Source organism: Manis javanica, chromosome 17 (assembly GCF_040802235.1).
Source record: "Manis javanica isolate MJ-LG chromosome 17, MJ_LKY, whole genome shotgun sequence".
NCBI classification, from domain to species: domain Eukaryota; kingdom Metazoa; phylum Chordata; class Mammalia; order Pholidota; family Manidae; genus Manis; species Manis javanica.
Genome location: NC_133172.1, coordinates 16,696,413 through 16,829,779, shown reverse-complemented (window position 1 = coordinate 16,829,779; position 133,367 = coordinate 16,696,413). Strand labels below are relative to the sequence as shown.

At 37.0% G+C, this 133,367-nt stretch overlaps 2 protein-coding genes across 15 annotated transcripts; one reads left to right on the top strand and one right to left on the bottom strand.

Annotated features, from left to right (window-relative positions):
* Positions 1-52,687: 52,687 nt before the first annotated feature.
* Positions 52,688-85,546, bottom strand: ZNF568 (zinc finger protein 568). 13 transcript variants are annotated; one of them, XM_073226231.1, is made up of 8 exons: positions 85,215-85,385; positions 84,165-84,235; positions 83,846-83,914; positions 80,735-81,128; positions 79,085-79,140; positions 70,677-70,803; positions 70,333-70,428; positions 52,688-63,323 (listed from the first exon to the last, which is right to left on the bottom strand). In XM_073226231.1, the coding sequence occupies exons 4-8, from the start codon at positions 80,808-80,810 to the stop codon at positions 61,744-61,746; spliced, it is 1,935 nt and encodes a 644-aa protein (XP_073082332.1). In that variant the 5' UTR covers positions 80,811-81,128; positions 83,846-83,914; positions 84,165-84,235; positions 85,215-85,385; the 3' UTR covers positions 52,688-61,743. The 13 variants fall into 13 exon arrangements, with proteins under 13 accessions (XP_073082332.1, XP_073082338.1, XP_073082334.1 ...); XM_073226237.1 differs by having other exon boundaries at positions 85,218-85,385; XM_073226233.1 differs by lacking the exons at positions 83,846-83,914; positions 85,215-85,385 and adding an exon at positions 85,411-85,541.
* Positions 85,547-85,605: 59 nt separating this feature from the next.
* On the top strand, positions 85,606-131,388 carry ZNF829 (zinc finger protein 829). Of its 2 annotated transcripts, XM_073226274.1 has the most exons (5): positions 85,606-86,589; positions 91,628-91,754; positions 92,054-92,149; positions 127,336-127,395; positions 129,514-131,388. In XM_073226274.1, exons 1-5 carry the CDS (start codon positions 86,557-86,559, stop codon positions 130,488-130,490), a joined length of 1,293 nt encoding a protein of 430 aa, XP_073082375.1. In that variant the 5' UTR covers positions 85,606-86,556; the 3' UTR covers positions 130,491-131,388. The 2 variants fall into 2 exon arrangements, with proteins under 2 accessions (XP_073082375.1, XP_073082376.1); XM_073226275.1 differs by lacking the exon at positions 127,336-127,395.
* The last annotated feature ends 1,979 nt before the right edge of the window (positions 131,389-133,367 follow it).

Below are 133,367 nucleotides of genomic sequence, written 5' to 3'. Positions count from 1 at the left end.
GATAATTGGTGATAAGGATTATTTTTTCATGTGCTTCTTGGCCATCTAAATTTCTTTTCTGGAGAAGTTTATTGGGTTATTTGCTTTTAGGGTGTTGAGGAGTGTGAGCTCTTATAATTTTGGATGTCAACCCTTTATCAGATTTGTCATTTATGAATATGTTCTCCCATACTGTAGGATACCTTTTTGTTCTATTGATGGTATCCTTTGCTGTACAGAAGCTTTTAAGCTTGATATAGTCCCACTTGTTCATTTTTGCCTTTGTTTCCCTTGCCCGGGGAGATATGTTCATGAAGAAGTCACTCATGTATATGTCCATGAGATTTTTGCCTATGTTTTTTTCTAAGAATTTTATGGTTTCATAACTTACATTCAGGTCTTTGATCCATTTTGAATTTACTTTTGTGTATGGGGTTAGACAGTGATCCAGTTGCATTCTCTTACACGTAGCTGTCCAGTATTGCCAGCACCATCTGTTGAAGAGACTGTCATTTCCCCATTGTATGTCCATAGCTGCTTTATCATATATTAATTGGCCATATATATTTGGGTTAATTTTTGGAGTCTCTATTCTGTTCCACTGGTCTGTGGCTCTGTTCTTGTGCCAGTACCAAATTGTCTTGATTACTGTGGCTTTGTAGTAGAGCTTGAAGTTGGGGAGTAAGATCCCCCCCCCACTTTATTCTTCCTTCTTAGGATTGCTTTGGCTATTCAGGGTCTTTGATGGTTCCATATGAATTTTTGAACTATTTGTTCCAGTTCATTGAAGAATGCTGTTAGTAATTTGATAGGGATTGCATTGAATCTGTATATTGTTTTGGGCAGGATGGCCATTTTGACAATATTAGTTCTTTGTAGCCAGGAGCATGGGATGAGTTTCCATTTGTTAGTGTCCTCTTTAATTTCTCTTAAGAATGTCTTGTAGTTTTCAGGGTATAGGCTTTTCACTTCCTTGGTTAGGTTTATTCCTAGGTATTTTATTCTTTTTGATGCTATTGTGAATGGAATTGTTTTCCTGATTTCTCTTTCTATTAGTTCATTGTTAGTGTATGGGAAAGCCACAGATTTCTGTGCGTTAATTTTGTATCCTGCAACTTTGCTGAATTCCGATACTAGTTCTAGTAGTTTTGGAGTGGAGTCTTTAGGGTTTTTTATGTACAATATCATGTTATCTGCAAATAGTGACAGTTTGACTTCTTCTTTACCAATCTGGATTCCTTGTATTTCTTTGTTTTGTCTAATTGCCATGGCTAGGACCTCCAGTACTATGTTGAATAACACTGGGGAGAGTGGGCATCCCTGTCTTGTTCCTGATCTCAGAGGAAAAGCTTTCAACCTCTTGCTGTTCAGTATGATGTTAACTGTAGGTTTATCATGTATGGGCTTTATTATGTTGAGGTACTTGCCCTCTATGCCCATTTTGTTGAGAGTTTTTATCATGAATGGATGTTGAATTCTGTCGAATGCTTTTTCAGCAACTATGGAGATGATCATGTGGTTTTTGTCCTTCTTTTGTTGATGTGGTGGATGATTTTGATGGATTTTCGAATGTTGTACCATCCTTGCATCCCTGGGATGAATCCCACTCGGTCATGGTGTATGATCCTTTTGATGTATTTTTGCTAATATTTTGTTGAGTATTTTTGCATCTACATTCATCAGGGATATTGGTCTGTAATTTTTGTGTGTGTGGTGTCTTTGCCTGGGTTTGGTTTTAGAGTGATGCTGGCCTCAGAGAATGAGTTTGGAAGTATTCCCGCCTTTTCTACTTTTTGGAAAACTTTGAGGATGGGTACTAGGTATTCACTAAATATTTGACAAAATTCAGCAATGAATCCATCTGGTCATTCTTAAGCAGTTTTTTGGTTAATGGTTCAATTCTATTGCTGGTAATTGGTCTGTTCAGATTTTCTATTTCATCCTGGGTCACTCTTCGATGGTTGTATTTTCATAGAAAGTTGTCCATTTCTTCTAGGTTATACAGTTTGTTCAAATATAATGTTTCATATTATTTTATAATAATTTTTTATATTTTTGTGGTGTCCATAGTGATTTTTCTTTTCTCATTTCTGATTCTGTTTATGTGTGTAGACTCTTTTTTTCCTGGTAAGTCTGGCTACGGGTTTATCTATTTTGTTAACTTTCTTGAAGAACCAGCTCCTGCTTTCATTGATTCTTTTCATTGTTTTATTCTACTCAATTTTATTTATTTCTGCTCTGATCTTTATTATGTCCCTCCTTCTACTCTGAGACTCACTTGTTCTTCTTTTTCTAGTTCCATTAATTGTGAGTTTAGACTGTTCATATTGGATCATTCTTCTTTCCTGTGGTAAGCCTGTATTGCAATATACTTCAATCTTAGCACGGCCTTCACTGCATCCCACAAATTTTGTGGTGTTGAATTATTGTTGTCATTTTTCTCCATATATTGCTTGATCTCCATTTTTATTTGGTAGTTGATCCATTGATTATTTAGGAGCATGTTGTTAAGCCTCCATGTGTTTGTGGGCTTTTTGTTTTTATATAATTTATTTCTAGTTTCATACCTTTGTAGTCTTGAGAAGATGATTGGTAAACAATTTCAATCCTTCTGAATTACTGAGGCTCTTTTTGTGGCCTAGTATATGATATATTCTTGAAAATGTTCCATGTGCACTAGGGAAGAATGTGTACCCTGCTGCTTTTGGGTGGAGTATTCTATAGATGTCTGTTAGGTCCATCAGTGCTAATGTGTTGTTCATTGCCTCTGTCTCCTTATTTGTTTTCTGTCTGGTTGATCTGTCCTTTGGAATGAGTGGTGTATAAAGTCTCCTAAAATGAATGTGTTGGATTCTATTTCCCCTTTTACTTCTATTAGTATTTATTTCACATATATAGGTGTTCCTATGTTGGGTGCATAGATATTTATAATTGTCATGTCCTCTTGTGGGAGTGACCCCTTTATCGTTACATAATGTCCTTCTTATTCCCTTGAAACTTTCTTTGTTTTGAAGTCTGTTTTGTCTGATACAACTACTGCAGCTCCTGCTTTTTTCTCCCTATTAGTTGCATGAAATATCTTTTTCCATCCCTTCACTTTTAGTCTGTGTGTCTTTGGGTTTGAAGTGAGTCTCTTGTAGGCAGCATATAGATGGGTCTTGTTTTTTCATTCATTCAGTGACTCTATGTCTTTTGATTGGTGCATTCAGACAATTTACATTTAGGGTAATTATCAATAGATATGTACTTATTGCCATTACAGGGTTTAGATTCGTGGTTAACAAAGTTTCAAAGGTAACTTCTTTACTATCTAACAGTCTAACTTAACTCACTTAGTACGCTATTACAAAAATAATCCAAAGTTGTTTCTTTTTGTCTTCCTTTTCTTCTTATGCAATTTTTTATATATTAGTTATTATATTCTATACTCTTTGTCTATCCCTTGACTGACTTTTGGTGTAGTTGATTTAATTTTACATTTGCTTAGTAATTAATTAATTTTCTTTATTGTGGTTTTATTTCCTCTGGTGACAGCTATTTAGCCTTAGGAACACTTCTATGTATAGCAGTCTCTCCAAAATACACAGTAGAGATGGTTTGTGTGAGGTAAATTCTCTAACTCTTGCTTATCTAGAAATTGTTTAATCCCTGCTTCAAATTTAAATGATAATCTTGCTAGGTAGAGTGCTCTTGTTTCAAGGCCCTTCTGTTTCATTGCATTAAATATATCATGCCACTCTCTTCTGGCTTGTAAGGTTTCTGCTGAGAAGTCTGATATGACAGCCTGATAGATTTCCTTTGTATGTGATCTTTTTTCTCTCTCTGGCTGCTTTTAGTACTCATCCTTATCCTTGATCTTTGCCATTTTAATTATTATATGTCTTGGTGTTGTCTTCTTTGGGTCCCTTTTGTTGGGAGATGTGTGCACGTCCATGGCCTGAGAGAATATCTTCCTCCCCAGATTGGGGAAGTTTTCAGAAAATACTTCCTCAAAGACACTTTCTATCCCTTTTCTCTCTCTTCTTCTTCTGGTACCCCTATAATGTGAATATTGTTCCAGTTGGATTTGTTACACAGTTCTCTGATTATTCTTTCTTTCCTAGAGATCCTTTTTTCTCTCTGTGCCTTTGCTTCTTTATATTCCTGTTTTCTAATTTATATTTCATTTACCATCTTCTTTACTTCATCTAATTTGCTTTTAAATCCCTCAGTTGTATGTTTTATTTCAGATACTGTATTTTTCAAAGCTTCTATCTCATTCTTGAATTCTGAAATATTTTTCTGCAGCTCTGTGAGCATGTTTATGAGTTTTGTTTTGAAATCTCTTTCACAAAGATTGGTGAGTTTAGTTTCACTTGGCCCTCTTTCTGCTGCTTATGGGATTTGGGTTTGAACCAGATTCTGTTAACGTTTCACATTTGCTGGTTGCACCCTCTAGTTCCCAGAAGCTCTACTCTGTGGATCTGCTCAGTCCCTTGAGCAATGGAGGGGTTTGCAGGTAGCAGTTCTGGTGCCTGCTGGGAGAAAAGAGCTCTTTCCTGTTTCCCAGCTGCTGTGCATCCCTCCACTGCCAGGATCAGTGGGCCAAGCATTCAGGGAGGAGCCTCTATGCTTTGCACTTGTAGCTGTCATAGGCGAGGCTGCCCTCTGGCTGGCCTGGCACAATGATGGGGGCAGCCAGGTTGTGAGCTGGTGCCGGTTTAAAGGAGCAGCATGCTGCGTATTCCATTGGGAGTCCTTTTAGCTGTGTTACTAGCCAGGGATATGGCGCACCTGAAGCTCCTAAAGGTTCCCAATGTGCTGGGCTGAGTGTGCTGGTACAATTTGTCCATGTGTCCTTTCTCCTGAACAACAAGCTCTGTGCAGTCCTTGCCCCTTTAGTATCCTCTTGATGTTAGGAAGTCTTTCAGAGTGCCCACCTTTCTTTTGTCCTAGAGTGGCTGATTGTGGGTACCTGTTTTCCATAAGTGGCTGGAATCCCAGTCTCTCCAAGTAATCTGCCTCTCTTAGCTTTCCAACCCCACTAATGTCCAGATCACCATGTAATGTAGGTGCATGCTCCCAGAGCAGATCTCCAGGACTTGGTGTTCAGCAGTCCTAGGCCTCGCCCCCTCCCCGCTTGTTTCTCTTCCTCCCACTGGTGAGCTTCAGTGAGGGAAGGGCTTGGGTCACTCCAGATCATGGCTTTGGTACTTTACACTTTTCTGGGAGCTCTGCTCTGTTTCCCAGGTGTAGGCAGTCTTCCACCACCTTTTTTCCTGTTTCTCTTTCAGGATTAGTTTTATTTGTTATATTTTCATAGTATATGTGGTTTTTGGAGGAGGTTTCTGTCTCACTTCTCACACAGCAATCCTTAAGCCAATCTCGTATTCCTGAGTTTTGAATCTAGATTTCTCCAACTCTGCAGCTGATTGCTTCTACTTCTGGCTCTTAAAGATGCAACTGGATCCTCATCCTTTAAGAGAACCCTGAGCTGGACTCCATTCTTAGGGGAGCAGAAAATGCTGGGTCTGCTCTGTTTGTCAATGCAGAGCACAGCACTCTGTGAAAGGAAATCAGAGGTAGAAGGGAAGGGAGGAAAGAAGGAGTTCTACAAAAAAAATTCCTTTATCCAAAAATATCAAAATCCCCCATGACTCTGACTCTGAGTGGCACTGAGGAAAGAATGATTGTGATCCTGCACATGCCCTTAGAAAGCTTAGAATCATGGATGAAAAACAGGGAAGTAGAAACAATCACAGGATATCAAGTTCTGTGGGGGACTGATTACTGTGACCAAATCAGTAGCTGAAAAAAATATGTACTGAATATTAACACATTAAAAAATGCAATGATAAGCTGGCAAAGAAGGAAAGTAATCTTCAGAGGCTAAAACTAAGTCAAAATGAGAACCAAGAGGGATGTGCTGAAACACTGATGCTTACTTAGCCAGAGAACCTCTGCTGAGCCCAGATGACCATGAGCACTGACATGCATGACCTTAAAATGTAGAAGGGCAGGACACCAAGCCTACAGATGGTCAAGATTGGAGTTTAATTCATTCTGCACTGCAAAGACCTGGGACCTCGAGAAACATGCCCTCAGAGTAGGGGAAAAATAGAAGTAGCATTCCCATTCTTGGGGGCTACAAGGAAAATAGCCTGGTAGTTGGTGGAAAGAAAATATTTTTTCCTAAAAATTTTTTCCTGACTATAACCACAAGTCAGCCTTCCCAAAAGTCTGGAGCTCACAGTCACGTTACTGAGGTGAATCTAAAAACTTGCCATCTATGAATCTATTTCAAGGTGATTCTGGTTTGGCAGTGTCCTTGGCAGAAGCAAACAGACCTGCCCTAGAGCAACAACCTTCAACCATGCCTCAAGAATCCAGAGGTAGACACTCAACTCAATATAAAAAACAATAACATTTAAAAATGGGCAGAGGCCCTGGATAGACATCTCTCCAAAGAAGACATACAGAATGTACCAAGGACTAACAGACACATGAAAAGATACTCAGCACCACCAATCAGGGAAACACAAACCAAAACCACAATGAGATACCACCTTATCTTGTTATCAAAAAGACAAGGAATAACAAGCACTGGTGAGGAAATGAATAAAAGGGAACTCCTGTGCACTGTTGATGGGAATGCAAAATAGTGTAGCCACTATGGAAAACAGTATGTAGGAACCTCAAAAAAATTAAAAATAGAACTACCATATGATCCAGCAATTCCACATGTATTTACCAAAAGAAAACACAAACACTACTTCAAAAAGATACGTGCACCCCTATATTCCTTGCAACATCATTTACAATAATTAAGATATGGAAATAACCTAAGTGTCCATCAATGGATGAATGGATAAAGAAGATGTGGTATATATCTACAGTGGAATATTATTCAGCCATAAGAAAGAATAAAATCTTGCCATTTGTAACAACATGGATGGATGTAAAAGTTATATCTAGGTGAAATAAGACAGAGAAAGACAAATACTGTATGATTTCACTTAAATATGGAATTTAAAAAACAAAACAGAAACAGATTCATAGATACATAGAACAATTTGGTGGCTGGTAGAGGGGTGGGGGGTAGGGGAATGGGTGAAATAGGGGAAGGAGATTAAAATGTAGAAACTTCCACTTATAAGGTAATTAAGATATGGGGGTACAATGTTCAGCATTGGGAAAATTAACAACATGTAACAACTTTTATGGTAACAGGTGGTAGCTAGAAATATAGTGGAATTTCACTCCATAATGTATATAAATGTTGAACCATACTTTGTACACCTAAAACTAATATAACATTGTATGTCAGTTATACTTCAATACTTTAAAAAGTCTACTTTCATACTTACATGTTAAATACAGAGTTATTATCCCAAAGTAATTTATAAAGGCACATTTTTAGACTTAAAAAAAAAGGAAGAATCCAAAAGTAGGATTGTAAGGAAAATGACCTATTGGCCTATTGTCAAAAATAATAAAACAGCTCAGCTTTGAGAAGGGAATACACTAAATTCCACTGATCTTTACTATATAAAATGGTTAACTGTATGTTATATGAATTTTGCCTAAATAAAATAAAAATGAAATAGGCAAAGGTATAATTCCATGTTCAAAGAGTCGGGGAAAAAATAAGTCAGGAAAATCAGTCATGCAATTGTGTTTCAACTTTTCATTGAATTTGAAATTTTCTACAATAAAATATTTTGGGGAAATACCACACCGGCAAAGATTCCAATACTACATAGATAATGCCAAAGAATATAAAACAGGCATATTATATGTTTGCTCATTTTTTTAAGGAGGCAAGATGGCAAGAAACAAAACTCCACAGAAATGACAGGTAGATTTAAAAGAAAAGAAGAACTTTTAGAAAAAAAACATAATGCTTAAAATTAAATAATATTGGAATATGGAAAAGATATCTCTGAAAAGGAAAATTACTGGACTGAAAAATATAAAAGGAGATAAAGCAGACTGCTATGAAGAAAGACAATGTGATTAAGCATGAAAGTTAAGAAGATAAAGACAGAAGGTTCACCATGTCTAATTAGAGCCCTGGAAGGGAAAAGAAGAACCGAGAAAAGGCAGAAATTGAAGACATAATGGCTAAGAAATTTTCAGAAATGGCAAAAGAAAGCATTATTCAGAAGCCCAGTGAGTCTTCAACAGAATAAATAAAAAGAGATCCTAGACATTATATCAAACTGCAGAGTATTAAAAACAAAGGAAATATGTTAAAGCAATCTGAGATTAAGGATAGTCTACAAAAGAACAAAAATCTGATAGATGGCTATTCCGATGACTGATTATTCTCATTCCTATAGGAGAAAATTATCTTTCACAAATGAGGGCACATACATTTTCAAAGCCAAAAAAAAAAAAACCCCAGAAATTCATAAAAGTATTCATTCCTTCCATCTGAAGGAAAGTGATCCTAGGTAGAGGGTTTGAGATATAAGAATGATAAATGGATAAAGTGGTAAATATGTGGATAATGTAACATTCAAATATAATAAAAATGTTTTATGGGTTAAAAATGATGGAAGAAAGGTATCTGACAATATAAGTGCTTTAATCAGTTGAAATACATAGTTCCTTACACTATTCAGCAAAAGCATAAAGATGTTCGTTAGTTTTAGGCACTACCAAGTTAAAGAAGTATCTAAAAACTTTTAGGTAACCACTAAATAAAACTAATTTATAACTTTCAAACTCACAGACAAAATGAAATGAAATTTCTAAAAATACAAAAAAGGTTGGATGAAAAGCACAAACTAGGTCAATATTGCTACTTTCAATTGCATCAGTAATTACAACTGCGGTAGGGCAGAGACATGGGACACGCATCATGATTAACTTTTCCTACCAATGATAAAAAATGCTGAGATATAAGCAGTATAGTAAGAACAGGAGAGACTCCATCTTAAGACCAAGATTCTTTTTTAAAAAGCAGAGAGTGGAGAAGTAAGATTCCTAACATATTCTTTAGTAATCAGCCAACAGCCTACCTTAGGGCAGGGCAAGTAGGCCTAAATTATATGTCCCTACTGCTTGAGGGAAACCACTGTCTTGGAGAAGAACAAAATTAATAAATTCCCTGTATTAAGCTTATCTTACAGAATTATCTGGAGGACTAACTGTGGATGAGGACGTAGTGTCCATCATTGGAGACAGGCATCATAAGACCCCAAGTCAAGCTTACACCCCTTCCCCACTGCTCCACTGCCCTTTGCCCCATTCTTGAAAACCTTAAAAGACAGAATCCAGAGCCTTTCAGTGCCCCTCTTCTCTGAGGATGCCCACACTTTCCTTTAAGTGTGTACTTTTAAATAAAGTTTTTTCACTGCTCAAATTATTGCATTTTCTGTTTTTGCTATTTCATTCTATTTGCAAGTCTTCACTGTCTCCGCTTTACCCCTGATAAGTAGGAAGGGGTTGCTGAGAGCTCATATTTGGGCCTGCAAGTTCCCTTCACCTGGGTGACCTGGACAGAACTGCAGCTGTGCAATCTGCTCTTAGTAGCCTGCCTGAAAATCTCCTTTCTTTGGGAAGTTGTCATAAAATAATCTCATTCCATCCTGTGCTCTGTGGCTCACCTAGATACTGGGGTGGTAGGGCACAGTCCCCACACCATGCAGATCCAAGTGGAAATATTTTGCCAGGTGACCCTGGCTTCAGGAGTTGGCAAGAGAAGCTTCCCTAGGCTGAGAAGGAGTTCAAAAAACTTTACCTCCTTCCCTCCCATCTCCTTCTTCTCAGCTGCCTAGAGGGCAGCTTCCATTCTATACTACTCTCACTTTAATGAATTCCTTCCTTATCTATACTCCTCAGGCCTGTTAGACAATTCTTTCTCATTCAGAGTCAAGGACCCTCCCCCATCCAGACTAAGGTTTCTCCTAGTGCTCAGGAAGAGATCTCCCCAGAGGCAGCTGCCTGGCAATACAACCATTAGTAGACTAAATGCTCTCATTAACAGAAAAGGCTGGTCCAAAACAAAAAAACCGTTATATGCTGTTTAAAAGAGACACATCCAAAACATAAATATCAAGAAAGACTGGAAGTAGCAGGCTAAAAGATAACTTGTGTACACACCTAATGAAAAATAAATACTTATTATATATATACACACACATATACAAGAATAAAATAAAAGGAACATAATGGTGACAGAAAAACCCTCATCACTATGTGAGAACACATTATTGAAAATAATGATAAGATAACACAGGGAAAAAGTCAGTAAAAATAGAAAAAATTTAAATAATAAAATAACAAAATTAACAAGCTTGATTTAATGATCACAAATAGAACAATGCACCCAATTTAAATAACATTCCTCTCAATCATATTGAGAGGGTTCAGAAAAGTGCACCACACTGGGCCTTAACACAAGACAAAAATATTTTGCATGAATACATACTAATAAAAAGTGCACATTAATAGGATTGCCTATTGGTGGTGGTGGTACATGGAATGGAAGATAAGAAACAAATAGATAATCATGACATAAGAATGGCTTTCCTCAGACCAGAAAAACCAACATGCCATGAAGTAAATATTATGATTAGTGCATTGCTGCACTTAAAACCTCTTCCCATCCTAACAAGGGAAACCAGTGTAGTAGGACATGATTAGCACTAAATAAAGGCTGAAAAAGAAAGAAAACATCAATATTTACAGGCAATACAATTATTTACAGAAAAAAGTGTCATCATTCATCAATGACATGATTATCCAGTTAGATGACTCCAAATCCAAAAGACTAAATGAGAACTCAGCACATTGACTGAATATAAAAATCAATTAAAAATCAACTTTATAGAGACAGATTAAAGATGGCAGTGTGAGAGGAGAGACAGAGGCTTCCTCCTAAAACTGGATACAATTAGAAAATTTAATTGGCACAACTAATCCTGAGAGAGCAACAGGAAAGAGAACACTGTCAGACTGAATACACCTGGAGAAAAGAGCAGACTTCACTAAATGGGGTAAGGTACCAGAGCTGTGGCTCTGTGGGACCTGAGCCCCTCCCCCACCCCAGCTCACTGGCGGAAGGAAGAGAAATGGAGCAGGGAGGGAGTAGAAGGCTTGGGACTGCTGAATACCTAGCTCCGGAGATCTGCTCTGGGAGCACAAACCTACATTTCATGGTGCTTTTATGAGATGGTATGACTGCCGGGTTGGAAAGTTAATACAGGCAGAGTTCCTGGGGAGACTGGGATTCCAGCCACTTGTGGAAAGCAGGGATACATATCCAGCTACTCTGGGACAAAAACTTATACCTGTGTGCTCAGCCCACTGGCTCATGCAGTGGAGACAGGCACAGCAGCCGGGAGGTGGGGAACAGCTCTTTCCTCCCCCCAGGCACCAGTACCGCTTCCCTGCGACCCCTGACATTGCTTCAGGGGCAGAGCAGCTCCAGAATAGAGCTTATGGACACTAGAGGGCGCCATATACAAACATGAAATGCCAAAGGAACCTTGTCCAGAGTAAAATTATTAATACAACTCCTGAGAAAGATTTAAATGATATGGACCTCGTGACTCTTCCTGAAAGGGAGTTCAATATAAAAATCATCAACATTCTAATGGAGGTACGGAAAGACATCCAAGAACTCAGGAATGAATTCAAGTTGTAGATCCAGTCATTGAAGAGCATGATGGAGGGTATTAAAAGCAGGTTGGATATGGTGGAGGAGACAATAAATGAAAACAAAACTGGAGAAGAGGAATACAAAGAAGCTGAGGCACAGAGAGTAAAAAGGATCTCTAAAAATGAAAGAATATTGAGAGAACTGTGTGAGCAATCTAAGCGGAACAATATTCGCATTATAGGGATACCAGAAGAAGAAGAGAAAGGGATAGAAAGTGTCTTTGAGAAGGTAGTTGCTGAAAACATCCCCAATCTGGGGAAGGAGACAGTCTCTCAGGCCATGGAGATCCACAGATCTCCCAACACAAGGGACCCAAGGAAGACAACACCAAGACACATAGTAATTAAAATGGGAAAGAGCAAGGATAAGGAAAGACTGTTAAAAGGAGCCAGAGAGAGAAATGTGGTAACATACAAAGGAAAGCCCATCAGGCTAACATCAGATTTCTCAGCAGAAACCTTACAGGCCAGAAGGGAGTGGCACGATGTATTTAATGTCATGAAGCAGAAGGGCCTGGAACCAAGAATCCTTTATTCAGCAAGATTATCATTTAAATTTGAAGGAGGGATTAAACAATTCCCAGATAAGCAAAAGCTGAGAGAGTTTACCTCCCACAAACCATCTCTGCAGTCCATTTTGGAGGGACTGCTATTGATATAGTGGGACTATATCAAGCTGAAAAGCTACTGTACAGCAAAGGACACCATCAATAGAACAAAAAGGTACCCTACAGTATGGGAGAATATTTTCATAAATGACAGATCCGATAAAGGCTTGACATCCAAAATATATAAAGAGCTCATGCTCCTCAACAAACAAAAAGCAAGTAATTCAATTAAAAAATGTGTGGAGGAGCTGAACAGACAGTTCTCCAAAGAAGAAATTCAGATGGCCAACAGACACATGAGAAGATGCTCCACATCGCTAGTTATTAGAGAAATGCAAATAAAAACCACAAAGAGATATCACCTTACACCAGTAAGGATCACCACCATCCAAAAGACAAACAACAACAAATGTTGGTGAGGTTGTAGAGAAAGGGGAACCCTCCTACACTGCTGGTGGGAATGTAAATTAGTTCAACCATTGTGGAAAGCAATATGGAGGTTCCTCAAAATGCTAAAAATAGACTTACCATTTGATCCAGGAATTCTACTTCTAGGAATTTACCCTAAGGATGCAGAACTCCAGTTTGAAAAAGACAGGTGCACCGCTATCTTTATTACAGCACTATTTACAATAGCCAAGAAATGGAAGCAACCTAAGTGTCCATCAGTAGATGAATGGTTAAATAAGATGTGGTACATATACACAATGGAATATTATTCAGCCATAAGACGAAAACAAATCTTACCATTTGCAACAACATGGATGGAGCTAGAGGGTATTATGTTCAGTGAAATAAGCCTAGTGGAGAAAGACAAATACCAAATGATTTCACTCATCTGTGGAGTATAAGAAGAAAAGAAAAACTGAAGGTACAAAACAGCAGCAGAATCACAGAACCTAAGAATGGACTAACAGTTACCAAAGGAAAAGGGACTGGGGAAAATGGAAGGGTAGGGAGAGATAAGGGTGGGGAAGAAGAAAGGGGGTATTATGATTAGCATGTATAATGTGGGGGGTGGGGGAAAGGGGAGGGTTTTGCAACACAGAGAAGACACATAGTGATTCTACAACATCTTACTATGCTGATGGACCGTGACTTTAATGGGGTTTGTGGGGGGGGGGACTTGGGGTAGGGGAGAGCATAATAAACATAATGTTCTTCAAAAAACATAAATAAATAAATTAATTAAAAAAAAGAAAAACAAAAACCACATGATCATCTCCATAGATGCTGAAAAAGCATTCAACAACATTCAACAACCATTCATGATAAAAGCTCTCAGCAAAATGGGTATAGAGGGCAAGTGCCTCAACATAATAAAGGCCATATGTGATAAGACCACAGCCAACAACATTCTGAACAGCGAGAAGCTGAAAGCTTTTCCTCTGAGATCGGGAACAAGACAGGGATGCCCAGTCTCCCCACTGTTATTCAACATAGTACTGGAGGTCCTAGCCACGGCAATGAGACAAAACAAAGAAATACAAGGAGTCCAAACTGCTATAAAAGAAGTTAAACTGTCACTATTTGCAGATGACATGATACCGTACATAAAAAAGCCTAAAGACTCCACTCCAAAACTACTAGAACTGATATCAGAATACAGCAAAGTTGCTGGATACAAAATTAACAAACAGAAATCTGCGGCTTTCCTATACACTAACAATGAACCAATAGAAAGAGAAATCAGGAAAACAATTCCATTCACAATTGAATCAAAAAGAATAAAATACCTAGGAATAAACCTAACCAAGGAAGTGAAAGACATATACCCTGAAAACTACAAGACACTCTTAAGAGAAATTAAAGAGGACACTAACAAATGGAAACTCATCCCATGCTCTTAGCTAGGAAGAATTAATATCTTCAAAATGGCCATTCTGCCCAAAGCAATATACAGCTTTGATGCAATCCCTATGAAATTACTAACAACATTCTTCAAAGACCTGGAACAAATAGTTCAAAAATTCATATGGAAACACCAAAGACCCCAAATAGCCAAAGCAATCCTGAGAAGGAAGAATAAAGTGGGGGGATCTCACTCCACAACTTCAAGCTCTACTACAAAGCCACAGTAATCAAGACAATTTGGTACTGGCACAAGAACAGAGCCACAGACCAGTGGAACAGAATAGAGACTCCAAAAATTAACCCAAATATATATGGCCAATTAATATATGAAAAAGCAGCCATGGACATACAATGGGGAAATGACAGTCTCTTCAGCAGATGGTGCTGGTAAAACTGGACAGCTACATGTAAGAGAATGAAACTGGATCACTGTCTAACCCCACACAGAAAAGTAAATTCTAAATGGATTAAAGATCTGAATGTAAGTCATGAAACCATAAAACTCCTAGAAAGAAACATAGGCAAAAATCTCTTAGACATAAACATGAGTGACTTCTTCACAAACACATCTCCCTGTGTAAGGGAAACAAAAGCAAAAATGAACAAGTGGGACTATATTAAGCTGAAAAGCTTCTATACAGCAATGGACACCATGAATAGAACAAAAAGGTACCCTAGTGTATGGGAGAATATATTCATAAATGACAGATCCAATAAAGGGTTTATAACCAAAATATATTAAGAGCACACACACATCAATAAACAAAATTTAAATAATCCAATTAAAAAGTGGGCAGAGGAGCTGAACAGACAGTTCTCTAAAGAAGAAATTCAGAAGGCCAACAGACACATGAAAAGATGCTCCACATCACTAGTTATCAGAGAAATGCAAATTAAAACCACAATGAGATATCATCTCACACCAGTAAGGATGGCTACCATCCAAAAGACAAACAACAATGCATGTTGGCGAGGTTGTGGAGAAAGGGCAACCCTTCTACACTGCTGGTGGTAATGTAAATTACTTCAACCATTGTGGAAAACAGTATGGAGGTTCCTCAAATAGCTCAAAATAGACATACCATTTGACTCAGGAATTCCACTTCTAGGAATTTACCATAAGAATGCATCAGCCCAGTTTGAAAAAGACAGATGCACCCCTAAGTTTATTGCAGCACTATTTACAAGAGCCAAGAAATGGAAGCAACCTAAGTGTCCATCAGTAGATGAATGGATAAAGAAGATGTGGTACATATATGCAATGGAATATTATTCAGCCATAAGAAGAAAACAAATTCTAGCATTTCCAACAACATGCATGGAGCTGGAGCGTATTATGCTCAGTGAAATAAGCCAGGTGGAGAAAGACAGGTGTCAAATGATTTCACTTATATGTGGAGTATAAGAATAAAGAAAAACTGAAGGAGCAAAACAGCAGCAGACTCACAGAACCCAAGAATGGACTAACAGTTGCCAAAGGGAAAGGGACTAGGGAGGATGGGTAGGGAGGGAAGTATACAGGTGGGGGAAAAAAAGGGGGCATTATGTTTAGCATGTATGGGGCATATGGGGAGAGCTGTGCAACACAGTGAAGACAAGTAGAGCTTCTACAGCATCTTACCATGCTGATGGACAGTGACAGTAATGGGGTATGTATGGGGGACTTGGTGAAGGGGGGAGCCTAATGAACATAATGTTCTTCATGTAGTTGTAGATTGATGATAATAAATAAATAAAAATAAAAAATAAATCAGAAGGTTACAACTAAAAATAAATAAATAAACAAATCATTACACATAATTTATATTACTTATACTATCCAATTTCTCTGAGCAAACATATCATTCACAATTTCCAGTAGACAAAATAAATATGGAGGTGGAATAATGGAAACTGATGTTTATATTTTATCATCTAATTATCTTTCTGTTAATCTGTCACCCTCATCTGGTATTCAAAATTTATATGGCTCTCATTGTAATAGAACCATCCATAACAGTACTGATTGTCAGACCTTCAGTTAAGTGGTTTTTATAAATAGTCTTGATTATGATTATGAGGCCTTTTAAAATACTTAAAAATGCAATTTAAAAATTAAAGGAGTTGCTATGAACAAGAGCTTCAATTATCCATAAGTTTGTGAGCTCATAGTTCCTTGAATACTTAGACACATGTTGGAATGTTTGTTTTAAGGAGAATTAGAACTGAATATGATGTGAATCTATTTTTCTGGTTTCTTCACCTTTAGACATTATCAGCCATTTAATTCTTTCTTTATTCCTTAAAATGTTTCTCTTGAAATATAAATGATTATAAACATCATGATGTTGGTTTCAGAAGAACAACAAAATGATCCATCAATTGTTTATGGTACCAAAGCCTCACCATGATAAGTGTAGTTATTATGTCACCATAAATATACTGCAATATTATTAGCTCTATTGCCTGTGCTGTACTTCCATCCCTGTGACTAAGTTATTTAATAAATTGAAGTTTGTAACTCTAAAAAAAAAAAGACATAGATTCACCAAATGGGTAAAAAAACAAGAACTTCCTATATGCTGCCTACAAGAGACTCACTTCAAACCCTAAGACATACACAGAATAAAAGTGAAAGGATGAAAAAAGATATTTCATAAAACTAATAGAGGGAAAAAAGCAGGAGTTGCAGTATTTGTATCAGACAAAATAGACTTCAAAATAAAGAAAGTCACAAGAGACAAAGAAGGACATTACATGATGATAAAGGGGTCAATCCAACAAGAAGATATAACCATTATAAATATCTATGCTCCTAACAGAGGGGAAGCTACATATGTGAAAAAAATACTAACTGAATAAAGAGGGGAAATAGAATGTAATGAATTCATTCTAGGAGAGTTCAATACTCCACTCACTCTGAAGTATAGATCAACCAGACAGAAAGTAAGTAAGGACACAGAGGCATGGAACAACATACTAGAAGAGATGGACCTAACAGACATCTACAGAACTCTACACCCAAAAAGCAGCAGGATACACATTCCTCTCAAGTGCACATGGAACATTTTCAAGAATACATCATATAGTAGGCCACAATAAAACCTCAGTAAATTAAAAAAGACTGAAATTGTACCAACCAGTTTCTCAGACCACAAAGGTTTGAAACTAGAAATAAATTACACAAAGAAAATGAAAAATCCCACAAACACATGGAGTCTTCACAACATGCTCCTAAATAACTAATGGATCAATGACCAAATAAAAACAGAGATCAAGCAACATATGGAGAAAAATGACAACAATAATTCAACACTGCAAAATCTGTGGGATGCAGCCAAGGCCATGCTAAGAGGAAAGCATATTGCAGTACATGCCTACCTCAAGAAAGAAGAACAATCCCATATAAGCAGTCTAAACTCACAATTAATGAAACTAGAAAAAGAACAACAAATCAGGCCCAAAGTCAGTAGAAGGAGGGACATAATAAAGATTAGAGCAGAAATAAATGAAATTGAGAAGAATAAAACAATAGAAAGAATTGATGAAAGCAAGAGCTGGTTCTTCAAGAAAATAAGCAAAATAGGTAAACCCTTAGCCAGACTTATCAAGAAAAAAAAAGAGTCTACACACATAAACAGAACCAGAAATGACAAAGGAAAAGTCACTATGGACACCATAGAAATACAAAGAATTATTAGAGAATACTATAAAAATTATATGTTAACAAACTGGATAACCTAGAAGAAATGAACAACTTTCTAGAAAAATACAACCTTCCAAGGCTGACCAAGGAAGAAACAGAAAATCTGAACAGACCAATTACCAGCTGGTAATTGAACTGGTAATAAAAAAACTACCTAAGAACAAAACTCCTGGACCAGATGGCTTTGCCGCTAAATCCTATCAGACATTTAGTGAAGACCTAATACCCATCCTTCTTAAAGTTTTCCAAAAAGTAGAAGAAGAAGGAGTACTTCCAAACTCATTCTATAAGGCCAGCATCACTATAACGTCAAAACCAGGCAAAGACACCACAAAAAAGAAAATTAGAGACCAATATCCCTGATGAACATAGATGCAAAAATACTCAACTAAATATTAGCAAAATGAATTCAAAAATACATCAAAAAGATCATCCTTCACAATCAAGTAGGGTTTATTTCAGGGATGCAAGGATGATACAATATTTGAAAATCCATCAACATCATCCACCACATAAACAAAAAGGACAGAAACCACATAATCATCTCCATAGATGCTGAAAAAGCATTCAACAAAACTCAACATCAATTCATGATAGAAACTCTCAACAAAACAGGTATAGAAGACAAGTACCTCAACATAATAAAGGCCATATATGACAAACCCATAGCCAACATTATACTTAACAGCAAGAAGCTGAAAACTTTTCCTTTAAGATCAGGAACAAGACAAGGATGCCCACTTTCCCCACTTCAATTCAACATAGTACTGGAGGTCCTAGTCACAGCAATCAGACAACACAAAGAAATAAAAGGCATCCAGATTGGCAAGGAAGAAGTTAAACTGTCCCTGTTTGCAGATGACATGATATTGTACATAAAAGCCCTGAAGAATCCAGTCCCAAACTATTAGATCTAATATCTGAATTCAGCCAAGTTGCAAGATACAAAATTAATACACAGAATTCTGTGGCATTCCTATACACTAACAATTAACTAGCAGAGAGAGAAATCAGGAAAACTATTCCATCCACAGTTGCACCAAAAAGAATAAAATACCTAGGAATAAACATAACCAAGGAAGTGAAAGACCTATACTCTGAAAACTACAAGACACTAGTGAGAGAAATTAAAGAAGATACCAATAAATGGAAATTCATCCCATGCCCATGGATAGGAAGAATTAATATTGTTAAAATGGCCATCCTGCCTAAAGCAATCTATAGATTCAATGCAATTCCTATCTAAATACCAACAGCACTCTTCAATGAACTAGAGCAAATCATTCTAAAATTCATATGGACCACAAAAACCTCGAATAGTCAAAGTAATTCTGAGAATGAAGAATAAAGCTGGGGGGATTATGCTCTCTGACTTCAAGCTCTACTACAAAGCCACAGTAATCAAGACAGTTTGGTACTGGCACAAGAACAGACCCATACCAATGCAATAGACTAGAGAACCCAGATATAAACCAAACCATATGTGGTCAATTAATACATGATAAAGGAGCCATGGACATACAATGGGGAAATGACAGCCTCTTCAACAGCTGGTGTTAGCAAAACTGGCCAGCTACATGAGAGAATCAAACTAGATTATTGTTTAACCCCATACAGAAAAGTAAACACGAAATGGATTACAGACTTGAATGTAAGTCACGAAACCATAAAACTCTTAGAAGGCAACATAGGCAAACATCTCCTGAATATAAGCATGAGCAAATTTTTCCTGAATGGAACTCCTCGAGCAAGGGAAACAAAGGCAAAAATGAACTCATGGGACTGTATCAAACTCCCAAGTTTCTGTACGGCAAAGGACACTGTCAATAGAACAAAAGCATCCTAAAGTATGGGAGAATATATTTGTAAATGACATATCTGACAAGGGATTAACATCCAAAATATATAAAGAACTTGCACGCTTGAAAACCCCAAAAGAAAATAACCCGATTAACAAATGGGCAGAGTATATGAAGAGACAGTCCTCCAAAGAAGAAATTCAGATGGACGACAGACACATGGAAAGATGCTCCACATCACTAATCATCAGGGAAATGCAAATTAAAATCACAATGATATATCACCTCACACCAGTAAGGATGGCCAGCATCGAAAAAACTAAGAACAAATGCTACTGAGGATGTGGAGAAAGGGGTACCCTCCTACGCTGCTGGTGGGAATGTAAGCTAGTTCAACCATTGTGGAAAGCAATATAGAAGTTCCTTAAAAAACTAAAAATAGAAATACCATTTGACCTGGGAATCCCACTCCTTGGAATTTACCCAAAGGGTACAACTTCTCATATGCACCCTATGTTTATCGCAGCACTATTTACAATAGCCAAGATATGGAAGCAACGTAAGTGTGCATCAGTAGATGAATGGATAAAGATGTGGTACATACACACAATGGAATACTATTCGGCCATAAGAAACAAATCCGACCATCTTCAACAACATGAATGGAGCTGGAGGACATTGTGCTCAGTGAAATAAGCTAGGCAGAGAAAGACAAATGCCAAGTGATTTCTGTCATTTGTGGAGTATAACAATGAAGCAAAACTGAAGGGACAAAATAGCAGCAGACTCAGAGACTCCAAGAATGAGCTAGTGGTTACCAAAGGGGAGGGGTGTGGGAGGGCGGGTGGGGAGGGAGAGAGAAGGGGATTGAGGAGTGTTATGTTTAGTACACATGGTGTGGGGGATCACTAGAACAGTGTAGCACAGAGAAGGCACATAGCAGTTCTGTGGCACCTTGCTGCACTGAGGGACAGTGAGTTCATTGGGGTATGGGAGGGGACTTGATAATATGGGTAAGAGTAGTAACTACATTGTTTTTTCATGTGAAACCTTCATAAAAGTGTATATTAATCATACCTTAATAAAAAATAAAAAATATAAATAAATAAAAAGAGAACCTGAAGAAAAATTGAAGCTGGCAGTGGGTGGTTACCAAGATTTAGGAAGAAGCCATCTCCATAACATAAAAGTACAAGGTAAAGCAAGTGCTGGTGTAGAAGCTGCACCAAGTTATCCAGAAGATCTTGCTAAGTTAAATAATGAAGGTGGATACATTAAAAATATATTTTCAATGCAGATAAAACAGCATTATGTTGGAAGAAGATGCCATCTAGGACTTTTTAGCTAGAGAGAATTCAATGCCTGGTTCAAGCTTCAAAGTACAGGCTGCCTCTCCTATTAGGGGCTAAACCAGTTGATTAAATTGAGGCTAATGCTCACTTATCATTCTGAAAATCCTAGGGCCCTTAAGTATTATACTAAATCTACCCTGCCTGTGCTCCATGAATGGAACAACAAAGTATGGAGGACAGCTCTTTACTAGACCATTTCCTGGCTATTTTAAGCATACTATTGAGACCTACTGCTCAAAAAAACGATTCCTTTCAAAAGTTTGCTGCTCATTGACAGTGTACCTGGTCACACAAGAGCTCTGATGGTAATGGAAATGAGATTAACCTCCTCTTGCTTGTTAATACAACATCCATTCTGAGCCCTTAGACCAAGGAGTCATTTTGACTTTCAAGTCTTATTATTTAAGAGATACATTTTGTAATGGTGCCATAGATAGTGATTCCTCTGATGGATTTGGGTGAAGTAAATTGAAAGCCTCCTGAAAAGGGTTCACATTCTAGATGCCATTAGGAACATTTGTGATTCATGGGAAGAGGTCAAAATATCAACATTAACAAGAATTTAGAAGAAGTTGATTCCAACCTCTATTGGTGACTTTGAGGGATCCAAGACTTCAGTGCAGGAAGTAACTGTAGATGTGGTGGAAACAGCAAAAGAACTAAATTGCTGCAATCCCATGATAAAGCCCTAATGGATGAGGAGGTGCCTCTCATGAATGAATGAACAAAGTAGTTTCTCAAGATGGAGTCTACTCCTGGTGGAGATTCTGTGAAGACTGCTGGAATGACAGCAAAGGGTTTAGAATATTACATACACTTAGTTGATAAAGCAGTAAGAAGGTTTGAGAGGACCAACTCTGATTTTGGAAGTTGTGTGGGTAAAATGCTATCAAACATCATTTCGTGCTATAGATAAATCATTCATGAAAGTCAATTGATGCAGTAAACTTCATTATTGTATTAAGAAATTGCTGCAGCCATCCCAAACTTCAGCAACCACCAACCTGATCAGTCAGCAGCCATCAACATGGAGGCAAAACACCAGCAGAAACATTACTACTCACTGAAAGTTCTGAAGACTTTCTTTTAGCAATAAAGCATTTTTCAATTAAGGTATGTACCTTTTTATAGACTTAATGTTATTGCACATGTAATAGACTACAGTGTAGTGTAGACAACTTTTATATGCACTGGGAAACCAAAAAATTCATTTGACTTGCTTTATTGTGATATTCACTTTATTGTGGTAGTCTGGAATCAAACCCATGATATCTCCAATGTATGCCTGTACTTCCAACCTACATACAGGCTTTCAATTATGAGGGCTACAGGAGATTCAAGATGGTGGCACGAGAGGTGAGATGGAGAACTCCTCCCAAAACCACAAATACTATGAAAATATAGTTAATTAATACAACTAACCCCAAAATAGCAACAAGAAGGAAGGCTGAACCAGACTGCATACAGACCTCACAAACAGAGCAGACCTCATGGAAACAGGGTAACATACCAAAGCCTTGATCCAGTGGGACCCAAGCCCTTCCCCCACCCAGCTCACTGGTGGGAGGAAGAGAAATGCAGTGGGGAGGGGGTGGAAGCTTGGGACTGCTGAACACCCAGCCCTGGAGATCTGCTTTGCAAGCAGAAACCTATGTTGTGTGGTGCCCTGGACATTGTGGAGCTCGGACAGGAGGAGTGCTTGTGAGACTGGGATTCCAGCCGTTTGTAGAGGATGGAATCCACATCTAGCCGCTCTGTGACAGAGGAAAGGTAGGCAGTCTGAGAGGCTTCCTAGCAGCGAGAGGGCTGCTGAAGGGGCAGGATTTGCACAGAGCTCACTGCACAGGAGAAGGAAGAGCTGGACAAGGTTGTCTGAGAGTGGTCAGCTCAGCAGGTTGGGAACGTTGAGGACCTTCAGGCACTCCATTCGCCTGGCTGGCTGCTATGCTCCAAGGACCCCCAGTGTGACATGCAGCCTGCTGAGACTTCCTCCTCGCCTGACAGCACTGGCTTGCACACCGGCAGTCACTGTGCTGGCATTAGGCCAGCCAGAGGGGAGCCCCACCTACAACACCTGGAGACACCAAGCATGGAGGCTTACACCTGTGTCCTCAGCCCACTGGCTATGATTCTGGAGACAGGCACCACATAAGAGAATCAGAAAACAGATCTTTCCTCCCCCCAGGCACCACAAAAAGAAGCTCAGTAAATTCAAAAAGATTGAAATTGTACCAACCAGCTTCTCAGGTCACAAATGTATGAAACAATAAATAAATTACACAAAGAAAGTGAAAACGCCAACAAACACATGGAGGCTTAAAAACATGCTCCTAAGTAATCAGTGGACCAATGACCAAATAAAAACAGAGATCAAGCAATATGTGGAGACAAGTGACAACAATAATTCAACACTGTAAAATCTGTGGGACACAGTGTAGGCTGTGCTAAGAGGGAAATATATTGCAATACAGGCCTACCTCAGGAAAGAAGAAAAATCCTAAATGAATAGTCTAAACACAATTAATGAAACTAGAAAAGGGAGAAAAAAATGAGGCCCGAAGCTAGAAAAAGGAGGGATATAACAAACATTAAAGCAGAAATAGATAAAATTGAGAAGAATAAAACAATTGAAAGAATCAATGAAAGCAGGAGCTGTTTTCAAGAAAATAAAGTAAATAGATAAACCCCAAGCCAGACTTATCAAGAAAAAAACAGTCTACACACGTGAACAGAATTAGAAATGAGAAAGGAAAAATCACTATGGACACCACAGAAATACAAAGAATTATGAGAGAATACTATGAAAAATTACATGGTAACAAACTGTACAATCTAAATAGACAAGTTACTAGAAAAATACAACCTTCCAAGGCTGACCCAGGAAGAAACAGAAAATCTAAACAGACCAATAACCAGCAAAAAAATTTCATTGGTAATCAAAATCTACCTATAAACAAAATCCAAGGATCAGATAGTTTTACAGCTGAATTTTATCAAACATTTAGTGAAGACCTAATACCCATCCTCCTTAAAGTTTTCCAAAAAGTAGAAGACGAGAGAATACTCCCAAACTCATTAAACGAGGCCAACATAACTCTAATACCAAAACCAGGCAAAGACACCACAAAAAAAGAAAATTACAGACCAATGTCCCTGATGAACATAGATTCAAAAATACTCAACAAAATATTAGCAAACCAAATTCAAAAATACATCAAAAAGGTCATCCATCATGATCAAGTAGGATTCATCTCAGGGATGCAAGGATGGCACAACATTCGAAAATCCATCAATATCATCCACTACATCAACAAAAAGAAAGACAAAAACCACATGATCATCTCCATAGATGCTGAAAAAGCATCTGACAAAATTCAACATCTATTCATGATAAAAACTCTCAACAAAATAGTATAGAGGGCAAGCACTTCAACATAATAAAAGCCATATATGAAAAACTGATAATCAACATTATACTTAACAGTGAAAAGCTGAAAGCTTTACCTTTAAGATCGGGAACAAGAATGCCCACTCTCCCCACTTTTATTCAACATAGTTCTGGAGGTCCTACCCATGACAATCAGACAAAACAAAGAAATACAAGGAATACAGATGGTAAATAAGAAGTTAAACTGTCACTATTTGCAGATGACATGATATTGTACATAAAAAAACCCCAAAGAATCCACTCCAAAACTACTAGGCCTAATATCTGAATTCAGCAAAGTTGCAGTATACAAAATCAATACACAGAAATCTGTTGCATTCCTATAAATTAACGATGAACTAGCAGAAAGAGAAATCAGGAAAACAATTCCATTCACAAGCACATCAAAAAGAATAAAATACCTAGGAATAAACCTAACCAAGGAAGTGAAAGACCTACACCCTGAAAACTACAAGACACTCTTAAAAGAAATTAAGAGGACACTAATAAATGGAAATTCATCCCATGCTCTTGGCTAGGAAGAATTAATATTCTCAAAATGACCATCCTGCCTAAAGCAATCTACAGATTCAATGCAATCCCTATCAAAATACCAACATATTCTTCAATGAACTACATAAAATAGGTCTAAAATTCATATGGAACCACAAAAGACCCTGAATAGCCAAAGCAATCCTGAGAAGGAAGAATAAAGCAGGAGGAATTATGCTCCCTGACTTCAAGCTCTACTACAAAGTCACAGTAATAAAGACAATTTGGTACTGGCACAAGAAGAGACCTATAGACCAGTGGAACAGAATAGAGAGTCCAGATATTAACCCAAACATACATGGTCAATTAATATACAATAAAGGAGCCATGGATATACAATGGGGAAATGACAGCCTTTTCAACAGCTGGTGTTGGCAAAACTGGACAGCTACATGTAAGAGAATGAAACTGGAACATTTTCTAACCCCATACACAAAAGTAAACTCAAAATGTACAGAAGACCTGAATGTAAGTCATGAAACCATAAAACTCTTAGAGAAAAATATAGGCAGAAATCTCTTGGACATAAACATGAGCAACTTCTTTATGAACATACCTCCCTAGCAAGGGAAACAAAAGCAAAAATGAACAAGTGAGACTATATCAAACTAAAATTTTCTGTATGGTGAAAGACAACATTAGTAGAACAAAAAGACACCCTACAGTATGGGACAATATATTCATAAATGACATATCCAATAAGGGGTTGACATCCGAATTATAGAAAGAGCTCATGCACCTCAACAAACAAAATGCAAATAATCCAATTAAAAAATGGGCAGAGTTGCTGAACAGACACTTCTCCAAAGAAGAAATTCAGATGGCCAACAAGCACATGAAAAGATGCCCCACATTGCTAATCATCAGAGAAATACAAATTAAAACCACAATGAGATATCATCTCACAACAGTAAGGATCGCCACCATTGAAAAGCAAACAACAACAAATGTTGGTGAGGATGTGGAGAAAGGGGAACCCTCCTACACTGCTGGTGGGGAAGGTAAACTAGTTCAACCATTGTGGAAAGCAGTATGGGGGCTCCTCAGAAAACTAAAAATAGAAATACCATTTGACCCAGGAATTCCACCCCTAGGAATTTACCCTAAGAATGCAGGAGACCAGTTTGGAAAAGACATATGTACCCCTATGTTTATTGCAGCACTATTTACAATAGTCAAGACATGGAAGCAACCTAAGTGTCCATCAGTAGTTGAATGGATAAAGAAGATGTGGTACATATACATAATGGAATATTATTGAGACAGAAGGAAGAAACAAATCCTACCATTTGCAACAACATGGATGGAGCTGGAGAGTATCATGCTCAGTGAAATAAGCCAGGCAGAGAAAGACAAGTATCAAATGATTTCACTCATCTGTGGAGTATAAGAACAAAGAAAAAAGTGAAGGAGCAAAACAGCAGCAGACTCACAGAACCAAAGAATGGATTAACAGTTACCAAAGGGAAAGGGACTGGGTAGGGTGGGTGGGAAGGGAGGGATAAGGGGGAAAATGGGCATTACTATTAACACACATAATGTAGTGGTGGTGGTGGGGGACAGGAAAGGCATTATATACAGAGAAGCCAAGTAATGATTCTATAGCAACTTACTATGCTGAAAGACAGTGACTGTAATGGGGTATGTGGGGGGGACTTGATAATAGGGGGAGTCTAGTAACCATAATGTTGTTCAAGTAATTGTACATTAACAATATAAAAAAATCAGGGTTACAGTATGAAAATTACCATTTACAATCAAATCTCTCTAAAATTCAACTTGGCAGGTTTAATACTCAGCACAACTTTATGTAGATATATAAAAATTATATTATGTACGTGGTGCTTTTCATTGCATTTACATAGTTTTAAGTGTGCTGAAGTCTTTGTAAGTCCTTAAAGTTTCTTTGAATCTTAAAATAGCACTGACCCTTACTTCATTTGCTCTCACCCCTCTCCCTCTCCCTTATTCCCACACTTCTAAATTAGAAATAATCTTCTACCCTAAAGACCTCAGCCTCGAAGATGGCGGCATGAGAAGGGTGGTGCAAATCTCTAACCAAAACCATATCGATTTTTGAAAATACAACAAATACAACTATTCCTAACATAAAGACCAGAAGATACAGTACAACAGCCAGGCTACATCTACATCTGCAAGAACTCAGCATCTCATGCAAAGGGTAAGATACAAAGCCATGACCTGGCAGGATCTGAGCACTCCCCCCATCCCAGCTCACTGGCAGGAGGGAAAGAATCACAGTGGGGAGGGAGTGGAAGCACATGACTGCTAAATAACCAGCCCTAGTAATCTGCACCAAGAGCACAGACACACATTGCATGGTGTACTGGATATTAGAGAAATGGAAAAGTAAAATCCAAGAAGGAGACTGTGACCACATCCCCACATCTGGCTCTCCTGGGACAAAAGAAAAGCAGGCACTTTTTACGTCTTAAAGGGACAAGGGCTTAACATCTGGACAAAACCATCCAAGCACACTCAGCCCAGCTTAAGAAACTTCAGGCATGCTAACCCCCTGGGAGGTAACTCAGCCCCAAGCCCCTCACAGTGATAAGCAGCCTGCCATTCAATTCCCCTGGCCTGCACTGCAAGCAAACCAGCTGACCTGCCACAACTATGGAGCACCTGGAGAACAGCCACCACAGCAACCACACAGTGTCTTCTCCTAGCACACAGCTAACTGGGACACACCCAGAGGCGGCCACTGGTGTGCAGCTGCCCTGTATAGAGGAAGCCTAAGCAAGGTCAGGAAGGCATGAAGGGGGCCATTCTCACACGAGAACGAGAACACACCCAGGGCATCTGAGACTCCCCAAAGGGCCCTAGGCTATGCTGAGGACTGCCCCAGCCATGGCAGCTCAGGAGATTATCCCAGAGACTGCTCCCAGTGGGGGGGTAAATGGCACAGGCAGGAGAAGCCAGAGCAAGGCCTGGAAGGCAAAATGGGCACCGTTATTGCTGGAGAACACACCCGGTGTGTCTGCGACCCCCCCACTCAGTGCACTAGGATATCCAAATGGCCACCCCACCCACAGCAGCTCAGGAGATTATCCCAGGGACTGCTCCCTGTGAGCAGGTAGTTGACACAGGCAGTGGAGAAGGACAAAGCAATCAGCAAGCAGGAAGGGACTTTGTTCTCCCAGCTGACACACATGCCACATGCCTGTAACCACTTCTGTCTCCATGAAAAGGCAGAAGATTCTGGTCCAGTCAAAAATTACTCAGAGGGAGGAGCCAAGATGGTGGCATGAGTAAGGCATCAGAAATCTTCTCCCAAAACCGTATATATTCTTGAAAATACAACTATTCCTAAAAGAGAGACCAGAAGATACAACAGCCAGGCTACATCTACATCTGTGAGAACTCAGCACCCCATGAAGGGGGTAAGATACAAGCTGCAGCCTGGCAGGACTTGAGTGCCCCCCACCACCCCACCTCCATGGCGGGAGGAAAGGAGTTGGAGTGGGCGCCCAGGGCTGCTAAATACCCAGCCCTACTCATACGCACTGGGACCACAGACACACATTTTGTGGTGTGCTGGATATTATGGAAATGGAACAGTAAAATCTGTGAGCAGGTCCCTGCAGCTGGCGCCCCAGGACAAAAGAAACGCGAGTGCTTTTTGAAAGTCTTAAAGGGACAGGGACCTCACAGCTTGATGGAAGTGACCCAGGACATTCAGCGCAGCAGTTGGGAATCAGGGAACTCCCGTGCCCTAACCCTTTGGGAGGCAGTGCAGCTCTGAGGCCCCTCACAGTGATAAACAGCCTCCCACCCATTCCCCCTCTGGCATGGCCCCGCCATAGCAGGGGAGCAGTCTGGGAGCAGCCACGCCCACAGCAACCAACCAGAGCCTACTCTGCAGCCACCTGGGCCAGACCTAGAGGCCCTGTCGGTGTGCAGCTGCCCAGCACAAGCTGCTAGGGGTTGCTGTTCTTGCAGGAGAGGACAGCAAGCAGCAAGCAGGAGGGACTTTGTTCTCCCAGCTGACACACATGCCAACTGCCCACATGACCTCTATCACCATGAAAAGGCAGAAGGATTTGATCCAGACCAGAATCACACAGAAAACACCCTAAAAGGAGGCTGAGGAGATAGATTTAACCAATCTTCCTGAAAAAGAATTCAAAATAAAGGTCATAACTATGCTGATGGAGCTAGAGAGAAATATGCAAGAGCTAACGGATAATATTGGGAGGGAAAATAGAGAAAACAATCTCTGGAAGGACTTACGAGCAGACTGGATGAGGTGCAAGAGGACATTAATGGAATAGAAATCAGAGAACAGGAATGCAGAGAAGCTGAGGCAGAGAGAGGTAAAGGGATCTCCAGGAATGAAAGAATATTAAGAGAACTGTACGACCAATCCAAATGGAACAATATCTGCATTATAGGGGTACCAGAAGAAGAAGAAGAGAGTAAAAGGGGTAGAAAGTATATTTTAAGAAATAATTGCTGAAAACTTCCCCAAACTAGGGGAGGAAATAGTGTCTCAGACCCCAGAAGACCACAGAACTCCCAACAGAAGGGACCCAAGGAGGACAACACCAAGACACATAATAATTAAAATGGCAAAGATCAAGGACAAGGACAGAGTATTAAAGGCAGCCAGAGACAGAAAAAAGATTACCTACAAAGGAAAACCCATCAGGCTAACATCAGACTTCTCGACAGAAACCCTACAGGCCAGAAGAGAATGACATGATATATTTAATGCAATGAAACAGAAGGGCCTTGATCCAAGAATACTGTATCCAGCATGACTATCATTTAAATATGAAGGAGGGATTAAACAATTCCCAGACAAGCAAAAGTTAAGGGAATTTCCCTCCCAGAAACGACTCTACAGGGTATTTTAGAGGGACTGCTCTAGAAGGAAGCACTCCTAAGGCTAAATAGATGTCACCAGGGAAAATAAAATCACAGCAAAGAAAGCAGACCAACCAAATACTAACTAAAGGCAAAAAATAAAACCAACTACTCACAAAAGCAGTCAAAGGAAATATGAAAGAGCACAGAATAAAACACCTAACATATAAAGAATGGAGGAGGAGAAATAAGAAGGGAGAGAAACAAGAATCATCAGACTATGTTTATAAAAGCTTAGTAAGTGATTTGTTAGACAGTTAGTAAAGAAGCTATCCTTGAACCTTCGGTAAACACGAATCTAAAGCCTGCAATGGCAATAAGTACATATCTCTCAATGATCACCCTAAATGTAAATAAACTGAATGCACCAATCAAAAGACACAGAGTAATAGAATGCATAAAAAATCAAGACCCATCTATACGCTGCTTACAAGAATGCACCTCAAACCCAAAGACATACACAGACTAAAAGTCAAGGGATGGAAAAAGATATTTCATGCAAACAACAGGGAGAAAAAAAGCAGGTGTTACAGTACTAGTATCAGACAAAATAGACTTCAAAACAAAGAAAGTAACAAGAGATAAAGAAGGACATTACATAATGATAAAGGGCTCAGTCCAACAAGAGGCTATAACCATTATAAATATATATGCACCCAATACAGGAGCACCAGTATATGTGAAACAAATACTAACAGCATTATCGGAGGAAATAGAATGCAATGCATTCATTTTAGGAGACTTTAACACATCACTTACTCCAAAGGAGAGATCAACCAGACAGAAAATAAGTAAGGACACAGAGGCACTGAACAACACACTAGAACAGATGGACCTAGTAAACATCTACAGAACTCTACTCCCAAAAGCAGCAGGATACACATTCTTCTTAAGTGCACATGGAACATTTTCCAGAATAGACCACATACTAGGCCAACAAAAGAGCCTCAGTAAATTCAAGAAGATTGAAATTCTACCAACCAACTTCTTGGACCACAAAGGTATGAAAGTAGAAATAAATTGTACAAAGAAAGCAAAAAGACTCAGAAACACATAGAGGCTTAACAACATGCTCCTAAATAATGAATGGATCAACGACCAAATTAAAAGAGATTAAGCAATATATGGAGACAAATGACAACAATTACATAAAGCCCCAACTTCTGTGGGATGCAGCAAAAGCAGTTCTATGAGGAAAGTATACAGCAATCCAGGCATATTTAAAGAAGGAAGAACAATCCCAAATGAATAGTCTAAAGTAACAATTATTGAAATTGGAAAAAGAAGAACAAATGAGGCCTAAAGTCAGCAGAAGGAGGGACATAATAAAGATCAGAGAAGAAATAAAATTGAGAAGAATAAAACAATAGAAAAAAAAATCAATGAAAACAAGAGTTGGTTCTTTGAGAAAATAAACAAAATGGACAAGTCCCTAGCCAGACTTATTAAGAGAAAAAGAATCAACACACATCAACAGTATCAGAGCTGAGAAAGTAAAAATCATGATGGACCCCACAGAAATGCAAATAATTATTAGAGAATACTATGAAAATGTATAGGCTAACAAGCTGGATAACCTAGAATAAATGGACAACTTCCTAGAAAAATACAACGTTCCAAGACTGACCAAGGAAGAAACAAAAAACCTAAGTAGACCGACAACCAACAACAAAATTGAACCAGTAATTAGAAAACTACACAAGACCAAAATCTCTGGGGCAGATGGATTCACCACTGAAGTTTATCAGACATAAAGAGAAGACATAATACCCATTCTCCTTAAAGTTTTCCAAAAACATAGAAGAGGAGGGAATACTTCCAAACCCATTCTATGAAGCCAGCATCAGTAATACCAAAACCAGACAAAGACACCACAAAAACAGAAAATTACATACCAATATCCCTGATGAACATAGATGCAGAAATACTCAACAAAATATTAGCAAACCAAATTCAAAAATACATCAATAGGATCATACACCATGATCAGGTGTGATTCATCTCAGGGATGCAAGGATGGTACAACATTCGAAAATCCATTAACATCATCCACCACATCAACAAAAAGAAAGACCAAAACCACACGATCATCTCCATAGATGCTGAAAAAGCATTTGACAAAATTCAACATCCATTCATGATAAAAATTCTCAACAAAATAGGTATAGAGGGCAAGTACCTCAACATAATAAAGGCCATATGACAAACCCACAGCCAACATCATATTTAACAGTGAGAAGGTGAAAGCTATTCACCTATGACTGGGAACAAGACAGGGATGCCCACTCTCCCACTCTTATATTCAACATAGTAATGGAGGTCCTAGCTATGGCAATCAGACAAAAACAAAGAAATACAAGGCATCCAGATTAGTAAAGAAGAAGTCAAACTGTCACTATTTGCAGATGACATGATATTGTTCACAAAAAACCCTAAAGACTCCACTCCAAAACTACTAGAACAAATATCTGAGTTCAGCAAAGTTGCAGGATACAAAATCAATACAAAGAAATCTGTTGCTTTCCTATAGAGTAATGATGAACTGCCAGAAAGAGAAATCAGGAAAACAATTTCTTTCACAAGTGCATCAAAAAGAATAAAATACCAGGAATAAATGCAACCAAGGAAGTGAAAGACCTATACCCTGAAAACTACAAACACTCAAGAGAAATTAAAGAGGACACTAACAAATGGAAATTTGTCCCATGCTCTTGGCTAGGAAGAATTAATATTCTCAAAATGGCCATCCTGCCTAAAGAAATCTGCAGATTCAATGCAATCCCTATCAAAATACAATAGCATTCTTCAATAAACTGGAATAAAGCATTCTCAAATTCATACGGAACCACAAAAGATCCCGAATAGCCAAAGCAATCCTGAGAAGGAAGACTAAAGCAGGGAGGATCTCGCTTCTAAAGTTCAAGATCTACTACAAAGTCACAGTAATCAAGACAATTTGGTACTTGCACAAGAAAAGACCCAAATACCAGAGGAACAGAATAGAGAGTCCAGATATTAACCCAAACATATATGGTCAATTTATATACAAAAAGGAACTACGGATATACAGTGGAGAAATGACAGCCTCTTCAGCAGGTGCTGTTAGCAAAACTGGACAGCTACACGTAAGAATGAAACTGGATCATTTTCTATCCACATACAAAAAAGTGAATTCGAAATGGATCACAGACCTAAATGTAAGTCATGAAACCATAAAACTCTTAGAAAAAACATAGGCAAAAATCTCTTGGACAGAAACATGAGCAACTTCTTCATGAACATATCTCCCTGGGCAAGGCAAACAAAAGCAAAAATGAACAAGTGGGACTATATGAAGCTGAAAAGGACACCTTCAAGAGAAAAAAAAGACATCCATTCATAAATGACATATCTGATAAAGGGTTGATATCCAAAATATGTAAAGAGCTCACGCACCTCAACAAATAAAAAGCAAATAATCCAATTTAAACAAATGGGCAGAGTACTGGAACAGACACTTCTTGAAGGAAGAAATTCAGATGGTCAAGAGGCACATGGAAGGATGATCCATATCGCTAATCATCAGGGAAATGCTGATTAAAACCACAATGAGATGCCACCTCACACCAGTAAGGATGGCCACCATCCAAAAGACAAACAACAGCAAATGTTGGTGAGGATGTGGGGAAAGGGGAACCCTCCTATACTGCTGGTGGGGATGTAAATTAGTTCAACCATTGTGGAAAGCAGTACGGAGGTTCCTCAAAAAACTAAAAATAGAAACACCATTTGACCCAGGAATTCCACTCCTCGGAATTTACCCTAAGAATGCAGGAGCCCAGTTTGAAAAAGACATATGCACCTCTATGTTTATCGCAGCACTATTTGCAATAGGCAAGAAATGGAAGCAAACTTAGTGTCCATCAGTAGATGAATGGATAAAGAAGATGTGGTACATATACACAATGGAATAGTATTCAGCCATAAGAAGAAAACAAATCCTACCATTTGCAACTACATGGATGGCACTAGAGGGTATTATGCTCAGTGAAATAAGCCAGGCAGAGAAAGACAAGTATGAAATGATTTCACTCATCTGTGGTGTATAAGAACAAAGAAAAAACTGAAGGAACAAAACAGCAGCAGAATCACAGAACCCAAGAATGGAATAACTGTTACCACAGTGAAAGGTACTGGGGAGCGTGAGTGGGAAGGGAGGAACAAGGTGGAAAAAGGGGCTTTACGATTAGCAGACATAATGAAGGTAGGGGGCATGAGAGGGCTGTACAACACAGAGTAGAAAAGTAGTGACTCTATAGCATCTTACTATGCTGATGGACAGTGACTGTAATGGGGTATGTGGTGGGGACTTGGTGATGGGAGGAGTCTAGTAACCATAATGTTGCTCATGTAATTGTAGATTAATGACACCAAACATTTTTAAATGGTTAAAAAAGAAACATATCAACCTCTGTCATCCACATGTTAGCTTGGTTTAGCACATGCAGTCCCTATTCGACTCCTGGTATAAGGACTTTTCACCAGGTCCAGTGGGGATCAACAGGACATGGGGTTCTCTCTTATTAAAGATCTTGAATCCATTTCCCCTGGTCTTCAGGCCTCAAAACCGTAACATTTTCTCATAAAGCTAACCAAAATCTAGGTTGCCTTAAAGCAAACTTTGAGGCCTATCATAGTAAATGAAAGTGAAAGGCCAGTGTAAGATGATGAAATAAAACACCCATTCTTCACTAGCAAAAACCTTCACGCCCTTCTTAGTAATTCTTGGGATACAGTTCATATAGAAATGGAGACTTTTAACTAACCCTTTGAAAAAACAGAGGACAACTAACTGTACACTGGTATCAGAATTTAATCTGAAAGCTTTGATTTTGACTTTACAGACATCGTATCCTAATCACAAGCTTGAGAAGTAGGTGGGTTTCTTTTTTTTTTTTTTAGAGCTTCTTTTTGACGTCATTCAGTCGTTTTTGGACTTATTTGGACTTGAGAATTATAAGGAGAACTTTCACAATATCGTATAATTATCACGACCATTTCCAGAAATTTTTTCATCATCCTGAACAGAACCAATGTTACCCTTGAACAGTAACTCTCCATTTCTCCCTCATCCACCCCTGGTAATCTCTATTCTATTTTCTCTCTCTATCAATTTGCCTATTCTAGGAACCTCATGTAAGTGGAATCTTATAAACTTTGTTTTTTTATGTCTGGCTTATTTCACTTAGCATAATGTTTTTAAGGTTTATGTTGCAGTGTATACCAGAATTTGTGTGGCTGAAGAATATTCCATTTTATGTATATGCCACGTTTTGTTTATCCGTTCATCCTTTGATGGGCACAGGTAGTTTGTCGTTGACTGCGAATATGCTGCAATGAATACTGGTGTACAAGTATAAATTTGAGTCCCTGCTTTCAACTCTTTTGGACATAGGTGCAGAAATGCAGAATCATACAGTAATTATAAGTTTAGCTTTTTGAGAAACTGCCACTGTTTTCTTCACCTGCACCATTTTATATTTCCACTAATACTGCATTAGTGTCCCAATTTCTCCAGATCCTAGCCAAACCCTGTTATTTTCCTCTTTTTTTTGATAGTAGTCATCTTAATGGGTATGAAGTGGTACCCTCATTATGGTTTTCATTTTTCATCTTCATAATGACTAATGAGGTTGAGTCTTTTCATGTACGTGTGAGCCATTTGTGTATCTTCATCCAAAAAGTGTCTATAAAAGGCACTTGCCAATTATTGGATTGGGTTATTTGTTGTCAAGAATTCTTTATATATTCTGGATACTAATAACTTATTAGAACTATAATTTGCAAGTCTCCCTTTTGTGGGCTGTCATTCCACTATCATGATATACTCTTTGATGCAGTTTTTAATTTTGATTATGAACAATATATCTATTTTTTCTTTGTTGTCTGTGCTTTTGAGGTTTATCCAAGAAATCATTACCGATCCAATATCAAAGAAGTTTTTCCTTTATGTTTTTTCCTGACATTTATAGTTTTAAGTCTTATATTAGGTATTTGAACAATTTTGAGTTAAGTCTTAAATATGATCTAAGATAAGGGTTAATTTCATTCTTTTGCATGTGGATATCAGTTTTCCCAGCACCATTTGTTGAAAAGCCTATACTTTCCCCAGTGAGTTGTCTAGGCACCCTTGTCAAATTCTTTGTCTTGGTCTTTCACCATTGTTAACTCTGAGTTTTCATACATAGATTTCTCATATTGGAGACTTCCTTTATTTTTATTTTTACCTTTATTTTTTATTTTGGTATCATTAAAGGAAAATCACATGAGCAACATTATGGTTACTAGACTCCCCCCATTATCAAAGTCCCCACCAACCAATCCCATTACAGTCCCTGTCCATCAGCATAGTAAGATGCTATAGAATCTCTACTTGTCTTCTCTGTGTTATACTGCCATCCCCGTGCCACACCTCTACATTATGTGTGTTAATAGTAATGTCCCTTTTTCTGCATTATCTTTCCCTTCCCACACATCCTCCCCAGTCCCTTTTCCTTTGGTAATAGTCCATTCTTGGGTTCTGTGATTCTGCTGCTGTTTTGTTCCTTCAGTTTTTTCTTTGTTCTTATACACCACAGATGAGTGAAATCATTTCATACTTGTCTTTCTCTGCCTGGCTTATTTCACTGAGCATAATACCCTCTAGCTCTATCCATGTTGTTGCAAATGGTAGGATTTGTTTTCTTCTTATGGTTGAATACTATTCCATTGTTGTATGTGTACCACATCTTCTTTATCCATTCATCTACTGATGGACACTTAGGCTGCTTCCATTTCTTGCTTATTGTAAATAGTGTATACTGCTGGTGGGAATGTAAACTAGTTCAACCCTTGCTTTATTCTTCCTTCTCAGGATTGTTTTGGCTATTCCATGTCTTTTGTGGTTGCATATGAATTTTAGAACTCTTTGTTCCACTTCATTGAAGAATGCTGTCAGTATTTTGATAGAGATTGTACTGAATTTGTAGATTGCTTTAGGCAGGCTGGCCATTTTGACAATATTAATTGTTTCTAGCCAAAAGCATGGGATGAATTTCCATTTATTAGTGTCCTCTTTAATTTGACTTAAGTGTGTCTTGTAGTTTTCAGGGTATAGGTCTTTAACTTCCTTGGTTAGGTTTATTCGTAGTAGTTTATAATTTGATGCACTTGTGAATGGAATTGTTTTCCTGATTTCTCTTTCTGCTAGTTCATTGTTAGTGTATACAAATGCAACAGATTTCTGTGTATTAATTTTGTATCCCGCAATTTTGCTGAATTCAGGTAGTTTTGGAGTGGATTCTTTAGGGTTTTTTATGTACAATATCATGTCATCTGCAAACAGGGAGAGTTTGACTTCTTCCTTACCAATCTGGATGCCTTTTATTTCTTAGTGTTGCCTGATTGCTGTGGCAAGAACCTCTAGTACTGTGTTGAATAAAAACACAAGAGAGTGGGCATCCTTGTCTTGTTCCCAATCTTAGGGGAAAGGCTTTCAGCTTCTCACTGTTAAGTGTAATGTTGGCTGTGGGTTTGTCATATATGGCTTTTATTATGTTGAGGTACTTGCCCTCTGTAACCATTTTGTTAAGAGCTTTTATCATGAATGGATGTTGAATTTTTTTAATGCTTTTTTAGCATCTTTGGAGATGATCATGTGATTTTTATCCTTGTTTTTGTTGATGTAGTGGATGATGTTTTTGGCTTTTCAAATGTTGTACCATCCTTGCATCCCTGAGATTAGTCGTACTTGATCATGGTGTATGATTTTCTTGATATATTTTTGAATTTGGCTTTCTCAGATTTTGTTGAGTATTTTTGCATCCATGTTCTTCAGATATTCGTCTGTAGTTTTCTTTTTTTGTGGTGTCTTTGCCTCATTGATATTAGGGTGATGCTGGCTTCATAGAATTGGTTTGGGAGTATTCCCTTCTCTTCTACTTTTTGGAAAACTTTACGGAGAATGGGTGTGGGTATTATTTATTCTGTCTTATAAATTTCAGTGGTGAATCCATCTGGTCCAGGGGTTTTGTTCTTGGGTAGGTTTTTGATTACCAATTCAATTTCTTTGCTGGTAATTGGTCTGTTTAGATTTTCTGTTCCTTCCTTGGTCAGTCTTGGAAGGTTGTACTTTTCTAGAAAGTTGTCCATTTCTTCTAGGTTATCCAGTTTGTTGGCAAATAGATTTTCATAGTATTCTCTAATAATTATTTGTATTTCTGCGGTGTCCATAGTGATTTTTCCTTTCTCCTTTCTATTTGTTTATATGTGTAGATTCTTTTTTCTCTTTATAAGTCTGGCTAGGGGTTTATTGATTTTATTTTCTCAAAGACCCAGCTCTTGGTTCCACTGTTTTTTCTATTGTTTTATCCTTCTCAATTTTATTTATTTCTTCTCTGATCTTTATTATGTCCCTCCTTCTGCTGACTTTGGGCTTCCTTTGGTCTTTTTGCTCCAGTTTCAGTAATTGTGAATTTAGACTATTCATTTGGGATTGTTCTGCCTTCTTTAAATAGGCCTGGATTGCTATATACTTTCCTTAGAACTGCCTTCGCTGTATCCCACAGAAGTTGGGGCATTGTGCTATTGTTCAATTTGTCTGCATATATTGCTTGATCTCTGTTTTAATCTGGTCATTTATTCATTGATTATTTAGGAGCATGTTGTGAAGCCTCCATGTGTTTGTGAGCCTTTTTGTTTTCTTTGTACAATTTATTTCTAGTTTTATACCTTTGTGATCTGACAAGTTGGTTGGTAGAATTTCAATCTTTTTCAATTTACTGAGGCTCTTTTTGTGGCATTTTCTGGAAAAATTTCCATATGCACTTGAGAAGAATGTGTATCCTGCTGCTTTTGGGTGTAGAGTTCTATTGATGTCTGTTAGATCCATGTTTTCTAGTGTATTGTTCAGTGTCTCTGTGTCCTTACTTATTTTCTGCCTGGTTGATCTGTCCTTTGGAGTGAGTGGTGTGTTGAAGTGTCCTAAAATGAATGCATTGCATTCTATTTCCTCCTTTAATTCCATTAGTATTTGTTTCATATATGTAGGTTTTCCTGTGTTGGGTGCATAGATATTTATAATGATTATATCATTTTGTTGGACTGACCCCTTTATCATTATGTGATGTTCTTCTTTAACCTGCTCTTTTCTCCCTGTTGTTTGCATGAAGTATCTGTTTACATCCTTCACTTTTAGTCTGTGTATGTCTTTGGGTTTGAGGTGAGTTTCTTGTAGGCAGCATATGGATGGGTCTTGCTTTTTCTTCCATTCCATTACTCTGTGTGTTTTGATTGATGCTTTCAGTCCATTTACATTTAGGGTGATTATCAAAGATATGTACTTATTGCCATTGCAGGCTTTAGATTCATGGTTACCAGAGGTTCAAGTGTTGCTTCTTTATTATCTCACCATCTAACTTAACTCACTTATTACACTATTATAAACACCATCTGGTGATTCTTTATTTCTCTCCCTTCTTTTTCTTCCTCCTCCACTGTTTCTATGTTAGGTGTATTTTTCTTTACTCTTTTGTGTTTCCTTTAACTGAGTTTGTGTATAGCTGATTTTATTTTTCATTTAGTTAGTATTTGGTTGGTCTACTTTCTTTACTGTGGTTTTATTTTCCCTGGTGATATATGTTTAACCTTAGGAGCACTTCCATCTAGTGCAGTCCCTTTAAAATACACTGTATAGATGGTTTGTGGTAGGTAAATTCTCTCAACTTTTGCTTATCTGGGAACTGTTTAATCCCTCCTTCAAATTTACATGATAATGTATCTGGGTACAATATTCTTGGTTTGAGGCCCTTTTGTTTCATTGCATTGAATATATCACGCTGTTCTCTTCTGACCTGTGAGGTTTTTTCTGAGAAGTCTGATGATAGCCTAATGGGTTTTCCTTAGTAGGTGATCTTTTTTCTCTCTCTGGCTGCTTTTAATACCTTGTCCTTGTCTTTGATATTTACCATTCAAATTATTATATGTCTTGGTGTTATCCTCCTTGGGTCTCTTGTGTTGGGAGATCTGGGGGCTTCCATGGTCTGAGAGACTATTTCCTTCCCCAGCTTGGGGAATTTTTCAGCAATTATTTCTTCAAAGACACTTTCCATCCCCTTTTCTCTCTCATCTTCTTCTGGTACCCCTATAATGTAAATACTGTTCTGTTTTGATTGGTCACACAGTTCTCTTAATATTCTTTCATTTCTAGAGATCCTTTTATTTCTCTTTGCCTCAGCTGTATTCCTGTTCTCTGATTTCTATTCCATTAACAATGTCTTCCACCTCATCCAGTCTGCTCTTAAATCATTCCATTATTTGTTTCATTTCTGTTATCTCCATCCAGAATTCATCCCTTCACTCTTACATATTTCTCTATAGCTCCATTAGCATGCTTGACTTTTATTTTGAATTCTTTTTTCTGGAAGATTGGTAATTTCGGTCTCACCAAGCCCTCCCTCTGGGGTTTGAGGGATTTTGGACTGAACAACGTTCTCCTGCCTTTTCGTGGTGATGAAAGTAATTGCTGGTGAGTGGCAGGTGGGAGAACAAAGTCCCTCCCTGCTTGCTGGTCACCTTGCCCATCTCCACTGCCTGTGCTGGGAAAGTGCACACAGGGAGCAGCCTGTGGACTGATGCCAAGCTTCCGTGGATAGGGCAGCCCTCAGGATGGGCTAGGGCACTGGTAGTAGTTGCAGGCGATCAGCACATGTTCAGCATGTGGACTTTGTGGACTCTGTGCCAGGTTCCTCTTCCTGTGCTGGTTGGCCACATGCAGAGGGCAGTCTCTGGGTTGATTCCCTGAGCTGCCATGCATGGGGTGGCCCTCAGTCTGGCCTAGGGCACTGGCAGTGATTGAAGGCCATCAGCACATGTTCACCAGGAGAACAGAGCTCCTATATGGTTTCTGGACTTCACACCAGCTTCCTCTGCCTGTGCCATTTGGTTGCACTCAGGGAGCAGTTTCTGGATGGATCATCTGAGCTGCTGTGGGTGGGGCAGCACTTGGGATGCCCTAGGGCATTGGAGGGGGTTGCAGACAAGCAGCAAATGTTCACTGTGAGAATAGAGCCCCTTTATGCCTTCCGGACTCTGCAATGGTCTCCGCTATCTGTGTCACTTGACCGCAGGCAGAAGTCAGCCACTGGGTCTGGCACTGTTAGCTGCATGCTAGGCGAAGCCTCTGTGTGGTTGCTGTGGGCAGGGCTATTCCCCAGTTGCTCTGCAGCAATAGCAGATCAGCCAGTTTGTTTGCAGTGTTGGTGGGGGTGGGGGAGTTATGAACAGCAGGCCGATTATCACTATAAGGAGCTTCAGTGCTGCATTGTCACCCATGGGGTTAGGGCACCTGAAGTTCTGGTTATTTAGCAGTCTTGTGCTTCCACTCCCTCCCCACTCTGATTCTTTTCCTCCCACTGGTGAGCTGGGGTGGGGGGAGTGCTCGGATCCCACCGGGTCATGTCTTTGTATTTTACCCTTTTCATGAGATGTTGAGTTCTCGCAGATGTAGATGTAGCCTGGCTAGTGTACTGTATCTTCTGGTCACTCTTTTAGAAATAGTTGTATTTGCTGTATTTTCAAAGTATATATGGTTTTGGGAGGAGAGTTCTTCCGCCCTACTCATGCCGCCATCTTAAGAATCCGCTGGAGGTTTCCTTTTATCCCTAGTTTTTTGAGACGTTTTACCACAAAAAAGTGGTGAATTTTATCAAATGCCATGCTTCATTGACTAGATGATCATGTAGTTTTTTTCCTTTCAATCTATTTGTGTGATGTATTATGTGTAGTGTATTACAGTGATTGATTTTTGCAAGTTGAACCATCCTTGCATTCTAGGAATAAATGCCATTTGGTCATCATTATAATATACTTAATATGCTACTAAATATGGTTTTATAATATTTTCCTGAAGATTTTGGCACACACTTTTATAAATGATATTAGTCTGTGGTTTTCTTTTGTAGTGTCTATATTTGGCTTTGGTAATTGTAATGGTGGTATTTTCTGTGTCAATTATGATTTTTCTTTAGTCTGTTGATTGATAGATTACATTAACAGATTTTGAATGTCAAATAAGCCATGCATAACACATGGTCACAGTGTATTCCAAATCATTTTAGATATTGTTGGATTCAACTGGATAATATTGTGTTGAAGATTTTGCAAATGTGTTCATCAGATACTGGTCTGTACTGTTTCCTTTCTTATGTCTTCATCTAGTTTTAGAATTAGGGTAATATTGGCCTCACAGAATAATTTAGGAAGTGTTCCCTCTGCTTCTGCTTTCTGGAAGAGATTGTAGAAAATTGGTAACATTTCTTCCATACGTGTTTGGAAATTTTCACCAATGAAGCCATCTGGGCTTGGTGCTTTTTAAATAGTTATTAATTATTGATTTGTTTATTTAGTAGATTTAGTACTTTAATAGATTTAACATTTAATAATTTTAATACATTTAATAATGTATTCACTGTACCTATTTTCCTTGTGTGTTTTGGTAGTTTGTGTCTTTCATCTAAGTTATTAAATATGCAGGCAGAGTTCATAATATTTTAACTTTTTAATATTTAATGTTTTTAAAATAGCACTAGTAATGACCTAATTTCTAATACTAGTGATTTTTGTCATGTCTCCTTTTTCTTACTTAGACTGGTTAGAGTTTTATCAATTTATTGGTCTTTTCAAATAATTAGCTTTTGGTTCAATTGTTTTGATTTCCAGTTTTCAATTTCAATGAGTTCTAGTTTTTATTATTGCCTTTTTTCCTTCTTGCTTTGGTTTAAACTGCTCTTCTCTCTCTAATTTGCTAAGGTAGAAGCTTAAATTACTGATTTTAGATATTTCTTCTTTTCTAATATAGGCCTTAAATGCTATAATTTCTCTCCAACTATTAATTTCACTGCATCCCACAAATTTTGATAAGTGTATTTTCATTTGATTGAAAATATATTCGAATTTCTTTTAATTCTTCTTTAACCCATTATTTATAAATGTCTTAATTTCCAAATTTTGTGATTTTTTTTCAGCCAACTTTCTATCATTGATTTCTAGCTTATTCATGATGTGATGACATACTTTATATTACTTCTTTTGTTAGCTGTGTTTTATGTCCCCAAATTTAAACTATTTTATTGTTGAATGTTTGAAGTGAGTTGAGAAGAATGTGTACTCTGCTGTTTTTGGATGAAGTATTCTATGAACATCAATTAAATTCATCTGATTAATGGTGCTGTTCAGTTCAACTATATCCTGAGTTTCTCCCTGCTTGATTTATCAGTTACTGAAAGTGGGGTGGTATAATCTTCATCCATAATAGTGGCTCTATGTATTTCTCCTTACAGTTCTGTCAGTCATTTTTGTTTTGATTAAAATTCACATATAAAAACTTTCCATTTAAGCCATTCAGTAACATTTTGTATGCAGTCATCACCACTATCTTGTTCCAGAAAATTCACATCACCCCAATGGACACCCTGTGCTCATTAAGTAGTCATTCCACATTCCCTTATTCTCAGTGCCCCTGGCAACTAAAAATGTGCTGTCTCTATGAATTTGCCTATTCTCGATAATTCATATAAATCATACAGTATGTTGCCATTCATTTCTGGCTTCTTTCAATTAGCATGTTTTTGAGGTTCATCCACGTTGTAACATATATCTGTGTTTCATTCCTTTTTATGGCTGAATAGTCTGTTGTATGAATAAAGCACATTTAGATTATCCATTCGTCTGCTGGTGGACATTATCATTGCTTCCACACTTTGGCTGTTATAAATACAGTTCAGTTTTTGCCTTTTGTATTTTGACACTCTGCTTTTAGGTGCATATGCTTTAAGGATTGTTATGAGTTAATGTGGAATTGAACCCTTTATCATTCATTATATAATGCCCTTTTCCCTGATAATTTTCCTTGTTTAAGTATTCTGTCTGAAATTAATATAGCTACCCCTATTTTCTATTGATTAGGGTTAGCATGGTATATTTTTCTCCACCCCCTTATTTGTAACTCATTTTTTACTTTATAGTTAAAATGGTTTTCTTGTAGACAACAAAATATGGGTATTTAAAAAAAATCCACTTTTACAGCCCATGGCTCTTAATTAGTGTATTTAGATCTGTCACATTTAACAAGATTATTGATGTACCTGGATTAACATTATTGTTAATGTAACTGTTTTCTATTCACTATACTTGTTTTTTTTTCTATTCCCCTTTTTATGGCTTCTCTGGTTTGAGTATTTTGTTATTCCATTTTCTCTTTCTCATAGCATGTAAATTATAATTCTTTAAATAAATTTAGTGATTGCCCTAGAGTTTGAAAATACATTTGCAACTAATCTAAATCCACTTTCAAATGACAGTATATTGCTTAACAATTAGTGCAGAGTATTCCCAATTCCTCTCTCCCATTCCTATGACACTACTGCTTCCTCACTCATTCATACATTATAATAATCCAATACATTACTCTTATTACCTTCAACAGTTATCTATAAGATCAATTAAGTAAGAAAAATGATTTACTTTACCTTCATTTATTCCTGCTCCAACATTCTTCCTTCTTTAAGGTTGTGACGTATACCATTTCCTTCTCTTAGAAGGGCTTTTTTTTTAAACATTCCTTGCAAGGCAGGTCTATTGGCAACCATTTCCTTCAATTTTTGTTCCTCTGAGAAAGTCTTTACTTCTGCTTCATTTTGAGGGATGATTTCACTGGATATAGAACTGTCCCTCCCTCCAACTCCCCAACACTTTACATACTTTACTCCACTCTCTTCTTGCTTAAGTGGTTTCTGAAGTCCAATATAATTCTTATCCTTATTCTCTATAGTAAAGATATCCCACTGTCCCAACCCTGGCCAATTGAGATTTTATCTTTCTCTTTGGTTTTCTCCAGTTTCAATATCATATACATGGCTGTAGATTTTTTATTAAGGTATTATTGATATACACTCTTATGAAAGTTTCACAAGAAAAAAATGTGCTAATGTGGTTTCTACATTTACCCATATTATCAAGTCCCATATCCCACTGCAGTCACTGTCCATTGGTGTAGTAAAATGCCAGATTCACTATTTTCCTTCTCTGTACTACACTGTTTTCCCTGTGACCCCTCACACCAGGTGTCCTAAATATAATACCCCTCAAACCCCTTCACCCTCCCTCCCAAACTGCCCTACCACACCTCTCTCCTTTGGTAACGGCTACTCCCTTCTTGGGTTCTGTGATTCTGCTGCTGTTTTGTTCCTTCAGTTTTGCTTTGTTCTTATACTCCACAAATGAGGGAAATCATTTGGTACTTGTCTTCCTCTGCCTGGCTTATTTCACTGAGCATAATACCCTCTAGCTCCATCCATGTTGTTGCAAATGGTAGGATTTGTTCCTTTCTTATAGCTGAATAGTATTTCATGGTGTATATGTACCACACCTTCTTTATCCATTCATCTACTGATGGACACTTAGGTTGCTTCCATTTCTTGGCTATTGTAAATAGTGCTGCAATAAACATAGGGGTGTATATGTCTTTTTGAATCTTAGAACTTGTATTCTTTGGGTAAATTCCCAAATGGTATTTCTATTTTTAGTTTTTTGAGAAACCTACATATGGCTTTCCACAATGGTCGAACTAGCTTACATTCCCACCAACAGTGTAGGAGGGTTCCCCTTTCTCCACATCCTTACTAGCATTTGTTGTTCTCAGACTTTTCGATGCTGGCTATCCTTACTGGCATTAGGTGATATCTCATTGTGGTTTTAATTTGCATTTCCCTGATGATTGGTGATGTGGAGCATCTTTTCATGTGTCTGTTGGCCATCTAAATTTCTTCTTTGGAGAATTGTCTCTCCATATCCTATGCCCATTATGTAATTGGGTTATTAGGTTTTAGGGTGTTGAGGTATGTGAGTTCTTTATATATTTTGGATGTTAACCCCTTGTCAGATATATCATTTACAAATATATTCTCCCACACTGTAGAATGCCTTTTTGATCTATTATGGTGTCCTTTGCCATACAGAAGCTTTTTACTTTTGTTTCTCTTGCTTCATTTTTGCTTTTGTTTCCCTTGCTCAAGGAGATGCATTCAGAAAGAAGTTGCTCATGTTTGTATTTAGGAAATTTTTGCTGCTGTCTTCTAAGAATTTTATGGTTTCATGACTTACATTCAGGTCTTTGATCCATTCTAAGTTTACTTTTGTATATGGAGATAGACAATAACCCAGTTTCATTCTGTTGCATGTAGCTGTCCAGTTTTGTCAACATGAGTTGATGAAAGAAGCTGTCATTTCCCTATTGAATGTCCATAGTTCCTTTATCATAAATTAATTGACAATATATACTGGGGTTTATATCTGGGCTCTCTAGTCTGTTCCATTGGTCTATTGTTCTGTTCTTGTGCCAGAACCAAATTATATTGATTACTGTGGCTCTGTAGTAGAGCATGAAGTTGGGGAGCATAATCCCCCCAGCTTTATTCTTCCTTCTCAGGATTGCTTTGGCTATTTGGGGTCTTTTGTTGTTCCATATGAATTTTAGAATGATTTGGTCTAGTTCATTGAAGAATGCTGTTGGTATTTTGGTAGGAATTGCATTGAATCTGTAGATTGCTTTAGGCAGGATGGCCATTTTAACAATATTAATTCTTCCTATCCAAGAGCATGGGATGTGTTTCCATTTATTGGTTATGTTCTTTAATTTCTCTCATGAGTGTCTTATAGTTTTCAACGTATAGGTCTTTCACTTCCTTGGTTATGTTTATTCCTAGGTATTTTATTCTTTTTGATTAACTTGTGATTTGAATTGCTTTTCTGGTTTCTCTTTCTGTTAGTTCATCATTAGTGTATAGGAATGCAACATTTCTCTGCATTAATTTTGTATCTTGAACTTTGCTGAATTCAGCTATTAGATCTAGTAGTTTTGGAGTGGATTTTTAAGGGTTTTTTTATGTACAAGATCATGTCATCTGTAAACAGTGAAGCTTAACTTCTTCCTTACCAATCTGGATGCCCTTTGTTTATTTGTGTTGTCAAATTTCTATGGTGAGGACCTCCAGAACTATGTTGAATAAAAGTGGAGAGAGTGGGCTTCCTTTTCTTATTCCTGATCTTAAAGGAAAGGCTTTCAGCTTCTTGCTATTAAGTATGATGTTGGCTGTGGGTTGCTCTCTGTACCCATTTTGTTGAGAGTTTTTATCATGAATGAATGTTGAATTTTTTCAAATGCTTTTTCAGCATCTATGGAGATGATCCTGTGATTTTTGTCCTTTTTGTTGATGTGGTGGATGACGTTGATGGATTTTCCAATATTGTACCATCGTTGCATCCCTAGAATAAATCCTACTTGATCATGGTGGATGATCTTTTTGATATATTTTTGAATTCAGTTTGCTAAGATTTTGTTGAGTATTTTTGCATCTATGTTCATCAGGGATATTGGTCTGTAATTTTCTTTTTTTGTGGAGTCTTTACCTGGTTTTGGTATTAGAGTGATGCTGGCCTCATAGAATGAGTTTGGAAGTATTCCCCCTTCTACTTTTTGGAAAACTTTAAGGAGGATGGGTATTAGACCTTCACTAAATATTTGATGAAATTTAGCAGTGAAGTTATCTGGTTCAGGCATTTTGTTCTTAGGTAGCTTTTTGATTACCAATTCAATTTCATTGCTGGTAATTGGTCTGTTTAGCTTTTCTTTTTCTTTCTGGGTCAGGCTTGGAAGGCTGTATTTTTCTAGAAAGTGTTGGGTGCATAGATATATATAATGGCTATATCTTCTTGTTGGATTGACTCCTTTATCATTATGTAATATCCTTTTTGTCTCCTGTGACTTTCTTTATTTTGAAGTCTATTTTGTCTGATACAAGTACTGGAACACCTGCTTTTTACTCCTTATTAGTTGCATGAAATATCTTCTTCCATCCTTTCACTTTTAGTCTGTGTATGTCTTTGGGTTTAAAGTGAGTCTCTTGTAGGCAGCATATGGATGAGTCTTACTTTTTTATCCATTCAGTGACTCTATGTCTTTTGATTGGTGCATTCAGACCATTTACAGTTAGGGTGATTATTGATAGATATGTACTTATTGCCACTGCAGACTTTAGATTTGTGGGTACCAAAGGTTCAAGGGTAATTCCCTTACTATCTACCAGTCTAACTCTTTTAGTATGCTATTACAAACACAACCTAAAGGTTCTTTTTTCTTTTTCTTCCTTCCCCATTCTTTGTATATTAGGTATCATATTCTGTACTCTTTGTCTATCTCTTGACTGACTTTGGTGTTAATTGATTTAATTTTGCATTTGCGTAATTAACTGTTCCACTTTCTTTACCATAGTTTATTACCTCTGGTGACAGCTATTAAACCTTAGGAACACTTCCATCTATAGCAGTCCTTGCAAATTACACTGTAGAGACAGTTTGTGGGAGCGAAATACTCTCAGCTTTTGCTTATCTGTGTATTGTTTAGTCCCTCCTTTGAATTTAAATCATCTTGCTAGATACAGAATTCTTGGTTCAAGGCTCTTCTGCTTCATTGCATTAAATATATCATGCCACTCCCTTCTTGCCTGTAAGGTTTCTGCTGAGAAGTCTGATGGGCTTTTCTTTGTATGTGATCTTATTTCTCTCTCCGACTCTTTTCTTTGCCATTCTAATTATTATATGTTTTTATGTTGTCTTCCTTGGGTCCCTTGTGTTGGGAGATCTGTACACCTCCATGGCCCTAGAGAATATCTTCCACCCCAGATTGGAGAAGTTTTCAGCAATTACCTCCTCCAAGGCACTTTCTATTCCTTTTTCCCTCTCGTCTTCTTCTGGTACCCCTATAATACGAATATTTTTCCATTTGGATTGGTCACACAGTTTTCTCAATATTCTTTCATTCTTAGAGATCCTTTTTTCTTTTTGTGCCTCAGCTTCTTTGTATTCCTCTTCTCTAATTTGTATCTCATTTATCGTCTCCTCCACCATATCTAATCTCCTTTTAAAACCTTCCAATGTATGTTTCATTTCTGATACTGTGTTCCATAATGATTGGGTCTGCAACAGGAACTCATTCCTGTGTTCTTGAGTATGTTTCTGTACCTCCATGAGCATGTTTATGATTTTTATTTTGAAATCTCTTTCAGGAAGACTCAAGAGTTCAGTTTCATTTGACTCTTTCCCTGGTGTATGTTTGATTTTGCTTTGAACCATGTTCCTTTGGTGTTTCATAATTGTATATGGCGCCCTTTAGTGCCCAGAAGCTCTACACTCTAGAGCTGGTCAGCCCCTGGAGCAATGCTGGAGGTTGCATGGAGCGTTGGTGCCTGGGGGGAGGAAAGAGCTGTTTCCTGTTTCCTGGCTGCTATGCCTATATCCACTGCCAGAAGCAGTGGGCCCAGCACATAGGTATAGGCCTCTATAATTTGCATTTGTAGCTGCTGTAGGTGGGGCTTCTCTCAGGCTGGCCTGAGGAAGGCACAGCAGGCTGCATATCATGGAGGTAGGCCTTGGAGATGCATTGCCAGTCAGGGGCTGGAGTACCTGAAGATCATTAAAGTTCCCAACCTGTTAGTCAGTGTGCACCCAATTTTGTCTGCCTGTCCTTTCTCCTGAGCAGTAAGCCCTGTGTAATACTTGCCCCTTTAGCTGTACTCTCACTGTTAGGAAGTCTCTCAGACTGCCCACTTTTCTTTTGTCCCAGAGCAGCCATATATGGATCCCTTTTTTCCACAAGTGGCTGGAATCTCAGTCTCTCTGGGTATTCTGCCTGTCTTAGATTTCCAACCCCCTAATCACCAGAGCACCAAGCAATGTAGGTTTGTACTCCCAGAGTAGATCTCCACAGAGCTAGGTGTTCAGGAGTCCCAGGCCTCCACTCCCTCCATGCTCCATTTTTCTTCCTCTTACTGGTGAGCTGGGGTGGGGGAAGGGCTTGGGTTCTGCTCAGCCACAGCTTTGGTACATTATCCTATTGTTTTTTTGTCCAGGTCTATTTTCTCCAGGTGTATGCAGTCTGCTGCAGCCCTCTTTCCTGTTGCTCTTTCAGGATTAGTTGTATCAATTATATTTTCATATTATATGTGGTTTTAGGAGGAGGCCTCTGTCTCATGTCTCATACCGCCATCTTTAATCCTCTCCTAGTTTTATTTCTTATTTCATCTTTTTGGTATTCCCTGAGCCTCCTGGATCTGTGGTTTGGTGTTATTAATTCTGGAAAACTCACATCCATTATTACTTCATATATTGCTTCTACTTTATCCCTTTTTTCTCCTTGTATTGCAATTGCATGTATGTTACACTTTTTGTAATTGCCCCAGTCTTGGATAGTTTTGGTTTTTCTTTCCCTTTTCCTCCCTCCCTCCCTCCTTCCTCTTCTTTCCTTCTCCTCTCTTCCCTCCTTCCTCTCCTTCTCCCTTCCTTATCCCTCCCCCCTCTCTCATTGATTCATTATTTGTCTGACAAGTTTCTTTTCACATATATCCAACTCCCTGATTCTTTCTTCAACCATGTTCAGTCTAGTGATGAGCACTTCAAAGGCATTGTTTTATTTCTAGTGTTTTCTTTTGATCTTTGTTAATTTCCTTTCTCTTTGCTTACATTACCTGTCTTCCATATCACCTATATTTCCATTATAATCACTTAAGATATTAATCAGTTATTCTGAAATTCCAGATAATTCTAAAATCTGTGCCATATCTGACCTTGGTTCTAATGCTTGCTTTGTTTCTTCAAACTTTTTTTTTCCTTTTCCATACCTTGTGAAAGCCAGATATGTTGTATCAGGTAATATAAACTAAATAGGACTTAGTGTGAGATTGTATATTAATCTTGCCGTAGCTGGACTATTTTAATGTTTTTATAGCTGTAGGTGCCAGAGGCTTCTTTACCCTAGTGTCCTTGTTTGCACTCCTCTCCCTCATCTCATTGTCTTTGGGATTATCTAAGATCTCCTTCTTAGGGTCTGTTTGCAGCTCTTTTCAGCTGCAGTCCATGTTATTACACAGGAGCCCTATAGATGTGGGTAATGTACAAGGGAGGGAAACATTCTACAGTCTTATAATTAAATGTCATCTTTTAGTAAGTGTGCATCCCTATGATGTGACCTTCATAAATATTTCTCAGCTTTTTTTCATTCTCCCTTTTGATGAGAGAAAAGCTACAGGGCCTGAACTAGCTAATTACTCTTCCTTTTCTATAGTGAACACACTGAATGTATTTCAAAAAGGTTACTTTTCCCCTTTCCCTACTGAAAAAATGAGAAGTGGTGGTGTTTCACAGATATTTACCTTGAGAATCTGGTGGGGTTCCTAGAGGTAGAACCTATGGAAGTGTGGAAAGCTCCGTAAGGCTGGCCCCACAATTTCTCACTCTTAAGCTAATCAACACTCTCCCTTTGCAATTCATCAAAATTACCCTTTAAGTGTCCCTAAGAGTTTATGGCTCCAGTGGCTTTTTCTCCAAGTAAGCTGATCTTGGCTGTTATCTACATTTTTTTCATCTCTCTAATATTCAGGGTGGTGGTTTCTTCCCTGTGACCTCAATTCTCTGATGGGTTTAAGAAAAGTTATTTTTTTCCTCTTGTAAGGAAGTCCAAGCTCATTAAATGTCAAGAGATGAAGCCAGAAGTCCTGGATTTCTTAACAGGTATTCAAAGTTTAATTTCCTAGGAAGTTGTAACATTTTACATTCTCACCAGAAATGATTCAGTATTCATGTACTTGCATCACCACCATGCTAGATGTTATAACTCCATAATTTCCCAGTTGGCTCTGCAGCTACATCTGTCCATGTTACTAAGTGCTAGCCAGTAGAATATGAAGGATACATGTGCAACTTCCTACACCTATCTTTAAGGTGAATTGATGCACCTCTTTGCCCCCTCCTCCACTTGGCTCCTTAGGATGTGAAAATGATGGTGTGCCATCCTGGGCTGTGAATGTCACCACACTAGGGGTGATAGAAAACAAGAAAAAAGGCCCACACCAGTCCTACACTACCTATCAGTATACCTCAATGTGAGGATAGAAAAATTAGTTCCTGTCTTATCTTAATGCACTGTTATTTTGGGTCTCTTACATCCTACTAAATCAGTATTTCAAAACGTAATCCTTATCTTTAACAAAAAAGAGACTTGAAATATTTTAAATCAAGCCCATTCCAATCTCCTGAATTACACACCACTGTTTTGCAGTATGTTGTCTTTTTAAATGCTGTAAGTCAATTCTGCTGTTTTGTTCCATTGTCAATATTTGTTTTTATTTACCCATATTTCGACATTTTCTTTGCCCACCATTGCTTCTTGTTTCTCAAATCCTCCATCTGGGACCAATTATATTATTAATGGCTTGCCAGTGCCCTTCTTCAGCCCCTCTCCCTACACACCTCTTGACTCCATGACAACGGTTTTTGTAAACCAGGCTAGAAGTCATAACAGCGGTTCTTAAAGAGTGGTCTGGGAATCCCTAGGGGTCTCTTAGGTCAAAATCAGCTTCATAATAATTCCAAGACTTTTCCTTTTTCATTCTTATTCTGAGTGTAGTGTGGAGTTTCCAAGTTTACATGACATGTGATATTGCTACAGACTGAATACAGAAGCAAATAGAACTCAGTCATCTTCCATTAAACCATTAAAGATATTTGCAAAATTGTGTAATAATTCCACTCTTCAGGTTAAATATTTTTGTATGGAAAATAATTATTTTTCATAAAATACATTATTTGTGTTAACATGTAGTGAGTTTATTAGTTTTTAAATGAATTTAAAAAGTGAAAAATTCCCATTTGAGAATTGTTATTCCAAAATGCCCCAGTGTTAGGTCAGTTTTCCTGGGAAACAGAATCTGAGATGGAAATTTATGATGAGGTTTACCAGGGAGAGCTCTCAGGAATATCATCTGCAAGGGAATGAAGGAAACAGATTTGGGAAAGCGAAGTTTAACTGTGGTGTAGTTATAAACTCTTGGGGAGCACTAGAACAGAGGTTATTCTTCAAACTTCTTCTAAACTATGGCAAAGGGGACCAGGTTGCCCTCTAGGAGGCAGTATAACCTTACACAATACAGCCCACTTCATCTAAAAGGAACTCCTATATAGGAATTTAGCTGTGCATTGTTATCAAAGAGACTCACCAAGTGCCTCAGTCCTAAGAGGGGGTGGAAGTGGGGAGGATCTTGACAACTCTGAGGCATAGCTTACATTTTAGAGTTCCTTTAGGGATCAGGCTGAAATGACCCATGGCAGGACTATGGCTGAATCACACCCTTGACATATTCCTTTTTTGCTGTCTTCCTTCTTCCATGCTCTTACTCTTCTTACTGAGTAATTACTTCCTGAATAAATTACTTGCAGAGGAATCCTTACCTCTATTCTGCTTCTGGGAAACACAAAATAAAGGATGTCCAAAACATATCTCAAATCCATCCCTCTATCTTTACTCTGAATACTTCTTCTTAGTCTGCTGTATTTTTAGCAAATGGTTGACCATCCAGTCACTTCCTCTCCATTAAACTGGGAGTCACATACTTTTTCTCTTCCTAATCTTTTATATCAGCAAACTTCAAAATTAAGTTTGAAATCTAGAATGGAAAATTTCCAGGCAGCAGTTCATATGTGTCCAAGTGGAGAGATTTATGATGATTTGATTATTCTTTCAGATGTTACTTCAGTCACTGTACTTTATTTCTGTACCTTTGGACAGAAAAATAACTTACAGAGACCAAATCACCTTCCTGACATAAGATCAGTAAAACTTCCTACACTTTAATTATTTGAGTTTACTGTCAGACACTTCATCTCACCCAATAAATACACCCACTCTTACTGGAAAAGACCCAAAGAGGTACCTAAGGTAGGCCTTATATGAACTGTAAGTTAAATTTAAAATTTTTCTGTTGACTTTAAAGTTATGTAAAGAAAGGGACAAAAAATTTAAGTGAAGTATAAGCCAAATAAACACAAAGGAGAAAATCAGAGAGAAAAAGAACATTTATATCACCTAACATCACTTAGATTGGCTATTAGTAAAAAGACAACAACAACAACAATACAAGTACCAGCAAGGATGTGGAGAAAAGGGAACACTTGTACACTCCTGGTGGGATTGCAAATTGGTGAAGCCACTATGGAAAGTAATATGGAAGTTCTTCAAAAAATTAAAAACAGAACTAACATATAATCTAGCAATCCAATTTCCAGTTATTTATCCAAAGAAAACAAAACACCAATTCAAAAAGATATAGGCATCCCTATATTCACTGTAGCATTATTTACAATAGCCAAGATTGGAATCAATCTTGCAATAGGCAAGATATGGAAGTAACCTAAGTGTCTATCAATAGATGAACAGACAAATACATGGTGAATATATATCATGTAATATTACTCAACCTTAAAAAGAGAATTCAAACCTTGACATTTGCAACAACATGATGGACCTAGAGCATATTATGCTAAGTGAAATAAGTCGAATACAAATACCAGGAAAAAGATGGTGGAATAGGAAGGCAAGGGATAAACCTCCTCTTGCACATACACCAAGGAAGCAGCTACAGCAAATACAAATAACCTTGAAAATGACCTGAAGACTTCAGAACAGACCATCTATTCCTGGTGAAGAAGAGACCACATAGAGAAGGCTAAGAAACACAGAACTTCAGTTCACCAGTGAAAATAAACCCACAGTCCTGGCAGCAGACCAATTACTTACCAAGCAAGTATGAAGTGAAAACAAAAGAAAAGTAGTAAAACCAACTATACACAAAATCAGTCAAGGGATAAACAAAAAATGCACGTTAAGACAGCTAATACATAAAGTGTGGAGGAGGAAGAATAAAAAAGAAGTATTTTTACATTGTGTCTGAAATAGAGCAACCATCAAATTAATATAGACTGTTATGTATTTAGGAAACTATCCATTAACCCTATGGTAACCACAAACCTAAAGCATATGATACACAAAATTGAAAAAAAAATAAATCCAACCACAACACCAAAGAAAACCATCAAATAACAAGAGTGTAACAGAGGAATAGAGAGGAACTATAAAAACAACCAGAAAACAATAAAATGGCAATAAACACATACTTACCAATAGCTACCTTAAATGTAAATGGACTGAATGCACCAATCCAAAGACACAGGGTGGCAAAATGGATAGGAACAAGACCCATCTACATGCTGCCTATAAGAGACTCATTTCAGACCTAAAGACATACATAGACTGAAAGTGAAGGGATGGAAAAATATATTTCATGCAAATAGAAGAAAAAAAAGCAGGAGTGGCAGTACTTGTATCAGACAAAATAGACTTCAAAACAAAGAAACAAGAGACAAAGAAGGACAACACATTATGATAAAAGGTTCAGTCCAACAAGAGGATATAACCATTATAAATATCTTCACACCCAATACAGGAACACCTAAATATGTAAAACAAATACTACAGAACTAAAGGGAGAAATTGACTGGAACTTATTCATATCAGGGGACTATAACACACCAGTTACATCAATGGACAGATCATCCAGGCAGAAAATAAATAATGTAAGAGGCACTGAGCAACACACTAGATTAGATAGACTTAACAGTTATCTACAGAAAATTCCACCCCAAAACAGCAGGAAAAACATTTTTCTCAAGTGCATATGGAATGTTCTCCGGAATAGATCATATACTAGGCCACAAAAAGAGCCTCAATAAATTTTAAAAGATTGAAATTTTATCAAGCATCTTCTCAGACTACAATGGTTTGAAACTAGAAATAAATTACACAAAGAAAACAAAAAAGCCCACAAACACATGGAGGCTAAACAACAGGCTTCTAAATAATCAAATGATCAATGAACAAATCAAGCAGAAATTTGAATAGCACATGGAGACAAATGGAAACAAAAATACACTAGTTCTAAATTTGTAGGATGCCACAAAAGTGGTTCTAAGAGGGAAGCACATAGCAATACAGGCTTACCCCAAGAAACAAGAATAATTCCAAATAAACAATCTAAATTTAAAACTAAAGAAACCAGAAGAACATATGAAACCAAAAGTTAGTAAAAGGGAGATAATAACGATCAGAGCAGAAATAACATGTATAAAACAATAGAAAAAAATCAGAGAAACAAATCCCTAGCCAGATTTATCAAGAAAAAGACACAAACAAAATCAGAAACAAAAAAGGAATAGTTTGTAACGATATAACACCACAGAAATACAAAGAATTACTAGAGAATTCTATGAAAACTCATATGCCAATAAATTTGAAAAACTAGAAGAAATGGACGAATTCCTAGAAAAGTACAGGTCTCCAAGACTGACCCAGGAAGAAAAAGAAAACATGAACAGATCAGTTACCACTAACAAGATTGAATTGGTAATCAAAAGACTCCAAACAAACAAAATACAGGACCAGAGGGCTTTACATCTTAATTTTACCAAAAATTTAAAGAGCTAGGACCCATCCTTAAAGTATTCCAAGAAGTAGAAGAGGAGGGAATACTTTGAAACTCATTCCATGGGGCCAGCATCACTCTAATACCAAAACCAGAGACACTACAGAAAAATTAATAGACCAATATCCCTGATGAACAAAGATGAAAAAATCCTCAACAAAATATTAGCAAACCAAATTCAAGAATACATCAAAAGGATCATCCATCATGACTACGTGGGATTTATATCAGAGATGCAAGGATGGTACAATATTCATAAACCAATGAAACATCATATACCACATTAAGAAAAAGGATAAAAACCACATGATCATCTCAATTGATGCTGAAAAAATATTTGACAATATTCATGCATTCACAATAAAAACACTCAACAAGATGGGTATAGAGGGAATGTACCTCAATATAATAAAGGCCACATATGACAAACACAGCTACCACCACACTCAATGGTGAAAAGCTGAAAGCTTCTTCTAAGATCAAGACAAGTACACCCACTCTCACCACTTTTATTCAACATAGTACTGGAGAGCCTAGTCATGGCAATCAGATGACACAGAGATAAAAGGCATCCAAATTGGTAAGGAAGAAGTCAAACTGTCACTATTTGTAAATGACATGATGCTATACATAGAAAATACTAAAGAGTCCACCAAAAAACTATTAGAATAACTGGAATCAGCAAAGTTGCAGGATACAATATTAACAGAGAAATATGTTGTATGTTGCATTCTAAACGAAGTAGCAGAAGGATAAATAAGGAAAACAATTCTATTTACAATTGCATCAAAAAGAAGAAAATACCTAGCAGTAAACCTAACCAAAGAGGTGAAAGATCTGTAGTCTGAAAATTATAAAACACTCATGAGAGAAATTAAAGACACAAATAAGTGAAAAACTATCCCATGCTCATGCATAGGAATAATTAATATTGTCAAAACGTCCAGTCTGTTCAAAGCAATTTACAGATCCAGTGCAATCCCTAACAAAATACCAATGGTATTTTTCAATGAAGTAGAGCTAATAATCTTTAAATTCATATGGAAGCACAAAAGATCCCAAATAGCCAAGCCATCCTGAACAAGAAGAACAAAGCTGGGGTTGTTTTGGTGTTGAGGCATATGAGCTCTTTATATATTTTGTATGTTAACCCATTACTGGATGAATCACTTACAAATATATTCTCCCATACTATAGGTTTCCTGAGCTATGCTTCAAGCTATACTTCAAGCTATATTACAAAGCTACAGTAATCAAAACAGTATGGTATTGACACAAGAACAGATCCATAGATCAGTGGAAAATAGCTGAGATATAAAACTATACATATATGGTCAATTAATATACAATAAAGAAGGCATGAACAGCAGCGGGGAAAAAACAGCCTCTTCAAAAACTGGTGTTGGGAAAACTGGACAGCTATATGCAAGAGAATAAAACTGGGTTACTGTCTAACTCCATACACAAAAGCAAAGTTGAAATGCATCAATGTCCTGAATGTAAAACATGAAACCATAAAAGTCTTAGAATATAGGCAAAATCTCTTGGACATAAGTATGAGCAATTTTTTCCTGGACATATCTCCTTGGGTAAGGGAAACAAAATAAAAAACAAACAACTGAGACTACATCAAACTAAAAAGCTGCGCACGGCAAAGGACACCATCAGAACAAAAAGGAAACCTACGGTATGGGAGAATATATTTGTAAATGATTCATCCAATAATGGGTTAACATACAAAATATATAAAGAACTCATATGCCTCAATGCCAAAATAAATATTCAAATTTTAAAAATGGGCAGACCTGAACAGTCATTTCTTCAAATGAGAAATTTGAATGGCCAACAAGCATATGTTCCATGTCACTAATCATTAGGGAAATGGGAATCAGAACCACAATGAGATATCACCTTATACCAATTAAAATGACCACTGTCCAGAAGAAAAGAAATGTGTTGGCTAAACTGTGGAAAAAAGGGAATCCTCCTACACTGTTGGTGGGAATGTAAATTAGTGCAACTGCTGTGGGAATGGGTGTGGAAGTTCCTCAAAAAGCTAAAAATAGAAATACCATACAACCAGTAACTCCACTTCTAGAAATTTTCTCAACCAAAAAAATCCTTGATGCAAAAATATATATGCGTCCATGTTTATTGAATTATTTACAAGAGCCAAGATATGGAAGCAATCAAAAGCATACATCAATAGATGAACAGATAAGGAAGATGTGGTACATATAAGCAATGGAATATTATTCAGCTGTAAAAAAGAAATCCTGCCACTTGTGACAACATGGATGGACCTTGAGGGTATTATGCTTAGTGAAATAAGCCAGGTGGAGAATGACAAATACCGTATGATTTAACTTATTAGTGGAATCTAAAAAAAAACAAAACAAAAAATGAAAATCATACAGACTCATAGACACTGAGAAGTGACTGGTGGTTACCATGGGGGAGGGTTTGAGGTAGGTGTGTGGGTGGGGAGGGTGAGGGTGACAAAGGAGCACAGAAATTATCAATCACAATATAAGTTGGTCACGGTCATTGTAGTACAGCATGGAGAATACAGGCAATGTATCTGTAACACCTTCCTATGTTGACAGTCAGTAACTGCACTAGTTGGGGTGAGGAATGAATAATGTGGGTAACTACTGAACCACTGTGTTGTATACTTAAAACCAATATGATTGTATATCAACTATACTTCAATTAAAAAAAGGCAAATACCATATGATTTCACTTACAAGAGGAATCTAAAAACACCAAAAAGAACATAAACAGGTACATACATATAGAGAAAAAGGTTGTTACCAGAGCCAGGAGAAGATGGAGGGTGGGTAATATAGGTAAAGGGTATTAAGTAGTATAAAATTCAGTTATGAATCATCAGGATGTAATGTACAGCACAAGGAATATAGTCAATAATATTGTAATAACTTTTTATGGTGGCAGGTGGTAACTGGAATTACCTGGGGGGTCATTTCTTAATGTATGAAAATGTTGAATCACTATGATATATACCTGAAACTAATGATACTTCATATAAATTAAACTTCAATTTTAGAAAATTAGTTTAGACCAAAAAACCCCTCACAATGTCCTGCAACTAAAAATCTTTACCCAGATTTTCTTGTATAGATAACACACGAACTGTGAAAACTAATTTTTTAAAAGAGGTCTATAAAAATTAGGTGTGCTTGTGAAACTGGACTTAGTATAAAACTTATTCAAGAAGAGACTATGAAATGTCAATACTCATTTAGATATTCAAGTATTGGAAAATTGTTATTTTCATAAAAATCAATCCCTGCAATTTCAAATTACGTCAGTTAACTTTCAAAAATAGCTAATAAAAGTGAAAATTGATAGTCATGCTTGTACTTTAGTCTGAAAGATTAGTTTTGTGAAATCAGATTCAAATACAGTTGATATCCAAACATTAAAGGTTAAAGTTCCCTTCTAATCAATAACCCTAATCCTAACCTCCTTTCTTAAAAGGCACTAATGGTTTTCTGTACATCAAGCAATATTTAGAGGCAGCATGATAAAAAAATTACCTTGAGTTGGTTCATGTATTGTTATATTAGGGAACCATTATTACTGCTCAGACCACCACTACCACTTCCAACCAAAACCAGACAGATTGTATAAATCATGGGTTGTGGAAGGAATAAAATGAGTTGTAGGTTGAGTGAAGCAATTTAAGACAATTGCTTATGGCCACCTCATGAAAAGAAAGCATTGTCTCATTTGAAAATACTACACTAATTAAAAATTATATTGGCTATGCTGGCTGTATAGAAACTTACAGCATTAAAAAACTAGTTGCAGAATCAATTTCTCAGGAAAATCTTATTCTCTCCACAATGACTCTAAACATATTACTAATTATTAACTGTGAGTCCACCATTGTCAAATAATGTGAAATACACTGAATAAGTATGGATCATTCATAGTCCATGATGCCCTAAAATCGTACAAGTCACATTTGATTTGATACACTCCCACCTGGTTTTTAAATTTTTAATAAATAATTACATATTTACTTGATTCTAAGACATAACTGTTTGAAAGATGAATCCCAATTTCAGAAATGCAAAAATGTTTTCAAAAAGCATAAGGCTGATAAAATATGCTAATTTCATATTATACATTATACAGTAAATAGTACTATCACTAATTTTCTAGAATGCTTTTGATAAAATAGTTCAGCATCTAACAGACCATAGGAATCCATTATAACATAGTTTTCTATGAGCATAGGCTTCCCCTAACCCATAAATTCTGAGAAATATCTACAAAATACTACTAAGACATCCATATTACTATCATATATCATTAACTTTTAAGATTTATTTTACATACTATCAATGTCTTCCTAAGGCATAAAATTCCAAGTAAAGCTAAAAGTCATCTTTGAACAACACCCTTAATCCTAATCTCCTGCCAGAGATGGCACTAACAATAATTTGGTATGTATTTTTCTAGTCCATTTTAAATAGTTTTACATACACACATATTTCAATAATAAAAACATAGTTCAGTTCCTTGATTTCATTCCAGTTTATAATGTCATCATACAATATTTCATCTACATCGAATTTTCACTCATTGTTTTAGATAACTACCCATGTTACAAAATTCAATACAGATCTAGTCCTTTGCTTTTAACTGCTGTATATTATTTCATTATTTGAACATCACATTTTATCTATCCATTACTCCATTGTTATTTAAATCCTTTTCAATTCAAGTACATATATTTCTTATGCAATTTGTGAGTTTCTTTAGGATGTATATCCAGAAGTGAACTACAGGGTTCTTTTGTCTTATGAAAAATGCTTCCCTGCCTCAAAGTCATACACATATCATGTATTTCTTCCAAGAACTTTGGAGATTGGCTTTTCACATTCCAGTGTTCTAATCCTTTGGAATTCTGTTTCTTTATATGTTGTAAGGTTGTATATATGATTTTATTTTACCTAATATGAACAAATACTTCAACTTTTATTTACTAGGCCATAATTTCCCTACCGATTCATGATGTCATATGTAATATACACCAAGTTCACGTATATTCAGTTTTTTTCTCTAGGTATTCTATTCTGTAAAATCTGTTTACTTACCTATTCATGTACTAATATCATACTAATGACCATAACTTTATAATATTTGTAATATTTGGTAGGTGTGCCCTGTTTTTTCAACATTGTTTCAGCAATTCACAGACTTCCACTTCCATGAATTTTAGAATCATCTTCTAAAGATACTGTGAAATTCCTGTTAGATATTTGGAACAATATTAGGTCTGTAGATTAATTCTTGGAGAACTGAAATTTTTATTGGATTTTTCCATCCATGAACAGGGTATTTCTCTCCATTTAGTCAAGTCCTTTGCCCTTCAATAAAGCTTTACAATTTTTCCATAAAGATCTTTTTTTTTAGTTTATACCAAGATATTTCAAAAGTAAAGTGTGAGTTGAATTTAAGGGAAGACCTTTCCTCATTTAGTACACTTGGCGTTTCTCACCTGTATGGCCTCTCTTATGCACAGAAAGAGATGCTCTTTGAGAAAAGGATTTCCCACATTCATTACATTCAAAGGGTTTCTCACCAGTATGACTTCTCATATGTATAATAAGTAATGAGCATTGAGAGAAGGCTTTTCCACATTTATTACATTCATAGGGTTTCTCCCCTGTATGACTTCTCACATGAAGAGTAAGGGATGAGATTCGAGAGAAGGCTTTACCACATTCATTACACCTGAAAGGTTTCTCTCCAGTATGAATTTTTTCATGCTCAAGGAGATTTTGTCTCTGACTGAAAGCTTTTCCACATTGATTACAATGATAGGGTTTCTCTCCAGTGTGAATTTTCTCATGTTCAGTGAGATTTGATTTCTGACTAAAGGCTTTCCCACATACTGTACATGCATAGGGTTTCTCACCAGTATGAATTCTTTGGTGTCGAATGAGGTTTGACATCTGAATAAAAGCTTTCCCACATTCATTACATTCATAAGGTTTTTCTCCAGTATGAATTTTCTGATGTGTAATGAGATTCTCTTTCCGGCTGAAGGCTTTTCCACATTCATTACATTCATAGGGTTTCTCAGCTGTATGATTTCTCATATGTACAGTAAGGGATGAACTTTGAGAAAATGCTTTCCCACATTCACTACATACATAGGGTTTCTCACCAGTATGACTTCTCATATGTATAATAAATACTGAGCACTGAGAGAAGGCTTTTCCACATTTATTACATTTATAGGGTTTCTCCCCCGTGTGACTTCTCATGTGTAGAGTAACAGAAGACATCCGAGAAAATGCTCTACCACATTCATTACAAGCATAAGGTTTCTCCCCAGTATGAATTTTCTCATGCTCAATAAGATTTTGCTTCTGGCTGAAGGATTTTCCACATTCCTTACATTCATAGGGTTTTTCTCCAGTATGAATTCTCTCATGTTCAATGAGATTTGATTTCTGACTGAAGGCTTTCCAACAATCCTTACATGCATAAGGTTTCTCCCCTGTATGAATTCTCTGGTGTCTAATAAGGTTTGACATCTGAATGAAGGCTTTTCCACATTCATTACACTTATATGGTTTTTCCCCAGTATGAATTTTTTGATGGGTGATAAGATTTTCCTTCCTGCTGAAAGCTTTTCCACATTCCTTACAGTCATAGGGTTTTTCTCCAGCATGAATTCTTTCATGTCTGATGAGGTCAAATTTATGACTGAAGTCTTGTCCACACTGATTACACTTAAAGGGAGTTATAACATGGGATGAGCAATGGTAAAATAGTTTCCCATACTTACTACATTCATTTTTCTCTCTTACACAGCCCTTCTCATAACTAAGCACGTTTAAACTGTGTTCCAAACCCTTATCAATTGAGTCACATTCATAGAAGCTCTGTCTTGAAGTAATAATGTCTGAGATCAGAGGAAGTATTTTGTTAACTTTTTTACATTCAATAACATTTTCCTTAATCAGAGTTTTCTTGGAGATGGATGTGACTTTCCTCACAAGTGTTTCCTGTTTCTTCTTGATCTGTTCATCAACTTCCCAAACTTCTAAAATGGAGGACCAAAAATTATTACTTTTGAATTTTTCTGCCTCTATTATTAGTAACATTTCAGAAATTTGCTAATGTGGGGTTGGTCTTTTGTTTGCTCTAGCTTCTCAAAATGAAAAAAACATCCAAAGTGCAGGTGTCCCTAATTCCTAAGGTGTAAGAAATTAATTCTTGTTGAAAAATATTATGGATATAAAACTGACATCTATAGGCCCAAGTAGCTTTGACTTTGAATGTGTATTGATATGATATAGAAATCAGTAATAGAATGATTAAGAGGAAAAGCAAACATATAAATGACTGGAAAGGGTGTCAAATGACAAGAGTATAAAATTAGCATTTGTGGTTAAACACAGGGATTGAATGTGTATTTTTATTTCTCCTTCTCCCTAAAATTCCATTAAAATGACAGTACAAGAATAAAGGGTCATATCCACAAGAACAAAGGAAATAGTGTATAAAAACGGTGAACAAGAGAATTCAACAAAATACTGGAAGACAAAAGGCATATAGGAAACTGTTAACTGATAGCAGGGCTAATAAATAAAAGTACTATGAAAATGCAAATATCAAGCAACAAAGCAATTTTTCCACAAAACATTAAAAAAGCTAAAAAATATAGAGGATTCAGGTACTCAAAAGATAGGGATAAGATTGAGGCTGAAAAGAATACTAATTGAAAGTTTGAATAAGTAGTTGTACTCTCTGAGGCAGGTATTATGGATATGCTTAGGTAACATCTGTCCCAACCTCCTAATATGTTTTTCCATCCTGCAAAGAGTGAAAGAGTAAAAACTTTACTTCCTAGACATACTGGCATGTAGAATTTTGGGTGTTACCTAGATTCACCATGTAACATTTTAATTCAGAAATGAATTAGAGGAAAGAAAGTGGGCATTTTGCTTATGATACTAAACAGAAGCAGCAGGTTTCTGGAGCTCACATTTTCCTGGTTCAACCAGAAGTAATTTCTTGATCATAAGGGGAAAAGGAACTCACCTAGCAGCTCACTTCTGTGGTATGGCTTTGAGACTCATTCCTAAAAGCTTACCCTATAGTTGGTCCTTTAGTCCTCCCAAGGATTCTGTAGAACATTTAATACCTTCGTATAAATACATTACTTCTTAAATTAGCAGCAGCTAGTGTATTCTTTTTCTCTGTAACTGAACTTTGACCAATACACCATCTCCCACTCCCCCAATCCACATGGGACATGGCCATGTATCTACCACCTGAGCCAAGAAAAGGCAGGCTTACTTTATGGAGAAAATGAACCATAGAGACTAGACTTAGCTACAAGATTTTTAGAATATCTTGTAAAATAAGGTAATGATTCTTATGGGTTCCTTATTTATACATTTTGAGAGTCTCATAAAAACTAAAAATATAGAGAAAACAAAGCAAACAGAAAAACTGGACAAATAGGAACTCTAGGAATGACAAAAGTTATGTAAGGATATGTAATAGTGATTTCTTAGCTCAGTAGTAATGATACATCAACAGTCAGAATAAAGTAAGCAGTAAAAACTGACTTAGACAAAAATTGTTATATATCTATTTTCAGAGAAAAAAGAAAGTAGTAGTAGTGGTGGTGGTGGTAAGAGTACTAAACTTCATATTTCATTTATATCAAGTTGATAAAAATTGGAAAATTACCAAGCAGTGTCATAATCCAGAGAAGTCTAGCTTCCACACTGTCCCTGAAACAGATTCCTTCTTTGTCCTACAGGTAAGCATTTTTATTAATTTTTGGATTATTCTTATAGTCTTAAAAATAATGTGCATATATGCACATATTGGCATCCCTCCCACCCTCCTTTACAAAAAAAGTAGCATACACTAAGTGCTATTCTGCACACTGACTTTTTCACTTATATATCCTGAATGGAAGCATGACAGTTTTGACATTGGAATCATGGAAATGTTCACCTAATGAAAAAAGTAAAAATTAAATCAAAAAAGGAGGGGGAAAAAAGCCAAAACAACTCCTGTAAGAAGAATTACATCAAGCGACTTTAAACATAGTAGTTTGGCTATATCCTAAGGGAGAAAAAACACACACGCAAAAAAAATCTTAAAACTACATTCAGTAGACTTTTTATTAGTAATATTGGTATGGCTGTTATTTGCAATGAATAGATATATAAGAAAACAAGTGAAGTAGATACAGAGGAAAAATCTCATACTGAAAAACTAGGAATTATGTCAACATTTATATATTAGACAGCGAGACCTCCAACCCCTTTCTAATTGTTTAGCCTCATGAATGCTGGCATGTACCACCAGGTAGGAGATGTGAAGGTTATAAATAAAAGGCCCATAGAACTGGCCTTTGGGACTCCACAGAAAACTTGTAGATTCTGATTCAACCATTCTACATCTCCTACTCAAAATGCATCAAAAACTCTTCAGGGAGACAGAGGAGTTTTCCTCCCCCAACGGAAATTTGGTAATGTCTGGAAGGTCTGATGACATTTTTGGTTGTCAGACCTAAATAAATGTAATTTGAAGTAAATTTACTTTAAATTATATTTATTAATAATGCTTTTCACATATATTATTTATACACACTAAATACTATATTACTTATTTTGATGCTCAAATTATATAAATTTTTAATGTTTTAATGTGGCAAACTGGAGATTGCTAGGGCACCAATACTTTTTCTTAAGGTTTTTGAAGGGAAGGAGCCACGTACTTCTCTTTCCTGGCCTCTAAAAACCATATTTATGAAGTAATCAAAAAGCTGATGAAAGATTTCTTCTTTATAGAAGAAGTTCAGCTAAAAAAAATTAGCAGAAGGAGCCTCTAATAGAGTAACAGATCTAGGCAAGGACCACCAATGGCTGGTAAAACCTTTGTGTGGAAGTATTCTTAAATTATATTGATAAGTATCTTTAAAATACATGGATTCTAATTCATAATATATGAAATCTACTGATCAACCTCAATATTTTCTAAAAGTGGAACAAATTGACCGGGTAAGATACAATAAGATGTACACATTACCATTATTAAGTATCATTGTGAAAGAACTGAACTTGAATATAATAAAGCCAGATTACAGGAGAAACAGGATAAAGGAATACGTTATACAACACCATGAGGAAGCAAACTACCAAATCTATGGAGACAGGTCCAACTTTCTGTCTTAATTGCAATTCATTCTCATATGTGCTTAAAGAACAAGGCTTATAAGTACCTAATGAAAAAGAACAGAAGGCAAGCCAACTGAAGATCTGATTCACTGCAGTGTTCTAATAGCAGGTTCTGTCACTTTATCCTATGTTCACCTATAAGCACTGAAACTGTCCGTACCAGCAAATTCTGTTGTGTTTTGCTTTTGTTCTCTCTTCATTAAGTGACATACCATCACACAAAATGATAACATTCTTACATTATTAGCTCTACACTGGTTTTCCATGTTTCCTGGAGTTCTATCAACTGTGGGAAATTAAAAATTCAATTAAGATAATTGGACATCGTCTAACCCTTATATTCAGTTATTTTTTAAGTCCCAGCTTATAACTGACCATTATAACATTCCTGGCCACATGCTCAAGGCAAAACAATAGTTTCACTGATAAAAAAAAGGGGGAAAAAATTAACAAAATTGCTAGTAAAATTTAAAAAATATAAAAGAGGGCAGAAATGCTGGCAAAATTCAGAACTCTGACTTCACACTAGATAACACAGCCTCCATTTCAGTAATCCCACAGTCTTCCTGCCTTTAATCAGGTTGTTTCTAATTTTACCTCACAAACATGTTATGCTAATTTTACTCTCCACATTTCCATGTTTTGTTTTTCTTTGTATGTTGTTCTTCTCATTTTTAGTAATTCTTAAGAATCTACAAATCTTACAGGGAAATGCCTTTAATGCCAAGCTCTCTTAAAAAAAAGAAAAAACTTCTTAATCTTGTCACTCCTTCTATAGTCCTTTCTTTTCCTAAAACTTTTAAGGCATTTTCTGATTCACTCATTTACTGAATAAATGCTTCACATGTAATTTAAGATTTCAACAATATTTCATGTAGCTCTGCCCTGTCTTTATAGTCTAACATGAATTCCTCTGCAGTTATTTTGAAGGTCTGCAAGTAAATCTTTTAAAACAACAAAAGCAGTAAGAAAAATCTCCCCAAATATAGCTCTACATTAATCAATTCATTATCATTTACATGAAGGGTAAGACACAGACTTTCTAAGTATCAGGCATCAAAGTGTGAAAACATATATAAGACAATGTATTTTCAGACTCCAAATCATTCTGGTAGATATAAAGTAGAAAGCTATCTCAGAGACGAGGGAGATCTGTGATAGCTGGAAAGTGTTGAGGACCATTTATTTGGAAAGTTACATAACTGCTAGAACCAGGACAACTAAGAACACTCACAGTTAAAAACAAAGATGTGAAGAATTTCCTAATACTAGAAACATTAAAGATACATATTCCAATGTTGTCATTTCTGGAGTTAAGTACTGATTTAAAGGCAGGAATGCACCTGTATTATGAAGGTTCATAAAGGAAGAAGGAGTTTCTATGTATGATTTAGAACTGTTTTGGGAAATGTCCAGTGAGGGCTGGAGAAATATCATGTAAGAGACATCTCATAAAGAAGAAATAAACAATAAACAGGAACTCAGGAGAAATCAGAATCTCTTAGAGAGAAGCAAATAAAACCACTTCCAAGGAGGGTAATTCATGGGATCAAATATAGCATAGAGGACTTCTTGTTCCCATATGGTCAAATTAAACATCTGTCTTCTCAACTCTGCAAACATGAAGAAACAAAAAAGAAAATACACCTTTAATGAAACTCAAAGGCAGCTAAACTTAAGTTCCAGAATGTAAGGAAAGACCAGAGGATAGTTTGGACCAGATAGGGAAGAAACCTAAATACAGTGGCTGTTGGTTCTTATCTCAGAAAGAAAGCACAGTGAACAGAGTTCTCCAAAACTGAAGTCATGCCCTATAGACAGAATGAGTCATCTTTTGCAACACTGGGATCCAGACATGTTGAGACTAGTGGCAGGAACATAATGGTCTTCAACTGGCCCTCTCAAAAGGCAGAGAAGGTAGAGGAAACAAGGAGCTACAAATAGTCATTATTCTTACGTAAGCAGTCTGTTGGCATAGGACTGTAGAAGAGATACTGAGTGCTAAAGGAAGCATGGAACTGATCATTTCTGTTTAGAGAGAAGTAAAGGGCAAACCAACTCTCAACACAGAACCTTCTAGGATAAAGGGAGTCAATATGAGTAACAAAGGCTTCCTATTAGCTCAGAATATGTTTTTGGACAATCTTTAACACTCTCCCGAATATGGTGAGTTCAGCAAGAAATAACCTCATTCAAAGATGAGTAATGATAACTGTGAAAGGAACTAAGATCAGATTGATACAATGATGCTACAAGAACCAAAAAAACATGAATATACAATCGAAAGGAACTTGTACTGACTGATCAATAGGCCTCAAAAAGTTCTAAAGCTTTAAAGAAAAGAAACCAATGGGCATCCAAGGTAAACAAATGAAGTTACCTAGGAGGGGAAACAACTGGGCTTCAGATTTTTCCTAGGAACATTTGAAGCTAGGATACAGGGGAGGATTATCTCAAGTCTTCAAGGAACTATCTACAAAAACCTCTCAGAAAGAAAGTATGGCTTAAAGAATTTTATACATAGCCAACTATGAACCAAATACAAAGGTTAAAGAAAAGATATTTTCCTAAGTGCAAAACTGCATGGGCTCTAGTTCCTACTAAATTTTAAGCTCCACGAGGACAGGATTCTGTTTTGTACACTGTAACATGCCCATGCCCAGAGTAGTATTTTATTGTTTTGACTCTAAGTGTGGTTTTGTTTCCTCTTTATCTTCTACTTGGTTGTTCAAGTATACATGAAATCTACTGATTTTTGTTAATTGATGTCCTACCAAATCACTGGATTCTGTTTATTTGTTGCACTTTTTCAGTTGATTATTTTGTGCTTTCCAAGGGATACAATCTTATCATCTTAAAATCAAGATGGTTTTATAGGTTTCTTTCCAATTCGCATAGTACTGACTTTTTTCTCTTTTATTTAGGTATGAACTTAATAAGGAAAGGACAAAAATATAAAGGGAAAATTTGGAAAGCATTTCTAAAGGACATACAAGTAGGCAGATCTAAACTAAGACACAGTATGCTCTTGGATAGGAAAACCTCAACATTATAAAGATGTCAAATTTCTGAAAGTTAATTTATATATAAAATATCCCCAATAAAAATTCCAACAGGTTTTTTTCTGGAATTAGAGTTGAAACTAAACTTCATATGGTAAAATAACGATCAAGAACAGCCAGGAAAACTCTGAAAAAGAAGTGTATGAAACTGGGAAAGAATGGGACTGCCTGCCTGCCAAAGATAAGACAGACACTCAATTTTCAATGTATCTTTTGGACTATTTATATTTTTTAACGAAGTGCACAAGTTATATTTTCAAAAAACTGAAAAAATGGAAGGTGGAAGCAGTGAGGCACCAATTTCTAAGCCAGAAACTATTAAAGCTGCGTGGTATTGCAAAGGTTGTCAAGTACAATTGAAAGTGTGAATACAAAACACGTTTGAGGCTTTTGAAATTGGAAAGAAATTAGAAAGAACTTAAGAGTAAAAAAATATGTTTTAAAAATTCTACACATCTATGAAATAATGCATAGGAAAATAAAACCCAAAGGAAAGAGAGTTTCACACTCATAGAGAGGGACAATAACCCTGAAGGTAAGGCTGTAAATTAATTAGAGAGTGTTGGAATTCTGCTATCAGATGTGGCTACTGACCCTCTAAAATTTGAAAGAGGAAGATAGCTCCAAGAGCATCTGGACACCTAACAATATTCCATCCATTCATACCATTTGTCATTCTAGAAGACTAGGGCTTTTAAGAAATCTTGTAAAATGTCAAATGGTATCAATCCCCCTGAACAACTGTCATGTGGTTTTGTCATTCAGAGCTGCCTTTTCACTTATTCACCTGGACAATGCCTCCCAATCACTTCTTCCTTTATCACCCATGGCTCCTCTTCCTGCTCCAACTTGTAGATCACATCTGGTTTAGTGACTTGATAGCCTATTATGAGAAACAGAAAAAGACTTGGATGTTAATGCTGGATACAACTACCCTGATCTTGGACTGAGTCCTGGAGGCTTCAGGGTTTACGAAAGATGAGGACAGAGAACTTTCACAGTGAGACAAAGTATTTAGCCTTTACCTTGAAAATAAGTACATATAATCACGTGAAGAAAGGGAAAGTTAGATTCATCCGGCATTTCAAACATGGAAAGGAATTCTGTGTAAAATTACAAAGTTACCCTTACCCACTGTGACTAGGTTGCTATAGTTCTCCAGCATCACATCCCGGTACAAGTTCCTCTGAGCTGGTTTCATTTGCTGCCATTCCTCCTGGGTAAAGTCCACAGCCACATCCTTAAATGTCACTGTTTCCTGTAAATCACAACCCTAATTAATATGAAGTCACCAAAATTAGACACAGTGGTCAAAACATGTAAGAACTCACTTAGCTGGTATCCCGGGATCAGAGTTTATTAAAAAGTGTTATTATTGTCATATTTACCTAATCTTATATTATACTGTGGTGGTGGTGGGAATCATAATAGAAATATCATGTAAGATTATGTTAATCACTGGGTCAGTAAACTTATGAATTTGTCTTCTATTATGCAGGAAAATGGAGATGGTTGTCATTGACATGTACTTGTTTGTGACATAGATGTAAGTCAGACATGAGTCACAGGTAACTGGCTCAAAACCTGCCTAAGTGATCATGAGATCTAGTAGGAAAGGGAACATGGAAAAAGGGGGAGGTGGAAAAATTAAGCAAAAGGCAAGAGAAGAGATGTGAAAATTTGGGCAAAATTTGAAATTTCTATAGGACTTTGAGATGAAGATGTCCACTATGCAGTTAGAGGTATAAAGAAAGTTGAAGGACATAGGTTGTAGAGAACATAATATGATGGGGTAAAGGGCCAAGGACAGAATTAACAGTTAAGCATTAAAGCAGGACTCAGGTTTTTGTTCGTTCATTTGTTTTCTTTAAAATCAAAAGATTAGAATTAAAACCATGAGAGTGGTGTAACAGAAGGCAAGAAATGAGTGAAAATTTCTCAGAAAGAATGTTATTTGATCACATATATCTAAACTCTTCCTTCCCATTTAAAAATTTAATTTTCATATTTGGAAATAAGGGAAGATCTTCATCTACAAAGGCTCTAAGAAAGAAAAACCCCTATACATCACACATTTGGGAAAATGTATTTAAGAAATAGTACAGATAAGATAGACAAAATGGGAAATACAAATGGAAATCAACAAAAGCTGAACTGCACTTATGTTCCTGAGAAACTATCTCTATGATACACTCACTACCACCATCAATATTATCATCACTGTCATCTATTGAGGACTTATTAATTGGAAGGCACTGTTATAATTTCTTTAGATATATTAACTTTTTAATCCCTCTAATTAGGCCACAAAGTAGCCTATTATCACCCATTTAAAAGGTAAGCAGACCGGGGTACAGAGTAACTATGTATGATCATAAAGTTACTCTGCAGTAGAGCTGGGAATCCGCTGAAGCAGTGCGGCCCCAGAACCCACATTCCTATCCACATACTATACTTCTTCAAGCCGGCAGGAAGAGTCTCAGAGTCCCACAAATACCTCAGTTCATGAGACAACTGAACACGGAAATAGGCCTGCATTCACAACCTTTCTTGCTGGGTTGAAAGCATGTGAAATCATCAATGATGGGAAGCTAAGGGAGAAACATCATGACAAAAAAATTAAAAAGCAGTGATGATGGTCTATCACTCTGACTTGGAGAAGCAGAGAGAAGTCTGAGGAAGCAGTGGGAAAGAAGACTGAAGACCAAACCAGATGCAGAGAACTGGCCTCTGGTGCAATGATTTCACTAATCAATGTATGAACAAAAACAGACTATTTTTTGCAGTTACTATCCAATATTGTCATTAATCAAATTTGTCAAATGAATGTACAAAATCTAATAGTCAAGATTTTAGGTGAAGAGTGAGGGAATAATCATCAAAATAACTTTGCAGCAAATTATCTACTATGTAAAACTTGATAAATATAAAAACAAATTGATTTTACACTTAAAAAAATATTAAAACACACACACACACACACACACACACACACACACACATCCATATCCAGAAACAGATACTGTGACCATTATAATAAATAAGATAAACACTTGCCCAGCTTAAATTAAGAAAGTAGGTAAATTTACTTACTTATTTCTTGAAAAATAATAAAATACAATGATCCATACTTGGGATATAAAAAGCACATGCAATACAAGACAGTATGGTTAAAATTTAAAAAGTTATGAGAGGCATTCTATTTCTAAAATAGCAGCATGAGGTGCTCCATGGATCTATAAAACAAACATAACTGAAGGAATTTTTTTGGTTTTTGTTTTTAAATTTTAAGTTTCTAGAAATCGTTCTAAGGGCATACAGCAATGGAGAAACTTTTTTTCACGAAAATCTACTAAAACTTGGTAAAAACTGCAATAGTCTATAGTATTTAATCACATCTGCTACCTCTCAGCTTGACAGAAGTTCCATTTTGGGTAGGCTGACTAAGAAGATAGGGCTTTTCCCTTTCTTAGCTACCAGTGAAGGGATATGGCATCTCCCTGGGAGGGGCAGATGTTCAGCATTCTCATTCCATTCAACTCAACTGAAGAGGCTAAGTTCCCAGTGAGCGTGGCCAAGTAGTCAGGGGCTCTTTTCCTCTAGTGGAAGCTCTACCCAAGTTGTGGCAGGCCAAGAATATTGGAACACCAATTGCCTTTATCCCAGTTCACTTTAAGGGCAGAGGTTCTACACCAAAACAGGCACATCAAGAGGAACACAGGCTACCATCTCACCAAGAGCCGAGAGTAGAGCTCAAAAATTCTGTCCAGGGGGACATGCAGTACATAAGTGCAAAGAACTCAAAAGCTCTCCCAAAAGGAAATGGATTTATTTGAAACAGAATGCGCAAAGTTCAAACTTTTAAGGGCATACTTGGAAACAGGAGGTTTTGGTGGTAAATAATTAAGCAGAGGTGGGGAGCTCCTTTTAATTAAGAACAAGATAAAGCAAAGGCCAATCTGCAGAGAGAACAAGTGATAAAGACAACTAAAAAGAAAGAAGTCAGAAGAAACCTCAAAGACTGACCTCAAAAAATACCTGTGCCTGAAAATTAACTGGATCATATGATAGAGCAATTTATGCCCCTGTCATGGTCAAAAACAACAGAGCAATCAATTGGCAGTTAATAGATGTGATATCAAACAAGGCAAAAAACCCTTAAAATAGAGATCCAGGATATGGACAATCACAGAGTACCGTTAAAACCACTGCTATCATAGAGTGACTTTACACATGCCCAAGGCCATGCTCTCTGAGGCATGACACTGAAAGTATCACACTACAGGGGAAACAGACTTCACTAAAATAATCTAGTTAAGTCATTAAACAAACGAGTAAGCAACAGTAAAAACAAGTCTTAGAAAAGGGGGAAGAGAGTCAGTGTCCAGGGTTCTTACAATATATAACCTCAATGTCCAGTTTTTAACAAAAAAATTACAACAGGCAAAGAAACAGGAAAGGGAAATCCAAACACTGTGGGAAAAAAGTAGACAACAGAAACTCCCTATGAGAGGGCTCATTTGTCAGGTTTAATACACTAAGACTTCAAAGCAGCCCATTATAGATACAGAATTAAAGGAAACCATGATTAAAGAAAGGAAGGTATAATGATAATGTCTCAATAAAGACAATAATCAATTTCTCTGTAAATCAATAAAGAAATAAAAGTTATAAAAGAGGGCCAATCAAAAATTATGAAATTGAAAAAGAAAATTAACCAAAGTAAAAAAATTCACTGGATAGGCTCAACAGTAGATCTGAATTAGGAAACTTGAAAAAGGGCTGATAGAAACTGCATAGATGACCAAATGGAAAAAAGAATGAGGAAAAATTAACAGAACCTCAGAGAAATGTGGGTCATCAAGTGCACCTAACATGCATACATGCTAGAGTATTAGAAAGTGAAGAGAAAGAGAAAGGTGTAGGAAAAACATTTGAAGAAATAATGACTGAACACTTCCCAAATTTGATGAAAAACATAAATCTCTGAATCTAAGAAACTAAATGAGCTCCAAATAAAATAAACACAACAGACCCACACCCAGACATATACAAAAATGCTGAAAGCCAGAGACAAAAGGGAAAATCTTGAAAACAAAGCTGTATTGGAGTAAGGCAAACAATACCAGATGGTAACTCCGATCCATATGAACAAATGACAAAAACCAGAAATGGTAAATAGGAATAAAAATACAACATTATAAATATATACTTGCTCTCCTCTCTCTTCTCAAGTTCTTTAATAGATGTAATAACATTCAGTGCAGTAACAATTATAGTAACGCATAATATCTATAATGGTAGCAAAAAATGGAGGAGGGACTAGAGCTCCATCAGAGTATCATTTCTATATATCTTACTGGAACTTAGCATAAATCTGAAGAATCTGAGAAGCTAAAATGTATACAATAAGCCTCAGAGCAACCACAAGGAAAATACAGTGAAAAATCATTAAAGAAGTTACAATTTTACACTAGCATTAAAATATCTTTTCCACTAATTCTAGTAAATGAGTATAAATCACTCATTCCTGACCAAAACTATAAAACAAGTAACAGAAGACCTAGAAGTAAATATGGGTTAGTTTTTGACTGTATAAAATGATAAATCAGTACTTTATAATAAAGACTCTATTTTCCTAAGATGTTGACTCTAAATTTCACATAAGTAGCAGAACCTTAAAAAACATAAATTCACAGGTTTTCACTAAGTTTTATTCTTCCTCCTGTCAGACAGAACCAAGAACCCTCTGTCCCTGGCAAGAAGCCTAATGCTTCCAGAGTTTTTGATGGTATAACAGCACTTTCCTCACCTTCATTTTTAAGATACTATCAAGGACAAACCTTTTTAAAATATAACAAAGTTTACATAAGGGTATAAAGATGTTCTGTGCTGACTGGCAATTTTTGTAAAAGTTTTTTTTTTCTTAAACACAAATATTACATATTCCTTTAAAAACCTGGAACATGACACAGAACATTTTTCATACTTTTTCTTGGATATTTTACACATTTTTTTTCAAAGGTATTCTAATACTCAGCTTGAACAGACTTGCTTTATTCTAAGAAAAATATTTAGAATCTTTATTGAGATTCAGATAAATATGAAGATTAATTCAAAAAGAATTTATATTGATTTAATAATGAAGGACCTTACCCAAAAAAGTGTATATTAAAAATGTATTTAAATCTTTTTTTAGGTCTCAGGACTATTATAAAGTTTTTTTTTTTCCCCCTTCCATATAATCAGATACTTTTCTTTCTTTGGTTCTTTTTTCCCTACTCTTAACATCTTTCTTCCATTTTATTTTATAGTTGCTTGTGGTTTATATATAGGATGCTATTGATTTTTGTATATTAATTCTGTGTGTATATTGGGCTGAGTTTTCATTTCTCTTCAGCTGCCCATACACATAATTGTATCATCTAGATATCATAATTTTGTACGCACCTTCCCAATTTTTCTCTCTTATTTTTTCTTTTCTATATGCCTACACACATAGAATTAAAGTAAATAAATGTAGCATGGGCAATCTGGTCATGTTTTGATTTTAGTGGCAATGTCTCATTTTCCCCAATAAGCATGGTGTTGGCTTTTAGTTTATTGTAAGGAATAATTTTTAAAAAATATGTTAAGGAAGTGTCCTTTTGCTCCTTTTAATAAGTCCTTTTAAAATCTCAAATTCTGGTTTTAAAAAATTTATCAGCTGAATGAAGCTGGTTATTATTTTTTTTAATATGGTGAATTATATTTATGAGTTCCCTTAAATTGAAACATCTTTGTGATAGAAAAACCATTTTATTCAATTCTTCTCTAATTAGCCTATAAATTCTTTGCAAGTTTAATTAAAATCCCAACAGAAATTTTTTTCCCTAGAACTAGATAAACTCATCCTAAAATTCAAATCCAAGCATAGAGGACCCAAAGCAGCTGAGAAATTTTTGAAAAACTAAGAATAACGTGTGTGGTGGGAAGTAGGGAAATCCTTGCTCCAGCAAATAGGGTTATTATGAAGTTATAGTAAATAAAACAATGTAAAAACACACACACACGCACAGATATAGATAAACCTAATAGAGCCTAGAAACAATTAAGGCATGTATATATGATAAAGACAGCATAGAAAAGACCTATTTAGTACGACAATTGGTCTTCCACATGCAAAAATAATTCTTATAGAATTATCAGCAAATTGCTCTTTGTAAAAGCTATTACAAAATAAAATGCCTGTTGGATTAAAGACTAAATATGAAAAATGAGGAAGAGACTACCTCTGTAACCTAATATTAGGAAAAATATCTTAGAAATGACCAAAACTGGCAACTCATAAAATAAAAAACTCTTAAATACTGATACTGTATATTAATTTTGACTGAATTCTTATTGTATGCACATATTTATCATGCTAAGTATGTACTATCCAAACTTCCAGTGTCTATGCAAACTTCCAGTGTCTATATAAAAGAGACACATGATAACATAAGTGACAGATTAGAAGATAGTATGTATAAATCTTAATGCTCAAGAAGGCATTCTTAAAATTCCCTTATTTTAAGTAAAAAAAGGATTAACAAAAGACAAAACGGTCAGTTGGCAAAATTTGTCAATTTTGCCTCATGAGTTGGCTTCAATCTGTACAGTACCATGGAGTACTGTAGATGGTCCTAGAGTCATCTGCATGGGTTTGAATCCTGGCTTTCTTATATACACTTGATGCATGAAGTTATATACGCTTCTTAACCTCTGTGCTTCACTTCCCTTCTCCATAAAAATTAAAATAATAGTATCTACCTTACAAGCTGCTGATAATGGTTACATGAAATAAGCAAGACCCCTGGCACAAAGTACTCAGTAAACTATTATACTTGTTATAGAGAATTTTTCTAGCTGCTGTGTAATGTATTCATATAGAAATAAAAGCTGCCATGGAATATACTTCATCTATATTCTAGAATGACTTTGGGACTGCATGCCCAGTAATACAGGCTGTCCACTTCTATTTGATAGTCTAAACTGAAACATCTGGCTCTCGTATCTGAAAGGAACTGTTATGAGTTTGTTGACAGTTAAAGAGTGACCTGTTATCACAGCTCCTTAACTTCCAGCTTTTTATTCTGTAAAGAAAATGCATGTGTGAACTAGTTATTCAGAATCTCTCATAAAAAGATAGCCATTACCCACCAATTCATACACCTAAAAAAAATGTAACTGCAAATCTGAATGGTCTGTTTCTTTGTGACATTATTTTTCAATATTTATTGGCCACTTGCATTTCTTCCAAATGCTTTTTCATGTTCTTCACCCAATTTTCTATTTTCTTAATTATTGGTTTTGAAGAATTGTTAGTATATTTTTGCTATATGTATTACAAAAACTATTCCCAGTTTTGCTTTATTACAGCATTTATGTAGTTTCACTGAAGAGAAGGATTAATTTCATAAGCCCCAATCAGGCATCTTCTCTTTTACCTTATCATATTGAAGTTTCACATATTAAACTAAAAAGGCAGGTCAATGAATACACATCCAAAGACCTTTTCAGGTAGGAAAGATTTATATAGCCAACTATTATAAAATACCATTTGTGTAGCACTTACTATGTGCACTTAACCCTTTCAACATTCCTATGGGGTAAGTACTATTATTATCCCCATTTACAAATGACATAACTGGGGCCAAAGAGATTAAGAAACTTGCCTATAATCATTTAGTAAGTTACTGAGCCAAGATTTGAACCCAAGTCTGTATGGGTCCAGAGAACCACTCTGCCAAAAGGACAAATAACTGAATGAGCTACATGATCATATGGCCAAAAGAAGTGTGTGTTTCAGGATGGGAAACATGAGCTGAAGAAAAAGTGACAGTGAAGTGGCAAATATTTAAAATAGACTGTGAGGGATTCCAGAGTTGAAAACAAAAATGAATCAAGAGCAGTCATTTTATAAAAAGATGAAAAATACTGTATCTTCTGAGAACATTAAAAAAAGATACAGACAGCTATGAATACCAGAACTAAAAGATTTTGCTATAGAATATTAGTATACATTTCAGCTCAACTTGTAAAGTTCTCAACTGAAAAAAATACATATGTAGGATCACTTGAAAGACATGCTCCATTTACTCTTCCAGATAATTTTAGTTTTTGATCTTTGACCAAGGCAGACATAAAAAACTGAGTTTAAAATAAGAATTATGAAATGATTTTGAAATTTCTTTTTGGCCTAGGTGACAATGAGTAATTTTTTCTTTCCTTTACTATAAGCATTTTCCTCATACACAGTGCAAATTGTGGAATGAACTTTGTGTCCCAATTTGCTTTTGCTTCTCCACATCATATTCAAATTTGAACTCAATTTAATAATTCCATGTGGACATGTTTCTATAGAGCCATATCCCAAATTTTACCTGGTTCTGATCGTATCTATTTTTCCTCACTTAAATTTTCATCAATTCAGTTTTTCTAATGTACTGGTAGGTTAAGGTAGCCACTGCAACTATATTGCAAAATAATGCAGGAAACAAAAAATGCTTAAAACGTACAAGAGATCTGGTCATATCCTCCTCTTCAAAAGGAGCAGAGTCCTGAGAACGCCAAGCTGAGGGAAGAGAAATATATCAGATTTACTTCAGAGCTCCACAAAGGGGGATATAGAAGTCTTCAGTAGTACATGGCTATAAGATCTCGGGTAGTGATCCTCAGAGAACTGAGACATTTTAACTGCCACGAGGCTACAGAGACCCGGAAAGATACATGGATGATTAATTCAATTATGTAAGAGTCAATGTAAATTTCTGGAGGACTAAATATGGGTGCCCAATGAATCTACTGATAATATAGTATTTCCCTAGCATCATGCTATTTTATTCTTAATAGGCAATTTATCTGAAGTACATACTAATAAATACCACAAAGATCTAAGGTTAAATCACTTAGGAAGCACTGTAAAGAATTTGAAAAAAACTTTAGTCAGAGGTTATAGGCATTGGGGAACATTCATATGATTGAATAAAATGCATTTATGATTCTAATGACATTTTAAAATAAAAGATTTTTTTCACTCTAAAAAAATTCAGGGCCTTCAGATTAAAAATGGAAGACTGAATACTTATATTTATTTCTGCTCTCTCCCAAACCCAACCAAAATGAAAGTAAAGGAGCAAAAAAAGTTGAATCTCAGAAGGACAAATATTATAGAAGACTTCAGCAGATAAGAGATGTCAACAGAATTCTGGATGCTAAAGAGCAGACAGATGACTGGTATCCAACTTAACCAGAAAATTGAGTTTAAGTTAGGGTGTGGAGCCATGGCAGATCATTGAAAGGCTCAGGAATGGAGGCACTAGGTACTTCTGCAGGCAGGAGTTTGGGGTGAGATTGAAAAAAAAGAGGACTGAATGTAAGGTGGTATTGATGCAAGGAAAAGAAAATAGAATTAAGTGAAAGTTGTCATATTGAAAGACAAGGTGTGTCCCCTGCCCCCACAAGGCCCCAATTTCCATCCTTTGTTTGCCTCCCAGAAGCAGGAGTTCTGCCTTATACTTAAACAACAACAAGCACTTTTGGCTTATTGACAAACCCATAAGAAAACAAATACAGATCCTGACATTTGATCAACCTTCAATCTCTGATAAAACACCATATTAGAAAGAAGAGCAAGGAGAAGAGTGAGTGGGGGTGGGGGTGAGAGCGACAAGAGTTAGGTAAAAAACAGAGATAAATTATCTCCATTGTCAAAGGTCAGTAGAACACCTAAAACTGAGAAATCAAGCTTAGCAATATGAGGATGTTATAAGAGAAGTGGAGCTGAATACCAGAATATACAGAAAAAAAATGTTCAAAGTGGTTGTCTCTGGGGAGAGGGAACAAAGGATGGTCAAGGATGGAATAGGAAACTTTTGTTTATGGTTATGCATTTACCAGATTTTTTGTTTTTTTGTTTTTAAACCTAAATGTAGTTAAGAAAAATAGAAATTACATTTAAAACATTTATTTTTAAAAACTCAAACAATAGTTAAGTGAATAAAATAAAAAACAAATGCCTATCTACTCTGCACAGCCAGTAATACCCATGTAAACTTACTTGGTAGGAGTATTGAATTTCCTAACACTTTTTACTCTTTCTCTCCCCTCTCTCCCCTAAATGTACAGCCTCTCTCCCCTAAATTCTGTCCATCTCGGAGCCATCTCACCTCTCCTTTCCATCATCTGGGTCAAATGCTCCATTGTCACACAGCTACTGCTGATCTCTGAAGGATGAGATGTCATTCATGCCTTGACTCTGGTCAGAAGGGTTAAGAGAGGCTACAGGTCCGGCAATTCCAGGGTCCACTCCTCAGGACTTTCAAGCCTCTGGGGGAGGTCTCACGTCAGGAAGTCTCCTTCCATGACACATGGAATATGCCTGCTCTTCAAGCATCTCCATAAAGATCTGTCTTAACTTTTGTGGAGCCAGGCTGTGTGGGCTTATGATATAAATCCAATTTACTTGATGTCTTCTCACTGGAGTCAAGATGGCCTCCAACAATCATTGCCTTCTGGTATTCATGCTTTTTGTATACCCCTCTCACAGTGAATAGAGTTGACCTGAATAATCAGTAGGACATTGCATAAATGACAGTGTGGGATTTCAAAGGTTAGGACATAAAAATAATGGAGCATCTGTCTTGCACATTTTTGAATCATGCACTTTGAGGGAAGTCAGCATCATTCCATGAAGACACTCAACCAGCTATAAGGAGAGGCTCCTGCCAGTAGCTAACACTAACATGCCAGCCATCTTGGAAAAAAAATCCTCCAGCCCATCTAGCCTTCTAATAACTGCATCCCTGCTGATATTTTAACTGCACTTCATGAGATATCAGAGCCAGAATACCCAGCAAAGTCACTCCCCACATAAACTATGAGAAAATGTTTACTGTTGCTTAAACCACTAAGTTTTGAGGTAATTTGTTACACAATAACAGCTAACTAATATACTCCTTAAAAATTAGCTTCCTTGCTGTAAATTCACATTCCCTGGAGTCACTGATCAGAGATGCTGAATATGGACACAGCCAGAGTCTGAAGGAAAACTCAAAGACTCAGAAACCCAGGTTGAACCACATTCTCAATAGAGACACCAAGAGTCTAGAAACAAAGTGACTACAATATTGATGTTCACATAATATTTGCTCTTCAAATATCTTATGTGAGCATAAAGGTGTAAGCCTAATGCAGTGGAAGATACAAAGTTTAGTCAGATAACACTCAGTTTGCAGCAAAATTAGATTTGGGTTAGAAGAGCTGAACCTATTCCATTTTCTAGCTATCTTAGCAATTGAGGTAAAAGAGCTGCAATTTAGAATTCCCATATTCTTCATTTAAAATGAGTTACACTCCTGTTACAATGATATTGAGTGAATAAATAATCTGACTATGAAGTTAAGAAATATGAATTTAACATCTGCTTTGCACCTTTACTAAATTAAGGGTAAAAAAATAATACATAAGAGAGTAGACTAATCCCTGCCCTGTATGATATGAGAATAATAAAACAAAACATTCAATTATAATAATATAATACTTTGAGAAGTGCTATGCATGGGATTTACTCCTAATATCCCACACACAGTTCCTCCCTCTGCCATGGCAATTAACACTAACACACTATATAATTTATGTATCATACATATTGCCTGCCCATCCCCAAATACAAACTCCATAAAACAGGGATTAATTTTTATGTGTTTTTGCCACTGACAGCAAGTACTCAAAAATATGTTGATAAAGTGGTACAGCCACTATGTAAAACAGTATGGTGGTCAAAAAATTTAAAAATAGAACTACCATATAATCCAGAAATTCCACTTCTGGGTATATACCCAAAAGTACTGATAGCAGGGACTGGAACATGTATTTTTACACCTGTTATAGCAGCATTATTTGCAACAGTCAAAAAATGAAAGCAACTCAAGTGTCCATTGACAGATGAATGGATAAACAAAATATGATATATACATACAATGGAATATTATTCAGCCTTAAAAAGGAAGGAAATTCTGACACAAGCTTTAACCTGGTTGTAACTTGAGGACATTATACTAAATAAATGAGTCACAAAAATGACAAACACCGTATGATCCAGCTTATATGGAATACACAGAGTAGTCAAATCCATAGGGACAGAAAGTAGAATGGTGGTTACCTGGGGCTGGGGGATAAAAGGAATGGGGAGTTATTGTTTAAAGGGTACAGAGTTTCTGTTTTGCAAGTGGAAAGAGTTCTATGAATGACGATGGTGAAGTAGCATAGCAATATGAATGCAATGCCACTGTACTGTACACTTGAGAAGAGTTAAGATGGTAAAATTTTGGGTTTTTCTTTTTAGCTTTATTGAGGTGTAATTGATATTGCACACATTTAATGGATACCAAGAGCATAATCAAACATATCTATCACCACCAAAAATTTTACTGTGTTCTTTTGTGTTTTATGAATTTTTTTGGTAGGAATATTTAATATGAGTCCTATTCTCTTAACATATCTTAAGGTGCATAATACTATATTGTTAATATAGGTACTATGTTGTACTAGCACTTACTCATCTTGCATAACATAAACTTTGTACTGATTGTAAAACAATTCCCAATTTCCCACTTCCCCCAGCCCCTGGCAACTACCATTCTAGTCTCTGCTTCTTTGAGTCTATTTCAGATATCTCATATGAATGGAATCATGTAGTATTTGTCCTATAACTGGCTTATTTCACAAAGCAAAATGTCCTCAAGATTCAGCCATGTTATCACAAATGGCAGGATTTCCTTCTTTCTTGAGGCTGAAAAATGTTTCATTTTATGTATATACCACATTTTCTTTATCCATTTATCTACTGAAGGATAGATGTTTCCCTATCATGGCTACTGTTAAATAATGTTGCAAGGAACATGGGGGTGCAAATATTAAGAGTAAATTTTATGTTATGTGTTATCTGTATTTTACCCAGTTAAAAAAAAGAGAGAGGGAACAAAGGAACTACTACTCCTGATTTGGGGCATTTAAAATTAGAAGAAAGAAATGTATCAGACAATAACAAAATAGAAACTAGTGGGTAGTCTGGAGTTCAATATTCTAAATTCTTATTTAAATCTGGGTTTTGTTAAGCATGCATGTTAAAAATTCAAGGATAAGAACAGAAATCAAAGCAGTGGAGAGAGAAAAAGAGATAAAGTAAAAGTAAACTTGCACAATAATAAAAAACCTGTACATAATAGAAAATAAATTTATATCAGCAATCACAATAAATGTAAATGAACTAAACTCACCTATTAAAATAACAGTCAGACAGCATAAAAGGGGAAAAGCCCAGCAGTATGCTCCTTACAAGAGACAGCCTAAAGCATAAAGGCAATGGGTGGGTAATTTGGAGTTCAAGTATTCTACTCTTATTTAAATCTGGGTTTTGCTAAGTATTCATATTAAAAATTCAAGGATAAGAATAGAAACCAAAGCAGTGGAGAGAGAAGAAGGGATAGAGAGAAGAGGGGATAAAGTAAACCTGCACAATAAAAATACCCTGCACATAACAGAAAATAAAACAATTTTTTATCAGCAATGACAATAAATATAAATGAACTAACTCACCCATTAAAATAGCAGTCAAACAGAAGAAAAGGGATAAGAGCCCAGTAGTATGGTCTTTACAAGAGACAGGCCTTGAGTACAAAGACAGAAAAGGAAATTTTTGGAAATGAAATGGTTGGAAGATGAAATTCCTGTAAAATATTCATAACAACAAAACTTGAAAAGCAATATTATCACACAAAAAAAGAACCTGGACTAAAAGGCATTTCACGATAAAAAGGCATGTTTTGTTTCTTAATGTGGTAGATTGGAATCTGGGTTCCAATTCTTCACCACCTCTCCAACAGAATTATACATTTACTGTCTTTGCCATTAACTGTCTTTCCCTCCAACTGTGGGTGTAACTGATGCTAAACTAAGCCATGTAGCTTACTTTGGCTAATGTAATCATGCATTATGGGGCAGGGTTTTAAGGGTGTTTGTATGATCTGTCTTATGCTCTGGTGACCCACAAGGATAACGTGTCCTGGTAACCACCGTACTTTAAGCAGCAGAAGGAACATAGGTGGAGTAGATTTGGATCCATCTTGCAGCCCAGCCACTTAGTCAAGCCTAGCCTAAGTAAGTTGAACACAGAGAACCTGCAAACCTCTCGCTGTACGTGAGAATAAACGCTTGCTACATTGCCACTGAGTTTAGTGGTGGTTTGTTAGGCAGCGTTAAGATCAAGCCATAAAATGCTAAGATGATTTGTCTGGAAAAGATCACCAAAGAAAACTGTCAAGCAACAGAACAGAGCCAAAAACTTCCGGGTTAAAAAAGCAGCAAAGAAGACTGAGATGGACAGGCCAATGGGAAGGGGGGTCCACTTGAAATTAAATAGATACATTTTTCAGTTACCATAACTTACAAACACTACACAGAAATCAACTCAAGTAAAACCAGAACCACTATACATGTCAAACACTTCACCACAGACCTTTCGTGACAGAGACAACACCACACGTCATCATAATCATATACAATCACAAATATCATCCATGACACAAACACATGCATCACAATCACATACACAGGACCATCATCATCATCGCACACACTAACTCCCACCACAGTTTCTTGTTCCAACAACTCCAATCATTCTTCAGGAATGTACTCCCAGCCCCAGGACCGCTCTGCCACTACTCCCGACGCACGCTGGGCCTCCTTAAAGACTCCGCCCCATCAGCCGTGCGCACTGCCGCTGCCAAAACGGCTCAGGCCCCTCCCCCACGCACAGACGGGAGGACGCGGTAGCGTCACCTACCGGAAAAGTCCGAATGCGCTTCCAGCTTCTGGGCCTGATGAAGGGGACCCACAATAAGGCTCGGGCCAGACGCCGTTAATGCTAAGCCAGCCCTCCGCTCCCGCCTTCGAATACAACACCTCCCAGAAGGCCCCGCTGCCCAACCCTACTTCCGGCCAGGACGCTGTCTGCGTTTCCTACGTGAGAAAGAGGGTGAGTCGGGTCCGCGCCGAAGGCTCAGCGGGAGCGCGCGGGTCTCCAGCTACTCGCAAGTCTGAGGCCCGGCTGGACGCTGAGAGTTGCCAGAGCGGCTGTTTCTGTAGGGTCCAGGCAGGGTGCTGAGAGGAATCAGTCTTGGATCCCGCTCTGGACTACATTTCCCAGAGGGCCAGGTGGCCAGTCGCCCTTCCTGCAGAAACTCGAACGTTTCGTCACGCCTGGCGGGACCGTTGGATCCGTGAGAGATACTGGTCTCTGGGAGATCCCGCTCAGCTGTGCGGTTGCGACTCCTGAGCCAGGGAAGGCCCAAGTTGAGGAGACCGGAAGCCGGTACGAGCGGAGTGTACCTAGCCTGTGCGGGCAGAACGGCCTGAAGAAGGGAGGTTGTGGTTTTGTCTATGAGAGAAATGTGACACTGCGACCTGTGTGCGGATTTGGGGTGCCTTTCATTGTGAGGTTGTCTGTGTGTCCCTGTGGTGGTGTGTGATTGTAAACCTGCGGTTTTAAGAAACTGTTCCGTAGTGGGTTTGTGGTTCTGTGTTACCGTTGTGTGACTGGGTGTGGGTGTGGAGTGCGTGTCCCCTTGGTTTAAGTATGACATTGTTTAAGTATGTGGCACTGTGTGAATGGGTGTGGGGCCCCTGTCTGTTGTGAAACTGCGACTCCAGAACTCTGTCCCCAGGAAACCTCTGTGGGGTTTGGTTAGATTGCACCCCCTCGACAGCAGTGACCCTCAACAGCAGTGACTTCAGCTTTTTATCCCTGAGACACTGGGACTGGACAGGATACCCTTTTTCCTGTGATCTCCCATTTCCTGTATGGGGGATGGAAGTGGGGTTGGGGATGATGTCTGACCTTTTAGGCAACAAGAAAAACCTAGTATCACACAATTACTTTTTTCCTCTCCCAGTTCTTCCCTTGTCCAGATGAGGCACACAGAAGAGAAGAATGCATAATGAATTTCTACAAACAGTGTCCAAGGTGTGCTGGGTTTCCTCTTTGCTTTCCTTCTTTTGAGAGTTAATACTTAATAAAGGCACATAACTTGATTATAGGTTCCTTTAATTGATACATTAGCAAAAAGGATAGTTGGGCCTGGTATTAAAGCCCAAAAGGCCCATATACTCTATAGTGTTCACTTACTTGGAAAATGGCTCCACTTATGTTTGCTGACTTTTTTTCCTTTTAAATGCCGTATTTATGATTTTAAAATAAAATCATGGTTATTCTCAAGATTCCAAAAACAGAATTGACAACAACAAATAAATGTGATCACTTAAATAACTAGTGTTAATATGTTGATACATTTTTATTTTTCCAAAATCAAAATTATACTTCATTTACTGTATTGTATCTTACATTTTCACTAAAACGTGTCATTTTCTGATCTCATCAAATAGTCTGCAAATACAAATTTCAAAGATACTATTTCTTTGTATGAATGAGTTAGGTTTTTTCTTCAAATCAGTTGTGTCAGACTTTGAAATCTTAATGTATTTATTTATACTCACACATATATATATACAGTAGGTTTGAATTTGGATTTCCGTGATTAATAATGAGATTGAACAGTTTCTTATGTTCATTGGTTATTAGGTTTTCTTCTTTTGTGACATACCTATTCAAATCTTTTACCCATTGTTTTTGAATGATCTCTTACTGATTCATAGGAGTTCTTTATGTAATCTGGGTGTAGGTCCTTTATTGATTATATTTTTCTATTTAGATTGTTTTGTAACTTCTTTAAGGTGCTTTTATGAATAGAAGTCCTAACTTTAACATAGTCAAGTTCATCAATTTTTTTGGTTGGTGCTTTTTGTCATGCAAATATTCTATATTTATGCTTAAAGCTAAAGTTTTGCCTTTCCTGTGTTTAAATTCAGTCTACCTCTAACTGGCTTTTATGTATAGTATAAAGTGGGAATCAAGTTTTTTTCCCCCTTAAAAATACTCAACACCGTGTTTCTCAACGGTTTTCTCAACACCGTATATTAGAAAATGCATTGTATTCCTACTGGAAATACATCCAATGTGTATAAATGCAGGTATTTCCAGTGTCCACATGTACACAGATTTGTTTATGAACTCTTTATCTCTTCTGTTTATCTATTTGTATATCCCTGTGTCTTCACTGTCATAATTGTTCTAGCTCCTCCCCCCTTTGCAGATGATTTGGCTTTTATTCCTCTGGCTGCTTTTAAGACTTTTTCTCAGTTTTTTTGTTTTTTGTAATTTTAGTATAATATGTCTAATTGTGTCTAAGTTTATTTATCTGCTTGGGATTTTTGAAAATGTGGATTAGTGTCTTTTATTGGTTCAAGGAAATCCTCATCTATCTTCAAAATTGTCCCAACTGTATTCACTCTTAACTCTTCTCAGGCTCTAATTAAACATAGGTTAGAATTTCTCATTATTTCTTTTTTTTTGTCTGTTCATCTCTTTTTGGTTTTTAGGGTTTATATTTATCAGAGGAACCTTGCCTTTTCTTAGGAGGTGGTGAAGGACATGGCAGGTAGCTAGTTGGATTCTTCTCTCAATTAGTAGTAAAAATATTCCGTTGTATTTCAACACTTCTGATCTTGGGGAACTCACTAAATCATAAGATTATCCATTCACCTTATGATTTATCTGAAAACTAGAGTGTGCCAAAAGTAGAGAGCTCCAAGTAGGGATAGTGTTTTCTCAAGATAAAAATTTGGAATTCTTAGTTTAAAAAATTATGTGTGTTTGGTACAGAGGCAAAGAGAATCAGGTTAAGAATCAGTCTCCCCAAACCTATTCAGTTTAGTGCCTTTCTATCTGAATTTCTTAAGGCGAGAGCCGAGTCTTTCCAGTCCTCCCCTGTACCAAAGCTCAGAGTATCTGGTTCCGTTCTTCCATCAGCCTTTAATTACACTCATCATCTCCACAGTGAAGATTGTTGCCTAATTTTAGTGGAAATAACTCCAGGGAGGAAGTATGCTATAGTAGAAAATACATTTTAAAAGGAATAAAATGAATTTTCTTGTCAGAGGCTAACCTAATGTTTAATCAGGAAATATTTGAAGCATTCCTCATAAAATCAGAAAAAGGACATACACCATCACCAATGTTGTTTAACATTGTTCTGTAAGTATTAACCAAAACACTTAGACAAGAGAAAAAATTAGGTTAAAAGTAGGAAAGGTATATAAGATTATCACTTTTTGCAGATGATATGACTGTATATCTGGAAAGCCAGCACTTGAAAATAAGCAGGGCTCCATAGGAAGCAAGCAAAAGAAATTATTTTCCCCATAGTTTCCACTCTCAACTCTCTCTTTGGGCTAATTTTTATTTTGCCCTGGATAAAAACTTATGAAGTCCCTGTAATTGTTTTGATCAGTTTGATATCCTTTGGTTGTTTTCAGCGATAAGTTCAGTTCCATTTTACCAACTACAGCTTCTAGTTGAGTGTAATAATATGTAAGTTTCATTTAAAGCCTTTTCTCTGAGCTCAGGCTTGCTTTAAGCTAGAAGCTTGCAGAGTGAAAAGGGGGCTTTGCTAAGCTTCTTCATTTCCTCAATCTGAACTTCTCTTTCTCCCACCCAGTAGGCAGTTTCTGGATCCTATGTGATTGCAGCAGGGGTAGGGAAGAGGAGGTAAGGAGAAGTCTTACTTGACTGGTGCTGTTATTTTAGTCTTGGTCTCTATTGCTTTTATGGATGTTCAATACTGATCATTTTCTTACTGGGTGCTTTTTGGAATTCTCAGAGCAGTTCCTGCTAGAAGTCTGGAATTGCATTTTCCTGTGATGTGGGCAGTGTATCTCCTTGAAATGGCTACTTATAATACCTGTCTTACACTTGGGCATTCTGTGACCCACAGCTTTGTTGGGGATCACATTGTCCCTCCATTTCACATGAAGTCCATAAAGGAGAATAGATGCCAATCCCTGTGTGTTCCGAACTCCGTGGAACAGAGCAAAAATTCTAAACAATCTCAGTATTACACTTTGGACCCTGCAGTCCAAAGGGGGTCCCCTTGGTTGGTCTAAGATGAAGGGGATGTAACCTGACTTCTATGAGATGGAAATATATGTCATTTTCCAAACAACAACAAATTCTTGGACACCAGTTGGGTGTCCCACAATTCAATTCAGTTCTGACACTAACTACTCAGAGTTAACACCCCTCATGTTAAGGGGCTCAGTTTCACAAACTGCCCTACTCACACCATCCCTGAGTCTTGGGTGTCCCCAAAGCATTGTACTCATGCACAGCAGACCACAAATTCAGGCATTCTCATAATCTCCATTCATGTTGAGTAATTTATTACAACTCAATGACTCAAGAAAGTACTATATTTACTATCAGTTTTATTATAAAGGATACAACTAAGGTACAACAAAATGGAAGAAATGCATAAGGCAAAGTACGGGAGGGAAGACCATATCTGGAAAGGATCTTAAGGATATTTCTTAACAAAATGTCTGAAATGAAATATTTTCATTATCAGCAATATTTATTGTTAAAAATTCTACCACCAGTAAAATTATAAAAGTTAAAGAATTTATGTTAACAGGGCGTAATTCTTACGTAACAGTCGTAAGAGATCTATACTTTTCAAGAAATTTAAATTATGCTCTTATCTAAGATAGTGATATTTTAAATAAGTGTTTAAACAATTTTGCATTAAAAACTCAAGAAATGTTACAAGATTTAATGAAAAAGCAGGGCTTTGTCCCAATACACAGTCTTACTCCACTCAGGTGGCTATCTTCAACTCTTTTTCTATTTCTCTTGGCATTTTTCCTATATTTATAATTAATAATCCTATATTGCTGTTTTTTGATAGACATTTCCTAGTGAATTCTTTGAGGTAAATATAGATTGAGATGTCCCATACTGCATTCCTTACTTCCTGTCCGTGTGAGAGTTGTATCACAATGTTTCTTAAAACATTGATATCCATGCAGTCAGCACCTTGCAGATACTGTTGATCTGAGCCAAGTAGTATACTAGATCCCAGATTGTTTTTAGTACAGTCTTTTTTTTGAGAGTAAATTGCTTTGTTTCTTCAATTGCCTCATTCCATACATATGTTGTTAATTTTTTCACCCAAATCCACCAACACTGCTGTCGGTTTTCAAAATTTTATCAATTATTTCATAAAGTATTTTATGAATCATTAATGCAATCAATAATATTTTCCATATGATCAAACATATTAGCTGTTTATTTTTCCTTGGAGACCTCTTTCCCATAGTCCTTTGTCCTCCTGTTCTTAGAGGTCTGTTGCCAGATACTGTCTTGGGACTCCCTTTTTTCAGGTATATTGGAACTTGGTTCACCATTCTCATGTTAGTTTTCTTAGTTCTGAATATAATACTTTTTTCTTAATTTACTCCCTAGTTTTGGTGGTTTACATATGCCAGTAGCTTCCTCAGAAAAACTACATGGGAGATAATTTTATTCCCTAAAGATCTAGAATTGTCTGGACAATCTTCACATTTGCTTGGTATTTTATCTTGCTTAGTATATTGACACTAGCTTTGACCAGGTATAGAATTCAAGGCAAGTATTCATTTCCCTTTGTAATATTAAAGGAATCACTTTGTTTTCTTATTTCAAATGGTGCTGTTGAGAAGTTCATTGCCATTCTGATTCCTGAAAATTTTTATGCAACCCATGTTTTTTTCTGGAAGCTTTTAGAAAATTCTGTTGTTCCCTATTACTCTGAAATTTTTCTCCAAAATATAAGATGTTTTTTAAAGTATAAAGAAAATCTTGGAAAAGGGAAAGAATTCATGCTTAAGCAGTTAATATGACCAGGCAGTGACCTGCATGTTTACCATTTCATTTCATTGGAAAAGTCCACTCTACTTGCATATTCCTAGGTCTATCCCTCTGAAGATATGTCTTCTATGATACAGTAGGGTTCCAGTGCCTTTGATTTGCTTAATAATTTCTGTGCTTTTCTGTAGATCCCTCTACCACCATCCCTACTACCATCTTTTTCTTCTCTCCTTCCATTGTGAAAGCATGTTTGTTGTTTCAGGGGTCAGTGATGTTCAGGGATGTATCTATAAACTTCTGTCAGGAGGAATGGGAATGCCTGGACTCTGGTCAGATGAATTTGTACAAAGAAGTGATGTTGGAGAATTTCAGCAACCTGGTTTCAGTGGGTAAGGATAACTGTCCCCCCAAATTTAGAATCTGCCCCTGGGAATGTTCTCTTTTCTCCATTGTGAATTATTTGTTTCAAGTAACCAGTTAAATTCCTGCTCTCTGTACCCCAAGGAATAGTTTGAATTGGAATAGAAGAGTTGGAAATTAGCAGCTCCAGTGGGCTGCAGCTGAAGCTTCATCTTCATCTTTCTCTGGTCCTTCCTATGATGGCATCTCTTTCTTGATCACAAAGGACCTAGATTTGACTTCTGGAACACTCACAGTGTAACCATGTCCTATGTTTTTTCGTGATCAGGACTTTCCAATTCTAAGCCAGCTGTAATTTCCTTACTGGAACAAGGAAAAGAGCCCTGGATGGTTGAGAGAAAGCTGACTAGAAGCCTTTGTTCAGGTAAGTGAGAGAGGACAGGGCAATGATCATACCCATTTTTTAACTGGGTCTTTTTCCTTTTTATTAGTGAGTTTTGAGTTATTTATATAACCTAGATACCAGTCTCTTACCAGCTATTTGATTTGAAAACATTTTGTCCTATTTAGTAGGCTGTGTTTTACCCTCTTGATTTTGTCCTTTGAAGCACAGAAGTTTTAATCTTGATAAAATCCAGTTTATCTATTTTATTCTTTGTTTGCTTTGTGTTTTTGGTGTGAGCTTCCTTAAGAGCCTTCACAATTGAATGTATTAATGCCCTCTAGAAGTAGGGAAATACTTTACACTCACCCTATTGATAGATAAAAGTTTTTAAAATTATATCTAAAAAATAAAGTCATAACAAAAACCAAAAAATAAAGAAACTTTTACTCAATTGTAGACACAAAGAGCTCTCACCTTATTTCTGCAATTTAGCCAGAGACACAATAAATAAAGAACTAAAGAATTTACCAATGCAGATATCCAAAGTCTTTTTTTACTTTCCTGGAGACACAAGATATTACAGACAGACCTACAAGAAAGATCAAAATCCAGATTCTCTGTTATCTTGCTTAACATAGAATGGATCCCCAAATAACCAGAACAGACTTCCATCATCCCTGTAGAAATCACCATACCATCAGATTCCTAATCCCTGTAACTTGCCTTGCTTGCACAAACCAGAACCAAAACGAGACTTGGCCACAAAACAAAACCCAAAACATTGGGGAGGAGCTGGTAGAGAGAAACAAAGTAAATGAAAATAAGAGTTTTATTGCTGCTTGGGATTTACTGAGGCAGCCAAGAAAAAAAGATGCCAGGGCTTCAGTAGCCTATGAGGTACACTTCTCAAGTCACACACTTCACTGACTTTTGCAGATGAGTCTGTTTGTACATCTCAATAGGAACTTCAAAACTGTCAGAGTATATAGCATTTTCAAAACTTCAAAAGTTAAAAATGACTCTTTTATAAATACATGATAAGCACATTTGAAAGATTTATTTAGCTCATTAGAGAACCAGAGGAATGGTAAAGCTGGTTCAATTTACCTAGGAGAGATTGAGTTAATATTGTCCCCAAAAGAAAGAATGCAGGAATAACATCACTAAGTCAGATACAAAAACTAATTACTGTCTTACAGGATAATTAACCTTCAGGCTACCTTTTCCACCAGACAAATAATTTTCAACTTACCAATCCTTCTCAATTTAACATCTAACTTTAACAGAGCCTGGGCTCTGATGAGTAGTGAATGGTTAAATGAACAAAGGTACATTTCCCTGGAGAACTAAATAATCCTCTACTTGACCTGTTAGACTGGTAAGACATTGAAAAGACAGTATTCATCTTTTTGATGAATTCAAAATTCATTATTTTCTACTTTAGACTTAACAAGTCTATAAACCCAAAAGTGAGGCATGTGTATATCTGTTTAACTAAGTATTACCAGGTAGCTCTAGAGAAGAGCAGCACTAGTCCGCATGTCCAGCAGTGGTGCGTTAGGAGATTCTGTGGCCCTCCCCACTCTTGTCATTATCCGGCTTTCTACTTTCCCATGTCTAGTAAGTGAAAAGTGATACTAAAATGCTTTTATTTTCATTTCTAATTATTAATAAGCCTGAACATTTGATATGCTTAGTAGCTTTTTACCTTTGTTAATAATCCTTATTAGGATTTTTATTGAGGTCAATAGTTTATTCCTGTTAATTTGCAAGTATCTTCTAGTCTACTGTGAATTTATCTATGGTATCCTTCGTTTAACATAAATCCTTAATTTTGATATATTTTCAGTTCATGTTTTTGCTTTATGGTTTGGACTAAAGGGATTTTATGTAAGTTATCTTTCCTTCCCTATTTTTCACAAAGATTTTCTTTTGTGTTTCCTTTTAAAGTAATAGTCTTATCTTTCACATTATGTGTTTAATCCATTTAGGTGATATTAAGCAAGGATACAGGGATTTTTTTTCACCATAAATTGAACCATTTTCCATTAAAGAATTTGAGCTTTCCTCATGGATTTCTGGTGCTATCTTTATTGGATGATAAATTCTCATGTGAGTCTATCATATCATCCTATTCTCTTCCTCTAGTATAATGTCAGTACCTGAGTGTTTTTGTTTCTGGCTATCATTGATACACATTCTTATGAAAGTTTCATATGAGAAACATTTTGGTTTCTACAATCACCCATATTATCAAATCCTGCCAACATACCCCATGGCAGTCACTGTCCATCAGCATAATAAGATGCAATAGAGTCACTACTTGTCTTCTCTGTGCTATACTGCCTTCTCCATGAACCCCCTATATTATGTGTCCTAATCATAATACCCCTTAATCTCCTTCTTCCTCCCTCCCCATTATCTTTGGAGAAGTGACTGTTCAGATCCTTTGCCCCTTTTTTTTTTGAGAGGGCATCTCTCACATTTATTGATCAAATGGTTGTTAACAACAATAAAATTCTGTATAGGGGACTCAATGCACAATCATTAATCAACCCCGAGCCTAATTCTCAATAGTCTCCAATCTTCTGAAGCATAACGAACAAGTTCTTACATGGTGAACAAATTCTTGCATAGTGAATAAGTTCTTACATGGTGAACAGTACAAAGGCAGTCATTTCAAAGAAACTTCCGGTTTTGATCATGCATCATGAACTATAAACAATTAAGTCAGATATGATTATTCATTTGATTTTTATACTTGATTTATATGTGAATCCCACATTTCTCCCTTATTATTATTATTATTATTATTATTTTAAATAAAATGCTAAAGTGGTAGGTAGATGCAAGATAAAGGTAGAAAACATAATTTAGTGCTGTAAGAGGGCAAATATAGATGATCAGGTCTGTGCCTATAGACTAAGTATTAATCCAAGGTAGACAAGGGCAACAAAACATCCACAGATGCAGAAGATTTCTCTGAAAACAAGGCGGGGGTGGGGGGGTGAGGTTCTAAGCCTCACCTCTGTTGATCCCCAATTTCTCACCTGATGGCCCCCCTGCGACTGTGCCTGTCATAGGTTGTTCCTCCTTGAGGAATCTTACCCGTCTGGTTAACCAGTCATCTTCCAGGGCCATACAGTGAAATGTAAAGGTAAGTGAGAGAGAAGCGATATTCTTTGAAAAGGTTAGCTTTTTACTACTTTGCAGATTTATGCCCTGTGGCTTCTATGCCCAGCATTTGTCTTGAGGTATCTTTACCACTTGGAAGAATTATGATACTTGGTAATTTTCGATATGAGGCATGAATTCTTCTAAAGGGTTGTAATTAGGAAGGAAGAAGAAAAGCAATAGAAGTAGCAGATGGAAGAAAACATGGAAAGATTGATTATTTCTTTGACATATCTTCTTGTAGAGTAACATAAGCATGTATAGGTTTTAAACTACTAATTAAATTGCGTACACACATTAACATAATAGGAATACAGCTATATAACAAAAGCAGACCTACAATTACCAGCCATATCCAGTGAAACCAAGAAAACCAGTTAGGTACTCAAGGCATTTGTGAAAACTAATCAATGATATGATAGATATTGTCTAACTGAATTTGAATAGTTTGAGAAAAATCAAACAAATTAAAACAACACATTCCTGGGAACTGTTCACATCCCACATGTTCTTTTAACAGTAGATAGTCTATAGTCGCACGATTTTGGAGCACTGCAACTTGCACTTCTCCTAATTCTTGGTTGAGTTCCAACAGTATAGACCAGTCAAATTTGTTGTTTTACTGTATGCACAGCCCAGCTTAGATATCTCCTTCTTCGTTCCAATAGCAAGTCCAGGAACCGGTGGGATGAATGCAGCTACAACTGCAACCGCGCCAGGATCATTGTTGAAGTTGATGATCATCTTCTGGAATGACTCTTCCAGAGGATGTGGATGTTGGAAGTTCTTCTTCATATTGTATCTCAATTTGTTTTCTAGGTAGCCAAATTAGGCTTTGATCCTCTGTATAAACACAAACAAACCCTTTGCTCACACTTTGATATGACCTTTATACCATTGTGAAGAACCTATTGGAGATTACCACACAGGAAGTCCTTTTTTTTTTCTTTAAGAGAAAGGAATATTATCAGAAGAATGTACTTCCATAGCTGATCATCTGACACCTTTTAAAAGATCAAAAGTAAGGATATGTAAAGCATGCAAAATCGTTGATTTGCAGTTAGTTTTATCCTATCAGGGAGTCGTCCCTCTTTTTTTTTCTTTTTGTTATCATTAATCTACAATTACATGAAGATTATTATGTTTACTAGGCTCTCCCCTACAGCAAGGCCCCCCCAAACCCCATTAGTCACTGTCCATCAGCATACCAAAATGTAGAATCACTACTTGTCTTCTCTGTGTTCACAGCCCTCCCCTTTCTCCTACCCCCCACATTATGCATGCTAGTCATAATACCCACTTTCTTCTCCCCCCCCGCCTTATCCCTCCCCACCCACCCATCTTCCCCAGTCCCTTTCCCTTTGGTACCTGTTAGTCCATTGTTGGGTTTTGTGATTCTGCTGCTGTTTTGTTCCTTCAGTTTTTCTGTTGTTCTTATACTCCACAAATGAGTGAAATCATTTGGTATTTCTCTTTCTCTGCTTGGCTTATTTCACTTGCATAATACCCTCCAGCTCCATCCATGTTGTTGCAAATGGTTGGATTTGTTTTCTTCTTATGGCTGAATAATATTCTATTGTGTATATGTACCACTTCTTCTTTATCCATTCATCTACTGATAGACACTTAGGTTGCTTACAATTCTTGCCTATTGTTAGTCCTGTGATAAACATAGGGGTGCATCTGTCTTTTTCAAACTGGAGTGCTGCATTCTTAGGGTAAATTCTTAAGAGTGGAATTCCTGGGTCAAGTGGTAAGTCTATTTTGAGCATTTTGAGGAACCTCCCTATTGCTTTCCACAATGGTTGAACTAATTTACATTCCCACCAGCAGTGTAGGAGGGTTCCCCTTTCTCCACAACCTCGCCAACATTTGTTGTTTGTCTTTTGGATGGTAGCCATCCTTACTGGTGTGAGGTGATATCTTATTGTGGTTTTAATTTGCATTTCTCTGATACCCCACGATGTGGAACATCTTTTCATGTGTCTGTTGGCCATCTGAATTTCTTCTTTTTTTTAAAATTATTTTATTATCATTAATCTACAATTACATGAAGAACATTATGTTTACTAGGCTCTCCCCTACCCCATGTCCCCACCACAAACCCCATTACAGTCACTGTCCATCAGCATAGTAAGATGTTGTAGAATCACTACTTGTCTTCTCTGTGTTGCAAAGCCCTCCCCTTCCCCCACACCCCACATTATACATGCTAAACATAATACCCCCTTTCTTCTTCCCCGCCCTTATCCCTCCCTACCCTCCCATTTCTCCCCTGTCTCTTTCCCTTTGGTAACTGTTAGGCCATTCTTGGGTTCTGTGATTCTGATGCTGTTTTGTTCCTTCAGTTTTTCTTTTGTTCTTATACTCCACAGATGAGTGAAATCATTTGGTATTTGTCTTTTTCTGCTTGGCTTATTGCACTGAGCATAATAACCTCTAGCTCCATCCATGTTGTTGCAAATGGTTGGATTTGTTTTCTTCTTATGGCTGAATAATATTCCATTGTGTATATGTACCACATCTTCTTTATCCATTCATCTACGGATGGACACTTAGGTTGCTTCCAATTCTTGGCTATTGTAAATAGTGCTGTGAAAAACATAGGGGTGCGTCTGTCTTTTTCAAACTGGAGTGCTGCATTCTTAGGGTAAATTCTGAAGAGTGGAATTCCTGGATCAAGTGGTAAGTCTATTTTGAGCATTTTGAGGAACCTCCATATTGCTTTCCACAATGGTTGAACTAATTTACATTCCCACCAGCAGTGTAGGAGGGTTCCCCTTTCTCCACAACCTTGCCAACATTTTTTGTTGTTTGTCTTTTGGATGGTGGCCATCCTTACTGGTGTGAGGTGATATCTCATTGTGGTTTTAATTTGCATTTCTCTGGTAACTAGCGATGTAGAGCATCTTCTCATGTGTCTGTTAGCCATCTGAATTTCTTCTTTGGAGAACTGTCTGTTCAGCTCCTCTGCCCATTGTATAATTGGATTATTTGCTTTTTGTTTGTTGAGGAGTGTGAGCTCTTTATATATTTTGGAAGTCAAGCCTGTATCGGATCTCTCATTTACAAAAATATTCTTCCATACTGTAGGGTACCTTTTTGTTCTATTGATGGTGTCCTTTGCTGTACAGAAGCTTTTCAGCTTGATATAGTCCTGCTTGTTCATTTTTGCTTTTGTTTTCCTTGTCTGGGGAGATATCTTCAAGAAGAGGTCACTCATGTTTATGTCTAAGAGATCTTTGCCTGTGTTTTTTTCTAAGAGTTTAATAGTTTCATGACTTAAATTCAGGTCTTTCATCCATTTCGAATTTACTTTTGTGTATGGGCTTAACCAATGGTCCAGTTTCATTCTCTTACATGTAGCTGTCCAGTTTTGCCAGCACCATCTGTTGAAGAGATCGTGATTTCCCCATTGTATGTCCATGGCTCCTTTATGAAATATTAATTGACCATATATGTTTGGGTTAATGTGTGAAATCTCTAATCTGTTCCACTGGTCTGTGGCTCTGTTCTTGTGCCAGTACCAAATTGTCTTGAATACTATGGCTTTGTAGTAGAGCTTGAAGTTGGGGAGTGAGATCCCCCCACTTTATTCTTTCTCAGGATTGCTTTGGCTATTCAGGGTCTTTGGTGTTTCCATATGAATTTTTGAACTACTTGTTCCAGTTCATTGAAGATTGTTGCTGGTAAATTGATAGGGTATGCATCAAATCTGTATATTGCTTTGGGCAGGATGGCCATTTTGATGATATTAATTCTTCATACCCAAGAGCATGGGATGAGTTTCCATTTGTTAGTGACCTCTTTAATTTCTCTTAAGAGTGTCTTGTAGTTTTCAGGGTATAGGTCTTTCACTGCTTTGGTTAGGTTATTCCTAGTATTTTATTCTGTTTGATGCAATTGTGAATGGAGATGTTTTCCTGATTTCTCTTTCTATTGGTTCATTGTTAGTGTGTAGGGAAGCCACAGATTTCTGTCTGTTAATTTTGTATCCTGCAACTTTGCTGTATTCCATTATCAGTTCTAGTAGTTTTGGAGTGGAGTCTTTAGGTTTTTTATGTACAATATCATGTCATCTGCAAATAGTGACAGTTTGACTTCTTCTTTACCAGTCTGGATTCCTTGTATTTCTTTGTTTTGTCTAATTGCCATGGCTAGGACCTCCATTACTATATTAAATAACACTGGGGAGAGTGGGCATCCCTGTCTTATACCTGATCTCAGAGGAAAAGCTTTCAGCTTCTCACTGTTCAGTATGATGTTGGCTGTGGGTTTATCATATATGGCCTTTATTATGTTGAGCTACTTGCCCTCTATGCCCATTTTGTTGAGAGTTTTTATCATGAATGGATGTTGAATTTTGTCGAATGCTTTTTCAGCATCTATGGAGATGATCTTGTGGTATTTGTCCTTCTTTTTGTTGATGTGGTGAATGATGTTGATGGATTTTCGAATGTTGTACCATCCTTGCATCCCTGGGATGAATCCCACTCGGTCATGGTGTATGATCCTTTTGATGTATTTTTGAATTCCGTTTGCTAATATTTTGTAGTATTTTTGCATCTACATTCATCAGGGATACTGGTCTGTAATTTTCTTTTTTGGTGGGGTCTTTGCCTGGTTTTGGTATTAGGGTAATGTTGGCTTCGTAGAATGAGTTTGGGAGTATTCCCTCCTCTTCTATTTTTTAGAAAACTTTAAGGCGAATGGGTATTATGTCTTCTCTGTATGTCTGATAAAATTCCGAGGTAAATCCATCCGGTCCAGGGGTTTTGTTCTTGGGTAGTTTTTTGATTACCACTTCAATTTCGTTGCTGGTAATTGGTCTGTTTAGATTTTCTGTTTCTTTCTGGGTCAGTCTTGGAAGGTTATATTTTTCTAGGAAGTTGTCCATTTCTTCTAGGTTTTCCAGCTTGTTAGCATATAGGTTTTCACAGCAGTCTTTAATAATTCTTTGTATTTCTGGGGAGTCTGTCGTGAAATTTCCATTCTCATTTCTGATTCTGCTGATGTGTGTTGATTCTCTTTTTCTCTTAATAAGTTTGGCTAGAGGCTTATCTATTTTGTTTATTTTCTCCAAGAACCAGTTCTTGGTTTCATTGATTTTTTCTATTGTTTTATTCTTCTCAGTTTTGTTTATTTCTTCTCTAATGTTTATTATGTCCCTCCTTCTGCTGACTTTAGGCCTCATTTGTTCTTCTTTTTCCAGTTTTAATAATTGTGATGCTAGACTATTCATTTGGGATTGGTCTTCCTTCTTTAAGTGTGCCTGGATCACTGTACGCTTTCCTCTTAAGACTGCTTTCGCTGTGTCCCACAGAAGTTGGGGCTTTGTGTTGTTGTTGTCATTTGTTTCCATATATTCCTTGATCTCTATTTTAATTTGTTCATTGATCCATTGATTATTTAGGAGCATGTTGTTAAGCCTCCATGTGTTTGTGAGCCTTTTTGCTTTCTTTGTGGATTTATTTCTAGTTTTATACCTTTGTGGTCTGAAAAGTTGGTTGGTAGAATTTCAATCTTTTGGAATTTACTGAGGCTCTTTTTGTGAGCTAGTATGTGGTCTATTCTGGAGAATGTTCCTTGTGCACTTGAGAGGAATGTATATCCTGTTGCTTTTGGATATAGAGTTCTATTGATGTCTATTAGGTCCATCTGTTCTAGTGTGTTGTTCAGTGCTTCCGTGTCCTTACTTATTTTCTGCCCAGTGGATCTATCCTTTGGGGTGAATGGCGTGTTGAAGTCTCCTAAAATAAATGCATTGCATTCTATTTCCCCCTTTAGTTCTGTTAGTATTTGTTTCACATATGCTGGTGCTCCTGTGTTGGGTGCATATATATTTAGAATGGTTATATCCTCTTGTTGGACTGAGCCCTTTATCATTATGTAATGTCCTTCTTTATCTCTTGTGACTTTCTTTGTTTTGAAGTCTATTTTGTCTCATACTAGTACTGCAACCCCTGCTTCCTTCTCTCTGTTGTTTGCCTGAAATGTGGTTTTCCATCCGTTGACTTTTAGTCTGTGCATGTCTTTGGGTTTGAGGTGAGTCTCTTGTAAGCAGCATATAGATGGGTCTTGCTTTTTTATCCATTCTATTCTCTGTGTCTTTGGATTGGTGCATTCAGTCCATTTACATTTAGGGTGACTATTGAAAGATATATACTTATTGCCATTGCTGGCTTTAGATTCGTGGTTACCAAAGGTTCAAGGTTAGCTTCTTTAGTATCTTACTGTCTAACTTAGCTCACTTATTGAGCTGTTATATACACTGTCTAGGGATTCTTTTCTTCTCTCTCTTATTCCTCCTCCTCCATGCTTTATATGTTGGTTGTTTTATTCTGTGCTCTTTTGTGTTTCCTTTAACTGCTTTCAGTGGGTAATTGATTTTATTTTTTGCCTTTAGTATTTGGTTGGTCTGCTTTCTTTGCTGTGATTTTATTTTCTCTGGTGACATCTGTTTAGTCTTAGGAGTGCTCCTGTCCAGAACAGTCCGTCTAAAATACTCTGGAGAGTTGGTTTGTGGGAGGCAAATTCCCTCAACTTTTGCTTGTCTGGGAATTGTTTAATTCCTCCTTCATATTTAAATGATAGTTGTGCTGGATACAGTTTCCTTGCTTCAAGGCCCTTCTGTTTCATTGCGTTAAATATATCATGCCATTCTCTTCTGGCCTGTTAGGTTTCTGTTGAGAAGTCTAATGATAGCCTGATGGGTTTTCCTTTATAGGTGACCTTTTTCTCTCTAGCTGCCTTTAAAACTCTTTCCTTGTCATTGGGCTTTACCATTTTAATTACTATGTGTCTTGGTGTTGTCCTCTTTGGGTCCTTTCTGTTGGGAGTTCTGTGTATTTCCATGGTCTGTTCGATTATTTCCTCCCCCAGTCTGGGGAAGTTTTCAGCAATTATTTCTTCAAAGACACTTTCTATCCCTTTTTCCCTATCTTCTTCTTCTGGTACACCTATAATACAGATATTGTTCCTTTTGGATTGGTCACACTGTTCTCTTGATATTTTATTCCTGGAGATCCTTTTATCTCTCTCTGTGTCAGCTTCTATGCATTCCTGTTCTCTGGTTTCTATTCCATCAATAGCCTCTTGCATCTTATCCATTCTGCTTATACGTCCTTCCAGAGTTTGTTTCACTTCCGTAATCTACTTCTGGACGTCTGTAATCTCCCTCCGGACTTCATCCCTTAGCTCTTATATATTTCTCTGCATCTCCATAAGCAGGTTTATGATTTTTATTTTGAATTCTTTTTCAGGAAGACTGGTTAGGTCTGTCTCTTTCTCAGGTGTTGTCTCTGTTATCTTTTTCTACCTCAAATTTTGCCTTTTCATGGTGGTAGAGATAGTTTGCAGAGCTGGCTCGAGTGATGGCTAGAAGAACTTCCCTTCTTTTTGGTGTGTGGCCTTCCTCTCCTAGGAGGACATCGACCTCTAGTGGCTTGTGCTGGGCAGCTGCGCGCAGACGGGTCTTCTGATTCTTGCCCAGCCGCAATGGAGTTTATCTCCACTGTTGCTGTGCGTGTGGCCTTCCTTGGGCAGCTGCTTCGGTATGGTGGAGCCGCATTGTAGGGGGAACGACCAGAAGGCTATTTATCTCCATGAGGGTCTTCCGTGCTCCCTGATGCTCAGGGGGTTAGAGTGCCCTGAGTTCCCCACTCTAACTGCTGCTAGACTAAGTGTCCCAGGACGCTTCTGCCAGCTGTGGGGTTCCTGTCCCTTAAGACTTCCAAAAAGCACTCACTTTTCTTTTTCCCCAGGGCACCGGCTGTGGGGACCCGCTCACAGGTCTTACTGTCCTGTTTCCCTAGTTTCCAGCACCCCACGCATGCACTGTGTCTGCGCTCTGGTACGGATGGCTAGGGCTGGCTATTTAGCAGTCCTGGGCTCCTTCTCACTCCCCGCTCCAACTCCTCTCCTCCTGCCTGGAGCTGGGGTGTGGGGCGCTTGGGTCCCGCTGGGCTGGGGCTTGTATCTTACCCCCTTCGTGAGGCTCTGGGTTCTTGCAGGTGTGGATGTGGTCTGGATGTTGTCCTGTGTCTTCTGGTCTCTCTTTTAGGAAGAGTTGTCTTTGTTGTATTTTCAAAAATATATGTGGTTTTGGGAGGAGATTTCCGCTGCTCTACTCATGCCGCCATCTTGCCTCCCTTCCTCCTTTGCCCATTTGTTAATTGGGTTATTTGCTTTTTTGGTGTTGAGGAGTCTGAGCTCTTTATATATTTTGGACGTTAACCCCGTATCAGATATGTTGTTTATGAATATATTCTCCTGTACTGTTGGATGCCTTTTTGTTCTGCTGATAGTCTTCTTTGCTGTACAGAAGCTTCTTAGTTTGATGTACTCCCATTTGTTCATTAAAAAAATTTTTTTATTAAGGTATTATTGCTATACACTCTTATGAAGGTTTCACGTGAGAAAACAATGTAGTTACTACATTTACCCATATTATCAAGTCACCACCCATACCCTATTGCAGACACTGTCCATCAGTGTAGTGAGATATCACAGATTGACTGTTTGCCTTCTCTGTGCTACACTGTTTTCCCTGTGACCCACCACACCATGCCGCTCAATCCCCATCTCCCTCCCACCTGACCCAACCTCACACTCCCCTCCCCTTTGGTAACAGCTACTCCCTTCTTGGAGTCTGTGAGTCTGCTGCTGTTTTGTTCCTTCAGTTTTGCTTCATTGTTATACTCCACAAATGAGGGAAATAATTTGGCACTTTTCTTTCTCCACCTGGCTTATTTCACTGAGCATAATATCCTCCAGGTCCATCCATGTTGCTGCAAATGGTAGGATTTGTTTCTTTCTTATGGCTGAATAGTATTCCATTGTGTATATGTACCACATCTTCTTTATCCATTCATCTACTGATGGACACTTAGGTTGCTTCCATATCTTGGATATTGTAAAAATTGCTGCCATAAACATAGGGGTGCATATGAATCTGAGAACTTGTATTCTTTGGGTAAATTCCTAGGAGTGGGATTCACGGGTCAAATGGTATTTCTATTTTTAGTTTTTTGAGGTACCTCCATATTGCTTTCCACAATGGTTGAACCAGCAGTGTAGGAGGGTACCCCTTTCTCTGCATCCTCACCAGCATTTGTTGTTCTTAGTCTTTTTGATGCTGGCCATCCTTACTGCTGTGAGGTGATATCTCATTGTGGTTTTAATTTCCATTTCCCTGTGTTGAGGTATGTGAGTTCTTCATATAATTTAGATGTTAACCCTTTGTCGGATATGTCATTTATAAATAATTCTCCCATACTGTAGGATGCCTTCTTGTTTTTCTGATGGTGTCCTTTGCCATACAGAAGCTTTTTAGTTTGATGTACTCTGATGTGTTCATTTTTGCTCACATGATTGGAGAAAGGGGGTCAAGAGAGGGATTTGTTTCCCTTGCTCAAGGAGATGTGTTCACGAAGAAGTTGCTCCTATTCATATTCAGGAGATTTTTGCCTATGTTGTCTTCTAAGAGTTTTATGGTTTAATGAATTACCTTCAGGTCTTTGATCCATTTCAAGTTTACTTTTGTGTATGGGGTTAAACAATAATCAGTTTTGTTCTCTTGAATGCAGCTGTCCAGTTTTGCAAACACCAGTTGTTGAAGAGGCTGCCATTTCCCCATTTTATGTCCATGCCTCCTTTATCATATATTAATTGACCATATATGGTTGGATTCATATCTGGGCTCTCTAGTCTGTTCCATCGATCTCTGTTTCTGTTCTTGTGCCAGTACCAAATTATTTTGATTACTGTGGCTTTCTAATAGAGCTTGATGTTTAGGAGCATAATTCCCATAGCTTTCTTCTTCCTTCTCAGGATTGCTTTGGCTATTTGGGGTCTTTTGTAGTTCCATATGAATTTGAGAATGATTTGCTCTAGTTCATTGAAGAGTTCTGTTGGTATTTTGATAGGAATTGCATTGAATCTGTAAATTGCTTTAGGCAGGATGGCCACTTGGACAATATTAATTCTTCCTATCCATGAGCATGGGATGGGTTTTGATTTATTGGCGCCTTTATTATTATTATTTTTATTTTTTTATTCATTTTATCATTAATCTACAATTACATGAAGAACATTATGGTTACTAGACACTCCCCTTCCCCAAGTCCGACCCCCACAAACCCCATTACAGTAACTATCCATCAGCGTAGTAAGATGCTGTAGACTCACTACTTGTCTTCTCTGTGTTGTACATCCCTATGTGCCCCCCACATTATACATGCTAATCATAAGGCCCACTTTCTTTTTCCCTGCCCTATCCCTCCCTTCCCAACTTGCGTGCCCAGTCCCTTTCCCTTTGGTAATCGTTAGTCCATCCTTGGGTTCTGTGATTCTGCTGCTGTATTGTTCCTTCAGTTTTTCTTTGTTCTTAGACTCCACATATGAGTGAAATCATTTGGTGCTTGTCTTTCTCCACCTGGCTTATTTCACGGAGCATAATACCCTCTAGCTCCATCCATGTTGTTGCGCATGGTAGGATCTGTTTTTTTCTTATGGCTGAATAATATTCCATGGTGTATATGTACCACATCTTCTTTATCCATTCATCTACTGATGGACATTTAGATTGCTTCCATATCTTAGCTATTGTAAATAGTGCAGAGATAAACATAGTGGTGCATCGCCTTTTTCAAACTGGAGTGCTGCATTCTTAGGGTAAATTCCTAGAAGTGGAATTCCTGGGTCAAATGGTATTTCTATTTTGAGCTTTTTGAGGAACCTCCATACTGCTTTGCACACTGGTTGAAGTAATTTGCATTCCCACCAGCAGTGTAGGAAGGTTCCCCTTTCTCCACAACCTCGCCAACATTTGTTGTTGTTTGTCTTTTCAATGATGGCGATCCTTACTGGTGTGAGGTGATATCTCATGTGGTTTCAATTTGCATTTCTCTGATGACAGGCGATGTGGAGCATCTTTTCATGTGTTTTTTGGCCATCTGAATTTCTTTAGAGAACTGTCTTTTCAGCTCCTCTGCCCATTTTTTTAGTTGGATTATTTGCCTTTTGTTTGTTGAGGTGTGTGAGCTCTAAGTATTTTGGATGTCAGTCCTTTATCAGATGTGTCATTTATGAATATATTCTCCCATACTGTAGGATACCTTTTTGTTCTATTGATGGTGTCCTTTGCTGTACAGAAGCTTTTTAGCTTGATATAGTCCCACTTGTTCATTTTTGCCTTTGTTTCCCTTGCCCGGGGAGATATGTTCATGAAGAAGTCACTCATGTTTATATCCATGAGATTTTTGCCTATGTTTTCTTCTAAGAGTTTTATGGTTTCATGACTTAAATTCAGGTCTTTGATCCATTTCGAATTTACTTTTGTGTATGGGGTTAGACAGTGATCCAGTTTCATTCTCTTACATGTAGCTGTCCAGTATTGCCAGCACCATCTGTTGAAAAGACTTGTTATTTCCCCATTGTATGTCCATGGCTCCTTTATCGTATATTAATTGGCCATATATGTTTGGTTTAATGTCTGGAGTCTCTATTCTGTTTCACTGGTCTGTGGCTCTGTTCTTGTGCCAGTACCAAATTGTCTTGATTACTGTGGCTTTGTAGTAGAACTTGACGTTGGGGAGCAAGATCCCCCCGACTTTATTTTTCCTTCTCAGGATTGCTTTGGCTATTCGGGGTCTTTGGTGATTCCATATTAATTTTTGAACTATTTGGTCCAGTTCATTGAAGAATGCTATTGTTATTTTGATAGGGATTGTATCGAATCTGTATATTGCTTTTGGCAGGATGGCCATTTTGACGATATTAATTCTTCCTAGCCAGGAGCATGGAATGAGTTTCCATTTGTTAATGACCTCTTGAATTTGTATTAAGAATGTCTTGTAGTTTTCAGGGTATAGGTCTTTCACTTCCTTAGTCAGGTTTACTCCTAGATATTTTAGTCTTTTTGATGTAATTGTGAGTGGAATTGTTTTCCTGATTTCTCTTTCTATTAGTTCATTGTTAGTGTATAGGAAAGCCACAGATTTCTGTGTGTTAATTTTGTATCCTGCAACTTTGCTGTATTCCAATATCAGTTCTAGTAGTTTTGGAGTGGAGTCTTAGGGTTTTTTATGTACAATATCATGTCATCTGCAAATAGTGACAGTTTGACTTCTTTACCAATCTGGATTCCTTGTATTTCTTTGTTTTGTCTAGTTGCTGTGGCTAGGACCTCCAGTACAATGTTGAACAACAGTGTGGAGAGTGGGCATCCCTGTCTTGTTCCCAATCTCAGAGGAAAAGCTTTCAGCTTTTCACTGTTCAGTATGATGTTGGCTGTGGTTTATCATATATGGTCTTTATTATGTTGAGGTACCTGCCCTCTATACCCATTTTGTTGAGAGTTTTTGTCATGAATGGATGTTGAATTTTTTCTAATGCTTTATCAGCATCTATGGAGATGATCATGTGGTTTTTGTCCTTCTTTTTGTTGATGTGGTGGATGATGTTTGATGGATTTTCCAATGTTGTACCATCCTTGCATCCCTGGGATGAATCCCACTTGGTCATGGTGTATGATCCTTTTGATGTATTTTTGAATTCGGTTTGCTAATATTTTGTTGAGTATTTTTGCATCTACATTCAGCAGTGATATTGGTCTGTAATTTTCTTTTTTGGTGGGGTCTTTGCCTGGTTTTGGTATTAGGGTGATGTTGGTTTCATAGAATGAGTTTGGGAGTATTCCCTCCTCTTCTATTCTTTGGAAAACTTTAAGGAGAATGGGTATTATGTCTTCTCTGTATGTCTGATAAAATTCCAAGTAAATCCATCTGGCCCGTGGGTTTTGTTCTTAGGTAGTTTATTGATTACCGCTTCAATTTTTTGCTGGTAATTGGTTTGTTTATATGTTGTGTTTCTTCCTTGGTCAGTCTTGGAAGGTTGTATTTTTCTAGGAAGTTGTCCATTTCTTCTAGGTTTTCCAACTTCTTTGCATATAGGTTTTCATAGTAGTCTCTAATAATTTGTATTACTGTTGGGTCAGTCGTCATGTTTCCTTTTTCGTTTCTGATTCTGTTGATATGTGTTGATTCTCTTTTTCTCTTAATAAATCTGGCTAGAGGCTTATCTATTTTGTTTATTTTCTCAAAGAATCAGCTCTTGGTTTCATTGATTTTTTTCTATTGTTTTATTCTTCTCAATTTTGTTTATTTCTTCTCTGATCTTTATTATGTCCCTCCTTCTGCTGACCTTAGGCCTCATTTGTTCTTTTTCCAATTTTGATAATTGTAATGTTATTTATTTGCGTTTGTTCTTTCTTCTTTACATATACCTAGATTGCGATCTACTTTCCTCTTAAGACTGCTTTAGCTGCATCCCACAGAGGTTGGGGCTTTGTGTTGTTGTTGTCATTTACATATATTGCTGGATCTCCATTTTAATTTGGTTGTTCATACATTGACTATTTCGGAGCATGTTGTTAAGCCTCCATGTGTTTTGAGGCTTTTTGCTTTCTTTGTACAATTTGATTCTAGTTTTATACCTTTGTGGTCTGAAAAGTTGCTTGGTAGAATTTCAGTGTTTTTGAATTTACTGAGGCTGTTTTTGTGGCCTAGTATATGGTCTATTCTGGAGAATGTTCCATGTGCACTTGAGAAGAATGTGTATCCTGTTGCTTTTGGGTGTAGAGTTTTATAGATGTCTATTACGTCCATCTGTTTTATTGTGTTGTGCAGTGCCTCTGTGTCCTTTCTTATTCTCTGTCTCGTGGATCTGTCCTTTAGAATGAATGGTGTGTTGAAGTCTACTAAAATGAATGCTTTGCATTGTATTTCATCATTTAGTTCTGTTAGTATTTGTTTCACAAATGCTGGTGCTCCTCTGTTGGGTGTATATATATTTATAATGTTTATATCCTCTTGTTACTTTCTTTGTTTTGAAGTCTATTTTGTCTGATACTAGTACTGCAACACCTGCTTTTCTCTCCCTGTTGTTTGAATGAAATATGTTTTTCCATCCCTTAACTTTTAGTCTGTGCATGTCTTTGGGTTTGAGATGAGTCTCTTGTAAGCAGCATATAGATGGGTCGTGCTTTTTTATCCATTCTATTACTGTGTCTTTTGATTGGTGCATTCAGTCCATTTGCATTTAGGGTGATTATCAATAGTTATGTACTTATTGCTATTGCAGGCTTTAGATTCGTGGTTACCAAAGGTTCCAGGTTACTTTCCTTACTATCTAAGAGTCTAACTTAACTCACTTAGTATGCTATTACAAAGACAATCCAAAGGTTCTTTTCTATTTCTCCTGCTTTTTGTTCCTCCTTCATTCTTTATGTACTAGGTATCGAATTCTGTACTTTTTGTCTATCCCTTGATTGACTTTGATGATAGTTAATTTAATTTTGCACTTGCTTCATAATTATCTGTTACTTTCTTTACTGTGGTTTTATTTCCTCTGGTGACAGCTATTCAACCTTAGGAGCACTGCCGTCTATAGCAGTCCCTCCAAAATAGACTGTAGAGATGGTTTGTGGGTGGTAAATTCTCTCAGCTTTTGCTTATCTGGAAATTGCTTAAACCCTCCTTCAAATTTAAATGATAATCTTGCCCGTTAAAGTAATCTTGGTTCCAGGCCCTTCTGCTTCATGGCATTAAATACATCATGACACTCCCTTCTGGCCTGTAAGGTTTCTGCTGAGAAGTCTGATGTTAGCCTGATGGGCTTTCCTTTGTATGTGACCTTATTTCTCTCTCTGGCTGCTTTTAATAGTCTGTCCATATCCTTGATCTTTGCCAATTTTCTTAGTATATGTCTTGGTATTGTCTTCCTTGGGTCTCTTGTGTTGGGAGATGTGTGGATCTCCATGGCCTCAGAGAGTTATCTCCTTCCCCCGACTGGGGAAGTTTTCAGCAACTACCTCCTCAAAGACCCTTTCTATCCCTTTCTTTCTCTCTTCTTCTTCTGGTATTTCTATAATGTGAATATTGTTCTGTTTGGATTGGTCATACAGTTCTGTCAATATTCTTTCATTCTTAGAGATCCTTTTTTCTCTCTGTGCCTCAGCTTCTTGTATTCCTCTTCTCTAGTTTCTATTTCATGTATTGTCTCCTCCACTGTATCCAACCTGCTTTTAATACCTTCCATTGTGCTCTTCAATGATTGGATCTCCGACCTAAATTCATTCCTGAGTTCTTGGATATCTTTCCGTACCTCCATTAGAATGTTGATGATTTTTATTTTGAATTCCCTTTCAGGAAGAGTCATGAGGTCCATATCATTTAAATCTTTCTTGGGAGTTGTATTAATAATTTTACTCTGGTGAAGGTTCCTTTGGCATTTCATGGTTGTATATAGCGCCCTGTAGTGGCCAAAGCTGTATTCTGGATCTGCTCAGCCCCTGAAGCAATGTTGGGGGTTGCAGGAGAGCAGTACTGGTGCCTGGGGGGAGGAAAGAGCTGTTCCCCGTATCCCGGCTGGTGTGCCTTTCTCCACTACCTGAGCCAGTGGGCCAGGCACACAGGTATAAGTTTTTGTTCCAGAGGAGCCAGGTATGTATCCCTGCTTTTCACAAGCGGCTGGAATCCCAGTCTCCCCAGGAACTCTGCCTGTATTAACTTTCCAACCCGGTAGTCAGGCGAGTCTCCTGAGAGCACCATGAAATGTAGGTTTCTGCTCCCAGCGCAGATCTCTGGAGCTAGGTATTCAGTAGTCCCAAGCCATCCACTCCCTCCCTGCTCTGTTTCTCTTCCTCCCGCCAGTGAGCTGGGGTGGGGGAGGGCTTGGGTCCTGCAGAGCCACACCTCTGATACGTTACCCCATTTGGTGAGGTCTGCTCTTTTCTCCAGGTGTGTGCAGTCTGACGCCATCCTGTTTCCTGTTGCTCTCTCAGGATTAGTTGTGCCAACTATATTTTCTAATTGTATCCAGTTTTAGGAGGAAGCCTCTGTCTCTCCTCTCATGCCGCCATCTTTAATCCAATCTGAGAGGAGAACGTTTTGGTGGCTTCTTTAATTTCTCTCATGAGAGTCTTGTAGTTTTCAGGGTATAGGTCTTTTACCTCCTTGCTTAGATTTATTTCTAGGTATTTTATTTATTTATTTATTTTTTATTTTTTGGTATCATTAATCTACAATTACATGAGGAACATTATGTTTACTAGACTCCCCCCGTCACCAAGTCACCCCCACAAACCCCATTACTGTCACTGTCCATCAGCATAGTAAAATGCTGTAGAGTCACTACTTGTCTTCTCTGTGTTGCACATCCCTCCCCGTTCCCCATCCCAACATTATACATGTTAATCTTAATGCCCCCTTTCTTTTTCCCTGCCCTTATCCCTCCCTACCCTCCCATTCTCCCCAGTCCCTTTCCCTTTGGTAACTGTTAGTCCATTCCTGGGTTCTGTGATTCTGCTGCTGTTTTGTTCCTTCAGCTTTTCTTTGTTCTTATACTCCACATGTGAGTGAAATCATTTGGTACTTGTCTTTCTCTTCCAGGCTTACTTCACTGAGCATAATACCCTCTAGCTCCATCCATGTTGTTGCAAATGGTAGGATTTATTTTCTTCTTATGGCTGAATAATATTCCATTATGTATATGTACCACCTCTTCTTTATCCATTCATCTACTGATGGACATTTAGGTTACTTCCATTTCTTGGCTATTGTAAATAGTGCTGCGATAAACATATGGGTGCATATGTCTTTTTCGAACTGGGCTGCTGTATTCGTAGGGTAAATTCCTAGAAGTGGAATTCCTGGGTCAAATGGTATTTCTATTTTGAGCTTTTTGAGGAACCTCCATACTGCTTTCCACAATGGTTGAACTAGTTTACATTCCCACCAGCAGTGTAGGAGGGTTCCCCTTTCTCCACAACCTTGCCAACATTTGTTGTTGTTTGTCGTTTGGATGGTGGTGATCCTTACTGGTGTGAGGTGATACCTCATTGTGGTTTTAATTTGCATTTCCCTCATGACTAGCAAAGTGGAGCATCTTTTCATGTGTCTGTTGGGCACTTGAATTTCTTCTTTGGGGAACTGTTCAGCTCCTCTGCCCATTTTTTAATTGGATTATTTGCTTTTTGTTTGTTGAGGTGCATGAGCTCTTTATGTATATTTGGATGTCAACACCTTATCAGATGTCATTTATGAATATATTCTCCCATACTGTAAGATGTCTTTTTGTTCTATTGATGGTGTCCTTTGCTGTACAGAAGCTTTTCAGCTTGATATAGTCCCACTTGTTCATTTTTGCTTTTGTTTCCCTTACCCAGGGAGATATGTTCATGAAGAAGTCACTCATGTTTATGTCCAAGAGATTTTTGCCTATGTTTTTTTCTAAGAGTTTTATGGTTTCATGACTTACATTCAGGTCTTTGATCCATTTTGAGTTTGCTTTTGTGTATGGAGTTAGACAGTAATCCAGTTTCATTCTCTTATATGTAGCTGTCCGGTTTTGTGAACACCAATTGTTGAAGCAGCTGTAATTTTCCCATTGTATATCCGTAGCTCATTTATCATATATTAACTGGCCATATCTTTGTGGGTTTATATCTGGACTCTCTATTCTGTTCCACCGATCTCTGGGTCTGTTCTTGTACCAGTACCAAATTGTCTTGATTACTGTGGCTTTGTAGTAGAATTTGAAGTTGGGGAGCATAATCCCACATCTCAGCTTTATTCTTTCTTCCGAGGATTGCTTTGGCTTGTCAGCATCTTTTGTCGTTCCATATGAATTTTAGAGCTGTTTGCTCTAATTTGTTGGGAGAGTGCTGTCAGTATTTTGATAGTAATTGCACTGAATCTGGAGATGATTGCTTTAGGCAGGATGGCCATTTGGACAATATTAATTTTTCCTATGCATGATCATGGATGTATCTCCATTTATTGGTGCCTTCTTTAATTTCTCTAATGAGTGTCTTTTAGTTTTCAGGGTATAGGTCTTTAACCTCCTTGGTTAGGTTTATTTGTAGGTATTTTATTCTTTCAGATACAATTGTAAATGTAATTCTTTACCTGAGACCTCTTTCTGCTAGTTCATTGTTAGTGTATAGGAATTCAACAGGTTTCTGTCTATCAATTTTGTATTGTGCCAGTTTGCTGAATTCATTTATTCTAGTAGTTTTGGGTTGAATTCTTTAGGATTTTCTATGTACTATATGCCATCTGCAAACAGTGACAGTTTAACTTATTCCTTACCAATATGAATGTATTTTATTTCTTTGTGTTTGGTTGGTGTGGCTGTGACCTCTAGTACTATGTTGAATAAGAGTGGGAGAGTGGGCATCCTTGCCTTGTTCCCAGTCTTAGAGGAACAGCTTCTCACTGTTAAGTATGATGCTGGCTGTGGACTTGTCATATATAGCCTTTACAATATTGAGGTATTGCACTGTATGCCCATTTTGTTGAGAGTTTTAATCATAAATGGATGTTGAATTTTGTTGAATGCTTTTTCAGCATCTATTTAGATGATCATGTGATTTTTGTCCTTTTTGTTGATATGGTGTATGATGTTGATGGATTTTCAAATATTATACCATCCTTGCATCCTGGAATAAAACCCACCTGATCATGATGTATGATCTTTTTTATTTATTTTTGCATTGTTTGCTAATATTTTGTTGAGTATTTTTGCATGTGTGTTCATCAGGGATGTTGGTCTGTAATTTTCTTTTTTTGTGGTTTCTTTGCCTTATTTTGGTATTAGAGTGATGCTGGCTTCATAGAATGAATTTGGAAGTTTTCCTTTCTCTTCTAATTTTTAGAACACTTTTAGGAGGATGGGTATTAGGTCTTCTCTTTTGGCTTGTATTTTTTATATTTGAAAAAGCAATTCCTCCTTTACTGTTTGTTTTTCATATCCAAGGTTTACTTAGCCTTTGGTGTACTTTTGTTTTTTCATATAAAATTTTAGAATAAATTTGAGTCATTAGAAAAACGTTTTGATCGAGATTACTTTGAATTCATAGATTAATTTGGGAAGAATTGACATCTTTATAGTATTAAATTGTCCCTCCAGAAGCATGGAATATTTTTTGATTCTTCATGTCATTTTAACATCCTTTATTGGAGTTAAAAGTCCTTCTCCAAAGCAGTTTTTTTCATTTATTTTTCAGTTACTGTATAGATTTTTTAAATAGATTTTCCTGTAGCAGTCGTAAAGTGTCTGTAACTTCATAGTTGCTATTGTTGGTGTAGAGAAATACTATTAACTTTTTGTAATATCAGTTGTCAGAGAGATACAAATTAAAACTGCAATGGGATACCATTATGACACCTGCAACATAGGCAAAAACTTGAGTCTGACATTAGTAATGGGTAAGAATATGGAACAGTATATATTGTCATGAGCTGCTGGTGATATCTAAATTCATACAACAGCTTCTTTTTCTTTTACTTTCTTTCTTTAAAAGTTACTGTGATAAAACAATTTAATATAAAAATCTACCCTCTTAACAGACTTCTAAGTGTATAATATTATTAACTATAGGCACACTACTATAAAGCAGATGTTGAGAATTTATTCACCTCGCATAAGTAAAGCTTTATACTTGCTGTTAAGCAACCGCCTATTTCCCTGTCACTCCAGCCCCTGGCAACCACTATTCTATTCATTGCTTCTATGATTTTTATTCTTTTAGATACTTCAAAAAGTAAAATCATGTAATATTTGACCTTCTGTAACTAACTTATTTCATTTAGCAGTGTCTTCAGGTTTCATCTATGTTTTCACATACTGCAGCATTTCTTTTTTTAAGGCTGAGTAAATTCCATTGTATGATATACCACATTTTCTTTTTCCATTCATCTGTATGGATTTAGGAGATTTTCACATCTTGGCTATTGTGAGTAGTGCTGCAATGAACAAAGTAGTGCAAATGTCTCTTCAAGATCCTGATTTCAGTTTTTTGGATAAATACTTAGAAGTGGGACTGATGGATCAGGATAGTTTTATTTTTAATTTCCTGAGCACCTCCATACTGTGTTCCATAGCAGCTGCATCATTTTGCATTCCTTCCAATAGTATACAACAATTACAATTTCTCAACATTCTCACCAACACTTGTCTTTTTTTTTTTGATAATAGCCATCCTAACAGTGGTAGGATATTTTGATTTGGTTCTGATTTGTATTTCCCTAATGATTAGTGATATTGAGCATATGTTCATTTACCTCTAGAGTACTTGGATGTCTTTGGAGAAATGTTAGCTCACTTTTTAAATCAGGTTATTAGTTTTTTTCTTACATATTTTAGAAATTAACCCCTCATCAGATATATGGTTGCAAATATTTTCTCCCATTCTGGAGGTTGCCTTTCACTCTGTTGATTGTTTTCATTGCTGTGCAGAAGCTTTTAAATTTGATGTAGTCACATAGGTCTTTGCTTTTGATGTCATATCCATGAAATCATCTGTAAGACCAATGTCATAAAACTTTCCCCCTCTTGTGTTTTTTAAGAAGTTTGGCAGTTTTAAGTCTTTTATCCTGTGTGGTATAAAGTGAGAGCTCAATTTCTTTTGTATGTGATACCCAGTTTTCCCAACATTATTTGTTAAAGATGCCTTTTTTTCTTCGTTATGGAGTGTTGGCTCCCCTATTGCAGATTAACTGACCACATATGCATGAATTTATTTCTAAGCTTTCTATTACTTCATAGGTTTATATGAATGGCTATACATCAGTACTGTACTGCTTTAACTGATGTACCTTTGAAATATATTTTGGAATCAGGAAGTGTGATACCTCTAGCTTTGTTGTATTTTCTAAAGATTATTTTGGCTCTTTGAAAAAAATTTTTTTCTGCCATTGGGATTTTGATAGGCATTGTATTGAATCTGTGATTGCTCTTGGTAGTGTGGGCATTTTAACAATATTAACTCTTATAGTCCAAGAGCATGGAATATTATTTACATTTATTTGTGTATCTCTAATTTTTCATCAGTGTTTTGTAATTTTCAGTGTACAAATCTTTCACCTCAATAAAATTTATTCCTATTTTATTCCTTTTGATGCTATTGTAAGTGGGTTTCTTTTTCAAATTTCCTTTTTTAGATAGCTTATTGTTATTGTATATAAATCAACTGATTTTTATGTATTGATTTTATATATAGATCCTGCGGCTGCAAACTGAAAACCTAAGTGTTTATTAGTTCTAACAGTTTTAATGTGATCTTTAGGGTTTTTTATATACAAGATGTGAAAGTGGTGAGAGTGGGTATCTTTGCTTTCTTTATGATCTTAGAGAAAAAGCTTTCAATTTTTCACCATTGAGCATAATAGCTGTAGGCTTTTCATATATGGCCTTTATTATATTGAGATAATGTCTGTCTGTTAGTTTGTTGAGAGCTTTTATCATGAAAGTTCAAATACTTTTTCTGCATCTATTGAGATGATTGTGTGATTTTCATCCTTCATTATGTTAATGTGTGTATTGACTTTTACATGTTGAACTTCACTTGGTTGTGGTGTATGATCCTTTTAATGTGCTGTGAACTAGGTTTACTAGTATTTTGTTGAGAATTTGTACATCTGTATTCATCCAGGATTTTGGCCTGTAATTGTTTTTCTTTTCCTTTTTTTTTTAATGCAGTCTTTTTCTGTCTTTGGCAATAGGGTAATGCTGGCTTTATAAAATGAATTTGGAAGTGCTCTCTCCAGTTTTTGGAAGAGCTTGAGTAGGATTGGCATTATTCTTATTTAAATGTTTGATGGAATTCACCAGTGAAACCATCTGGTCCTGGTATTTTCTTTGTTGGGAGGTTTCTGATTACCGATTCAGTGTCCTTACTAGTTAGGTCTGTTCAGACTTTGTATTTATGATTCAGTCTTAGTATAGTTGTATGTTTCTAGGAATTTATCCATTTTTTCCAGGCTTTCCAGTTTCTTGGTGTATAATTGTTCATAGTAATCTCTTATGATCCTTTTTATTTCTGTAATATCAATTGCATTATTTCTTTCATTTATTATTTTGAGTCTCCTCTCCATTTTTCTTAGTCTTACTAAAAGTTTACCAGTTTTGTTTAAAACCAACTATTAGTTTTGTTGATCTTTTCTATTGTCTTTATATTCTCTGTTTTGTTTATATCTGCTCTAATCTTTTTTGTTTCCTTCCTTCTACTAAATTGGTTTTAGTTCCTTGAGGTATAAAGGTACGTTGTTTATTCATGATCTTTTTCAATGTAGAAACTATAACTTCCTTCTTTGTACTGCTTTTTATGCATGCCATTAAGTTTTGATATGTTATGTTTTTGTCTCAAGATATTTTCTTATTTCTATTTTTATTTCTTCTTTGACCCATTGAATGTTCAAAAGTGTGTTTTTTAATTTCTACTGATTTGTGAATTTTCCAGTTTTTCTTCTGTTGATTTCTAATTTCATTCCACTGTTGCCAGAAAAGCTTGGTATGATTTTCTTATATTTCTTAGGATTTGCATTGTGACCTATACGATCTATCCTGGAGAATGTTCCATGTGTACTTGATAAGAATATATTATGCTGTTGAGTGGAATATACTATATATATATATTTTTTAGGTCCATTTGATCTATAGTATTAAGTCATTGCTGATTTCCTATCTGGTTCTACTGAAAATAGGCTATTGAAGTTTTTCTATTATTTTATTTTGTTTGTCTCCCTTCAGTTTTGTCAGTGTTTGCTTTATATATATGTAAGTATGCTGATGTTGGGTGCATATATATGACTGGTATACCTTCCTGATGAATTGACTCTTTGATCATCATACAATATCCTTCTTTGTCTCTTGTGATACTCTTTTGACTTAAAGTCTTTTGTCAGGTATAAATATATCCACCTTGTTAGATTACCATTTGTGTGGCATATCTATTTTCATCCTTTCATTTTCAGCTGATATATGTGTCCTTGATTGATCAAGAGTGAGTCTCTTGGAAAAAAGATGGCTGAGTAGGAAGGCAAGGAGGAAACCTCTCCTAGATACAGAGAAAAAAGACAATACAGAAAATACAACTAAACCTGAAAATGACCTGAAGACTGGAGAACAGACCACCTACACTTGGGAAAGAAGAGAAGACCACACAGAAAAGGGTAAAACAGCAGAGCTGCAATAGAGCGGGACCCATGCCTTCCCTCAACCCCAGTCCATAGTTGGAAGAGAGGAATGTAGTCAAGAAAGGGTAGCCCAGGAATGCTGCACCCCTGACCTTGGAGATCTGCTCCAGGATCACAAGTTGACATCACATTGGGTTATAGTGATTAATGGGGCTGAACACCAGAGACGGCTGGAACACTCTGGAAGGCTGTTTGAGGACCGGTACACTTTACCAGTCTTGAGACCCAAAGCAGAGGTGGCAGTTTGAAAGACTTCCCAGCAGTAGGAGAAGTGCCAGAAGGGTGAGGGTTGGATGGGGCTTTCTCCTCAGGAGAAAGGGCAGGCAGTTAATACCTCCTCAGCCCTCACTAGGTCCAACAGTTTGGGAACTCTTGGGAGCCCCAGTTGCTCCATTCCCCTCACTGGCAACTCAGCCCACCTCCCTGCGTGAACTGCCAGTGAGCCAACCCACATGATCCAGCAGCAGCATCAGACATTGCTGTCTAACAGGCAGAGGGAAATTCTCCCAGCTTTCTAACCCTGTTTCAGCCCAACTGACCAACTGAGAAGGTGCCTGCAGGAACCAGCCATGAGAGCTCCTTCCTCCCCACAGGTGTCCAAGCCTGGTGCTGCACATCCCATCCTGCTTCAGAGCCACACATCAGTCTGCCCATATTAACCCTGAAGCCCCACCATCATCCCAGTAGAGGCTTTGCTCAGATCACAGAGGCAGCTGAGGCAAACTGCCAGCAATGCAGACAGACAGGAGCTCCTGCCCACTGCACCCAACAACAGCTGAGGATCCTATAAATTAGAACCAGGTACTGGAGAGTAAGAGTCTTGAGCTTCTGGGCACTGTAGGATGCCTCCTTCATAAAATTATTACTCTATAGGCATAGCATAGCAGATACATCTAATATAAAGGAATAAACACAGAAACCATAACAAATGAGGCAGAGGAATATATTCCAAACAAAACTACAGGACAAGACACCAGAGAGAGGCCTAAATGAAACAGAGATCACCAGTCTTCTTGATAACAATTTCGAAGTAAAAGTCATAAGGATGCCCAATGACTTACAGAAAAATATTGATCTCAGGAAGGACTTCAACAAACAAGAATTGAAAAAGAGTCACACCTTGCTGAAAAAAGCAGTAACTGAAACAAAACATACAATGGAGGTATTAAAGAGTAGATTAGTGCAAGTAGAGAAGACAATGAGATGGAAATTAAAGAACAATAACACAACAAAGCCAAGGAACAGAGAGGGAAAAAAAAGCTCTAGGAATGAAAGAATGAGAGCTGTGTGACCAATCTAAATGAAACAATACTTGCATAATAGGTGTAAGAGAACAGAAAGACAAAGGGTAAAAAGTCTCTGAGGAAATAATTGAAAACTTCCCCAATATGGGGAAGGAAATAAATGCTCAGTTCATTGGAAATACAGACAGCCCCTAGGAAGACAACACTGACATAATAATTAAAATGGCAAAGATCAAAGAGAAAGAGTACTGAAACCAAAGAGATGGATTACTTACAAAGGAAATTCCATCAGCAGGATTCCCAGCAGAAACTTTACAGGCCAGAAGGAAGTGGCATGAAATATGTAATGTACTGAAACAGGACCTTCAACCAAGAATCCTCTACCTGGCAAGATTATCATTTAAATTTGAAGCAGGGATTAAACAACTTCCAGATAAACAAAAGTTGAAGGAATTTACCACCACTAAACCTGACTTACAGGATATATTAAAGGACTGCTGTAGATAACATTCCTAAAGCTAAATAGCTTCCCGTAAAGGCAGTAGACCATTTAAAAAGCAAGCATGAAAGTAAAACAAAACAAAAGCAAAGTCAACTCTACACAAAATCAGTCAAGGGATATACAAAAAGTACAGATTATGACATCTAATACATAAAGTTTGGAGGAGGATGAAGAAAAAAAGTACCTTTAGATTGTGTTTGAAATAGACAAATCAACTATATAGACTGTTGTATAGTAAGGAAGCTATCCTTGAACCTTTGGTAACCACAAAACTAAATCTTATAATAGATACACAAAAAAATTAAAAATGAAATCACAACATTAAAGAAAACCATCAAATATCAAGAGAAGAGTATAGGGAAGAAAGGAACAGGGAGGAGCTATAAAAACAATCAGAAAACAGTTAGTGAAATGGCAATAAATACCTATCTGTCAATAATTTTCTTAAATGTAAATGGACTAAATACACCAATCAAAAGATATAGATTGGCAGAATGGATAAAGAAAAGACCTATGTGCTGCCTACAACAGATTCATTTTAGATCTAAAAACAAAGACTTGAAGGGATGGAAAAAGATATTTCATGCAAATAAAAAAAGTAGCTGTACTTATATCAGACAAACTATATTTTAAAGCAAAGTAAAAAGATACAAAGAACCATTACACGATAAAGGGGTCAGTCCAACAAGAGGATATAATCATGATAAATATCTGTGTACCCAACAAAGCACCTAAATACATAAAACAAATACTAACAGAACTAAGGAAAGAAATAGGTGAACTCATTCATATCAGGGGACTCTTAACACACCACTTAACATCAGTAGACAGATCATCCAGACAGAAATAAGGAGAGAGGCAATGAACAACATATTAGAACAGATGGACCTAACAGACATCTACAGAACACTTCACCCAAAAGCAGCAGGATACACTTCTTTCTCAAGTGTACATAGAACATTTTACAGAATAGATCACATACTAGGCCACAAAAATAGCCTCAGTAAAATAAGAAGGATTGAAATTGTACCAATCAGCTTCTCAGACCACAGTGATATGAAAGAAAAAATGGACTGCACAAAGAAAACAAAAAGCCTACAAACACAAGAAAGCTAGCAACATGGTTTTAAATTATTAGTGGACAATGAACAAATTAAAAAGCAATACATGAAGACAAATGAAAACAGAAACTCAACAGCCCCAAATCTGAGGGATGCTGCAAAGGCAATTCTAAGATAGAAGTACATGGCAATCCAGGCCTACCTCAAGAAAAAAGAACAATTCCAAATAGTCTAAACACAATTAAAGAAACTAGGAAAAGAAGAACAAATGAAGCCAAAGTTAGTAGAAGGGACATAATAAAGATCAGAGCAAAAATAAGTAAAAAGAGAAAACAATAGAAAAAAATCAAACTAGATTGAGAAAAATAGATAAACCCCTAGCCAGACTTATCGAGAAAAAAAGTGTACACACATAAAATCAGAACTAAAGAAGGAATAATCAAAACAGATACCACCGAGATACAAAGAATTATTAGATAATGCTATGAAAAATTATATGCCAATAAATTGAACAACCTAGAAGAAATGGACAAATTTGTAGAAAAATGCAACCTTCCAAGATTGACCCAGAAAGAGACAGAATATCTGAACAGACCAATTAGCAATGAAATTAAATTGGTAACCAAAAAAAAAAAAAAACTCCCAACAAACAAAATACCATGTAAGGATGGCTTCATTGCTGAATTCTGCCAAACATTGAAGAAGAGCTAGTACCCATCCTTCTTAAAGTATTTGAAAAAGTAGAAGAGGGGATAGTTTCAAACTCATTCTATGAGGCCTGCATCACTCTAATACCATAACCAGACAAAGACACCACACAAAAAAATTACTGAACAATATCTCTGATGAACACAGATACATAAATCTTCAACAAAATATTAGCAAACCAAATTCAAAACTACATCAAAAAGATGATCCATCATGACCAAGTGTGATTTATTCTGGGGATGCAAGGATGGTACAATACTCATAAATCAATGTCATACACCACATTAACAAAAAGGATAAAAGCCACATGATCACCTCAATAGATGCTGAAAAAGCATTTGACAGAATTGAACATACATCCATGATTAAAGATTCTCAGCAAAATGGGTTTAGAAGGTATGTACCTCAACATAATAAAGGCCCTATATGACATACCCACAGCCAACCATCAGGATTATTGAAAAGCTAAAAGCTTTTTCTTTGAGATCAGGAAGAAGACAAGGATGTCCACTCACCACTTTTTCAGCAGAATACTGGAGGTCCTAGCCACAGCAGTGACAACACAAGGAGATTAAAGGCATCCAAATTGGTAAGGAAAAAGTTAAACCCTATTTGTAGATGACATATTATACATAGAAACCCTAAATACTTCACTAAAAAATTATTAGAATAACTGAATTCAATAAAGGTCCATGTTACAAAGTTAATACAAAGAAATCTATTGCATTTCTATATACTAACAATGAACAAATAGACAAATCATGAAAACAGCTCCATTTACAATTGCATCAAAAAGAATAAAATATCTAGGAATAAACTTAACCAAGGAGGTGAAAGAGCTATAGTCTCTGTACAGGTGAAAACTGTAACGCATGCATGAGAGAAACTAAAGAAGACACCAATAAATGGAAGTCTCTCCCATGCTAATGTATAGGAAGAATTGTCAAAGTGACCATCTTCCTCAAAGTGATTTACAGATTCAGAGCAATCCCTATCAAACTATCAACAGCATTCTCTTATGAACTAGTACAAATAGCTCTAAAATTCAAATGGAAAAGACCCTGAAGAGCCAAAGCCATTCTGAGAAAGAACAACAAAGTTGGGGGGATTGTTCTCCCTGACTTCAAGCTCTACTACAAAGCTACAGTAATCAGAACAGTTTGGTATTGGCACAAGAATAAACCCATAGATCAGCGGACCAAATAGAGAGCACAGATAAAATAAACCCATGTATATATGGTCAATTAATATACAGTGAAAGAACCATGCATATACAATGGGGAAAAAACAGCCTCTTCAATAGCTGGTGTTGGGAAAACCAGACAGCTACATGTAAGAGAGTGAAACCATTATTGTCTAACTCCGTACACAAAAGTAAACTCAAAGTGGGTCAAAGACATGAATGGAAGTCATGAAACCATAAAACTCTTAGAAGAAAACAAGCAAAAATCTCTTGAACATAAGTATGAATAATTTTTTCCTGGACACATTTCCTGGGGCAAGGGAAACAAAAAATAAGTGGGACTACATCAAACTAAAGAGCTGCTGTACAGGAAAGGACACCAGCAGAACAAAAAGTCATCCTACAATATGGGAGAATATATTAGTAAATGATTTTTCTGATGGGTTAACATATATAAAGAACTCACATGACTCAACTCCCAAAGAGCAAATAACCTGATTAAAAAATGGGCGGAGGACCTGAACAGACAGTTCTCCAAAGAAGAAGTACAAATGGCACAGGCACATGAAAAGATGCTCCACATCACTAATCATCTTGGAAGTGCAAATCAAAATCACAGTGAGATACCACGGTGACTATCCAAAAGACAGACATAACAAATGGTGGGGATGCTAAAAAATGGTGTAACTTTGGCTGGGAGGGTAGGGGTAGGGTCTGCCTGCCTGGGGTAAGTTTGCTATGAATTCATTGGGACTGAATAAAGACAAGGGCAAGAGGTTGGGAATTAAAGGGGTTTATTCTCATGGCTGCCTCTCCCGGTTTTCACTGGTACCTCTCGCAGCTCCCTCTCTCTTATCATGGCTCTGAACCATGGCTGCCTGGCTCTTCTTCACTGCTCAGAAACCCGTCACAAAGCTCCCAAGCTCTCTGCTGCACTAGTGACCCCCACTCCTGCACTGGGGAACTATGTCGGTGGGGCCCTGGTGACTGGCAGACATCTGACCAACTGTATACCAGGAATGGGGGAAGGAGGGCAGCAGAGAGGAGAGAATGTGTGTTTTCTCTTCATCCCTACCCTGGACCAGCAATCTTGTGACTGACCAGCTACTCTGTCCCTAGTAAAACATCCTATAGATGTGCAAGCAGGATACAATGGGCACTATTAAGGAAAGATGGAATCCTGGTCAGGAGGTTCCATTTTCCCCACAAATGGGACCCTCTTACACTGTTGGGAAAGTAAATTGGTGCAACCACTGTGGAAAGCAGTATGGAGATTCCTCAAAAAACTAAAAATAGAAATACCACTTGACCCAGTAATTCTACTTGTAGGTATTTACCGAAAGAAAACAAAATCACTGGTTCAAAAAGATAAATGCACTCCTATATTTATTACCGTACTATTTGCAGTAGCCAAGATATGGAAGCAACCTAATTGTCCATCAGTAGGTGAATGGATAAAGAAGAGGTGATGCATATACACAATGGAATATTATTCAGCCATAAAAAGAAAAGAAATCCTGCCATTTGCCACAAGGGTGGTCCTAGAGAGTATTATGCTCAATGAAATAAGCAAGGGAGAGAAAGACAAATGCCATATGATTTCACTTATTTGTGGAATACAAAAACAGCAAAACAAGGAACACAACAACAGTAGACACTGAGAAGTAACTTTTACCAAGGGGGAGGGTTTGGGGCAGATGGGTGGGGATGGGGAGGGGGTAAAGGGGTACAATTGCAGTCAACATATTAGTTGGTAATGGGGATGATAGTACAGCATGGACAATATATTCTACTCTATAAACATCTTTTTACATTGATAGTAACCGCACTAGAGGAGGTGAGGATTTAATAATATGGTAACTGTTGAAGCACTGTGGTGTACATTTGAAACCAATATAGGATTGTTTATCAATGATAATTCAATAAAAAGAAAATGAGTCTCTTGAGGACAGCATATATGTGGGTCTTCTTGTTTTATCCATTCAGCCACTCTATCTTTGGTTTGTGTTTAATCCATTTACATTTAAAGTTACTATTGATAGGGAATGACTATTGCCATTTTGTTTGTTGTTTTCTTATAGTTCTTTTAACCCAGTTTTTCCTCCCTTGTCTTCTTTTGGTTTCTTTGTTTGGAATTGATATGCTTTGGATCCTTTCTATTTTTCTTTGGTGTAACCTCTATTTTATTTGTTGTTATGTGGTTTTCATAAAATATATGTTAATAATATGATAACTTCAATTACATAGAAAAACATTTCTCACCCCTCATGTGTTATGGACCTTGCAGTTTACATTGGTTTGCATTGTATATCATTAACATGTTTTACTTATATTTAATACTTCTAAAGACTCTCATACTAGAAGTAAAAGTGCTTTACTCAATTTTTATATTAATACAGCATTCTGTATTTGCCTATATGTTTATCTTTACCAACAAGTTATATTTTCTTATTCTGTTATGTTGCTAATTTAGCATCCTTTTGAACTTTCTCATTTCTGGTACTGAAGATCTAGTGATGAACTCCCTCAGCTATTGTCTTTCTTAGAGCGTATTTCTCCTTAATTCACAAAGGACAGTTTTTCTGAGTATAATCCTGATTGGCAGGATTTTTTCTTTCACCACTTTGAATATACTATTCCTATCTCTTATGGCCTTGAAAGTTTTGCTGAAAAATAGCCACTGATAGTCTAATGGGAGTTATTGTATGTGATAATTCCCCTTCTCTTGCTGTTTTCAGAATTCTCAGTTAATGAAGTCTCAGTGTGGCAATGTAATTACAACATGAATTTGATTTAATATGTCTATGGATTTCTTTGGGTATGTCTTTTTGTGTGTAATTTGGCTTCTTGAGTCTAGATGTCCGCTTTCATCTTCCCCAGATTTAGGATGTTTTCATCCATTACTTCTTTGAGTAAGTGTTCTGGTTCTCTCTTTTGCTTCTGAGAGTCCCATAATGTCTGTATTGGTCTCTTTGATAGTATCCCATAAGGACCTTAAGCTTTCTTCACTCTTCATTCTTTTTGTTCCTTTGACTTAATTTTAAAAGACCTGTCTTTGAGTTCTCTAATTTTGTTTTCTGCTTGCTCTAGTCTGATGTTGAATCTCTCTGTCGAAATTCTCAGTTTGGTTATTATATTCTTCAGCTCCAAGATTTCTCTTTGGTTATTTTTTAAACTTTGTTTCTTTATTGAAATTCCACTTTGTATATGTTTTGTTTAGAGCTCACTGAGCTTTTTTATGACAGTTACTTCAAATTCTGCAAAAGGTAATTCTGTACCTACATTTAATTAGGGTCATTTTGTGGTGCTTTTTATTCTTTTTTTGTTTGGATTGTGTTTCTTTCTTCTTTTTCCTTCCTTGATACACTGTTGATATGTATACATTAGAAAAAGTCACCATTTGTCCCATCCTTCATGGATTGGCCTCATTCAGAAGGCCTTCACCCTTCAGAGCTTGTTTGAGCCTCTCTAGCCTTCATACTAGTCCAAACCACTATATTTGTTCTTAGTGCCCCCTAGGCAATTAGAGTATGCCAGGTCCCATCAGTACTCTAAAACAAACACTATCCCTTAGGTAGCTCCTGGAGAAATCAGAATCTTGCATACGTGATCCCGACTCTTTCCCTCCCCAGGAAGAGGGTGACAGCTGGAGTTTTTCTCCTGCTATCTCTGCTTTGGGCTGGGTGGAGGCCTATGATGAGTGTTTGTATGCTAGTTCAAATCAACTTCTTTGTTCGCAGTGTCCCCCAGGTGTCTGGGATATGTTGGGTCCCATCAGTGATCCAAGACAGAAGCCAGTCCTTTGGGCAACCCCAGGGAGAGTTGGAACATTTGATGCACAGTCCGCTCTTTCCATCCCCAGGAAGAAGCTGGGAGCTGTGGTTTTTCTCCCACTTGCTCTATATTAAACTGAGTGAGGAGCTGTCATAAGGGCCTGCGTGCTGTTCACATCACTCCCTTTGTTCTCTTTTGCCACCAGGGGCCTAGCATATGTCAGGTCCCATCCATACTCTGAGGTGAGATAGAAGTCAATCCCTCAAACAGCTGCCACAGAACTTAGAACATTAGATACATGGTCCAACTCTTTATCTTCAGGGAGATGGCTGGAGTTGTAATTTTTCACTCATTCAGTCTGCTCTAGGCTGCAGATATAGTGTTTGTGTTCAAACCACCTTTGTTCTCAGTGGCTGTCAGGTATCTTGAATGGGCTGGGTCCAATCAGTGCTCTAAGAGGTGAGACAGAAGCCAGTCCCTTAGTCAACCTTCAGAAAAGTTGGAATGTTTGATATACAATCCAACTCTTTCCTTCTGTAGGGAGAAACTGGGAGCTGAAGTTTTTCTCCCACTCTGCATTGATGAGGAAAAGGAGCTGTGGTGAGTGCCTGCATGCTAGTTCAAACCAGTAACTTTGTTCTCTGTAGCAACCAGTGGCCTAGCATCAGTGCTCCAGATGTTCAAGATAGAAGCCAGTCACTTGGAAAAGTTAGAACACTGGATGTGCAGTCCAACTTTCTCCATCCTTAGGGAGAAGTTGAAAGCTTAAGGTTTCCTCCCAATCATATGGCACTATGCCTGGAGTGTTCATTATAGTGATAGGGTGTCTCCAATTTTCCTACCAGTTCTAATATGGCTAGTGTTACACTTGCCCAGGGTGCAGAACTCTCTAGTTCCTAGATTTCTCACAGAGACTTGATCCATATGTTGCTGTTGAATTGTGTCCGTGGAGGGATGGAAAGTTTAGGGTTTCCTATTCCATGTCTTGATGATGTTACTCGAAATACTAGTAACTTTTCTGAGTTGTTCTTATATCCAGAAACTTACTGAACTTAGTTTTTCTTTTAGTTTTACTAGTTAGGTTACCATATTATTTGCATGTTATTGGATTTATTACTTCTTTTCCAATTCTCATACTTGTTATTTCTTTGCTTATAATGGTAGCCAAGACTGTCTTAATTGGTAACAGTGGTAGGTAGGCATCCACTTCTTACCACCCATCTTATAGGGAGCATTTCTAAAGTTTCTTCAGTTAAGTGTAATGTTTGCCATAGTTCTAATAACTTTTATGAAGTTACAGATATTTTTCAGTTTGGATCAATTACACCAAACCAAATTCTTTATAATTTCTCCAGGGTCAATTGGGAAAGGAAACCAGAAGTTTGTGCACATTCAATTTCTAGACAGGCTATGTTGAATTTTGAAATATATTTTTATTATAGTTTTAATTTCTTAACTTTTGTGTGTGTGTTTTTATTTAGTGTCTTGTTTCTGTTAAATTCTGTCAACTTTCTGAGGTTATTCATTATATTTCATTGACATTTTCTTCTGTTCTTTGCATTGATTGTTTCATATTTTGTCCTGTTTAGGGCTCTTTTTCATGTTTCCTATAGGCTCAGTTTGACTTTCTCCAGTTTGCAGTCACTTACATTCATCCATTAGCTTTTCTAGTTTCCAGGTTTTATCCCTACTGTCTCTTCTCCAGTATCCTTTGTCCTAGCGGGGTTTTCTTTGCTCTTCAGTTTTTACTGTATATTTCCTGTATATCACCATAAGCAATGGTAAACTCATATGTAGTCTGCCATTTTTAACAGAAATCATCCCCCTTTTTTATTAAAAGTCCATTGCTCCTCATTACTCACAGATTCTGTATTTGCAAATTCATCTATTCAATAAAATTTATTTGTTAAGCCCAAGTCAATACTTTTAGTGCTTTTATTCAAAAAATTTATTTGTAAATCCAAAATCAATACTTGAGGTTCTTCCATGGCCATTGGTGGACATGTGCAGACTGGCAAAAATACTGACATGAAGTTTACATTCTCTTACTTCCCTTTTTAGTCACCACCATGACGTGGAGATTCCATTTCTCTCTCCCCAAGTCAGTATCACAGAATTCCAAGGCAAACTATCTTTAGGTAATATCCAACATAATTGGCTCTATCCACAGAAGAGATTTACCTTACTGTTCTTGCCAGTTTCATTCAGTACCTTAGACTTGCTGCAGGCTGTCTCCTAATGTGATTTTGCCAACACACTCTGCACAAGAGCTCTGACCTTCCTACTCCAATTTATACATTTCTCAGTAGTTCTTTTTTAGTAGGTCTTGCAACTATTCACAAATTATAAAACATACAGTATGTGGCTTTGTGTGAGAGAATATGCTTCTAAACATGATTTAAGTTGCTGTATAATAGGGAGAATGTCCCGGAACAGGGTTTATTCACTGAAGTTTCAGGTGATTTTGATTCATGCCAGAACTACTTAAGGATTATAGAGATCATCTGTTTACCTAGTCTTTTAAATTTCCCCTATCACTGCTTCTTAATGTCTTTGCTTTTCTTATCAATTTTATAAGCCGTTTGGCCATACTTAAGCTCTGTCATAAGTACTTACTTTTCTAGATATAATTTTCAACTTAATCTTCCCATGTTTTTAAGAAATGTAACCTCTCTCAGGATAGAAAAAATGAACATATGCCTTTTTACTTTCTTTCAGATCTAGTATCGATGTGTGAGACCAAGATATTATCTCTAAAGAAGAGACATTTTAGTCAAGTAATAAGTACCCATGAAGACATGCCCACTTTTATTCAGCCATTTCTTACTCCACATCAAAAAGCTATTAATGAAGAGAAAGTCTGTGAATGTAAGATATGTGGAAAGGCCTTTAATCAGAATTCACAACTTACTCAGTATCAGAGAATTCATTCTGCTGAAAAAAACTATGAATGTAAGGAGTGTGGGAAGTCCTTTCGTCGTGGTTCACTTGTTACTCGACATCAGAGGATTCACACTGGTGAAAAACCCTATGAATGTAAGGAATGTGGCAAGGCTTTTAGTTGTAGTTCATATTTTTCTCAACACCAGAGGATTCACACTGGTGAAAAACCCTATAAGTGTAAGGAATGTGGAAAAGCCTTTCATTATTGCTCAAACCTTAATGATCATCAGAGAATTCACACTGGTGAGAAACCTTATGAATGTAAAGTATGTGGAAAAGCCTTTACTAAGAGCTCACAACTTTTTCCACATCTGAGAATTCATACTGGTGAGAAACCTTATGAATGTAAGGAATGTGGGAAGGCCTTTACTCAGCACTCAAGGCTTATACAACATCAGAGAATGCATACTGGTGAGAAACCTTATGAATGTAAGGAGTGTGGGAAGGCCTTTAGTAGTGCCTCAACACTTACTAACCATCACAGAATTCATGCTGGCAAGAAACTCTATAAATGTAAAGACTGTGGAAAGGCCTTTATTCAGAGCTCAGAACTTATTCAGCATCAGAGAATCCATACAGATGAAAAACCTTATGAATGTAGTGAATGTGGGAAGGCCTTTAATAAAGGTTCAAACCTTACTAGACATCAAAGAGTTCACACTGGTGAGAAACCCTATGACTGTAAGGAATGTGGAAAGACCTTTGGTAGTCGCTCTGACCTCATTCGCCATGAAGGAATTCACATTGGATGAATGATAAGCCCTTTTGATGATCTTTATAATATATATATTCTTAAAAAGTAATTAAAAACAACAGATAATACGTGATTGAAGGTTCCCCTGTGTAGTAGTTTTCTCAGGCTACTGTAACAAAGTACCACAAAACTGGGTGACTTAAAATGACAGAAATCTATTTGTTCACAGCTTTAGAACTTTGAGATCTAAAATCAAAGTTGTCATGGTTGGTTCCTTCTGAGGAAGAATCCATTCCATGGCCTTCTCTTACCTTCTAGTAACAGCCATAAATCTTTGACATTCCCTGGCTTATAGATGTATCACTCCAATCTCTGGCCTCCATCTTCACATTGCATTCTCCCTGTGTATCTGTCTCTTCCTGTTCTTTTTTTATAACTGGATTAGGTCTCCACTTACTACATCTGTAAAGACCTTATATCCATGTACAATCACTTTCACAGGTATCAGGGTTAGGGCTTCAATAAGTTGTTTTTTTCTGACATTAAAATTTTTCCTTTATACATAACTTATTATTTTTAAAATGTGAACTCAAGGTCTAAATTAAACCTACCTTCCATACCAAAGATAGATTCTATCTCAAACTACTTATTCACTAATTCCTTCCCTATTGTTTTGTTCTCTTTGGTCATATATTTGTGTTTATATTAGCTTAGTTTTAAGGTCATCTTTCCTATTCCTTTGATATATAAATCTGTGCTACCACTGCTACACTGTAAGTATTCCTTTGATATATAAATCTGTGCTGCCAATACTACACTCTAAGTATAACTTAAGATGTTTTTTTATTATGGGAAGAATTGTAACCTTATAGGCAGCTCAGTTTTTTCCTTTTGTAAAACTAGTGTTTTATTGTAAAAAAGAAAACAAAAAAATAAAGATCTGTAATCCTACCAGAGATGACTACTTTCAAATTATTACAACATACTACCTTTCAGACTTCATTTACTGTAAGCATGACATATATGCTGTACTATAACCTGCCTTTATCATACTATTGTCTCAGAAAAAATGTATAAATGCTCTTTTTATGGTGTTGTCTTTTCTGTGGCTATCATTTTGCAAAATACTACAAAAGATAGTGTTTGCTAAAACTTCATAGTTATAAAAGTTGGCTTCCAAATATAACCTTAATGCTTTTTGTTTTTCTTTAGGAACCTTATATTTTACATAAGTGATGGATATTTTCTCCCTGTAAATATTGTGAACCATTCCAATCCCCTCGTTGAAATCACTGTTATCAATTTACCCTTCCATATCTTTTTAAATACTACTTAAATATGTGTGCACACACACAACCAAATACATAAATATTTGGAATACTTGTAGAAAAGTTAATGCTGCTTTATAATTTTTTTTTTTGGTATACATATACTAATTGTGTGTTGGATTGCTGTCATTAAATGAGTTCAGAAATGTAAAATGATTAGGACTGTTAGTACTACATAGTAACTATCTGGTGGATATTTTTATTTGAGGGAATGACTTTAACCCTGTTATACACCTAATTAACATAAAGAATTCATAATGAGAAATACCAGTGGGTATAATATTTGTAGAAATGCTTCTCCCTTATTCAGCTTGGTTTAAAAGGAGGGGTGGGGGAGGAATTCCTAGGAAATAAAAGAAAAAGAGTAGGTAAAAAAGCCTTCATATTTCATCTTGCACAAAAATTCTACACATTCCAATAATGGAATCCTATAATTCCATAGGTCAAAAAACCTAATTACATATTGAGAATAGTTGAATATTCATTTGTCAAAAGACAAAGAATAAATACTAATCAGTTCCCCACAAAAGTGGAACATACATAGGTCACATTCTTTTGCAGAGTGGAAAAACTTAATATATGATAGCCAATAAATATCTGAATGTTGATAGTAACCTTCCAACATGAGTCAAGAAAGAAATCAACCCCTAAGTTATAATAAATGAAAATGAGCACATTATATGGAAAAACCTGAGTTGGCAGGCAAATCTGTGTTCAGATTAAAATATATAGCCCAACAGTCATCTGGTATTTAACCACCAAGAAATTTTTAGTAAGTGAACTAAATGTATGAAACAAAAAGCTAGAAAAGAACAGCAAAAAATTCAAATATAAGAAAAGTTTCAGTAAAAATAAAAGGCAAATATAATTCAAGACGTAAAATTCTTTGACAAAATATATATGTTATGGAAAATACTGGAAAACCTGGACTGGATCACTGATGGAAGAACCAACCAGAACTTGGAGGTCTTGGAGTGTTGAGGTTTATTTTACACTGGCAGGCTCAGAGGGGAGTAATCTCCCAAGGTCTGAGCAAGCACAAATAAGGGGAGCATATATATTATTTTGATATGTGGCATTCCGGCATGCGCAGGACAAGAGGAGTCCGGAGGAGGGGAGGGGGCTGGGAGGGCTTTGCCAGCTGGAGGAAAATAGCAGTTTACTGACCTTGGTGGCTGTGTTGAATATTTTCCTTATCACTCCCTTCTCTGATGCCCCTTTAAACACTTCGTTTTAGGGGGCATCATCTTTTTTGGTTGATGATAGTGTTATAATGGCTTGTATTTATACTTTTAATAGCTTTGAGCTAGAATTTTTTCCCTTGTGATTTTTTCATTAAAGACCTGAGTACTTTGTGAAGAACACAAATGATATTTTCATGCATTTGTCTGTATGGGCCTTGTGTGTACAGGTTGAAATGAGTCCTTCAGACTCTTGATAAGCCTGTGCTTAACAAAAATAGTCTTTTTTTCAGTCCTAATTTATTTTTATGCAGCTGAGCATTACACTCAGGCTGGTTTATTTGAGCGTGAGAGGACAGGTGCTAAAGGTGTAGGGCTACTGAGGGCAGCTCCTTTGGGTGAAGACCATGCGCTTTATAACTTTTG

Bases quoted from the DNA above. Each gene is read 5' to 3' on its own strand.
- ZNF568 (XM_073226232.1), bottom strand. From the start codon at position 80,810: ATGACATCTCATCCTTCAGAGATCAGCAGTAGCTGTGTGACAATGGAG. The intron at 70,804-79,084 runs GTACGTTTTAAG...TGTGATTTACAG, and splicing joins AGGATATGACCAGATCTCTT to GAAACAGTGACATTTAAGGA. The intron at 70,429-70,676 runs GTAAGGGTAACT...TTCTCATAATAG, and splicing joins TAGCAACCTAGTCACAGTGG to GCTATCAAGTCACTAAACCA.
- ZNF829 (XM_073226274.1), top strand. From the start codon at position 86,557: ATGCATAATGAATTTCTACAAACAGTGTCCAAG. The intron at 86,590-91,627 runs GTGTGCTGGGTT...TTGTTGTTTCAG, and splicing joins TTCTACAAACAGTGTCCAAG to GGGTCAGTGATGTTCAGGGA. The intron at 91,755-92,053 runs GTAAGGATAACT...TTTCGTGATCAG, and splicing joins CAGCAACCTGGTTTCAGTGG to GACTTTCCAATTCTAAGCCA.